A 142,874-nucleotide genomic window follows, 5' to 3' on the forward strand; every position below is an offset into this window, starting at 1 on the left:
CAAGGAATGTTGTGACCTCTAGGAGCTGAGAGTGATCCCAGGCTGGTGGTCAGTGAAGAAATGGGGCCTTCAGTCCTACAACCACAGCTTATGGTTGTGTGTGTGTGTGTGTGTGTGTGTGTGTGTGTGTGTGTGTGTGTGTGTGTGTGTATGTATTTAGGGCCGTGCCCACGGCATATGGAAGTTCCCAGGCTAGGGGGTGAATCGGAGCTATAGCTGCAGGCCTACACCACAGCTCACAGCAACACTGGATCCATAATCCACTGAGCTAGGCCAGGAATCAAACCAGAGTCCTCAGGCATACTAGCTGGGTTCTTAACCCACTAAGCCACAATGGCAAATCCTTTATTTTTATTTTTTTAATTTTTTGTAATTTGATAAACAGGAATAGCACACTAACACAGTTGCTTTCATAGGACTTGCTTTTGTTGATTTTCTAGGTGTGTATTAGTAGACTGCAAGTTCCTAGATATGAGGAAAGGAGGAGTTTATTTATTTATTTATTTATTTATTTATTTATTTATTTTGGCTCTGCCCGTGGCATACAGAAGGTCCTTGACCAAGGATCCAGCCCCAGCCACAGCAGTGACAACACTGAATCCTTAACAGCTAGGCCACCAGGAAACACCTAAGGTTTTTAAAATCTATTTTGTGTCCCTTTCCCATCACAGCCATAATGTGGTCCTATTTAGAGAGACTGTCCTTAACTGATCTGTTGGAGTTCATCAGAGATATAAATCCTTGGCCAGGAAGGTACTTGTTAAGCAGCAGCTGGAATCCCTACCATTGCCTCCCATGTTAGAAATAGATTTTTGCACATCTGATAGATCCCAGACATCTTCATGTGGATGTCTCACTAGTCCCATGAACTCAGCAAGTCCTCAAATTTCTTATCTCAAAACTGCCCCCCTCTCTATTCCCTAGTTCTGTTAATGGCACCTTCAAACCCCCAATGATTTGGGGGGTTAGAACTTGAGCCATTGTTAACTCCTTCCTCTCTCTTGCCCCCACATTCTGTGTGTTGCCAGATCCTCTCCGTTCATCCCTTCCTCTCCATATTTATTGTCATTGCCTGGTTCAGTATCTCTCACCTGGAATACCTCAAGCGTCTCCTGGTTGCTGTCCTGGGACAGGTCTCTGATGAGCACAGCTCTCATCCTATAGCTTTTCTGCTCAACCACCTTCCAAGGAAGCCATCAGCTTGGCATTCAAAACTCTTCACGACTTAACCCAAAGCTACGTTTCTCATATTTTCAAAAATTCTTAAATGAGTAGTTGCTTACTTTCTAAGTTATTTTGGGTTGACCTTTTAAAACATATTCTTTAAAACTGTTGTTGCTTTTGCAGGTCTCCATACTAACTGTGACTCTTCCCTGCAACCTGCAGCTTTTTCCTGCGCATCTTACCGTTGCTTTTACTTCAGACTCACTGCTCTTCCAATTCTCTGCAGTCGGATACTCTCATACCTTGGACTCTTCTGAACATATAGTAGCCGCTTGGCTTGTTGAACTGCCAAGGGGAAATGTGGTTCCAGAGCCAAATTGTGAGTGCCCTGAGCTACAGCCTCATTCTGCTTGCCTCCAGCTCTCATTCCCTCCCCAGGACACACAACACCATTCCCTTCCGCTTTGGGGGTGATCATTGGCCTGTAGGTTGGGATCTGAATCCTGCACATTCGCACCTTAGAGAAGGGATCCACAGCCAGAACCCTGTCATAGTCGAGGTCGATTTATTCTTTAGATTTTCATTGATTTTAACCAGTCACACACCCTCCTCCCCAGTTGCAAGGGTCCGCAGAGGGGTGGGCCCCCTAGAGTTCCCGCTTTGGGAGAACTGGTTTTGCCTCCGCCCACTCCCTCCTCCTCTAGGTCCGGACTTCCACCCCCTCAGCCACAGTGGTGTGCACTTTAATAAGTGATCGGATCTCAAAAAAAAAAAAAAAAAAAAAGAAAAGAAAAGAAAAGAAAAAGAAAGAAAAGAAGAAAAAAAGAAATGAAAAGACAGAAAAAGAAACGAGAGAACAGAAAAGAGCTCCCAGAGTTTGGCTTAGAATTGGCAGGTAGAGGTGGTCCCCTTTCCACCACCGGGTCCTCGCGAGTTACAGGCAATTTCCTGCGGCCGGCAGCTCACTTCTCACCCCCCCCCCACCCCCCGCCACTCCCGCCTCCTGCCGGGGTTTAATGACCTAAGCAACTTTCCGCCCCCCCCCCCCGTCCCGTCTTGGTACGTCCTGTCCGGCGTTTGGCGTTCCACCCCCGCCCTTTCCTTCCAGGTTGGTTCAGCCCCCGTCTACTCTGGGGTGGTGCTTAGCCGGCGCCAGACCGACCCTCGACTTCGGAGAGGCAGCGCCGTTCCTTTGGGCGCTTCCCCCTCGGTGCCTTCGGCTCCTTCAGCCTCCTCGGCCGCCTTACCGCCCGCGGGGACCCGGGAGCTCGGTGTATGCCCCACCCCTGACCCCGCTAGAGACATGTCCACCCCGGCTCGGCGGCGCCTCATGAGGGACTTCAAGAGGTAACCCGCCCGGGACGCCGGGGGCCGGGGGCTGCGGTCGGGGCGCTGGGTGGGGCCGGGCGGGCGGCGGGGCGGCCGGCGGCGGGCGCGGGTGCCGGATCGCCGGGCCTCTGTCTGGTTCCCTGAAGGTTGCAGGAAGATCCTCCAGCCGGAGTCAGCGGGGCTCCGTCCGAGAACAACATCATGGTTTGGAACGCGGTCATTTTTGGGTGAGTCTGCTTTCCGGGTGGCGGCGAGGGCTGGGGGACGCGTGTGCCCTCCGGGACCCGGCCGGGCGCGGAGGCGGGGGCAGGGGGAGAGGGTTTGGGGTTGGCTGGGCCTAGGCGCCTCCCCGGAGCCTGTGCCTCGATTAGCTCGGTTCCCGCTGCCAGGGGAACCGTTTGGGGTTCTGAGGGGGGCGGGGCGGGGAGCGGTGGCGCCCCGGTGCGGCGGCCTGCCCGGGCTTTCTGAGCCCCAAACCTCTGTTTGTAGTGGCTTTGCGACCCGGGAAACGGTGGTTTACCGGAGGTGCAGCGGGCAGAGCTCAGAATAGCCGTCTCCTCAGATGAACCGGGGAGAAGGGAAGCCCTGAAGCGGAAACTGACTGGTTTTTCTCTGTGTTTCAGGCCCGAAGGGACCCCGTTTGAGGATGGTAAGAGAGTTTCTTTACCCACCTTTCAGGAGCCTGATCATCTGGGGAAAGGGTTCCCAGTCATCCTGGAAGTGCCTCCTACTTAGGAAGCCGCTTCTCCCTAGCCTCTGCCTGCTAAAGGCTTGAGTGGAATCCAATATGTGGCAGGTTGTTCTGGCTATTGTCCGCTTGACTAGAGCTGCACTTTTTGGCCTCTTTAAAAAACAAAATCTGGGCAAGGTAGTCTCTTTTTAAAAGGAGCATCATACCACTGATGTTAAAGATGTGTGAAGTTCCAGTTGTGATCCTGCTAAATTCAGCCCCACCAAGATACTGAGTTAGTATCAACCCAACCACTTGCTGATAGGCTCAGACACCCCAGGGACCATTTGGCTCAGAATTCTGTCACAAGGGTGGGGACTTTGTTCAGCAGGTGCCTAATAGGTGTTGTTGGATGTTGAATGAATGCAAGAAACCCTTGCACACAACTGTCTGGTTTCGACAATCTGGCACTGATGGTCCGTCAGTCTCCCTGCTTTAAGATGGTCTTTAATGCCACTTTTAATGGCCAGTGCGAGTAGAATATTGTGGGTTTTTTTAATTTTTAAACGAGTTTTCAGCGTGTGCTTTTATCAAGACTTTGTGATAGGTCAGTGATCTCAAGGCCGCTTCGCAATTGAGGGCAGCTGTAATGTAGTCTCTTGACCAGTGTCCAACCTACTTCAAGGTACTACCTGTATCTATAGGTACATGATTTTTAGTATTTAAGTTTAGGTTTGACTTTTAAAAACACACATGTTATTTGCTTTTTAGGGATTTTTTTAAAAACTTCTTATTTTAAGATAATTGTAGATTCATGTGCCGTTGTAATAAATAATAATATGGAGAGAGGCCCTGTATACCCTTCACCTGCTCCCCTCCTCCTTTGGTAACATCTTAAATGACTACTCTGCAATATCACAACCAGAAAATTGACATGGATATAGTTTTATGTGCACTCAAGTGTGTGTGTGTGTGTATGTGTGTGTATTGTTTTTGAAAGTTTAATAATTTAAACTTTAAAAGATGATTAAAAGTGTTTGAACTACTGATCGGCATCTTTAATATTTGAGGTATTTTTAAAAAGAAAAGGATCTTTCTGTTATTTTTTCCCTCAGTGATTTATTTTCCTTTGGTTATGCCTGTGTACATATGCACACACATATGCACAGAACTCGGTTTGAAGGTTAAAACAGAAACATTTCTGCAAACTACTAAGTACATCTTTCTGTTGCCAAGTCAGATTGCTTTTTGATGCAATCAAAAAAATTGCTTTTTGATGCAATCACAAGATGTTGTGAGATAGGTCAGGATCAACCTTTTCTATGATTTGTCTCAAACACTCAGATTTCCCTAGAAGACAGTCACTGGAATACTTTCTGCCTTCACTCCCTGGGTAAATCCCACTGCTCTTCAAGGCTGCAATAAAAAGCATTGACAGCAGGAGAGTGTGGTCCTGAAGGCGTACTGCTTTGCTGCAGTAAATCATTTGAACTGATCCGTAGCAAGAGCTAGCGAGGCTTCATTTCCCTCTCCTGGATAGATTGGTGCTCGTTCTTCATACTTAAGCTTTCTGTGCAGATTAACTGTATTTGCTTTAGCTTCAGCAGGCTTTGTTTTCACCGACTTCCTTTTGCCTCTTGATTTTACTTAGGCTGCTTTATGCTGGCCACAGCTTGATTAATAGTACATCACTTTGCTGAGGGTTGGCAACTTAAATATTTCAAGTGTGCTTCTCTCATTTTAAGTGGTATGAATTGAAAAGGTACTTATGGAATCCATTATCTACCTGGACCTTCCCCCTTGACAGTACTAGTTCTATTTTTGATGATGTGTATCTTCATCCTGACATTACTGAAAGGAATCACTCAGGCTAAATGACAGTTCCCTTTTCTGATTTGTTCTCTTTGAGCAGTCTGCTATCTAGGAACGCTTCCTCAGGTGTCTAGAACACTGACCATGGCTCCGAATTTTTTGACCATTTAAGAATACCTCTTATTTCAGTTAGGGAATTTACTGGAAAGGTCTGATTAGGGGCAAGTGGCATAGTTGATTTCACTGTTGCCAGTGTGTTATACAAATCAGTAGCTCAAAGCTACTTTTGCTGCTTCCTTGTAAACCATTTGTAGTGGAAATTTCTGGAACAGCCAGGCCCTAGTTAGAGATGAGATTTTAAGAAAAGGAACTCTTAAAGGTATTTTGATTTAACTTAACACACTTGAAGTAGGAGAACTACTACCAAGAGCTTATACTACCAAACAAATCACTGGGGGGGAAGGCTTCCTCCTAAAATATCTTGGTATGTATACCGAATACAGAGGCCGAGGAACAAAGTATTCTTCGTTGCGTCATCTGAAAATTGTTAAGAGACAGTAACATACTGTTTTCATAATAAGATGTTTTCTTAAGAATTTGGTCTAAGTTGTGTGTTTGTTTGTGTGTGTGTGTGTATGTGTGTGTGTGTGTGTTTTAGGGCCGCACTCTCAGCATATGGAGGTTCCCAGCCCAGGAGTTGAATCAGAGCTACAGCTGCCAGCCACAGCCACAGCCACGCCAGATCCAAGCCACATCTGTGACCTACACCACAGTTCAGGGCAATGCCGGATCCTTGACCCCCTGAGTGAGGCCAGGGATTGACCCCGCACCCTCAGGGATACTAGTCAGATTTGTTTCTGCTGCGCCACCGTGGGACCTCCAAGATTTTTTTTTAAAGGGTATTTGTTTGCATTTTTTTTAAAAAAAAAACACATAGATGTTTTTAGTCATGTGTCCTCTACCAGGTCGGTTCCTAGTTGGATTTGTTTCAGCTGTGCCATAACAGGAGCTCCTTTAGCTTTTTTTTTTTTTTTTTTTTTAATGAATCACTTAAAGTCCACTAGGGATGTTCTTAGGGTAAATAAATCCTGTGATGAAGAGTATTTGGGTATTGTCTTAAAAATTAGACTTCAGTCATCAAAAAAAAAATTTTTTTTTTGGTACATGTACTTTGCTTTCTCCTCAGGGGTCACAAACTGGTGACCCAGTTGTAGAAAACACCTACAGAGGTGCTTTCTTTGGCCAATACAATATTTCCAAAAAGTTAAATTTGTGACTGTTTTTAGGCAGAACATACACTCTCTAGTTTAATCATACCACTCCCTATTGCCATACCCCAGCCATTTAACACATTTATCTAATTTTCCTGGTCCCTGTGTATAGTCAGATTAGTTGATAACTTTCCTTACAATGTTTTGGCCTCCTCAGGAAGATGAATAAAATCACTACGGGTTGTGTACAACAATGGTGAGGCTTAAGTTTTCAGATATGTAAAGCCTAGCCTTCTAAATATTCAGAGGGTAAGTTCTAGTCTCAATTACATAATATTCTGGGATTTTTAATGTCCTTAACATTTGTTTTGGACCTCAGAAATTGCATCGAGGGTTGTACTAATGAGGTTCTCATTGTGTGATGTGGCTAAAAGTATGAAATATCCCTTTTAATGTGTACTTTGAGTAAGATTTAGATAAGTCCTAGTTAATATTCAAGTAGACATCAGCAAGTTGTTTCACTTCTCAAGGTATTAAATGAGATGTTCTAAAAGACTTGAGGAACATCTTTGGTAGCTAGGTAACCACATTCTTGAACTTCTGGGCAAGCATTAGGCAGAAAGCTCAAGTCAAGGGTTTTGTGGGCCACCAGCTTATGTACTCAAGTTGCATTTCGCTATGAGTGTTTGATGGAGATCAGAAGGAAAGTGTTTGATATTTGACTTCATTAACTGTATTTTTCTTACTGATCGTGAAATTTGGACTTTTGGATTTTGCCTCCTTCAGCTGGGTCAAGAGATGTGAAACTGGAATTATTGCAACTAAAATATTTATGAAGCACTTATTTTGTGTCACTGTGCATTTTTCCCTCACTTAAGCCTCACGGCAATGTTATGTACTTCCCCAAAGGTTTCACAATTAGCAAATAGCAAAGCAAGGATTTGAACCCAGGTCTGTCTGACTGCACAGCTGATGCTCTTCCCCACTGTTCTCTACTGTTTTCACTTATGCCTGCCTTATGTGTGGCTTTACTGCCTTTAGGTACCGTATTTAATGACCATTTTAATTTAAAGTATCTGGGAGCTCCACATACTATTAAATCTGCCCAATTTTAGAGAAATTTCTTGATAAATCTCTTAAGCTGTAATCTAAGCAGATTTCAACACTCAGCCAAATGTGTTTATACTTGGGATAGATACGGAAGCTCAAAGTTTTGAACTAACACTCCTTCCCACTTTTCTTTCATGTTATAATATAAATAGAACTGAAAAGGAAGATCTATACTTTCTTCTTCAGAAATAGGAAGAGTTATGATCAGGTGGTGATAAAGGCAAAGTGTGTTCTGATGGACTATAGTGTGTTTATTCCAAAATATTTTACTTTTTGTCTTTAATTATACACATAGTATCTTCAGATCTGACTTTCAAGTTTAGGGAGTAACAATAGTTTGGGGGATATAATATGTCTCCATATGTTGCATTTAAAGTTTTTCTGCAACTTTGGCACACTTGTTCATATGAAGGGCAACTCTGTTAGCGAATTGTTTCCTATGAGCTTGCTGCTTGGAAACAAACTTTTTTGTATTGTTATGTGTACCTGATCTAGCAGTAGAATGATTGTGGTCTTCTCTTTTTTAAATGGAAAACAAAGAGAAAATAAGTTGCTAACTGAAGGAACCAATAACAAGTTATACTCTATCCAAAGCGTGGCCTATGGTATAAGAATAATTTATTAAGTGGATCAGAGGAGTACAGTGGAACATGAATCACCTTATACCAGATTGTAACTGATTCCTTAAGTTTACTTGAAGAAATTTCAGTCAGGAAAAACAACTGCCCGATTGTTTTCTTGAATTTATTAAACCCAATAAAAAATAACATTTTGAAGGAAATAATCTCCCCAAATCACAGCATCCAACAATTCTTGAATGAGATCCAGTTTGTCCATTTCTTATAAATAAGTCCACAAGCTAGTATGCTTTAGGGCCTCCTGCTACCTTTGTTGACACATATGTGAGAAAAATAATTCATTTCAGCATAAACAAACATCATTAGAAATTTACTGGAGACATGAACATAGTCTAATGTGGTTTTCAAATTATTTCTGCCATTGATTCCCTCCATTAGTGTGAATAATTGAGTTAGTTTTATGGTGAAGTACCTTGTGAGTCATACTGAAGGGTTTTTAAGAGGAACTGAAGTTTTTTCTTGCTTACATTCAATTGTTTTCATTATGGAGTTACCATTACATGAAAAGGAGCCAGTGAACTTTTATACTTATTCCTTGTTTTTTTTAAAAATAATTTGATTATTGATTTGTATTTCTAGCATTAGTTTTTGAACCTTTGTGCTCTCATTCTTTCTAGTCCATTGATGGCGGCCGATTAAAATTGGCCCGAGAGTTCCTGCTCTGGTGGTTCAGGTCACTGCAGAGGCGTGGGTTCAATCCCCAGCCCAGAGCAGTGGGTTAAGGGATCCGGCGTTGACAACAGCTGTCGCTCAGATTCAGTCCCTGGCCTAGGAACTTCCACATGCCATGGGTGTGGCCATAAAATTTTTTAAAAAAAAATTTTAAATTGGCCTTTACTAAGGTCTTTCAGTCTTCTAAAGGAAGAAGGCCGAATTTTGGCTCCACTTGCTTGCCATTTTAAGGATATCTTCAAAAAGTACAGTGGCTAAAGTTATCCTGACGGCAGTAATTTTGAGTGTAAATGGTTATATTCAAGTTTGGGGGTGAATAATGGCAAAACGAAAAACAAATCACCTTTGGGTGGTGAGTCTTACAATGTCTGTCCATTTTTAGGACAATCCCTGGAGCTATATCTCTTACCTGGTCTCTTTTCTCTCTATCCTATACCTTTCCATTATTTCATTTAATACTGGAAAAAGTCATGTAGCATTAAAAGCAAAGTACTACTGAACAAAGTAGTAAATATGTTTTCTTAACCCTTTCTTTTTAACTACAGGAACCTTTAAGCTTACAATAGAATTCACTGAAGAATATCCAAATAAGCCACCAACAGTTAGATTTGTCTCTAAGATGTTTCATCCAAATGGCAAGTATCCCTCACTTTTAATACACTATTTTAAACTACTGCACTGTTTATTTTGGAGGTATCCCACATTTCCTATTTATTTGTAGTACCCGAGTATTTGTTTAAGCATCTTGCTGTTTCCTGAAAGCTGAACTTATTTATGGTGGTTTGTTGCTGTCTTGGTCTGTGGTTTTAGAACTGAAGCAGCGAAGAGACTTTGCTTGGAGTCTCAGAGCCTCCTGGTTTTGATGATTTTCTCATTTAATTACTAAACAAAAATAAGGATGCTCATAGGTTTCTTTTAATGTAGGGCCAGATCGGGGTAGTTTTGTGTTGTAATTATTTTCACTAGCATTTAGAACAATGGTTTTCAGCTTTGGATGCAGATCAGAATTAACACGGAACATTTAAAAGATATGGATGCCCTGGTCCCACTCCAGACCTACGGAGTATCAGATTCTGTGGTTGAGGTCCAGGTATAGATTAGATTGGAAAAGTGCCACAGGTGATTCTAACTTGCCACTCCCCCCCCCCCCCGAAACAACTAGCCTTTTATTCAGATTAATATTTTCCATAGTATCAGATATTTTTATCTTCATGCCAAGTGAAACCTTGTGAACTCTGAGCTATTTTGTGTTATTTCAGATAGGAGATACAGTTTACAAATTTGGTGGGATGAATTCCCCACAAGTCTATGGATGACTTGGGACCTTGTTAGAATATATGTGTAGTTTTGTGGGTAATGGGGCAGTCTTTTCACAATAACAGGAACTAAGTACCTTCCAGTTTTATCCTGCTTACCTTTGACATTCCCTCATCATCCTAATTATTTCACCTACTTGATGATACTTATTGAGGATAACTGAGACGCTGCTTAGGAATCTTTCCTAAATCTCAAAAGCAAAGTATTCTTGACTGTATTTGTCTTGACTATGATGTTAAAACTTTAATAGTTTTGTGTGTTTAACATGCCTACTTCTATGCTCTTAGTCTATGCAGATGGTAGCATATGTCTGGACATACTTCAGAACCGTTGGAGTCCAACCTATGATGTGTCTTCCATTTTAACATCCATACAGGTGAATTTTCCTTAATGTGACTGACTATAACCTTTAACATGTTTATATTAGCAAATGTTTTTGAAAGTCTTAAGTCCAAAGGAGGTCATTAAGACCTAAGCCACGAGAAAAATATATATTTGCCTAGCTACTAGTAGATGAATGTACCTCTAGATTATTCTGCTAAGAGGGCAAATTTAGCTGCAAGTTAGGACAATTCAAGTGAGTGTTCTGAATAGATATATATTTGCATTGAGGAACTGACCTTTTACAAATTGTCTCTATAGTCTCTATTGGACGAACCTAATCCCAATAGTCCAGCAAACAGCCAGGCTGCTCAGCTGTACCAAGAGAACAAGCGCGAGTATGAAAAACGTGTTTCTGCGATAGTAGAACAGAGCTGGCGTGACTGTTGACCCGGGTGCAGGAAAAGAAGCAGCTGGTCATGAGAAAACTATATATTGATGTGTTTGTCACCTTCCTATTCTTCAGTGTCATTACATTTACTTTATTAAAAGCAAAATAGCTGTTGTGCTGTTTCCATCTTCCCTTGCCAAGCTTTTCCTACCCTTTCTACCCTCTCCTTAAACTTCAGAAAACACCCTCTGAGATCAAATGTACTGTACCTGGGTTACGTGCAAAAATTACTGATGCTTAATTCCTTTTCTGTTGTATCTCGTTTCCAGTTTTAGGGCAGTATTGTATTACTGTACTTTACACTAAGCTTTTAAAATGAATTGTTTTACAAGTGGTGCTTTTGCATAGCTTGATGACCAGAATGTTATTTTTAACAGAATGATTGCTGGTGTTTCATCCTGGCTGGTCCTTCATTTGTGCTGGATTTAACAGTGACATTTTGGAATACGGCCTATAGAAAACAGGGAAATAAATCCATATAAACATCCATTTTGAAAGAGCAATGGCAGCTAAAAAGGCTGTGATACTAAGATTTAACCGTCATGAATTACAAGATTTTTCCCCCCCACTGGTAGGAAGGAGACTGTTAAAGGACTCAGTCAAAGGAATGCAGCAATTTAGTAACTGACACATCCTCTCCTTGCAGGGTATTCACTGGAGACACCCATGCAAAGTTGCAGAATACTAAAGTCTTCTGGATGTTCACTTTTTAAAGAGGTGTGGGAGCAGAGGAATGGAAACAATCATTAGTTTTTCAGCTAGGGAAGGTTGGAGATCCTTTAATCTTTTTAAAGGAGCAGTGCTACCCTAGATAAACAAGTTTATAATCCCCCATTGTTTTTTAGAGTTTTAATTAACCCAAGGAAGGGAACATATCTGTGGCAAACTATTTTCCACTGAAATCCTCAGTTAATGCTGCATGCTTTAGTTTCTTCCTCCCTTTCAGTATTGTAAGAACTTTGAAGTCAATGTTTGCAGTCTTTCTTTGGATATTTATACTTTTAGATAGTATCTTTAAGTAGCAGTGTGGGACAAGGCTTGTAAATGTTTTGTCTGATGTTCCATTGTCACCTTTTGTGCATTTATCACTCTTCTAAACCTAACTTTGCACAAGTAACCCATGTAAAAAATGTACATTTTTCAAAACTTGTAAATAAAAATAACCTTAAAATTTTGTAGTCAAGGTATAATTATATTTTAGCTCAGTATGAACTTTTACTATTAATTCATTGGACTCTCACATCTACTCATTTCCCCCCTTAAAAGTTATGGTAAAAGTAAAAATACAGATTCTGGGAGAGAAGAGTAGGGCTATTTTTCTTTTCAGTCCTAAGTGTGTAATGCTTCTTTAAACATCCTAACAGAATGTAAATCTAGTAAGTAAAAGTTACTTCAGCATATATTATAGTCAGTCAAGGGAATTATATTGTGCTAAGGGTGGGGAATTAACCAGGGAGATTTACCAGCACCCTCGCACCCTCAGAGACCAAGATCTAACTTTTTTTTTTTTTTTTTTGTCTTTTTGTCTTTTTGCCTTTTCTTTGGGCCGCTCCTGCAGCATATGGAGGTTCCCGGGCTAGGGGTCCAGTCGGAGCCATAGCCACCGGCCTACGCCAGAGCCACAGCAACATGGGATCTGAGCCACATCTGCAACCTACACCACAGCTCACAGCAGTGCCGGATCCATAACCCACTGAGCAAGGCCAGGGATCGAACCGGCAACCTCATGGTTCCTAGTTGGGTTCGTTAACCACTGCGCCACGACAGGAACTCCACCAAGATCTAACTTGATCCCGACATTCCACCTCTTAGGAAAAAAGCCCTAGCTTAAAAAACAGTGCCAAACTACTATAAATGGCATTTTAAGTCCCATGTAAACTCTGGGAGTACAGGTATCCTCAAGGTTACCTCTTTTATTTTTAAACAAAACTCTGCTTTCTTCTGAGGAGCAAATTATTTTAGAGACAAGAACAGTGACTGCAGAAACTCACCTCTTTACTTGGGGTGGGAGGTGGGTGCTAAGTGAAATCAAGTCCTTAAGGTGTATGTACCCACTCATCCTTTCAGACATGGCACTTAGAGGAGCCTCAAATGGGGGAGCTCACCCTACATTGGACGCCACGTGAACTGCTTAGTTGCACCTAGGAGCAGCATCCTTAAATGTGCTTAAATATCTGTCCATTTCTGCTTCAAAGTAGAACCACATTACATTGGTCTTTATTTGGCAGATTAGTTTGACATAAGTTTTTTCATCCTGCTGTGGCTGGGTACCTTATATTGACACTGTAGTCATACTTGAAAAAAATCAGGGTGAGATTGGCAATGTGCATATTTAATATTTTTTATCTTTTGTACACTTCTTAAGAAACACTATTCCCAATCTCTTTCATGGGATAACCCCCTTAAAACCTTACAACAGAGTCAACAAGCTGACCTCCCTCCGAAAGCATCATACCCATGGTCAAAGTCACCACAAATTTTTCATTCCAAAGTTTAATGCTAATTTGCCCTTTTTCTTTACAATTTTTCAAAGAAGTGCCACAGTCTGCCTGCATGTAATAAATTATAACAATAATAAAGTTAAAACAGATTTGCAGAGTCCCCTTTCAAATGGTGGACTTGAACTTGAATCTTCATTTCTGTGCCTGCTTGATGTGGAAAAGGGGGTGTGATGAAGAACTCAAGTTGTAGTTCGAGTCCTTTATTTAGGACCCATCTCCAGCTTCAAGAGTTACACACTGCAAAGTGAATGCCCTGTATGTCTCTTTTAACAGAATGCATGGAATTTCCACTCATTTTGTAACGAAAAGGGAGGGTAAAAAAATCTAAAAAGTAGCTCTATAAGGCTCAATGATTTTATGTATATATCTGAAAGCAGTTAGTTCCTCAGTATAATATACTTACGTCAAATAAAACTTGAAACTGCTCAAGTACCTGTGCAGGTTTTATAGCAAGGTTACTTACTAGGTTAAAATGACTGCTTTTTCAAAGAAAGGGAAAATACAGGAACCAACGAAAAGGAGACAAAATGGAACAGCAAGGTTGTCAGCAGTTCATTCTTGTCAAATTCATTTCCCAACATATTTTATTCTCAAGCAGAGCGAAGTGACTTCACCCTAACTCCACATCGATACCAACACTGATCTAAGTTAGGAAATCTGGACCTCAAATTCAGAACCAAATATATACTTGGCCCAATTATTTGGAAGCCTTAACTATAATGGCATTAATATCCTGTTCTGTTGAAATTACATAGATAAACCAGACTTACATATCATTTCCCTACTCCCCCCACCCCTAAATCATTTTGGTAATAGGAAAGAAATGTAGAGAATGGGTTTTCACACTCTCTAATCCCCAAAGCCACTCTTACCCAAGAGAATTGGAGGCTGGCTTTTCTAATGCATTAATTGAACCACAGCATCTCAAAGTTGGCATAAGCCTTGTGGGTTAAAAAATAATAATAATCCTATAAAAAATCTATAAACATTTTAGCTTAGTTCCCCTCACCAATGTTAAAACATTAAGTGCCAAGTAAAATGCACACCTCATTTCTCTTCCTACCAACATCAGGAAAGGCCACACACACTGTAGGAAGAAAGAGTTAGTGGAAGGCAAACATCACATACTGTGTTAATCATTTTAAGTGACTAAAATTTACAGAGACCCAGGTATAAACAAAATATTGACTTAACTACAACGGACATCTTAATATAAAATATAAATAATGCAAAGGAAATTGTTCGTTGTGGGCCAATTACAAGTCACCGGAGTTGTTTAACTATCAATATCAATATTCATCTCTGAATAGTAATACTTATCTGAGATACGAAAACAAAATCACACAAAAGTAAACAGCCTGAGATTTGGTTGCAGCCAGCATGTTCGTCCATAGGGAAAGCGTGATGCGTGGCCGATTGGCTGTTCCCATCTGCTAAGTCCTTACGTTCATCCTCATGTGCTCTGGTGTTGAAATATTTTGTGCGAACACCGCTTCCCTTCTGCAAAGACCCAAAGTGTCGCTACCAGGCTGCTGCCCAGAAATAAGCACACCACTATCTTGATCAACTTTGGCTCCGTTTTATTCAGGAAGCATACACTAATTCTTTTTATACATTTTTTTACATTCCAGAAATAAGCGAAAATAGCAGTTTTAAATATGTTACAAAGTTGGCTTGGGGGCTCAATAAGCTTTTTGAGAGAGGGACCAGCCAACTGACCGTTTTCATCAAAGCACCATTGTACCTTCCGTCTTACCAAGCTCCACCACAGCTGTGGCCGCCTTGGATGTGCTGTACATCCGCACCGCGTAAAAGCTATAATGGAGAGTTGCTGTGAGTCTCTCTGCAAGGCACCAAGAACAGACAGTTCCAGCTTCCCTTCTTCAGACTGAATCAAAGTTTTGGAAACTTTTCGATTGCTCTCTCAAGTAGTGCTCCCTCAGCGTGAAGACTAGAATTTGTTAAAACTCATATATCACAAGATACAGTAAATTACTTCCAATATTCTGGAAATCACGTGGTAGAAGTTATAAATAAATGAACACTAAAATTACTTTAAGAAAGTTTTACATCATTTAGTTGGTAAGGACATTTACATGTACAGCACAATTTACTGTTAAACATTCTATAACTGGCTTCACATAAAGATGAAAAGAGATAATACAAAATGATCTGACATTTTCAGTTCAGACTGGAATTGAGACTAGTTTTATTATAATCAATTTCAACTTTACATATTGTTGCAGAGTGCTGTGCTATGCCCTTTAAAATGGGAATTTCTCGGGGTGAAATTCCATTTGGATGTGTGTTCTTGCTCTGTATAAACTACTAAAATCTGAGGGACACAGCAACATCAAAGACACAAACAGTAACCGCACAATATCATCTGCTGGATTAAGCTAATACAAGTGGACAGAATTCTTCAAGTTCCAATATCTAATAAAGCACTATATGAAATGAACGAGGTGAAACATCGTAAGAATGAATATACTCTGCAACCAGAACATGTAGCATTTCTTTAATTCACAAATCTGCCTCCTTAGGCAGTTACAAAATAAATTAGTAAGATCTTAATTTGCTTGTGGCATCACAAGCTCGTAATGCCCTACTTGGCCTTCCTGTTTGAGCTGATCTAGTAAGTCTTCCTTCCGTCTTTTTCTACCTACCACCAGGTACCTATCGTGGCCTACCCCATGAGACTTACTCTTCAGACCGTACTTCTGGGCAATCTGATGTATTTGCTTCCGCTCGTCGTTAGTCAGCTCTGTAGAGAAAGTTAAATCCGTGTGGCTCTCGGAGCGGGCATAGTTTCGGATGATCTGTTCAATATCTCTCTTGGCAATTTTATTTACCCTCTCTACATCAAGACCAAGCCCTTCCCGCTTATGCTGCTCTTTGACGGAGATGGGCTCCCGAATGCCCTCGCCGGATTTACCTAAACCACCACCCGTCCAACCCATCTTCCTCAGCAGCTGATTGCCAATGTTATCTTCCTTGATTTGTTGTTTGTAAGCCTCCTCTGCTGAGCGGCCCTGAATTTCATTTCTTGAAATCACATCTTCAACAGCTCCTTTCTTCAAGTTGTTAATGACAGTCGGCTGGGTCTTTTTGAGGGTTTTCACAGCTTCCCCAGCAGCTTCATATTTGACGGTTTTCTTCACTCCAACTGCTTCGGCAATGACTTCACTCTCTAGAATCACCTTGCATTTCCATCGGAGGCCTGTCATTCTTTCATAGACGTATTCAACCGTCATTCGGTTAAACTGAGCTGTGTCGTTCAGCGTGCACACAGGATTCGAAGAATTCTCATAAACTACGAGATCCTTTATATCCTTCTTCTTTCCAGAGCCCCTGGGTGAAGAGCCTGTTTGGCATTGTGAACTTTTGACAGATGGGTAAGTGGGTTGTGTTTTTTGAAGGATTTTCAAAGCCTCATCAGCAGCTGCATGTTTACTTGTTTTTTTGGTTCCGTAACCTTCAGCTAAGCAGTGATCTTGCAAAAACACTCGACAGCGCCATGTACGATTTGGCATCATCTCATATTTGTATTCAACAGACATTTTGTTGTATGAGGCAGAATTGTTAAGGATACCAATTGCATCATTTGCGTTTTCTGTAAGGATAAAATTGGTCCAGTGTTTGGCAGAAGCATTAAAAATCGGTTGCCCAGAAGCATCTTTAGCCAGCACCACCAGCTCTTCTGGGGGTTTCAGAGCTGGAGGAAATTCATATGAAGGCATGCCAACCTGACACACCACAAGGTCCTCTCCAATCGTGTGCTTGAATTTCCGTCGGACAACCCTCACTTCGATACGTTTCTGCAAGAGTTTTACAGCTAGCTCAGTAGCTCGATCCCTGGACCCATTCTTGCTGCCGGCATAACCTGTAGTTAAGTAGATATTTTGGCATCTAACTTCACAAGCATAACCATCTGTTAAAAGTTTTTTGTTTTTGGGGATGTCAGCAGGAGGGATTTCTTTTAAAGGAGCATATATATATTCAGGGTTTGTCTTACATGCCTGAATACAACGAGTTAACATGTATGTGTAATTAATTTTATCAGATCCAGAAGTCATCTCTGGATTAGAAAGGTTCTTCCAGATAGTCGCTGTTAATTTTTCAATAAAATACTGCTTCTCGGCTACCACTGACTCAGGAAATGTCTGTGATGGTGAAGGCTCAGAGGCTGACTGAGAATTTGCCTGCTGTGCTGTGCTGCTGGGGGCAGGGTTCCCACTGTCAAAATACATGTTGGCTGTTACAGGCTGGTCTTTTGTGAAAATAAATCCTGATGAATCACAATACTGAGAATTCCCATCTTGTATACTGAAAGAGTCTTGAGTATAATCTTGGTAGATGTCTCTCGGCATGCTGGCAAAATGCGTTTGTTCATTTACCTCTTTTGTTTGAGGGCCATAAGGATCTTCCTGTCTTTCATCTTTTGAACTACTAGCTACAAAATGTACAGGCTCAAAACGAGGTCTCACATGGAATTTGGAACCGGCTTGCTTTTTAGGAGGATTCTGACCTATAGAATGAGGGAAATTTACAATTCATTACAAAGGGAATATTTCAAAAGAACCAAGCAGGAAAATAGTACCAACCATATTATTTTTGCAAGGTGTTTTGTTGGTACAAGATACTTCCCATCACAAAAAATTCAGGAAGGGACTCAAAGAGTCCAGCATAGGGAGGGATGCTCCCTGTCCTTCCACGTGTAAGAGAAGAGACTTGAGAGAAAATATGCCATTGGCTCACGTATGCAGAATCACCAAGCATGACTGATAGATGCTCCCGCATCCAACAAACTAAAGCACAGGTGACGTGTACCGGGTAAGAGGCTGCTCCACTACACTCTCACGCCACCTGTGTGGAAAATCTCCCTTCCTAAGGACTGCAAACGGAATCGATGGCAAAAATGCAGCAGAGATGAGGACCAGAGTCATTTACAGAGCCTCTCTCTTTTGTATCAGAGATGACTGACTCTGTGATGGTGCTTCACAGGGCTGGGACTAAAACAGCAAGTAAAAATAATTGTCAAAAGATCCCAAAGATTTTCAACTTTAAAATCTTAATTGTGAACTATTCTGCATAAAAAGATGTTTGATATATTTTATTTCTAGAACAAATAAGAGCTGGGAACCAATGATTTATGGAGGATATCAAATTTAAAGCTATGGAAGAACTCTTTGCAGAGGCTATACCAGACACTAACACTGGTTAGTAGAAAGCTGGTTCACCTTGGACCCATCCAAGAGGATTTAGTTACTTAGATGCTCAAATGATCAGAGTATAAGGTTGTTCTATTTAGAGGGAGGTTCCATGGCATGGACTTCAAGAATAGCATTATAGTGTGAGTTCAGTATTTTTAGTTTTCACTTCCATTTAGCATCTTCAAAAAAACTGTACAAACTCAAAGTCTTTTACATTTGTGTAAGATGCAATGTTACCACTGTTGTTTGCAATCACATACCACACTCATTTCTTTTAAAAAGCCACACCATTTCTTCATTCCCACCTTCCACAAACAAGTATACTCACCATCACATGTTGAGAGGTGACGTTTTTGACCCTTGGAAGGTTTGGACAGCATCAGATCATATGAAGGCATCTCCCCGATGTCAATACCTTCAGCCATTTGGAGAATTTTTTCCATCAAGCGTGGGCTGTACCTATTTAAATTAATATAATCTACAGTTAAAACAGATAAGAATGCAGTTTTTGAAAAAGTTTCTAGATGGGCCTTCTTACAATTGCTTTCATAGGACTTGACCAACAGAATATCTTTGCTATAAAACTGAGGAATCTGCCCAGAATACTTATCAAATGAGTAATTATGTTACTGTCACTACAAGACATACAAAACAGGAGTTCCCGTTGTGGCTCAGTGGCAACGAACTTGACTCGTATTCATGAGGATGCAGGTTTAATCCCTGGCCAAGCTCAGTGGGTTAAGGATCTTGTGTTGCCAGGAGCTGTGGTGTAGGTCACAGATGTGGCTCAGATCTGATGTTGCTGTGGCTGTGGCTGTGGCCAGCAGCTACAGTTCCAATTTGACCCCTAGCCTGGGAACTTCCATATGTCATAGGCTCAGCCCTAAAAAGAACCCCCCCCAAAAAAAAGAAAAGAAAAAAAAGAAGACATACAAACAGAAAAATCAAGAAATTCAGGTGAAGGTATTCCTGCTGTGGCACAGTGGGTTAAGGATCTGGCATTGCCATAGCTGTGTAGGTCACAGCTGAGGCTTAGATTCAATTTTTGGCCCAGGAACTTCCATATGCCACAGGTGCAGAGGAAAACAAACAAACAAGCAAAGAAAAAACACTGCAAGAGGAAATCTTCAAGATACAGGGCTAGGCAAAGAGTTCTTATACTTGACACCAAAAGCATGATCCATAAAAGGATAAGTTAATAAAACGGACTTCATCAAAATCAAAAACTTGTGCTCTCAAAAGACCCCATGAAGAGGAGGAAAAGACAAGCTACAAACTGAGAGAAAATATTTGCAAACCATGCACTTGACAAAAGATTAGTATCTAGTATAAAGACCTCAAGACCTCTCAAAATGCAACAGTAAATATATATAAATGTGTGTATATAATGCGTATATATATATACATGAACAAAAGATATGAAGAGAACACTTCATCAAAGAGGATATACGGATTGTAAATAAGCACACAAAAAGATGTTCAACATCATTAGCCACCAGAGAAATGCAATTTAAAACCACAATGAGGTATTGCGACATACGTATCAGAATGGCTCAAGTGAAAAACAGTGACAACACTAAATGCTGACAAGGATACAGAGAAACTGGATCACTCATATATTGCTTCTGGGAATGTAAAATGGTAATGGCCACTTTGGAAAAACCACTTGGAAGTGTCTGAAAAAAATTAAACATGCAATTATCATACAACCTTACAACTGCACTTTTGGGTATTTATCTCAGAGAAATCAAAGTTTATGGTCACATGAAAACCTGATCATGGAGTTCCCGTCGTGGTGCAGCAGAAACCATGAAGTTGCAGGTTTGATCCCTGGCCTCACTCAGTGGGTTAAGGATCCAGCGTTGCCACGAGCTGTGGTGTAGGTCGCAGACAAGGCTCGGATCTGGCATTGCTGTGGCTCTGGCATAGGCTGACAGCTGTGGCTCCAATTAGACCCCTAGCCTGGGAACCTCCATATGCTGCGGGTGTGGCCCTAAAAAGACAAAAGACCAAAACAAACAAACAAACAAACAAAAAACAAAAAAAAACCCTGTTCATAACAGCTTTATTTATAACAGCCAAAAACTGCAGTCAGCCCAGATGTCGTTCAACAGGTGGTTAAACTCTGGTACCATACATCCCATGGAACACTACTCTGCAATAAAAGGAACGAAGTATGCATACACAATATTGTGTATGAGTGGAAGGGAGATGGAAGTGGTTATAAAAGGGCAACCTAAGGGATCCTTGTGGTATTGGAACTGTTCAATACCTTGACTGTGGTAGTGGATGCAGAAACCTATACATATGATAACTGCATAAAACTAAACACACGCACACACGACTATTAGTAAAAGTGGGAGAATCTATAGAATCAGTGGACTGTAGCAGTGTCACTATCCTGGTTGTGACATTATGCAATAACTTTGCAAAATGTTGTCACTGGGAGAACTGGGAAAGAAAGAGTAAAGGGCATGTTGTCATATTATTTCCTACAACTACATGTGAATCTATAACTATTGCAATAAAAATTTCAATTAAAAAAGTTGGTGGAGTTCCTGTCGTGGCGCAGTGGTTAACGAATCCGAGTAGGAACCATGAGGTTACAGGTTCGGTCCCTGCCCTTGCTCAGTGGGTTAACGATCCGGTGTTGCCCTGAGCTGTGGTGTAGGTTGCAGACGCAGCTCGGATCCCACGTTGCTGTGGCTCTGGCATAGGCCGGAGGCTACAGCTCCGATTTGACCCCTAGCCTGGCAACCTCCATGTGCCCCAGGAGCGGCGCAAGAAACAGCAAAAAAAAAAAAAAAAAAAAAAAAAAAAAAAAAGTTGGTGGCAGAGTCCCCTTATGGCTCAGCAGGTTAAGGATCCAATATAGTCACTGTTGTGGCTCTGGTGTGGTCCCAGCTGTGGCGTGGGTTTGCTCCTTGGCCCGGGAACTTCTACATGCCATGGATGCAGCCAAAAAAAAAAAAAAAAAAAAATTGGTGGGGAACTTTTAACTTTTTTTTTTTTTTGGCTTTTTAGGACCGCACCCATGGCACATGGAGGTTCCCAGGCTAGGGGTTGAATCAGAGCTACAGCTGCGGGCCTACACCACAGCCACTGCAATGCCACATCCGAGCCGTGTCTGCAGCCTACACCACAGCTCACAGCAATGCTGGATCCTTAACCCACTGAGCGAGGCCAGGGATCAAACCCGCAACCTCATGGTTCCTAGTCAGATTCATTTCCCCTGCGCTATGACAGGAACTCCCTTAAAATCTTAATATCTCTAAAAAGGGACAACCAGACATGTGTCCCTGATGTGATATGACAGGACAAAGATCTAAAAAGTGTTCCTGCCCAACAAATAATTGAACCCAAACCTAATCAAGCCCCAGACTCCTAGAAACATGTTAAAATACCACCACAAGAATACAGCCAGCCAAATCCAGAATGAAGGAAACACTATGTGACAACCCAATTTCTTCATTAAATAAAGACCATGAAAATAAAAGGAGAGGGAATGGTTACAGGTTAAAGGAGACAGGTCGACCAGATATAATGTGCGGACCTTGTTTGGATCGTGAATCAAACAAACCAACTGTAAAAAGACATCCTGAGACAAATGGAGAAAACTAAACATGGACTAGGCATTGGATGACTTTAAGAAATTATTGTTAATTTTGGTGAGTATGAATAATGGTATTATGATCCTATTTTTAAAAATTCTTATCTGGTACAGATAGATAAAGTATTTGCAGGAGAAATGGTGTCAAAACTTTCTTTAATATACTCCAGACTATCTCCCACAAAAAACTGGGGCAAGGTGAAGTGAGAAGGGAAGCATGACAGACCACTGATAATGGCTGAAGTTGAGTGATGGGCACACAGGTGTCCACTAAACTCTTCTATTTTTGTGTTTGATTTTTCCATAATAAAAAGCTTTAAAACATACAATGTTTAAAAAGGTTCCTTTGAAGTAGGTTGGATGCTTGACAGACTATCAATTTCCTGCAGAGAAAAATATGGGCTCAAGTGAAGTTTTGGTTATCATGGGGATCTACTCCTACTCCCCCTTCCTATCTTCAGAGCCTTTCACAGCCTATGACCAAAAAAAAAAAAAAAAAAAAAAAAAAAAAAGAAAGACTCCTGGTAGCACCGGGGAAGAAAGTTCTGAAAAATGAGCAACCATCACACCTCTACATGAATAGGCTCTGAACCTGAAGGAGGATAACATTTTCCACCTTCCGCACAGTCGGTTCCATACCCATCAGAGGCCTTTCCTTGCAAAGTAGAGACGTGACATGGTGGCCTTCACTGACAGATTACCTGGAAGCCAGCCCAGCTGTAACCCACACATCCCACTGACAACTGCTGCTGCTAACGCCAGTATTTAAATGCCAAGAGTAATTTTATTTTCATTTACTCCTATCTAAACATCAAAAAGCATAGCCTAAAACATCACACATTCTATGTAACACTGCCATTCAGATTTAGGAGTCCAATTTCCAAGATAGGAAATGAAAAAAAAAGATAATGAAAATGAGATGAAACCTACAAATCTTAAACAGATATTTCCACTTTTGCTACCAAAATGGATACACAACCAAGCCAGTAACCTTGAATTCTAGTCAAAATTCTCCAGACCTTCAATTATAGCCTGAATCCAAATATAGTACACAACTATGTATACTGTATATATGTTACACATTGTCCATGAATGATGCATCTGGGGCCCACACCGTTCATACTCACTTTGCTCTCAGGCTTCTTCCAGCATTAGTAATGATTATACCTACTTACTGTTTCCTATTCATTACACCTGCCACAAAATTCAACATCACCCATAGGCTATAAAAATAAATCTTTGCATAGGGTGCCAACACAGTCATCTCCTCAGCCCTTTATTAGGAAGTCATAATACTGAAGAAGCCCAATCAGCTCAAACAATAATGGAACAGACTGTATAGTGCCTAACACTTGACCATTCAAAGAAGAGTGCAAATATTAATCTTTGTATTAACTTTAATACAAAGACCACTAGGATTTCAGTCTTATTTCTAGGATTCTCCAGAGAGTAGCTATCCAAGGAGAAAGAAGCGGCGCCACAAATTTGAAATAAAACAAGGCAGTAAAGCTTTCATTGGTCAGTTTTTCATTATGTATTTTTTTGCAGTGGATTTTTTTTTTCTTTTTTGGCTATGCCACAGCATATGGAGTGCCCAGGCCGGGGACTGAATCCAAGCTGGAGCTGTGACCTATGTACACCACAGTGGCAGCAATGCCAGATCCTTAACCCACTCAACCCCAGGGATTGAACTCATGCCCCTACTGCTGCAGAGATACCCACTTATCCCATTGCACCACAGCAAGAACTCCTGCAGTAGTTTTTAAAGTAACACCTTTACTCCAGAAATTTGAGAGAATCCACCAAGAAAAGCACTTACAAATCTAACCACTGATAACCTCATTAACATTTTGGGGTTCACTTTTTAATTCCTTTCTCTCTGCTTTCCATACTACCTCCCCCCCATCACTATCAAATCATCTATGCTGATTTGTAATCTGCTGGGGGAGGTGGGCTTTTTTTAAAATTTACTATATCATAAGCTTTTTCTCCATGGAGAAAAAAAGCTACATGAGTTTTAATGGCTGTACAGTATTCTATCCATAAGATAGAGACCGTGATGTAAAGTATCGGGAAGGCAAGTCTAACATAGTAATTTTGAAGATGCATGCATATTATGTAGCTAAGTTTGTTAATTCACCCATTTGGCTGAAAACGCTTAAAAAAAAAAAAAAAGAAAACCAAAAAGCTCAGCAGGTCTTTAAGGTTTTCAAAGGTAGCTTTTTTTTTTTTTTGTCTTTTTGCTATTTCTTGGGCCGCTCCCACAGCATATGGAGGTTCCCAGGCTAGGGGTCGAATCGGAGCTGTAGCCACCAGCCTACGCCAGAGCCTAGCAACACGGGATCCGAGCTGCGTCTGCAATCTACACCACAGCTCACAGCAACGCCAGATCCTTAACCCACTAAGCAAGGCCAGGGACCGAACCCGCAACCTCAGGGTTCCTAGTCAGATTCATTAACCACTGCGCCACTACGGGAATTCCCAAAGGTAGCTTATTATGTACCAAGATTTTAGAAATCGATTCAACTGTCCCTCCACACCCAGCATACAAAAAGATGATTTCTAGTGGACAAAGACATCTGACTTCATGAATCTTACATTCTTCAACAAAGACAGGTGCACACTTATGATATGCAATGGCATCTGAAATTTAATAAAATATTCAGTAATAGATGCTTTTAAAAAATTCTTAAAAATTTACTCTATTACTCTACTAGGTCCAAATGAAAAAGCTGAGGTTTTAAAACTAAGCAAAGATTAGGATTTCCAAGTACAAAATAATTTAAGCAAAATTATGCATAAGACCCCTAAGAGTGAACAACAACCAACCAAGATTACCAAGACATCTTTCTTTTTCTTTTTTCTTTTGAGGGCCACACCTGCGGCACATGGAAGCTCCCAGGCTAGGGGTTGAATCGGAGCTATGGCTGCCAGCCACAGCCACGCCATATCTGAGCCACGTCTGTGACCTATACCACAGTTCATGGCAACACCAGATCCTTAACCCACTGAGTGAGGCCAGGGATCGAACCCGAGTGCTCATGGATACTAGCCGGGTTTGTTACCGCTGAGCCACAATGGGAACTTCCCCAATACATCTTTCAAAGGCTCCTACTCACACTTCATTAGCTGGTGACTGGTACACTCTACCTACAATGTAAAAAGGTAGTTTCACATGAGCCCAGCCAGCATCTGCCTTCCAAACAACAGTCTCACATCAACAAGGGAGAGACAAATAAGCAAGGTGGCAAAGCTAGTTTCATTTTAGGATATATTTTCTCTATTAAGTAATATCTCATCAAAGGTTAATAGGCCAGGATTTTGTTTCTAATACTATTGATGAAGGCTGACTGGAAAAATAGATGCTCCAGTTAACCAGATATTCTGTTTTATTAAATATATATACATTATTGACAATTTTAAGTAAAAATTGCACAGGTCCCTAGGCATTCATATGAGCAATTATGTTATTTTACAGCTGTAGACGTAGTTGATTAAAAGACTGTATTAACTGTTCAATAGCTACAAAATAGAAGTTCGCTAGTGGCATAGCAGATTAAGGATCCAGCATTGTCACTGCCATGGTGTGGGTTTGATCCCTGTCCCAGGAACTTCTGTATGTTGCAGGCGCAGACAAAAAAAAAAAAATTTCCAGGAGTTCCCATCATGGCGCAGCAGAAACCAATCTGACTACGAACCATGAGGTTGCAGGTTTGAACCCTGGCCTCGCTCCGTGGGTTAAGAATCTGGCACTGCCGTGAGCTGTGGTGTAGGTTGAAGACACCACTCGGTTCTGGCGTTCCTGTGGCTGTGGCATAGGCTGGCAGCTGTAGCTCCAATTTGGCCCCTAGCCTGGGAACCTCCATATGCCTCAGGTGATGCCCTAAAAAGAAAAAAAAAATTCCACGAGATATAACTCAGAAATTGCATTCATTAAAAAAAAAATCTTGACAGGGAGTTCCCTGGTTGCCTAGTGGTTAGGATCTGGTGCTTTCATTGCTGCGGCTGTGGTTCAGTCTCTGGTCTGGGAACTGCAAGCCACAGCTAAAAGAAAAAAAAAAGATCTTGACAGGTTTACTTTTATGAAACAGACAAGAAAAAGTCAAGAGAAATAATCTCAGCTATTTGAGCTTCCTGATTGCCTAGACTATGAAGGAAAAAATGATGAAAAAGCAGATTGGGAGTTCCCACTGTGGCTCAGCAGGTTAAGAACACAACTAGTGTCCATGAGGATGCAGGTTCCATCCCTAGCCTCACTCAGTGGCTTAAGGATCCAGCATTGTCCACAACCTGTAGCGCAGGTCACAGACGCAACTCAGATCTCATGTTGCTGTGGCTGTGGTATAGGCTGGCAGGTGCAATTCTGATTCAACCCATAGCCTGGGAAGTTCCATATGCCACAGGTGCGCCCTCAAAAGGGGGAAAAAAAAAAAAGCAGATTGGAAAACATTGCTTTATTTTATCCTATAAGGCAGTATAGTAGTTCTCATAGTATAGTCCCTGGACAGCATTTCCTGATCATCAGCATTATCTGAGAACTTGTGAGAAATGCAAATGATGGGGTCCCACCTCACACCCACTGAATCAGAAACCCAGGGGGTAGAGCCCAGAAATCTGTGTTTTAACAAGCCTAACAGACACCGTTACAGAGTCAAACTTGTTCTGTGAAAATCGCCACTATTACCAAGGAATGAAACATGGTTTGCTTCCCTACACATTTTAGCTCCTCCTGGCTTGGCCTTATGATCAAGGAGTTTTCAAGGATATCCTTGCCCTAGGACTTCTTTCAGCCCCATCTACATCACAACATAGAAGGTCTTGTAAGTGGGAAATAAAATACAAAGATTTCCCTTCTTCTACTGTTTACAATCTGTTCCGAAAGGCAAAGGATGAACCTTGAACAACAAATTAACAGTTTTAGAATGGGCTGTGTCACCATGTTTTCCACAGTCCCCTTGGAAGAAAAGAAGAATCTTCTGTCACAGGCGAATAGACCAGAAAAAAAGAGCTCTGCCAACGTCGACATTAACAAGCACAGGAATACAGGTTTTACCCACCTGACGATGACATCTACCATAAAGCCTGCCTAAAGTGGAAGACCACGCAGGGTCTCTAACTTCCAAGATTCTTTATTGCCTCTTCTCTTTCTCCCATATCTAAGTTATCAGACAGAATGCAAACATTACTCTTCAGTTAGGCTATTGGGTAATGTAGCAATTCTTACACTGCTTGAATTGACTTAGCTACAATGTAACATGATGACCCCCCCCCCACACACACACACAGCAGCCAGGGCTCCAATTCTGCTGTGGCTGTGGTGTAGGCCCACGGCTGCAGCTCCCATTTGACCCCTGGCCTGGGAACTTCCACATGCCATGGGTGCAGCCCTAAAAAGCAAAAAAAAAAAAAAGATTTTGTACATTACAAAGCTATATTCATCTCTTCACTTCACACATATTGATTGAGCAGCTATTATGAAGGAGACACTCTTCTGGGCCTTGAAGATAACAGTGTGAACAAGAAAGCAAAAACCCTTCCCCAAAGGAGCTTACATTCTAGTGGGAAGGTAAGATGAATCATTTACACAAAGGATGGTTAGTCTCCTCTCCCATGTAAGTTTCTTTTTAAGGATACGGATCTCCCATGGCCTTCTGTGATATTAAGGAGATCTCTGATTATAGGATAAAGATACCTCTTCAACTGCTAGAACAATATTGTTACGTGAAGGTCAATTAGTTTTATCTGACTGGATTAATTACTGAGACTTCCCCAGTTGTAACCAGTTCCTCCAGTGAAATAATCATTATCTCTGGAGGCAGAAGTTACACTAACCCAGAGAAGAAAGGAAAAAAAAAATCCATTTGCGCTATAAAAGCAAAACAAAGTATCTCACTGGATGCTATGTTCAACAATTAAGCATTAACAGTAGATAATTCTATTTTTCTGTATCTGTTGGTCATTCCTGGAACTGAATTGGCTGAATTTGATCTGGTCATTTCCCAGAATTTCTCATCCTTCCCAATAAAAAATTCACCTTGAGGCAAGAGTGTCAAAAAGAGAGAGAGCGAGAAGCCTCTCAGTCTATCAAAGGAATGATTAGTCTAGTATAGGGCTTATTTGGGGGTTCTGAAGGACAGTGGTCCAAGTAGTCTGTTTTTAAAAAAAATGCGTTGGAACCACACCGCAGCCTCCATTGAATGCTTTCAAAGAGGCCCGTTCAGAACACACTCCAGGTTCTAGGAAAGGGGAGGAAAACAAACACACGCACACCTAAAACCTCCCTCAGAGGCCAAATGTTAATCCTTCTGATCTCACTTAAGGTGAAAGGGGACGATCCATTTTTACAGTAGATATATCCATTTCTTTGTTTGCGTCCAGACACATTATGCGGAAATCTACAAGCAAGGCGGACCCTGCGGCTGAGACCTCATACAAACCGCCTCCCCAGGAGAAGACAGTAAAACCCAGCTGGGGAGCTGGTGGTGTTTAATTTAATGGGGATGGCAAGAGAGAATGATCAGGAGACTAGGATTAGAACTGCAGGGTCCCCCGCCTCTCTCCGCACAGACCCTCGAAACCCCGATTGTCCAATATTCTCTGCGGATACCGCATCCTTGGAAGGTCCTACGCAGGTTCGAGGTTCTGCTATTCGTCGTTTCCCACGCCCTCCAAAAGCACCATCACAATGACCACCTCTTAACAATCCCCTGCCAGGCGCCGCTTCATCTCCATCCCTGGTCCTGGAGGGGTCGCTCCCCAGATCCCTGCACCCTTCTGTTATGTCATCCCCTACTACCTCGCTCGGCCAACTTCCCCACCTCCCCACCAGGCCAACGTTGAGCCCTCTGGAGTCCGCCAGCACCTCCAACTCTCCAGTCTCTAAGCCCTCATCCAAACCCGGCCCTCGGCCCTATCCCGACCCCATCACCGATTCCGCCCCCACCCCCAGCCCGGTCCCTAACCCAACCCTCACGCCTTCCTCACCTGCAGCCCAGGAAAACGTGGTTGGTCCAGGCAGCGGAGAGAGCGAGGAGCTGGTCTAGGGCAGCCCCGGGATAGCTGTGCAGGTGCCGACAGATGAAGCTGCGCCGCAGAGCCCACTGCCAGTCACTTTCGTGGCTATAGCGCCACTGCTCCAGCACTGGCTCGGGCGGGGGCGGCGGGAGGGGCGGCAGCGGCGGCGGCGGGAGGGGGGGCAGCGGCGGCGGCGACAGGAAGTCGCCCCCCAACAGCAGACGTCCGCCAGCCATCTTCTCCGCCCCCAAGCAGGGACCCCAGGGATGAAGCCAACTCCGGACCAGGGGCGAATGGGGACTGGGGTCTGTGGGAGGGGCCGCGTGAAGAGGGGCGCGCCGAGGCGCGAAGACCAACTCTCAAGGGACTGGAGTGTGTGCGTGAGGGGCGACCGTCAAAAAGGAAAAGGCGAGCACAAGCTCACTTCCCGGCAACCCGGGAGCACGCCCGGTTCACTCCTCCAACTCGTGGAGGATCAGGAGGAGGGCGCCCGCCGCAGTCACACGCGCGCCAGGGAGGCCGAGCCAGGCTCCGCGCTCCGCACCTCCAGCGACCCGCAGGCTCACGCACTGCGCCGGGAAGGGGGGGAAAAAAAGACAGCAGCACGCTCTGCTCCCCCTCCTCTGAGCTCTAGCCTACCTACCCGCGTGCCGCCCCGCGGTTGTGAGGCCAGTGCGCCTGCGCCGCGGCTGTTCCCTAACTTCGAAATCCCGTCGCTGAATCTCGCGCGATGTATATTTTTTTCCACTTATGACGATTACCGGCCTTTGACGCACTATGGTTACAAGCGGTGGGCGGGGCTCCAGGAAGGGGCTTTGGGGGCGGTTCTCCGAGGTTCCGGGACGTTGTCCAGTTTAAGTCCCTGGAAGGCTCTCTCAGCTGATTGTTGGCGGCAGTGGCTCGCCTGACGCTTTTCCCTCGGTTTCAGAGCCCTACGACACTGGGACCATGTGCTTTGGGAGGGACTTGGGTTGGAAATGGGTTTTACACTTTTTTTTCCCTAAAATGTCAGCTCCCCGTGGCGCTTTTTCTTCAGAGGATAGCTTGAAAAGCCCTGTGCGGAGTTCCCGTCGTGGCGCAGTGGTTAACGAATCCGACTAGGAACCATGAGGTTGCGGGTTCGGTCCCTGCCCTTGCTCAGTGGGTTAAAGATCCGGCGTTGCCGTGAGCTGTGGTGTAGGTTGCAGACGCGGCTCGGATCCCGCGTTGCTGTGGCTCTGGCGTAGGCTGGTGGCTACAGCTCCGATTCGACCCCTAGCCTGGGAACCTCCATATGCCGCGGAAGCGGCCCAAGAAATAGCAACAATAACAACAACAACAACAAAAAAGACAAAAAAAAAAAAAAAAAAAAAAAGAAAAGCCCTGTGCGTCGTTCCTCATTGGCTTTGGATTTTATCGTGAAGTAATAGTAAAAAATTAAATACTTGCAAAGAAAATCATCCACAGCCACTTCTCAAGGCAAGCACTTTTATCGTCCATACTCTATCCCAATTGTTGAGAAATACAAACATCGTGTTAACACCGTTCTGATCACGATTTCAAATAATTCTGTATTAGCTGTATCACTTTAAAACGTGCAGAATATTACAAAATATGAAAGCTCCCCCCAAAAAAAGAGGGTTAAAACTGCACAGCAGCAGATGGCTCAATCACTGTAGGAAAATGTTATCACTCCCCGCGTGGTTCCGATCCAGCCCGATCCTTCAATCCCTGTCTGCCAATCTGTGCTATGAACTTAGTTAATCAATGAGTGTCTGTCACCGGGAATTTATACAGCACCCACTGTGTGCTCAATATAGTCAATACAAAGGAAAAAGAAACTGGGTTTTCTCCCATGTCCTGGAACTGGTTACAGAGTCGCTGGAGAGAAATAGTCCTGCATAGAACTTAAATGTCCCATGGTGGCAGGACCACTGGATGAGGTGGTTTTGACCCATTGTCCCCTTTAACTCTTTAAAGGCATATGTCTTATTGTGTGATACATCTTATGTGTAGGAATGTGTTGGACTGAGAAAAACAGAAGATTACAGCATTTTTCACACTGTCGCATAATGATTTATTTCCATGCCTGTCTCCCGTTACACAGGGACTATTTTGTCTTTGACTCTGTGGTAGGCATTCATGTTTATTGAAGTAATGACAGTCTTTGTACCATCAAGTCAAAGAATATGATACTAGAAAGGAAGCTTAGAGATAATAAATTCAAGTAATCATTGTGTGATTGTGAAAAATAAGGCCAGAGAGGTGTAGTGATAAGCTGGAGGCTGTAGAGATTTTTCATGGCAAAGCCGAGATCAAAATTTAGGTGACTTGACTCCTCATCCAGTGCTCCCCCAGACATTTGCCATTGCATTGCTCTGGGGTTTTTTTGGGGGGAGGGGGTGTTGTGCTTGTTCTTGTCTTAACAGCTTGGACCAAGTTTTGAACTTAAAAAAAAAAATGACTCCTCCCCACCTCCCCTTGTCAGCTGCATAAGAACAAAGGACTCAGTTGTCTTTCTTTTAGCACCTACATCTGGCTCCTGTAGGAACTCCATAGATATTTGTTGAATTAAATGAATGATTGAATAAATGAAGGCTCTTCTTATTATCCCAAACTTGTGAAATTCATTTTCTTGGAGCCTACATTTTAAGCTGATTTGTTATTTTACAGTTAGATTAATTTCAGCCTAAGCAGCCAAACTTCATCAAAATCAGCATTGCAGTCAATACACATCTTTCTTAGAAAAAGAGTTCAGAAAAAAAATGGGAGTTCCCGTAGTGGCTCGGTGGTTAATGAACCCAACTAGCATCCTTGAGGATGAGGGTTTGATCCCTGGCCTCCCTCAGTGGGTTAAGGATCCAGCGTTGCCATGAGCTGTTGTGTAGGTCGCAGACGCAGCTCAGATCCTGCGTTGCTGTGGCTGTGGGTGTGGCCTGCAGCTACAGCTCCGATTTGACCCTTAGCCTGGGAACCTCCATATGCCATGGGTGTGGCCCTGAAAAGATTAAAAAGAGAGAGAGAGGGAAAGAGAGAGAGAGAGAGAGAGAAAGAAAGAAAGAAAGAAAGAAAGAAGGAAAGAAAGGAAAGAAAGAAAAAGAAAGAAAGAAAGAGAAAGAAAAATGACTTCCTTTCAGGTTGGATGAAAATTCTTCCATCATATAGGAATAAATAATTGCAGTCTGACTTAAGAATTTGGATTACAAAGTGTAAGGCAATGAAACTGGTGTTAGAGGCCATTTGTTAGGGAATCGCTATAAGTGGAGTCCGTTTGTAATTTCTGCTATGGAATAAGCAGTTTCATCTCTAGGAAACAAATCAAAAATTCGCATGATTCTCCATGACCTTCTTTCCCTCGTAATCCTGATCAAAAAATCCTTCAGCCAACCTATCTTAGCCCGTTCCCTTCTCACAAACAACAGATGGTTTCTCAGTGAGCAGGAATTGAAACCCCTAAGCAGAAGTAGATTATCTGAATAATGGTTGAAGAGAGGTGTAGGAGGGAGCTGTAATAATGGCAGCCATCGCCACCCTAAAACAATCCAGAAACCTCCTATAATCACTCATCCTCCCCTCCATCATGTTTCTCGGTTCTAACACAGGCTCCGGCCACTGTCTGAACAGGAAACACACACACACACACCTTCTGACAGCTCTGAGCTTCCTTCTCCGCCCTTTCCTGTGGGGGAGCCAGTGAGTGATGAGAGGAGGGAAACCTGGAATCTGGCTAAACATTCCCAGAAGTTAGGTCACCAAAAGTTCTTTTTTTTTTTTTTTTTTTTTAAACATTTATTTTATTTTATTTTATTTATTTATTTTTTTGTCTTTTGTCTTTTTTTTGTTGTTGATGTTGTTGCTATTTCTTGGGCCGCTCCCGCGGCATATGGAGGTTCCCAGGCTAGGGGTCAAATCGGAGCTGTAGCCACCAGCCTACGCCAGAGCCACAGCAACGCGGGATCCGAGCCGCGTCTGCAACCTACACCACAGCTCACGGCAACGCCGGATCTTTAACCCACTGAGCAAGGGCAGGGACCGAACCCGCAACCTCATGGTTCCTAGTCGGATTCGTTAACCACTGCGCCACGACGGGAACTCCTCACCAAAAGTTCTTGACCAGAGTATTCTGCACGCCTGAGGAATGGCTACTAGTGGATTAAAAGCAATAGCTAGGAGCTGGCCAGATCTTGGTGATTTGAGCACCAACATTATTAAAGACAGTAATGAGCCACTGAAAAAAATAGGAAGCCAAGTAGATGAAGAAATAATGAGGGAGAAGGGAGGGCCTTTGCTTACGTAGAAGACCACATGCTGACTGGAAATATGAAGGGAATGCTAGAGTTAGAAAACCATCGTTTTGTAGATTGGGTCAGGCAAGAATTACCAGTAGATGCTAAATCTAGGGGTCAATTTCCTTCTTTCTTTCCTTTTTTTTTTTTTTTTTTTTTTTGTCTTTTTAGGGCCGCATCAGCAGCCTATGGAGGTTCCAGGCTAGGAGCTCTAGCCACCAGCCTACACCACAGCCACAGCCAAGCAACGCCAGATCCGAGACGCATCTTCGACCTACACCACAGCTCATGGCAACGCTGGATCCTTAACCCACTGAGCGAGGCCAGAGACTGAACCTGCAACCTCATGGATGCTAGTCAGATTCATTTCTGCTGAGCCACGATGGGAACTCCTAGGGGGAAGTTTTCAATGAGGAGTAGGATATTTGCATAGACCTATAGTTTCTCCTCACGGATTGTTTATTAGTAGCAAAGAAGGGGGGGAAATTAATTACATAGTAGAGAAATCAGGCAACATCTTGACCCCAAATGAGAACAGTCTCTCTCTTTCTTGCTTGCTTTTTGTGACCGCACCTGAGGCATATGGAAGTTCCCAGGCCAGGGATTGAATACAAGCCACAGCTGCCAACTCACCTCCACCATGACCCAAGCCACTGCAGTTGGATGCTTAACCCACTGCTCCGCAGCAGGAACTCCAGAACGATCTATTTTTTAAAATGGGACTTCAAGAATATTAACGTCATAAAAGACAGAGAAAGGCTGTTTCAGATTAAAGGAGACTGAAGAAGCAAGACACAATGGGTGATCCTAGACCCAACGGCAAGGAAGAAACTTGCTGTAAAGCACACTATTCAATAGATTAAAGCAGTATAACAATGTTAAATTTACGGAAGTGGGTAACTGTGGCTATGTAAGAGAACATCCTTATTGTTAGGAAATGCTCACTGGAATATTTAGGGGTAAAGGGCCATGACACATGTAAATTATCTTCAAATGTTTCAGAAAAAAATATTATGTATCTCTATCTACCTGCCTAGGTACAGAGAGAGAAAAAGAGCCTGAGCATAAATGATAAAGCAAAGGGGGCAAAATATTATCGATTGTTGCATCTAAGTCAAGAGCACATGGATGTATTTTGTACTATTTTTGAAGCTTACTTTCAAAAATGAAACGTTTCAGGAGTTCCCGTCGTGGCGCAGTGGTTAACAAATCCGACTAGGAACCATGAGGTTGCCAGTTCGATCCCTGCCCTTGCTCAGTGGGTTAACGATCCGGCGTTGCCGTGAGCTGTGGTGTAGGTCGCAGATGCGGCTCGGATCCCGAGTTGCTGTGGCTCTGGCATAGGCTGGCGGCTACAGCTCCAATTCGACCCCTAGCCTGGGAACCTCCATATGCCACAGGAGCAGCCCAAGAAATGGCAAAAAGACCAAAAAAAAAAAAAAAAAAAAAAGAAAAGAAAAGAAAAAAGAAACGTTTCAGAAGTGCAATAGCTCTCTACATTGGTGACGGATCTCCATCTACGTACCTCTCAATTACTTTTTATTGTGTGTCCGGTACTTTCCTGGGTCCCCTGGAGTGCCATAAATGAGGTTCTTACCCTTAGAAAACTTAACATCGCTCGAGGAATGAAGTCCCGCAAACAAGAAGCAGAGAAGGCTATAAAATTTCAGCCAGGAGTTTCAAAAATGGAGAAGAGATCAGAGGAGGTGGGTGGGGTCAAGAAAGGCTTCAAGGAGTTTCCGTTGTGGCTCAGTGGTCACGAACCCGACCGGTATCCATGAAGATGGGGGTTCGATCCCTAGTCTTGCTCAGTGGGTTAAGGATCCGGCGTTGCCTTGAGCTGTTGTGTAGGCTAGCAGCTGCAGCTTTGATTTGACCTCTAGCCCAGGAACTTTCATATGCCGCAGGTGTGGCCCTAAAAAGAAAAAAAAAAAAAAAAAAGGCTTCAAGGAGGAGGTAGGCCGGAGCCTTGAAGGCAGTACTTAAATCAGACATGGATATTTCAAACAATGTCAACAAATAGTTTGTGTAATGGAGGAGAGATGGAATGGACTGGAATGGAGGCTGGGTATTGGGAAGTATTGGCAAATATGGTTGAGCAGATAAGATAGGGCCAGTCTGTGAGCTCCTCAAGAGCAGTGTAACTGATCTCATGCAAAGCATCCCCCATAGCAGAGGGCACTGGGCCAAAGCCACAGGAGGTGCTCAATACAACCTTGTTATTTGGTTAAGAAAAAATAATTTCATTGAGCCCAAAACCAAGATAAGGAGTTTGTCCCCAGTCTGACACATAACAAGTATACATACAATTTTGTATAGGTATTGAGCGGAGGGCAGGGACTTTCTAAAGCCCAAGCCAAACAAGCTAAGAGGCAGTGCAGGACCTGGCTGGATATTGATGGAAGGTAGTAGGTCCAGGCGGCGAAACCACTGTGAAGTATTACTGTCCTAATGCAGAGCTTGTGCAAGAGTTGCCCCCATTTTAAAAGAACGACCTTGCAAGAAAGCTGTCCTTTTAGCAAAAGGATGAATCTGTCAGGGTGGGGGTATTTCAGACAAAATGACGCTGCTTATCCTCAGTGCTTACAGGTGGAGCCAGGTTGCTCAGCCTTTTATTTATTTATTTATTTATTTTTGTCTTTTTAGGGCCGCACCTGAGGCATGTGGAGGTTCCCAGGCTAGGGGTCCAATCAGAGCTGCAGCTGCCAGCCTACGCCACAGCCACAGCAACGCAGGATCCGAGCCGTGTCTGTGACCTACACCACATCTCACAGCAATGCCGGATCGTTAACCCACTGAGAGTGGTCAGGGATCGAACCTGCATCCTCATGGATGCTAGTCGAGATTTGTTTCCACTGAGCCATGATGGGAACTCCTGCTCAGCCTTTTTTAGGAGATTAGAGGCCCAATTCTCTCTCTAGAAGCAGTTGGATTCACACTGCTCAGTATTGTCCCAGGGCCAGTCTCTCAGCACCCCAGCAGACCCTTGCCCCCATCTATGATCTAGCAAAACTATATGCAAATTTTAATCAAACCCATTCCCCCACTAACTTGCATTAAAACATCAGCCGTTCGTCTTCATTTCTGATTTCTTTGGATCAGCCAGTCACTTCTTTTTTTTTTTTTTTTTGTCTTTTGTTGTTGTTGTTGTTGCTATTTCTTGGGCCGCTCCCGCGGCATATGGAGGTTCCCAGGCTAGGGGTCGAATCGGAGCTATAGCCACCAGCCTACCCCAGAACCACAGCAACGCGGGATCCGAGCCGCGTCTGCAACCTACACCACAGCTCACGGCAACGCCGGATCGTTAACCCACTGAGCAAGGGCAGGGATCGAACCCGCAACCTCATGGTTCCTAGTCGGATTCGTTAACCACTGCGCCACGACGGGAACTCCAGCCAGTCACTTCTAATACCTTTAGGTTTGATGATGCAAACAAGCATCAAAATGCTTTAGAGGCAGGGTCGGCAAACTGTGGCCCACAAGTCCCCCTGCCTGTATTTGTAGGACCCTCATGCTAAGAGCGGTCTTAATATTTTTAAATGGTGGGAAACATCAAAAATAATAGTAAGTCAGGACATGTGAAAATGAGACTCACACGTGAATTTCAAATTTCAGTGTGTGTAAAGGAAGTTTTATTGGTGCACAGTCACACTTATCCTTTTACAGCTTATCAATGTCTGGTTGAACAGTTGCAGAGACCATGTGTCCTGCAAAGCCTAAAATACTTACCAGCTGACCTTTTACAGAAAAAGTTTGCAGACCCCTGGTCTGGAGCAACCCTTCCCGAGTTGGGGCGAGTTTGCCCTGCAGGGGACTTTTGGCATTATCTGGAGAGTTTTGGTTGTCACAGCTGGGGATGGGATGATGTGTGCTACTGACATCTAGTGGGTAGGGACGCTGCAACGCACAGGACAGTCTCCACAACAAAGAATTATCTGGCCTCAAATGACAATAGTGCCGACGTTGAGAAACTGGATTCGAAGAACCTCAGATACTTCTAATAAAGGGGAAACTCCGCGCTTAACAAGGATCCCCGGATCTTTCATTTACATCAGCTCATGGAACTTTCGCAATCACCCTGCAAGGGAGTTACTGATAGTCTTCTTTTACAGTGAACTTTTGAACACAACTTGCCCCAGAGCACACACAGCTGGCAAGTCTGTCTGGCTCCAGAGGCTGGATTTTTCCATGCCTCGCTGCCGGCCGGGCTCCTTGATGTCACAGGCGAGCGTTCTTCCGCTCGGCTGCCCCCTAGTGTGCGAGCTGCGCAGGAGCAGGCAGGTGCGGTTTCCTTGGTACTCCTGCCCAGGAGGCGGCCCGCGCTCCCGTCTCCATCATCTGGCCACTGGGGAAATGGGAAAGGAAGTCCACCTCGACTGCGACCAGAATTGCGAAAACTGACCACTCTCCCTCTTATCCACTTTAATGCTGGGAGAGACAAGGAGGCTTCCGTTCCTAGTAGAGCCAGAAAACCAAGTACTACTTGCTATCTATAGAAAGCTTTTCCAGTCATAAAGAACAGCCCAATCCATGAATTTGGGGGACGCTCACATCACAGTATTAAATACGAGAAGATACGAAGCACGGAGTTCTTCTCCTCCCAGAATTAAAACTCACCCGAATCAAGATTCTGTAGGATCTGGCAGTCCACCTTCTCCATCTATTATCCTAGATGATAATGAGCTCAAGGGATCAGTTAAATCCATGCTAATGAAGGAAAAGTAAAGGACTTCCTGCTCACCCCACTTCACCAATTGGGAATTCCAAGCCCAGATGGAGGGAGTGGGTCCAGCAGCCCCCCGACCCCCAGGAAGGTTGCAAGCCGGTTGATGGTGCCTCCTTGAGCCCATCAAGTCACCACCTTGAAAAGAAGCCACCCACTCCTTCTAAGACAATCCATGGTGGGCACATCACCTAATGATCTAAGATCAGATCACACAACCTTTGAGCATTTCTTTGAATTTTATTGAAAATTGACATGGACATTAGAAAGGTATCAAGCTAAACAGTGCTGGTTTCAGGATGTTTCTTTCTTGGCAAATGAAAGCCCCAGAGGGGCAGTGACTGGTCACATCATTGAGCAAAAAGAACAAAGGAGAAGAAAGGACAAATGAACACAGATTCTGGAAAACATGCAAAGAGGCTCTCTCAAGAGACAGTGGACAGCAGAATGGCGAGAGTGGTAGCGGCACGTGGAATGAGCGCGCTCACATGGTGCTCTGATGCAATTTAGACCAACGGGTGCAAGGATCTGGCAACATCAAAGCTCTCCCTCCAGATCCCAGCTTGAGCAGAAACCTCTCTCAAAACTCCCACTGGCCTTAGAAGGCTGAATGGAGTAATTTTGCTCTCACTAAGCTTAAGTTCCCTCCCGTCTCTCCCTTCTCCGCCTGAGTGTTAGTAGATCCATGTTCACCCTTGCTGGGGGTCTGCGGAAGGTCTGTGAGTGCTGAAGACACTATGAATGTCCCTCGATTTTCTCTCCCCTCTTCAGCAATGTTCCAGGGTGCCCACAGACAGCTGACCCAGAGAATTGGGGTTTAAAAAGAAAGACGGAAAACTCAAAGGAGAACTTGTGAACAGAACTTCCACACCCACAGCTGAAGTCTCCTTACACTTGGCTGAGTCGTCCCGCAGCTGTCTCTCTGAGGTTACCTTTGGTCCATTCTCCAGCTCTGACAGTTCTTTTCCTGCCTCGTTAGGTTAGGACAAGATACTTCCATTTAAAATACCATGTAAGTCAGGAGAGAGCTTCTTGCCTGGTCACAGGGACACATGAACACTAGTTGACTGTGGGGTGTGTGTGTGTGTGTGTGTGTGTGTGTGTGTGTGTGCACGCGCAGCTTGGGGAGGGGAGGGAATTGGTTGGTTTCTGGTTTGAGACAATGTGAAACCCTAACTCTTCTATAATGGCAGTCTTCTCCTTTAGACTTAGTGCAGCTGCTGAAGACAAGATTAAAAAAAGCTGGAGAGGGAGAGAGAAAGAGAAAGAAAACATGAAATTAGCCCAAGACAAAGGACATTCAAAGTAAGACAGGGTGAGGGGAGTGGGCAGGGTGAGGCAGCACAGATTAAACTTGGAGAAGACAGGTAAGATGCGGGGTCCCTGATGGACCATCCTCACGGGGAAATCTGCTGAGAAGGTTTTAAGAACACCACACACCAGTTGAAAGCTTCTTGTTTTAATTTAAAAAGAAAAGCACATATTAACAGCCACATGTGAATGTCAAATGGTTAAAACAAAAAAACATAAACGAAACCAAAAGTGATCTGTATTGCAGCTAGGAAAAGCAAACTTAATAAGACAAATGAGGGGTGTGTGTGTGTGTGTGTGTGTACACATAGGGATTTTTCAGAAAAGCCATTCCATTCCAGTCTGGGGTGGGGGTGGGGCGGGGTACAGAACGAGTCTAATGACTGGTTTTGTTTCACCAGAAGTAAACAGAGTACTTAGGGTATTTTTTCTTAAATAGTAACAACTGTACTAATTAAAAAGCATTTTCACGGAAGAAGGAAAAAAAAAAAAACCTTTCTGTCTACAGTGAGACAGGCTACTCAATTCAAATAAGATTTTAATTCTTTTGATAGCCTCGGTTGACTTTCTAAAGGTCTCATGTCTACTCGCAGGTTAGATTTTTTTGTTTACCAAACTTCCCTGATTACAAACATCACCCAGGGCACCTGTTAAATGGATGCCCAGAGAAGCTGACCACCTGACAGGTGCCCTTGACGCCTATCATCATCGGAAGTCCTCTGCTTTGCCCGCCCCTCCCCACCCTATCCTCGGATATTTTTCTACAGGATAAAACCCTCAAAGGCCCCCTAATACTAATATTTCTCCAGAACATCCAAAGACTTGTCTCCAGGAACAGACACGAACAGAATCCATCCGTGAAATGGATCGGGAGTCAGAAGGCATGCAATTTAGCCTGGCTTCAGCCATGAAACAGCCCTGGGACCTCTGGCAAGTCCCTTTATTTCTCTGGGCCTCTGTTTCCTCTTAAAAAAAAGGGGGGGGTCCTATCTACCTTCCAGACCAAAATGTCTCCATACGGAATCCCTGCCTAGTCTCTGAAGGTCTCTCAAAGGCTGGATGGCTGTAATACCTTTCAAAGTTTTCAGTTTTCGGAGGTCCTCAAGCCTCAAGCAGTTAATCTGTAAACAAGTGCAAATGAGGGGCCTCCTATTTGTAATGCAAATAATTAGCCCAAGGGACGGAGAGTGGGTGAGGGTTTAAGTTTGGGATTCTCCGGAAGCAGCTGTGACACTGGTCACAGAAACACCAAAGCTGCGGAAAAGAAGCCTTTTCCAAGGAGACCTGACCCTAACTTAGCATCTCCCTGAGCTACTGGCTAAGTCTCCCAGCTTTTTTGTTTTTTTAAATCTTGGACCACAGGGGCTCCTGAACTGTTCCACTGGGACTTGGATTTTCTCAAGAAACTAGCTTGTGCTTTGGTGGCATCACCTTCGTACTTGCTTTTGGCCACTTGCCAAATCAGTGACTTGCCGAACAGATCAAAGCCACACTCTTGCTTTGCCAAGAAGAAACGATAAAGTGTATGTCTTCGTTTGCTTTTTGTTTTTTCTACTTTTCACCTCCTGTTATTATCTGTTATTGAAGAACCAACCCCTCCCCATTCTCAACACTTCTAAAAGGCCTGGAAATGGGGCGTCACCTTGTTTGACATGTGTTTTGAAAGAAAGTGACCAAAGAAAAACAAACCCTCACAAAAAAATAAAAATAAAAACGAAGGTGGTCATGGTCCATGCCGGTGGGACTGAGAGGCAGAAATCAAGAGAAGAAGTGGGGCTTGAAGTAGAAGTACGTGGTGGGGCGGGGGATGGGGTGGGGGGACCCGGCTGCCTGGCATCCCAAAGGAAAGCTGTCAGTTACAAGAGGAACCTTGGCTTAAAAGGCTAAATGGAGTCCAGTCCAGCTGTAGCGGGGAATGCTATTCAGTACACAGCCATGGGTTACTGCAAAGGAAGGGCAGAGAAACGGGGTGTTAGCCACAGATCGTTGCCAGGTCACCTGCAGCTCTCACGCTCTCACTGGCCAAACACCAAAGGCCACTGCGCCTCGTGGCCCTGACAGTGGAGGGCTCTCTATCGCAAAGGGGTTCCCAAAGCCACTCTCAGGCCCCAGTATAAGAATTAGGGCTGGAAAATCTTCAACTATCAAATCCTTAGACTGGAGATCAAGTTAGGGACCTTCCAAGGCTCGACATCTCTTTTTTTTTTTCTCTCCCACAGACGGTCTCACCTCTTCTTATTGGGAGACACGTGCAAAATACAGATGGAAACTCATCATCGCATTCACCAAATAAATAGACTGGAAGATGCACCAAAGCCAGACTGAAAACACTGATTCTCTGACCGCTCAGTTTGGCGACAGCGGCTGATTATGCCCGCGATGGCCCTGCCTTGTTGGGATGGTGTGGCGTCCCAAGGGGAGTTACATAGGGCATGCCGAGACAATTCCATAAGACACTAGGCTGGTAATAATATTCAGGTTTATTCTCCCTTCTGCACCTGTGGGGTACCCATATTATAAGGAGGGCAAACATGCTACTTTCTTCAGTCGTTGTGTTGTCTGGGAAGGGCTAGGTGTAAATAAACTCATTCCAGATTCTGAATCCAGCTTGAGTGCATCCAAACTGGAAAGGGCTGGGCTGACAGGCCAGAAAGAAAAGGCACCAAGTGACCTCCTTCTGGAACCTTCTGAGAAGGGGCTGTGGGGTGTTTGGGGAGGCCCAGTGACCGGTGCTCACCCAGTCATGGTGGATGCAAATACCTCAGGGAAACAAGTAGCAGTGACAGCTGGGACAGGGAGGCTGGTGGTATGGAGTAGCAGATGGGACCCCTGAACATGTCACCCCCTGGCAAGGATGCGGTGGGGAGTGGCCGGCTGGGGGCACTGGGAGGAGCACTGGCTGGGATGCAGGATGCATCTCCAAGCCATGCGACTGCTGGCTTCTTGACCAGAGGCCTGACCCTGTCCTCGGACTCTTGGACTTCTAGAAACCTTGACGGGAAGAGAGGGGAGGGTGGAGGTGGTGTGCCCCCTAGACGTGTTAAGGGCGAATTAGAGAAAGGGAGGCCCAGCTCTGTTGCGCAGGAAAAGGGTGTCTACAGGAAGCCCAAACTGAAAATAAAAAGAGAAGTTGGGTTAATGAATGGATGGATTAATGTCCAAAAACAAAAAAAAAAAGTTAGAAGAAAATTGTCATGATGACTAATGGATAAATTAGAATTTAGCTCTGTTAGATGGTCTAAAGGCCTCATTCCATTGGTTTCTGGGAACGTGCTTTCTCTCTCAATCACCCACACGCATACCTCTGAGTGGTGAGTAGTGACATTAGTTTGCAAAATAATGATCAACTTAAGCTGCGAGAATCCTTTCTCTCTCTTCTTAATTATGATGTCCTGACTAGTGCCCCCCACCCGGACACCAGGTACAGGAGTACCTTCGGTAAATCTCCAGGTGGCCTCAGGCCAGGGGACAGAGTGCCAGGCTCTGACTGCTTTGTCCCGGAGGAGGCAGAGGTAGAGGTTTCACCTCAGGTCACCTTCAAAGAGTCTCCGTCAGCTAACTGGTACCAAAGTGTCTGGGGGTGGTGGCTGGGCTCTGAGCTAGGGTCCCACCAGTCACCTGAAAACCTGGACTATGGAAATCCATTACTGCTTTGTGCTCACTCTGCACTTTGACCTTCCTCCCATTTAAACTTCACCCTTGTGGAGTTCCCGTCATGGCTCAGTGGTAACAAACCCGACTAGCATCCATGAGGCTGCGGGTTTGATCCCTGGCCTTGCTCAGTGGGTTAAGGATCCCGCGTTGCCATGAGCTATGGTGTAGGTTGCAGATGTGGCTCGGATCTGGCGTTGGTGTAGGCTGGCAGCTGTAGCTCTGATTGGACCCCTAGCCTGGGAACTTCCCTATGCCGTGGGTGCGGCCCTAAAAAGACAGAAAGACAAAAAAAAAAAAAAAAAGATATTGGTGATGGACAGTTAAAAGCATACGCTGAGCGTAGTCACTTCCTCAGTGACTACATCACACCTACACACACACGCACACACACACACACACACTCATGTGAATGGCAATTTATACCAGGAATTAGGAGTTTTGCTTTCCTGTCCCAGTTCTGCCACTAACTCACTGTGCGATCCCTGGCTAAGTCTCTCACACCCCGCACTCCTCCATTTATTCATCCTGTAAACTGAAGCTCCGTCCTTCCCCCTCAACCTCATAGGACTGTTGTCAGGTGGAAATGGGATCTCATACAGAAAAACACTTTGAAGAGTGTTAACATGGAATACAAATGCTCAGCTCCGTTCTTCCTTGTCTGCCTCCTAGAAAACACTGCAGTGGCCTGGATTCTGGGCTTCATGGGAAGGCTGAAATATTCTGACATGTGTAGGCTGTCCATATACTGTGCAGTGCCCCCCCCACCGCCCCCGTCAAGGGTCAAAGGGGCTGGTAACCGATGAGACATAGCATCTGCAACTCTGTACGGGTCACAGAGAAAGAATTTCTCTTGCAGTTGCAGACGGCTGCCAGTAGTGCCTGAAGCAATTTCAAAACCAGTGAGGAACAGTAAGCTTCACTCTGCCTGCAGCAGCATCAATGAGGGCTGGCCTTTGTGAGCCACTTGGGGCATGAGGGCTTTGGAGAAGGGACAGGCTGCCTTTGCTGCTTTCAAACCCCCAGGGAGCCAGGACCTCCATCTCCTATTTGGTTTGGAACAGCTTTCGTGTTCTGCTGGGGAGAAGCACGCCAGAAACAGCCAATCTAACTTAGGGTCAGGGTTGGCTGGTCTCGCTGGCCAATTGCCTCTCATTTGTAAATTATAGCTTTAAGTCTAGCTTTGCCAGGATTCATTTTAGTAAAGGCCACTCCTGGTGATTTACTCAGGGAAAGCTGAACCAGATTGTGTCAAGCCGCATTAATTCGGGTTTCATAAACTGAAGTCCAACTGACCAGGATGCATCCTTCCTGTTCTCATTGCAAAGGAGAGGAACAAGGAAGATACACGTGAACTGAGTGTCAGCGCCCCCTGCTGGGCACGGGGCCTGCAGCAGTGGACAGACAGCTGGTGGACAGACAGCCCCTCTAGGGCTCGAGTGTCTTCTGACATGGAAACCTGCTGTTTCATTCAAGTCAACTAACAGGGCTCTAAGAGTTGCCTCTAAGCCAGACAGTAAATCATTCCGTTGTTCTTTGAGGGTTGTTGCCTTTGGCCCAATTTCATGGGCCTTATGTTTCAGATGCCTCTGGGGACTTCCTCTTTGGGATTCGCTAGAAAGTAGGATGTTTTGCCAGCTGCCCTGAGTCCCCCGAGCAGTAGCTGCAGCAATCAGCTTGGTGACTCACAGCAGGCTCTCCGTTTAAATCATCAGCTGCATGGGTGAGTGGGGAGAAGCCTTCCCAATATTTTGCATTCCCTGATCCAAAAGCCACATGTAAAAGGCCTTTAGGAGACAACTGGGGTATTCTGAACACTGGCTAGAAATGTTATGCGAACAAACTGGTAATTTTGGAGGTGTGATAATGGTGGCATTGTGCTTTTGTGTTTTTTTTTTTTTTTCAAAGAGTCATTAGCTTTTCGAGATACATGCTGACGTCTTTACAGATGAAATGATATGGGTTTTGCTTTACAATCATCCAGCCAGTTTGGGGTAATAGATGAGACAGGACTGGCAGATGTGGACAGTTGTATGGGGGCTGGATTGTGGGCACATGGGGCTGCATTCATTACCCTCTCTCTTCTTTTGTTCCTGTTTGAAAGTTTCTACGATAAAGTTTAAGAATGGTAATTAGCCTAATGATGTTAAGTTAGAAACATTTATCTTCCCTCCCCACTCACGACCTGAGTCTAGTAGAACAGACAGAAGACACTTCATCGTTGCTTTAATCAACCTATACACTATGTCTCTATATAACCAGGGGCTGCTTTATTCACTTCTGTAGACATAACACCTAGCCCTCAGAAATCCACCTTACCTGCCTACCTCCTCGTCAAAAGTGTTCATGAAGCTGGTGTTTACATGTAAAGAATTCTCTACATCTGAGAACTCTTCATTTTATCCACTGTTATCATGTTGGGGGGAGGGGTTTACACAGCCAAAGGAAACTGGAGAACTTGAACTCCTTGGATAAGAAACAGCCGCCAGAGGAAACAGAGAAGCAAGTTTCCATTGGCTCAGAACATCCCAAACCTGGGGGTCAAGGCTGACCTTGACACTGCAGGACAGGGTTTGTGAACCCAAGAGTTTCCCCCGTCACTACAGTTTAGTCAATTTTGAAAGTAATGATGACGGCTACTTAAGGGGGAAGAAAAATCGCCTCAACTGAAACCTCAAATATTGATCACAGGATCCGCCTAAGCTACCTAGCTGTTTCTAGCAGCAAAAGTCTGAAAACAGCCCATTTTTAATCAGGAAGGCCAACATTCCACATGTACACCTGAAATCACACCAGACTCTTTTTTTTATATTATAAGTCACTCGAGCCAACCAGCTAGGACAATGAAGCAGCTTCTTTTATATTAGATATGTGTGTTGGGCAGAGGGTAGGATTTGGGGAGGTGTGTTCTAGAAGCCACTGCCAGTTCTATTTAGAGTTAATAAAGCTTACCAGGACCCTGGGTCTCATGCAGCATGCAGCAAACAGCAGAGTTAACTGTAAAACAGTAAGAGCTGATGAAGATGGAGTGAGCTTGGGGAGACATCAAATATTATGAGTTGACACAAACAATGAAGAGCTAGAGGTCAAAGGAGATTAGGAGGAGTGGGGAAGGGAAGAGGGAGGATGGGCGGGGAGGGACCCCCCCCTGAAACACAGGTACTCTTTTTTAACCTCTCAAAGGGCAGCCAAAGGAAATTCTCAGTATGTGACTCCGGTAGATGCAACCACCATTTCTCCAGAAGAAAGGCTGCCACCCTCACTTCCACCCTCAAGCCCCCCACCCCCACGGGACCAGAGAGACACAGGTCTCATGATGGGCCTTCCAGAGGGTAGCCAGCTGTTCAGGGAAGTACCTAAAAAGCCCAGGTCTGGGGCCACTTATACATTTTGACGTATGGAAGAGGATGGGCAGTTTGGTCAGGCTCTCTTGTTACCAGGAGGTGTCACGTGCCATTGAGGGGCCCACCCATCTCAACACTGGAAAAGGGCGCCGTCACCAACTCCAAACATTCCTGGAGACTGGAGAGGCATGTCTTCCTATACAGGGTCTTCTGTCTGGGGGTCAGGGTGGTGGGGTGGTTGATTGGGGGCAACTGGGAGGAAGCCTGGTCTGGGAGGAACTTCCATGGCACATCTCAACTGGGACTATTGATAGCTTAGTGTCAAGCAGGGGTCTGAACAAATGAATCTCCTAATTCCTGCCAGCAGGCTGCAAAACTGCCCCAGGGACTGAGTTAACAAACACCACCGGACTATGAAGGCAGCAGGTTGGAGCTGGCAGACAAATTTAGACTTCTCTGATCTTAAAAATAGGAATCCATTCCTTCTGGTGCAACTAACACACCATGACAGATCAGTTAATATACAGTGTGTCCAAAGAGTCTTTTTTCAGACTAGACTACTTGAACTTTAATTATCAGGGAATACTGAAAAAAGTTAATAAGTCAGCGACTTTGACATACAGTGTTGAGATTCATAACAAAAAATCTATGGACTAAGTGGTGAAAATGTCCAAAATGGCCACTTTTTTTTTTTTTTTTTTTGACCGTGCCTGCAACATGTGGAAGTTCTGGGACCAGGGATCAAACCCTCACCACAGCAGCAACCCAAGCCACAGCAGTGACAACGTCATATCCTTAACCCACTGAGCCACCAGGGAACTCATCCAAATTACACTTTGGAAAAAAGAATAAGCAGGTGGCAAAACTGAGTGCCTTCAAATATAAAATATTTTATTGCTGTATTTTATTGTTGGTGAGAAGTTGTACTGTTTTTATGCCTAAGTGATAAGTCGGCACAGACGAAAGGAAGATGTTTCCTCCTTCTGGCAAATATCCAATAATTGAGTCTAGCAGCAAGGGGCTAAGAACAGAAGACGATGACCAAGGCCATCTTTTAGATCCTCAGGCCGCCTTAGTGAGGACACTGCCGGACTCTCCACATGAGGGCTTCTGCAGTCACACTGCACAAATAACTAGAGCGCAAGGGACCACGGGATGTTTTCCTGGTGTTGTATAGGTCTCTTCAGAAATGCTTTCCTTGGAGTTCCCATCATGGCACAGCGGAAACGAATCCGACTAGGTTGGGGGTTCGATCTCTGGCCTTGCTCAGTGGGTTAAGGATCCGGCATTGCCGTGAGCTGTGGTGTAGGTCACAGACACAGCTCGGATCCTGCATGGCTGTGGCTGTGGTATAGACTGGCAGCTGTAGCTCCAATTTGACCCCTACCCTGGGAACCTCCATATCCTGCAGGGGCGGCCCTAAAACCAAAAGAAAAAAAAAAAAGAAATGCTTTTCTTGAGAGTTCCTGTTGTGGCTCAGTGGTTACAAACCCGACTAGTATCCTTGAGGATGCGGGTTTGGTCCCTGGCCTTGCTCAGTGGGTTAAGGATCCAGCATTGCTGTGAGCTGTGGTGTAGGTTGCAGACGCAGCTCGGATCTGGTGTTGCTGTGGCTGTGGCATAGACCGGCAGCTGCAGCTCCTATTCGACCCCTAGCCTGGGAAACTCCATATGTCACAGTGTTCGGCCCTAGAAAGAAAAAAAAAAAACAATGCTTTTTTCTTCTCTGGTTCTGGGAGGAGGAATGGACAACTTCAGCAAGCAAAGCCTAGGCTTGGGTCAGGGTTATTGAGCCACAAGGTAACCAGCAGCCCATGCTATCCTGTCTCACTGAACCCCAGGGGAGCTGGATGGATTGTACAGTTACTCCCCAGGTTGAGGATGGGGTGCGCGGAAGATACTAGCATCTGAGGGCTCCCCACCAAGTTCCTGGTACCCCAGGCTGGGAACAACTAAGCAGCCAACAGGGAGGGACAGGAAGGGGTGAGAAATCGGGCCCAGGCTACAGCCTTCAGCAGCAGCGCTTAAACTCTGCTGGCTGCGGCCGTGAGAACCAAGGTGGGGAGGGGAGGGGGTATCCGGGCATGGAGAGGTGCACGACCTCAGACTCAGGACAGGCGAGAAGGCCTTTGAGTCACCGGGGGGAAGAGGGTGCCCAGAGGCTTCTGCCACCCTCTCTCTGGCCTTCTTTTCATTCATCTCTTTCTTGTCACTTTGCAGCTTCTCGTTGTGTCCTTTCTTTCTACTCTCTCACGATCCTTTTGCTTTCCCCCACTTTCCTCCTACCTGGAGTTTGCAGGGCTTTCCCAAGAGGCCGAGCAGGAGGGCTGGGCCTCTGGGGCCACATACAGCCCTGCCTACTCTCAGCTCCCCAAACTCAGGGAATCCCAAGGTCCCATGGGAACACCAGGTATAGGGCCTATAGGCCCACAGCTGGCCTCTGTCACTGCCCTGAGGGGACGAGCAGGAGGAGGAAGCCCTCACCCCAGAGCAGCCTGCTACTTACTTTTTCTTCTCTTTGTCTCTTTTCAGCGTCTGTGAGCCTCCAGCCTGGGAGCCCTGGGACTGGAGCAGCTCGGCCGCCGTCTTTCTCTGTTTGAAAGCGTTCACTTCGTCATCCAGGGATTTCTTCTTATCCTCCAGCTTCTTCTTCTCGTCCTGGTGTAGTTTCTTCAGACGGTCAAACTTCTCATGCAGCTGGCAGGGAAGCACAGGGAGTTTGGGGCGGGGGCCACCCCCATGAGCAGATCCCAGCTGAGCCGAGCCCGGGGTGGGGGGGACAAGCAGGCCTGTGACCTGCAAGACCCTGGGACTTGAGACATTTCCGCCAGAGACAGCTATGACTGCATCAAAGAGCACCATGTTCTGGATAGTTCTCTTGGCATTTTACCTCCTCATTTCTGCTCCTGAATATGGTCAGGGAAATGCACATTCTGCTTAATCAAGCAGTTTATTTATTTAAAAGGGTCCCCATAGGAGTTCCCGCTTTGGTGCAGTGGGTTAAGAATCAGATTGCAGCAGCTCGGGTTGTGCAGGTTGGTCCCCGACCCAACATGGAGGGTTAAAGGATCCAGTGGTGCTGCAGCTGCAACTCAGATTCAACCCCTGACCCGGGAACTTCCATGTGCTAAGGGTGCATATAAATAAAAAAAAAAAAAGAGTCCCATACAGTAATAACTACATCGATTATAATCTAGAACATCTATCAAGTGCTTACTATAGGCCAGGAACTGACTTTTATAAGCACTTTATATGTATTAACTCATTAATCATCACAACAACCCTATGAGGTAGGTTTTCTGTTATTAGCTGAATTTTATGGGAAACAGAGGTAGGAGAGAAGTTAAGGAATTCGCCCAAGGCCAACCATTCTTTAGATGACCACAGACTGAAATCGCTCAAGGTGAAAGGGGCCCCTGCCTTTCCTGATCCCCTCCAATCACCAAGCATCATCAGGGATTGCAGAGAAAACTCCAGCAATGCCGAAGCTGTGCAAAGAAAACACTTGTCCTTGGACACAGGAGGAGATAAAAGAAGGAGACAGTGGGATGGGGCAGAAACCTCAGCTTTGATCACGGGGAAGCTTAACCAGCTCTCAACAGGGCCAGAGACCCAAACGAGATGAGCTAGAATATTCTAGCATGCCACTGCGATAAGTGGATCAGGGAGCCAGGGGTATGAATGGTCATAAACTAGAATGGGATAAACTCCCCCGAGTAGAAAGAGCAGAGCAAGCATCATTTCACTTTCTTTTGACGATTTAGGAGGGAATTGAGGGTTTGCATTGCTCTGGGCACATCACGAAGGAGGTCGGGTGTCCCACAGGCATCTGGGACTGTCACAGAGTAAGTGGAGATGGACGGCAGACCTGCCGTGCAAACTGGCTTTTCTTGGCCGCGTGGGGCAGGGGAGGAGTGGAGCTCTGCAGCTCAGCTGCTTTTACCTGGCTTTTGTTCACCGGCCTTTCATTCATCTGTTTATCTTTGAGATGCCCTCCCCTCTCTTCCTCAAAGTACTGGGGGATATTTTTCTTTTGAAAAGTGAAACTGAAATGAAGTCAATACCCTTGCCACGGGCTTTGCCAATAACACTGGAAGAGTCACAGCAGATTAAAATAGGAAGAGACTTGGGAAGTAATTAAGTGCTTCCTTTCTTTGTGGGTTTCGAGGCCCAGCGAGCTGAAGCAGTTGCCAACATGACCAAAACTGCAGCTGACGCCAATTTATCTGGCGGCAGTGGGTGAATCAGTAGTGGGACCTGAGAGGCAAGGTGATGGTTAGAGGGCTATCTGCACTCTATCAGTCATGGCTTAAGTAATGAAAGCTCCAGATAGACCATCAAGCCTCCGTTTAAAAACTCGCCCGAGCTGCACAGATGTTTCTTTAACACTAGAATGAAATGGAACAGAATATTCAAGTGCATGGGGAAATGCACCAGCTATCACTGGTTTAGGATTCAGCAAGGTACCTGGGACTCCTGGGGACCTCTTTTCCCACGGCCGTCAGAGCACATAGGATGGGGCAGACCAGGCAAGAAATCAATCAACTATCCCTACTGAGCTCCGACCTCCCTGAAAGGGGGAAAACAATCAGCTTGCCCTTGACCTCCAGGGGCTATGTCAGATCTTGACTCTTTTTGGGGCGGAGAGGGGCGCACCCAAGGTATCTGGAAGTTCCCAGGTCAGGATTCGAACCCACCCATGCTGCCGTTGTGACCTACTCCACAGCTGCAGCAACGCTGGCTCCTTGGCCTGCTGCACCGTACGGGCACTTCCAGGTCTTGACTCTCAAGCGGTGGTGGCCGACAAGACCTTTTTGCGGTGATGGAAATGTTCCTATCGGGTAGCCACTAGTTGCATGAGGGTTGAGCATTTGAAATGTGGCCAATGCAACTGGTAAACTGAGTTTTAAATCTTATTTAACTTCAATTCATTTAAATTTAAATGGTCACACAGGGTAGCCGCTACCATATGGGACAGTGCGGCTCTATAGAATTAAATGACAGAGAAGGAAAAAACCTCTGGGCCTTGGGGAATGAGGGATCAAGAAGATCCGGATCTTGCAGCTGCCTCTGTGCCAGCTAAGGCTGGGCTACAGATACTGTGTGCCCCATCCCTGCCCAGAGGCTGCTTAAGACTCCCCCGCTCCTGTCTCGGGGCAGAAATCTCTGTCTTGCCCAAGTTCAGCTGCCTTTTTCTTCCCACCACGCACACAGGCTCACATTTACCTCTTTCTCTGCCTCTTTAAGTTCAGCTTCTTTCTCTTTGACTCTCTGGACGAACATCTGTCTCATCTCTTCTTCCTTTTTCTGGAGCTCTCCTAGGAACTCATTCCTTTTGGCCTCATACGTCTCCTGTAAACTGCACACGTGGTCGGGTTATTTCCCCTGCTTTTGGAATGGCTCCTGTTCGATCAAAACAAGCCCCCCGTGATCCTCGCTGGGTTTCCCCATTCTCCCTCCCTCAATTCTGGGAGACACGCAAAAGCAGAACCACAAAGGTGTGGCCACCTGGCTTGGCACATGTGATAGCATGGTCATGGGGTGCTGGGGGAGAGGAATGGGGCAGCCCTGGGAAACCAGAGAGCTGTTTGGAATTGGGAGAGGCTTAGCACATCTGTTTCTATACCCTGATTTAACAGATAAGGAAACAGGCTCAGAGAAGTGAAGTGACCAGCTGAAGATCACACAGCTAGCGGCAGAGCTGGGACCAGATGCTGGGTCTCTTGTCTCATAATCTAGGTCCTTTCACTGCACTATGCTGCCAGGTCCTGGCTCTGAAACGGATCCCATTAGTGAATGATTTCAACAGGCACGTGATGAGATTCCCCCATGTGCTGGACACAGGATCAGGTGACAGCACGCTAGTCACGCAATATCTAGAGCCATGAAGAACTCACAGTCTAGTGGGAGATGCCGGGGTTAAGTCTCCCTGCCCTCAGTCTGGACTTAGTTGTGAAGAAATAGGAGTTAGCCTGGTGAAGAGGAAGAGGATGTGTGCTCTGAAGAGGGCAGCCTGTGGAAAGGCACAGGTGGAGAAGGAATGGCACAGCTGGGGAGTCAGGCACGGTCCCCCGGGGCTGGGGTAGTAGGAGAGAGCAGGCCTTGGATGCCATGTTAAGACTTAGACGTTTTATTGACTGCGGGGTTCTTTTTTGGCTGCACCTATTTCGTGTGGAAGTTCCCGGGCCAGGAATCAAACCTGCTCCAAAGGAGCAGCCTGAGGTGCTGCAGTGACACGCAAGGTCCTTAACCCACTGAGCCACGAGGGAACTCCTTGACTGCAAAGGTTATAAGCCGGGCTGATGTGATACGATTCGAAAATGGGAAAGATCACTCTGGGTGTTTTGTGAAGGATGGACTTTCCAACAATCCAAGTAAGAAATGGTAAGAAATGACGAGATGTTAACGTGAAGGCTGGGAGGGAAGGGGGGAAATGGGAGACCAGTGAGGGAAGCAGAACTCGCAGGATGTGGCAGGAGTCCAAGATGATTCTGGTTTTTTTGACCTGGGCAACCAGACTGGGGGGCGGGGGTGCGCCAGGGACTGTGACAGGGAACACTGGGGAAGGGGTATGTTGAAGAGGGAAAGAGATGAATTGAATTTTAGACAGCGGGAGTTCCTGTTGTGGCTCAGGGGTTAACGAATCCGACTAGGAACCATGAGGTTGCGGGTTCAATCCCTGGCCTCGCTCAGTGGGTTAAGGATCCGGTGTTGCCATGAGCTGTGGTGCAGGTCGCAGACGTGGCTTGGATCTGGTGTTGCTGTGGCTGTGGCGTAGGCTGGTGACAACAGCTCCGATTAGACCCCTAGCCTGGGAATCTCCATATGCCAAGGGAGCGGCTCAAGAAAATGGCAAAAAGACCAAAAAAAAAAAAAAAAGGAATTTTAGACACCTTGAATTTCAGGTACATCCTCTGTGGGATGGCCAAGTGCAAATATCCAAAATAAATAAATAAAAGGAATTTGGGGAGTTCCCGTTGTGGCGCAGCGGAAACGAATCCGACTAGCAACCATGAGGTTTTGGGTTCAATCCCTGGCCTTGCTCAGTGGGTTAAGGATCCGGCGTTGCCATGAGCTGTGGCGTAGGTTGCAGACACGGCTTAGATCCCGCGTTGCTGTGTCTGTGGTGTAGGCCGGCAACTGTAGCTCCAATTTGACTCCTAGCCTGGGAACCTCCATATGCCACAGGTGCAGCCCTAAAAGGACAAAACACCAAAAAAAAAAAAAAAAGGAATTAAAAAAATGAAAATAAAACAAAAACAAAAAATTAAAATAAATAAATAAATAAACAAGTGAAAATATCCAGTAAGCAGTGGGATCACTGGGTTTGGAGCTCAAAAGTAAGATGTTCGCTTGGGAGTCATCTATTTCTAGGTGGTAATTAGGACGGTGAGAGTAGAAAGAACCAGCCTCAAAGAAAACAGAGAGTGAAAGGGGCTGAGGTCCGAGGAAAGAACCTGTAAAGGAACAGGCTGAGTGAAATGAAGGAGGCTGAGGAGTAGCGCTCCAGAGAGGACTAAACCGGCTGCACTTGCGCTAGAAAAGCCAACAGCAGAGGGAACTGCAGGAAGGAGGCAGCGGGAGGACGATCAAACAAAAAAGATGCTACACTGGACTTGGCCATGAGTACGTGACCGACCTTGGAGAGAGTTACCTTCATTCAGTGGCGTAGCGGGGGCAGGAGCCAGTAAATACAGAACAATTCTTTCTCCTTCCCATCAGAGCCAAACTCCTCGAGGGGGCAGAGGCTGGTGCCAAGGAGCACAGTGAGGGAGAGTTTCTTTAGGATGGGGATGTCTGCCTGCACCGTGGAAAGGAGCCAGCAGAGAAAGCGTGCAGAGAGCGGGACGCAGGGAAACAGAGGTGGTCAGCATGGAGCCAAGGAGGAGGGGCGGGACCAGATGACGCCTCTTCCCCAGCAGAGGCAGATTAAAGGAAGTAGAGAGAAAGCTAAGGGAACGACCACCAGAGAGACAAGCCTGTTTCCCTCTAACCCCAGGGGCTCCAGTAGCCCCTGTCTGTGAAGGGGAGTGAGCTCACCCATCCAGAACCAGGCATCCCCAAAGGAATCGCTATGCTTTGTCCCCAGGCTGGCTTTCCGCCATGAACAGGTTCTATGGGATCTCAGAGGCCATTTGAAGGCCTTCTTAGCCCACAAGCATCCCTCTCACCTGCTTTGCTTATCGAGGCCTGACATTTCCTGAAAGGAGATCTGAGCTCCAATAAAGGGCACCAGACGGTAATTTACAACCTGGGGCTCACATCACACATCATGCGTACAGATCAGACACATGCTTATAGCTCCCATCAGCAGAGTTATTTGAAAGCATTTGAAGCAATGCTTTCAAAAACAGTCCTCGGAGTTCCCGTGGTGGCGCAGTGGTTGACGAATCGGACTGGGAACCATGAGGTTGAAGGTTCGAACCCTGGCCTTGCTCAGTGGGTTAAGGATCTGGCATTGCCATGACGTAGGTCGAAGACGCGGCTCGGATCCTGCGTTGCCGTGGCGCTGGCGTAGGCCAGAGGCTACAGCTCCCATTCGACCCCTAGCCTGGGACTCTCCATATGCCATGGGTGCAGTCCTAGAAAAGGCAGAAAGACAAAAACAAAACAAAACAAAACAAAACAAAACCAGTCCTCTTCTCTGAAAGCATCTTAGATTCTGATTGGTGATGCCAATGATTATTAACATTCTGTGGTCAAAACAAAACTTGTACCACACGAACCCTAGGGACAGTGAGCGAAGAGCCAGAAGTTCATTAGCAGGTGTGCAACAATAACTGCTACCTAGTTCCATCTGGTTTTGATAATGGGGAAGGAAGTAAAAACAGACTAAGGGGAGCTCCCTGGCGGCACAGTGGGCTAAGGATCTGGTGTTGTCACTGCTGTGGTGCAGGTTCCATCACTGGCCTGGGAACGTCTGCATGCCACACGTTCAGCCAAAAAGATAGACTGGAAACTTGACAGAGCAGCAGGAGCCTGATGAAGAAAGTAGGGCAGCCGCCAGGCATGAAGTGCCACGGGGAGGGACAAGGCCGGGTTCAGGGCTTGCAGCTGCCATGTGTGTGCCCGTGGCAGCTGAACTGTCGCCTTGCCCAGTTCCCCGCCTCCTGCCTGGCTGTGCTCACAATCAGGGCGGCAGTGCTTACCCCGCCCGCACTTTACCGGGGTCAGGGAGGGACAGGCAAGTGGCACTGGCTAGTGACAGCCCTGCGGCTCGGGGCTTGTGCACCTGCGCCTGCCTCCCCTGTGAATTCCCTAGGGCGAGTCTTTCGCACGCCCTGGTGGGCTGAGCTGAGCTGGGCCGGGCTGGGGGAGGGGGGGACCTACCTGAAGGGTTTGCTGTCAGGGTCGGTGTCCTTGAAGCCCATCTCCTCCAGCTTACAGCGGCGGTACAGCTCATAGTGCCGGCTGTGCGTCTGCTCCCGGAGGTCCTCCATGTTGACCCGGATCAGCATCTCCCGCAGCTTGACGAAGTCGCAGTGGGCTTCATTTTCAACTACACAGCAGGGGTTGGGGTATGGAAAGTGCATTGAAAGGAAGGCCCGAAGAAGCAGAAATGGATGAAAAGAGAGGCGAACTGTCTAACAGTGACATCGCCTTTTGATCTGCGTATATAGAGCCCTCCATTTTGCCTCCTAATTGGCTTCGCTACTAAAAAGTTCCAAGGGCGACAGTCAGGGGAAACTGCAACACCATAAAGATACCTGAGATGACCTTCAGTAGCACCTCAACCAATCAGACACTCACAGGAGTGCTTGCTCCACACCACTTTTAGGACCATGGCAAATGCATATGTAGCCACCCGTCTGATAAATGCTTGCAGAATCTCTGTTTCCGGGATTGTATGAGGCACTGGGAATTCAGAAACGAAGTCACGGAGTCCTGTTCATAGGAGCTTCCAGTTTAGTGGAAGAACAGATGAAATACACAAATACAGGACAATGCAAAAATGCCCAGCACGGAGGTAAAAGCCAAGGTGCAACGAAAGCCCAGAAAAGGGGGGCCTGAGAACTCTGGGGAGAATGATGGCTTCACCAAAGAGGTGACAGACCCCTAAGATGACTCTTAAAGGAAGACTAGGCATTTGTCAGGCTAAGGTGCTCGTCCTTGCAAGGTCTCCATGAGGTTAGGCAAGGTTACAGAGCTAGTACGTTGTAAAGTTAGGATTGCAAAGTTAGGATTCCAACCCAGGTCATCTAAAGGAGAGGCAAAGGCTTCGAGCAGGTGCTAAAGTCCAAAGAATAAGGGGAAAAAACTAGGACATCAACAAATGACAGTGACAGGAGGGGTGTGGACCACAGGTGTGGCCCATCTGGATGGTAGAAGGTTCAAAAGAGGTGTTTTTAGAGGGTGGATAATGGCCTGATGGCAGCAATGGTGAGCAGGACAGAGTGGGCTCCACTTTGGAGCCTGAGTGAATAAGCCCCCTGCTCCAAAAGCCTGCGGCAAAGGTCTACATTTGGGGCAGTGGCCAAGAAGGACAGAGGTGTGGCCCTAATCCCTGCAAAGGGGCTTCGGGTTGGAAGGTAAGGTCTGAGCAGTGCTCTAGCCCGTGTCTCTGGACACGGCTCACTTTGCTGGCACTGGGGAGGGCCCCGGCCCGACCATGTCCGGACAGTGGCGTCTGAGATGATGAACCGGCACAGTCACCTGTGCGAAGGTCATGGGGGCTGGGAGGGAGTCTGCAATGACAGGGTGGCAGAGTTGCAGCAGACTGCCCTGTGGTCATCAGCGCAATCTCTCCAAAACCCCAATCTGCTCACGTAACCCCTCTGCTTAAGACCCCTTGCCTTGGAGAGAAAGCCCCTCGCAGTCCCAGAAGACACTGGCATATCCATCAGGCACCTTCCCAGGACCACCTCCTTCTCCATCCCAGAGAGAGGTCCCTGGCGGCCAGTCAGGAGGGAGGCCAAAGCCCCTGCAAGGCCCAGAAGCGCGGCTCCTCTCACTCAGAACAGTGAACTCTGATTTAACAAGAAACACTTTCAAAAAACCCGTGTTGGTTGGGTGCGGAGGGAGGGGTCTGAATCAGATGACATCATCGGGACCACGTCTGCTAGCTTCTCCTCATTTCAGCTCAGGTGCCAATCTCTCAGGCTCCAAATTCACTCCCAAGGTGGGACTGTCGGTCCAGACAGCATGTGCAAGTGTTCTGAGGAGTATCCCTGGTTCCAAATGGTAGAGGGGACCAAAACCTCGCACGGCTCTGATAACCAGTGTTGTCCTACCCGTGGAAAAGAGGGTCTCCGGCATGTCCCAGAGTGCACCAGCCTTTGACGCGACGTAGGCAACTTCCCACCCCGTTTCCGTTTCTTTGCTCAGTGGCTAGGGGGAGTTTCCAGTGATCCAGACACTGTCTCACACACAGGCCCCTGCCATCCGCCACCCAGCATGTAGCTGGAGACTTGGAGGACCAGACACTTGTTCCATTCATGGCAATGTCCCGGGCCTTGCTTCAGCCACTGAACTGACCAGCGCCAAGGGTAACTCACTTAACACGCATCAGGTGGACCGCAAAAGGAATTTTCCTGAGCCTGTAGGCAATATGCCTGTTTTTAAATTGCAAAATAATCAGACATACAAAAGAGGGCTTGAAATGTACAATTTCAAGAATTTTAAAAAATGAAGTTCCCGTCGTGGCACAGTGGAAATCCGACTAGGAACCATGAGGTTGCAGGTTCGATCCCTGGTCTTGCTCAAGTGGGTTAAGGATCTGGCATTGCCATGAGCTGTGGTGTAGGTCGCAGACATGGCTTGGATTCCGCGTTGCTGTGGCGTAGGGCGGCAGCTGTAGCTCTGATTAGACCCCTAACCTGGGAACCTCCATATGTTGCAGGTGCAGCCCTAAAACTCAAAAAAAAAAAAAACCCAACCCAAAAAACAAAAAACAGAATTTTAAAAAATGAGCACCTGTATCCATGGCCCAGGTGAAACGTCACCAGCCCCTAGAAGTCCCTTCCTGAGCTCATTCCTCTCCTTCCTTCCAAGAGTTGACCGCTTCCCTGACTTTGGGCTTTATCCTTCCTTTGTTTTTCTTTATGGTTTTACTTTTTATGCATGAATTTTAAAGTTTAGTTGTATCTACTTTTGGAATCTGTATAAATGGAATCACAAAGCCTGTATGCTTCTATGATTTACTTAGCTCAACATTATGTTTCTGAGATGCATTGCTATAGGTGCAACTATAGTCCATCCCCTTTGGCTGCTGTATCATATCACATTGTATGAACATTCTGCAATTCATCCAATCTATTTTTAAAGTTCTTAAAATTTTTTATGTTGTCTTCTTTTTCAAATTTTTTATTATAGGTGATTTCCAATGTTTTGTCCATTTCTGCTGTACAGCAAAGTGACCCAGTTATACAAATATATACATTCTTTTTCTCATACTGTCTTCCATCATGTTCCAATCACAAGGCATCCAATCTACTTTTCATCGCTACCTGAGTTGTTTCTATTTGCTATTATGAATAGCACTGCTGTACCTTCTTATACACCTCCTGGTACAGTCACGTGGGTACACATGCTTTCTTTTCTAAATTTTTTTATTTGTGTTTATTTATTTATTTATCTTTTTGTCTTTCGAGGGCCGCACTTGCCGCATATGGAGGTTCCCAGGCTAGGGGTCAAATCCGAGCTGTAGCCACCGGCCTACAACTCGGGATCCGAGCCACGTCTGCGACCTACGCCACAGCTCATGGCAACACCGGACCCTTAACCCTCTAAGCGAGGCCAGGGATCGAACCTGCATCCTCATGGATGCTAGTCAGATTTGTTTCTGCTGAGCCACAACGGGAACTCCGACACATGCTTTCTTGCACACTCCTTGCTACCTTACTCCAAGGACATTTATTTTTCTTTTAGGGAATGCTTTCTCCATTAGAGACACAGCGAGCCTGCTCACCGAAGAGCATCCAGGTACGGAGCCAGAGTTTGCCCCCGGCGACCCCTATGGATGTTTGAGGGCGGAGCCGAATGTGTAGACACTGGGGACATAGGGGCTGGGGACAGGCAAGGAGACAGACAGGAGATCCCTGCGCGAGGCCCCTCTCCTCACTCACCCTGCACCGTGCCCCAGGGGTACTGCCGCGCCTTCATCATCTTGTTGCCTATCTTCAGCTCCTCTGTGCTGCCAATGACGGCAAACGGCAGGTGGGCCTGAAACAGGAGGCAGACAAAGGCTCAGAGCGACCCCCAGTATAGCTGCTGCTCATCTCCGGGGCCTCGGCCCTCCCGCTGCGGTGTTCCCTCACTGTCGCCATCATCAAGGGGCATTTCTTAAGCTCCTGAGCTGTCTGGGGAGAAGAGGCCTCATCCAAGATTTGGCTGTTCAGAAATTCACACAAGAAGGTATAACAAGGACGTGGCCGAGTGCATAGGGAACAAAGACAGAAAATAAGCAGAATAATAAGCAGATACACAGATTAGCCAGCTCTTCAGTCTTCACAGTTGCTGAGGGGAAGCACCTTTGCAGAATGGGTGAGTGGGATGAGGGGGGGCTACGTATGGACAGAGATTAAGGAGAACCCAGGGGGGTCACTGCCCACCCCCACCCCCACCTCCCCAGAGTGTGAGCCCGGAGAACAGGCACTTACTGAGACCACACTGCTGACTGAGATGCACAGAGCGAGGCCAGGGATCAAACCTGCATCCTCATGGATGCTAGTCAGGTTCATTAACAGCTGAGCCACGATGGAACTCCACTAGTCCGGTTCTTAACCCACTGAGCCACACGGTAACTCCTCCATTTTACAGAAGAGGAAGCTGAGGTCCAGAGGGGCCAAGTGACTTGCCAGCAGCCACACTATAGTAACAGGCAGAGCTAGGGGTGACTCTGACTTCAAAACCCACCGCTGCCGGTCTTCCACTCCCCTTTGGGGGGCTTGAGCAGCAGATGTGGGGAGCACTCTAAACCCGGGGGGGTGGTAAATTGGCTGGGCAAAGCCAGATTGTAAGAGGTGTTTTAAATCTGAGCTCAACAGCCAATCCTATCTCTCTGTTCTCCTCCAGCTCTGCACCCCAAGAATGTTCTCCAGAGTGGAAGGGCACAGAAGTCAATCAGGGAGTTCCCGTCGTGGCGCAGTGGTTAGCGAATCCGACTAGGAACCATGAGGTTGCGGGTTCGGTCCCTGCCCTTGCTCAGTGGGTTGACGATCCGGCGTTGCCGTGAGCTGTGCTGTAGGTTGCAGACGCGGCTCGGATCCCGCGTTGCTGTGGCTCTGGCGTAGGCCGGGGGCTACAGCTCTGATTCGACCCCTAGCCTGGGAACCTCCATATGCCGTGGAAGCGGCCCAAAGAAATAGCAAAAAGACAAAAAAAAAAAAAAAAAAAAAAAAAGTCAATCAGGAGCTCAGCGTCAGGGCATCTGCTCAGCCCCCCAGGGCGGGGCTGTCCAGCTGAGACAGCTCTCCCTTCACCCTCTCAGCTGCTCTAGGATGATCATCGCAGGTATCCCCCCACCCCTTCCCACTCCCATGACTGTCCCTGAAATAGGGACATAGGAAAGAGGGAAAGAGGGGGTTATGGGTATGGAAGGTGGGCGAGGGATGGAGGTGGGAAATGTGTCATCGGTCCCAGTAAGGGAAGGTCGGAGTTCCCTCATGGCTCAGGGGTTAAGGATCTGGTGTTGTCACTGCTGTGGCTCTGGTTACAGCTGTGGTGTGGGTTCAATCCCTGGCCTAGGAACTTCCGCATGCCCTGGGAGGGACCGGAAAAAAAAATCTAGTAGGGGAGGGTTAAGAGGGTCACTGGGCATGTGACGCATGGACCAATAGGGGGTGGGCAATGAATTCCTAAAAAGCCTGCCTAAGGACCAGAGCGTCTCTGACCTCTGCAAGCCAGCTCTGTAAGGGGGTCATCTGGGCACAATTCATTCCCCCTCAGGGATCCAAGACATGTCAGGAGCTTCAAATCCACTCCCAAACACTTTCTGCCCCTCCTGCAGAGACCTCAGAGCACCGGTCACTGGAGGGGACAGCGATGGCAGAGGGCTAGACCGAGTTGTATCATTCCCACGCAACCTGGGCTCTCAGCTGAAAGTGATGGAGGGGGAGGGCGTGTGAAGTGGAAAGTACTTCTCTGGGCTCAAGAACCAAAAAAGAGAAAAAAATCCAAGAAGAGAATAAAGGCATAAAAAAAAAGTCAGTATTCCCTTGGGTCTGTTATTTTTATCTCCAAAAGACATTGTTAATTAGAATGACAGGATCACTTGCTTCCCCTCTTCCTTAAACTGCTGTCATTTTAGCCCTCCCTGCTCTAAAACACACAGCACCCCCACCACGGCAGCTTCAGAAGGCTTCCAAGAGCCCCCAAGGCACACGCCTTTGTAACCAGCGTCAAAGTCTGTTCTGATAAGCATATGCAAGAATACCACTTCCGAGTGCTCCCAGGCAGATTTCATTTGATTCCACATCAGCCTTACTGGGCTGTTATTATAAACCCCATCCATGGTTTGCAAAACTGGAGCACTGAAAAGCTGCCTGAGTTGCCCAGGTCGCTAACCCCCCCTGCCCAAATCTTCCCAGGGAGCAGCGAGGACGCTGCCCTGTAGCTGCCCGCTTCTCCCAGCCACCCAGGGCTAGAAGCTAGCTAACCTTGAACCACAAAGGGCAGGAAATCATGGGGCCAGCTCTGGTCCTTTTTCTGCTGTTTTGGAGTGATTGATGGCTCTGACAACCAGAATAGTCAGGAAGAGCAGGGAGAAGGTAAACCCTCCAACCGACCCCAGCTTTGGGGGTGACACTGGATACGAGGGCCCCGGGAGGAGAACTGCAAAAAGGCAGTGCTGCTGCTGATACACGGACAGGTTCCTAAGGGGACTCCGCCTCACGCTGTCTCGCCCAAGAGACCTCTGGCGCTCTGGTCTCAGAAAACTCCAACAAAAGATAGTCCCGAGGAGTTCCCGTTGTGGCTCAGCAATAACGAACCCGACTAGTATCCATGAGGACTCCGGTTCGATCCCTGGCCTCACTCAGTGGGTTAAGGATCCGGCGTTGCCGTTGTGGTGTAGGTTGCAGAGGCAGCTCAGATCTGGTACTGCTGTGGCTCTGGTGTAGGCCAGCGGCTGCAGATCCAACTAGACCCCTAGCCTGGGAACCTCCATATGCCACGTGTGTGGCCCTAACACCAAAAAAAAAAAAAAAAAAAAAAAGGAAGAAAAAAAAAAAGAGAGAGCTAGTCCCAAGACTCCTGGGAGTCTGTTCCCAGACTCAATACCTTTACAGCTTCACATGTACCTTAAATTCCTCTTGGAACATTTTCAAGTGTTCAGTGATCCAACTGGCATGAATTATTCCACTCTGGCTTCACTACGTCCGTTCTACTGGTGAGGTTAGGTGACCATTCCCCTTAGCTCGGTGAAATACTGTCAGGACCGTTTATTCCTCCTCTTCTGATAACACCCTGAGTATGCATGGCCTCCTCCTGGAGGTGGGGTGGGGACACAGTATTTCCCAATCCAGCTGCTGGTTGTGCCCGCCTCCACTCCAGGCTCCTATCAGTGACTGAGCCACAGCATTGCCTGATTCTCTCTCGAGTCAAACCTTGTTGGTGATTCCCACAAACACAGGGGCCAACAATAGAAATGGCACTGCTGCCTTGGGAGAAAAGACAGGCTCGTGCCTATGGGTCTCCCTGTGACCCTTGCTGGTCACCCATGTGCTCTCGCTGGGCCCATGTGCCTCTTTGGGGACCAAACCCAAGACCTCACAGGCCAACTGACTGAGCCAAGTCCAGTCACCAGGCCTACTCCCTGGTCCCTGACCATGGTTTGAACCATTCAAAGAGCCACATTTGAATTGAACATAGCAATTTTCAGCATTGAAGTCTACAACCTTGAGAGGTCTCAGAGCATAGGATGAAAGCGGCATGCCATGACGTCTCCCTCCCCTCTCTCATCTCCTCAAACTGAAATGAAGGTGTCAGAGCCACCCCGCAGCCAAGGGGAAGGCCAAGCCCTCATGACTCTCACTTCCTGCCATGAAAATCCCCAGGGGAAGTTGTGGGATGACTGTCTGGTCTTTTCCGCTTGGGCAAGAGGCCTCTTCCACTCTTCCAATTCGGTTCCCAGGACAATTGGCTGGGGTGGCTGAGGCTGTGGGGTTGGAGTCAAATCCAGAATTGAAAAGCCAGCACCCATTCCTCCAACCGCCCAAGCTCGGCTCTCTAAGAATGACGCTTTACATGCCATGGCTTTATCTGAAGACCCAGGCTGACACAGTTATTCCAGTGCCTGCAGGCTGAGCCATCCTGCCCCTGTGTTTTAACCTTTTCCCCCGTCACAACACATGTAACACACAGCGTTCATATGCACACACACAACCCCCCCCTCACTGCCCCGTGCATGCCCAGTGTCAGGCACACTAGCTGTGATCCACCCCTGCTTGTTCCACTAAAAAATAACTGGGTGGAGGGAGTTCCCTGGTGGTTTAGGGGGTTAAGGATCTATACTGTCACTGCTGTGGCTCGGGTCGCTGCTGTGGTGAGGTTTGATCCCTGGCCCTGGAACTTTCACATGCTGTAGGGGCAGCCACCAAAAACAAACAAACAGCATGGTGGAGCATGAGGAAACCATCACTGAGCGATGCTATTTTAAGGATAACCCTGAAACCAGTCAAATGTCGCTTTGCAAAATGAAACCCTGGTACACTCTGAACTCTTGTAAGAAAGGACTCAGAACCCCTCCACAGCCAAAACAGCATGGCTGAGAACCACTGCTTCGTAACTCCAGAAGTTTCCAACCTTGAGGCGGAGCCTGTCGGAGCTTCAACCAAAGGCCCAGAGCTAAGTGGAGCCCAAATGGATTGTCACTCCTGACCCACAATATAGTGAGAGGTCGTTTTGTGTGATGCCCTGAGATTGCTGAGGACTCTTCGCCCCCATCTATTCTTAGCAAAGCAAACTCCGAGCCTGAAAGCTGACTAGCGACTTAGGGAATCCAGGCTGGGAAGGCACCTGCGGCCCGACGTTCCAGACATCAATCAGTGCCAGTGACACCAGAAGATGCTTCTCTCTGGGCTCCAATGTTTTCTGCAGACTAGGCTCCCTTTCAGGTTTTCTCGTCATGACCGAAGATAGTTTTCATCAAGATGCCCTGACTGCTGGAGAGGATAAGCACCCCCTCCCCTTTTTTTTTGCTTTTTAGGGCCACACCCAAGGCATGTGGAGGTTCCCAGGCTAGGGGCTGAATCAGAGCTACGGCTGCCGGCCTGCTCCACAGCCACAGCCACATGAGATCCGAGCCTCATCTGCAGCCTTCACCACAGCTTATGGCAATGCCAGATCTCTGGGCCACTGAGAGAGGCCAGTTATGGAACCTGCAATCCTCATGGATACTAGTCGAATTCATTTCTGCTGCACCACAATGGGAACTCCACTTTTTTTTTTTTTTTCTCGTTTTTTGATGCTCACTGGTCAGAAAGGCTACAACACCTCCCGCAATCCACACAGCTCTACTCTTGGGCCAGGTCTGCAGATTTGACAAAGATGATGCGGACGGCTCCTCACAAACACACCTCAGGCGAACTGCTGGGCATGAAGGTAGACCAGACAATGGCTTGCTGGCCCGCTATGCTAATTTGTCGGCCAATTCAGAGGAGGTGGCGGCTGATGCTGTAATGATAACTTTGGGGGCGGCAGCAGCAGGAAAGTTTTCTAAAAATGGCTTTTATTACCAGGCTTTCCTGTGTTTGGCTATACCCAGGCATTATGTCATTAGGAAAAACTGAGGCCTCTCAACAGAGAAAAAGAAAGCTGTTCCCAAAGCAGAGGCTTTCTGCAAGCTATTAGCTGTCTCCTTGAAATCACAACATTGAAGATTTCTCAGCAACAGCATCAACACATTGTAAAGCAGCATGAGGAGATGTTTGACTCCCTGCCTTCTTCATTACTCATTCCTCTAGTAGGGGGAGTGGGGGAGGAAAAATGGCAAGTGGTTGGTTGTGTGTGTTTTTTTTTTTCCTTCGACTCATTCACACTTAATAAAGCAAAACATAACCCTGAAATTCCAAAATAACCTTTCTCTGGTCACCAGACAAATTGGAGGCTACGTGTCCTTTTTCCTCCCAGGGGCAGAGGGGTTGAGAATCTGAGTACAGATTCACCTCGAGTCTCAGAAGCCAACCAACTTTTTCAGCCTTGTCTTCTTGTACCACATCAATTGTCGTGGCATTGCTTTGGTCAGAGACAAAAACTGCTTGCCTTTCCAGCATTCCCAGGTGGTCTGCCTGGCCTAGACCAGAGCAGCATCAAAGAGGAGATGGAAAGGAATCCCCTTGTGGCACAGCGGGTTAAGGATCCAGCATTGTCACTGCAGCAGCTCTGGTGGCTGCTACGGCACAGGTTTGATCCCTGGCTGGGGAATTCCTCATGCCACGGATGCAGCCCCACCCCCACCCCGAAAAAAAAGAGGGGATGGAAGGAGAGGTCTGAATCCCCTGCTCCAGTTGCTGCCCGGAGTCAGCTTGTGTCCCCCCACTGCCTCCTGTCTCTAGTTATTAATCTCTGCATCTCTGAGCAGAGAGGAGCTGTTTGCTTCTGGATTCTTTCTCGCAAACACCCGAGACGCAGATAATCAAGAGGTGACTACACCAAGATGGATGGTGAGAGCAAACAGCCAGAAAGTTGAAGCCCCGCGCTTCCCACTCACGTTCATGGTTCCATTGATCTCTGCCACCGACTCATCATCTGTGGGGAACTGGTAGATCTGGACTCCGTTGCTGACAAGCTCGCTGGTGATTTTGATTTTGAACTTCGTTAGCTCACTCTTAGAAATGGCATCCGATTTGGCAATGATGGGGATGATGTTCACCTAGGGAAGGGAGGGGCAAAGCGACATCACTGTTGGCAATCCGCAGCCGATGGCAGCACGACCTAGGACTTCTGCCAGCTGCCAGAGGGAGCAGCTCAACCCAGTGATCTAGGACTGGCCACCTCTCTAGCCAAACAGCAATACAATAAATAGCAGTGGATGCTTACTATGTGTTGGGCACCGAACTAAGGGCTTTACATAGATTAACATAATTCACCCTGACACTAACCCTCGCAAGAGATCTTAGTACCACTATTATACCAAAGAGAAATTGAGGCACAGAGAGGCTAACTAGCTTGTCCAAGGCCACAGAGCCTGTGAGTAACAGAACCGGGATCCAGATCCAAGTTCAGCCTTGTTCCTAAGTCCATAGTCTCAACCATGTGCTATCCTCCAGCTCAGATCCAAATTGACGAGCTGTGTGATATCTTATTATCAAGGTCATGGCTTGGGTGTTTTTTTTTTTTTTTTTTGGTCTTTTTGCCATTTCTTGGGCCGCTCCCACGGCATATGGAGGTTCCCAGGCTAGGGGGCCAATCGGAGCCATAGCCACCGGTCTACACCACAGCCACGGCAACACGGGATCCCAGCCGAGTCTGCAACCTACACCATAGCTCACGGCAACACCAGATCCCTAACCCACTGAGCAAGGCCAGGGATTGAACCTGCAACCTCATGGTTCCTAGTCAGATTTGTTAACCACCGAGCCACATCGGGAACTCCACGGCTTGGGTGATTTGAAGCAGGAAGCTGACTGTTGGGAATCTGCGGTAGACAAAGTGAGAGGTGGCCACTCCTTGCTAAAGTAAATTGGCCCAACCCATCCGGTGCAGGCTAGCCCCAGTCAGCATGAAAGGGACCCACGTGGGAAGGGAGAGAGGGCAGAGCTCCATGAAGATGTACACCTGGCCCTCCTTCTGGCAGCAAACACTGATGAACCAACCTGCTTTGGCGAAAATGACCCTCTGTTCCCAATTTGACCTGAGACTTAGCCAAAAAGGTATACTGCAGGAGTCTCATGGTTAATTTCTGTTTAAAAAAAGCACGCATAAATGCCCAGTTTTGGACAGCAGGAGAAAGACCTGCTGCCACCCCAAAGTTCAATCCACCTTAACCTTGATCCTTGAAATTCCTCCAAGAAGGGACAAGGCTTTTACTGCTGGAAGGGGAAGGAACTTGAAACACACGTGCCCTAGTGAGACAGCGCACAGCTAAGCTCAAGTTCACATGGAGAGCACGGGCGGTCCTGCCCGCAGACTCCAATGCGCGGGCATGGATGGTGCTCTGGCCCTGAAAAAAGCTGCAGACTTAAGACAAATCCTGCCTCCTTTGCACTTTGCCTTGGGAATGCCTCCAGGAGCTGACACCACCGCTGCAGGTGATGGTCAAAGATAGACTGGACCTTGGAGGCACCTCCTTTGACGGCTTCAGGCCGTGGGGAGTCAAAGCCCTTGTCAAGATGTCAGAGCAGGCAGGGCCAATTCTTGCTGCTTTTCACCACATCCCCCATGGGCACACTGTAAACACAGGTCAAAGCCTGCTACCTAACTCAGCCCACTGCCAGGGCACCGGCTGCAGGGCTCTCTGCGACCCTCTTCAAGACATGCCAAGCAGGGTGACACTTCCCAAGCAGCCCATTACTCATGGGCAGTGAGCTCACTGCTGCGAAAAATGAGAAACTGCTCCTATTTTGATAATGATTGAGACTCAGTTTTTGTAGTGGATGTCCTACTAAACAACTGCATATAAAGCAGATTTTTTTTGGAAAATAAATTCCCTGAATCCCAGACCCCTTACAAGTTATCTGACCTTGAGCAAGCTACCTCACTGTGCCTCAGGTTGCTAGTGTGTCACATCGGAATAATAGTATTACCTACCACACTGGATTATTGGAAGGATGAAGTAAAAATAATGCATATAAAGTACTCCTCACAGTGCCAGACACATATGAAATGTTAGGGGGGAAATGTACTAGTTATTAGGCTTTTTAAAGAATCCTGTGGTCAATTCTTTTGCACAACCAATAATCCTTTTTTTTTTAGGTTTTTTTTTTTTTTTTTTTTTTTTTTAGTTTTTTCGTCTTTTATCTTTTTAGGGCCGCACCCACGGCATATGGAGGTTCCCAGGCTAGGGGTCCAATCGGAGCTGTAGTCACCGGCCTACACCACAGCCACAGCAACGCCAGATCTGAGCCACGTCTGCGACCTACACCACATCTCATGGCAACGCCGGATTCTTAACCCACTGAGTGAGGCCAGGGATCGAACCCACAACCTCATGGTTCCTAGTCAGATTCATTTCTGCTGCGCCAAGATGGGAAAACCAATAATCCTTTAACACGAAGAATCACTGTCTAATTTACATCCGATGCGCAACTTGCATTGTTCAATATCTCTTAAAACAGGACGTGCCTGATTCCTACAGCTGTCTTTCTTGGGTATGGAGGTGATAGAACCTGGTGCCACAGATCTGAGTTCAAATCTAGGCTCCACCCAGAGCTGGCTCTATGACAATGGGTGGGGCACCTCACCTCTTTGAGCCTCAGTTTTCTCTTCTATAAAATGGGGGATAATGATAGTGTTTGCCCTACAGGGTTGCTGTGAGGATTCAGTGAGATACTCCCTGAGGTACCTGTACAGTGGTGACATATGATGAGGGTTGAACAAATGTGAGCTGCTTTGATAAAAATTATCATTGATGATAAGAATAGTAACAGTGCAGATCAAGTCTGCATGTTTGATTCTGGTACGGGCCAGTTAACACCGGGACAAAGGAAAAACGCTTTCCCATTGCCAAAGCCTGAGCCCCTAGACCCGGGCAGCCATCTTGCTTGTAACCACCTTTGTGCCCAAGAGGGATCAGGGCAGAAAGACAGCTCGGGGCAGACTCATGGCCAGTGCTGGGTAAACATCACAAAGCATACGACTCAGCTGCTGGATCCATGAACCCCATCTGCACGGAGGGACAAGGATGAAGAGGAGGATTAGGACACCACAGCCTCTGCTGGACTCTGGCATCCGCACCACCCAAGAGACCAGGGAGAGGGAGCCCCGCGTGCCCTGCTGCCCACCCGCCCCGGCCCCTGCCTCCCTACCTTACTGTCCAGCTTCTTCATCGTCACTAGGTCCAGAGACTTCAAGGAGTGACCCGTGGGGGCGATGAAGTACAAGCAGGCGTGGATGCGGGAGTCGTGGTAGGTGTGCAGTACCCTGCGGATCTTTAGCTCCTCCTGCAGGTAGGCCTCAAATTGGGCGTCGATGAATTCCACGATGGGCTTGTAGCTGAAGGGGAGTGGACGGAAAGGGCCAGGCCACTTCAAAAACCTGGATGTTGCTAGGTTTCTAAACTCCTTCACAAGGTTCAAATGCCCTCGGTAACCTGACTGTCCCCAGCCAGCTGGATTTCTCCACTGCCTCTCAGTGGGTCTCCAGTCCCGTCAGACTGACCACCTCTTTGGTCCCTAGGTGAGCCGACCGTACCCCCAAAGAGTATGTTTTCTCTCTGGAACGCCCAGATCTCTCTTCTCATCCTGACCCTGCCCTCCCAGACCCCAGAGCTCGGATGAATGCCCTTCTCCTCCATAATTCCCCAATCATGGCAGAAATCCCTTTGGCGACTCAGGAGCATACAAAAGAATCACGCTCCTGGATCGCTTACTGTTGCTTGGCAAGGATTAGAGTTCCCTCAAGGACTGTGTTCTGGTGAAGGGCGGGGACGCCAAGGGCACTTCTTTGCCCCCACGGGCCCTGATGCAGTGTGGGACCCCTGGCAGTATCTGTGCGTGGGCCAGTTGTGCTCCTGGCTGGGCCCATGTCTCTGCTCCCTGTGTCTCCACCTGCAGTGCCTAATATGCAAACTGGGGACCCAGTGGTGGTCAGGACCTCTCCCTGACCCACTGCTGGGAGAGCCTCGCCAGAACGCGATGGGTTCTGCTCAGTCTATCCGGGTTCGGGGGGCTCCCCACGTGGCACACCCCGCCCCAGGCTCCCTGAGTCCCTGTGCACAGCTCTCCTTTGCAGCTCCAAGTCTCGCCAGGGAGTCCTAGCCAAGAGTCAGTCTTCTGCTCCTCCCTGTCCTGGGAAGCTTCTCTCTTCTCTCCCAGGCCATTCTGCCACCCCTGCAGCCTCTTTCTAAGTAGGTCAGCTTAGCCGCAGCCCTGCCTCTGTTCTCATCTCCCTGTCTGTTCGTGGCCTCTCCATCCTGGGCTTCCTCCCTTCCAGCTGGAAGAGGTTTGTCATCCGGCCTGGGACCGTGAGTCTGCAGATTACACTGCTGGAAGCGAACACGATCCAAGGAGGAGCCGGGCTCAGCCAAGGCCTCCCACCTGCAGCAGCCCCCAACCTGAGCCTTTTTGAAAGATTCCCCCTAGTAGAGAAGGGAAAATAGCTTTTAAAAAAAGAATCACAGAATTCTCGATTCTGAGAGCTACATACAGAGGAGAGAGCCGGGTGCAGGCTACCTCTGGAGCCCCAGAGGAGAATCTAAAAATACAGTCCTTTCTTTCTTCCTTTGATCCCTCTGAGCCAAACATTGTTCTGACGGGTAATAGCATCAAAGAATCTCTTGGTTGCATGAATCCTTAGAAGGTTCCTGAAGAATTAGGAGTGAGGGGTGGGGCGATACATCCCTAGGTTTACCTAATTAATTTTCAGATGACTGCCTTATTTGAATGATCTAATTTTGGCACTGCTTCACTTTTTCCTCTATTACATAACTTTTTTACTTCATTTTTTTTTTTACTCTACAAAAGGTATCAAAGGAGGAAAGAAAACAATGCATTTTTAGTTTTTCTCCCTCTGAATCTTTAGTGATACCCTCAGCCTATCTTTCTGCTGATGCCCCTGGCTCTTAGTCTCCGAAGAATTGCAGTGTCAGATCAGCCAAGTCAACCAGTCAACCAAAAGGATTTGGTTTAGACTCATGCTAAATGGATAACTCATCTTTGTCTTATTCATTTTTTCCCTTTTTTCTGCATTTTCCTTTTTTTTTACCTTCCAGTTTTATGGAGATATAATTGACATTCAGCACTATATAAGTTTAAAGTATACAGCATAGGGAGTTCCCCTGGTGGCACAGTGGAAATGAATCTGACTAGGAACCATAGTTTGTGGGTTTGATCCCTGGCCTCACTCAGTGGGTTAAGGATCGGGCGTTGCTGTGAGCTGTGGTGTAGGTCGAAGATGAAGCTCAGATCTGGCATTGCTGTGGCTATGGCACAGGCCAGTGGCTACAGCTCCAATTGGATCCCTAGTCTGGGAACCTCCATATGCCGTGGTGCAGCCCTAAAAAGACAAGAAGACAAAAAATAATAATAAAGTATACAACATAGTGTTTTGATTTACATACATCACAAAGTGATGATCACAATAACTTTAGTAATCAACCATCATCTCATATAAGTGCAAAATTAAAGATACAGGAGTTCCCTTGTGGCTCAGTGGGTTAAGGACCTGGCAGTTGTCACTGCTGTCGCACAGGTCTGATCCCTAGCTCAGGAACTTCAGCTGTTTTAGGTACAATGATCATGGAAGGCATCGCTGAGGATGTGACTGTTGAGCTTTGAGGATGAGAATGATGGTGTCATGGAGAATCAGGGAGAAGAGTATTCCAGGCAGAGGGAATAACAAATGTCATTGTCCTTAGGCAGAAACTAGTTTGATGAATAGAAGTAGTAAGTGAAGGAAGAACAGTAAACTAGGCACAATTGCCCAAAGGTGGAAACAACTCAAATGTCCATCAACTGATACACAAAGTGTGGAATCTCATACGACGAGATATTATTCAGCCATTAAAAGGAGGAAAATTCAGATACATGTGGCACGTGGATGAACCTTGAAAACATCAAGCTAAGTGAAAGGCCAGACACCAAAGGACAGAGAGTACATGATTCCCCTTCTATGAGCTATCTAGAATAGTCAAAATCATACAGACAGAAAATAGAATAATGGTTACAGGAGGCGGAGGGGAGAAGGAAGTGGGAAGTTATTGTTTAATGTGTTTCCTTTTGGGGTGATGAGACTGCCTGGGGACCAAACAGAGGTGGTGGTTGCACAATATTGTGAATGTACTAAATGCCACCGAATTGTTACCCGGCTTGTCACTTTAAAATAGCTAATTTTGGAGTTCTCATCGTGGCGCAGTGGTTAATGAATCGGACTAGGAACTATGAGGTTGCGGGTTTGATGCCTGGCCTTGCTCAGTGGGTTGGGGATCCGGCGTTGCCGTGAGCTGTGGTGTAGGTTGCAGACGCGGCTCAGATCCCAGGTTGCTGTGGCTCTGGTGTAGGCCGGGCTACAGCTCTGATTAGACCCTTAGCCCGGGAATCTCCAAATGCCGCGAGAGCCGGCCCTAGAAAAGGCAAAAAGACAAATAAATAAACAAATAAATAAAATAGATAATTTTATGGTATGTGAATTTCACCTCAATAAAAACAATGCAGGGTGTTCCCTTGTGGCTCAGCAGCAGGTCAAGCGTCCAGAGTTGTCACTGCTGTGGTATGGGTTTGATCCCTGGCCTTGGAACTTTGACTTGCTGCAGGCATGGCCAAAACAAAAAACAACAGCAGAAGAATAATGAAAGATGGGAGTTCCCATTGTGGCTCGGCAGTAACAAACCCGACTGGTATCCATGAAGACTAGGGTTCAATCCCTGGCCTCGATCTATGGGTTAAAGATCCAGCATTGCTGTGAGCTGTGGTATAGATCACAGATGTGGCTCAGATCCCGTGTTGCTGTGGCTGTGAGCCAGCAGCTGTAGCTCTGATTCAACCCCTAGCCAGGGAACCTCCACATGCTGTGGCTGTGGCCCTAAAAAAAAGCAAAAAAAAAAAAAAAAGAATGAGAGATGAAGCAAGCAAGGTAAAAAAGGACAGATACATAGCATCTTGTAGGAAGGAGTTTGTTTTTACTGTGAATGGGGTCTTCTGTTTCATGATGTTGTTTTTTTTTCTTTTTTTTTTTTGGCCACACCCGTGGCATATGGAAGTTCTGGAGCCAGGGACTGAATCTGAGTCACAGCTGCAACCTCACTACAGCTGCAGCAATTCCAGATCCTTAACCCACTGTGCCGCAATGAGAACTTCTCCATAATGTTTTCTAATTGGTTACTGTGAGGTGATAAGACGTCTATGGTTTCTGCACGTTTATTTTGAAATTGGCTAACTTACTGAATTTATTATTCATTAGAATTGTCTTTCAACATTGATTATATTGGGTTTCCTAAACAGAGATATTATAGAAAAATAAGGAGTTCCCATCGTGGCGCAGTGGTTAACGAATCCGACTAGGAACCATGAGGTTGCGGGTTCAGTCCCTGCCCTTGCTCAGTGGGTTAGCGATCTGGCGTTGCCGTGAGCTGTGGTGTAGGTCACAGATGCGGCTCAGATCCCATGTTGCTGTGGCTCTGGCATAGGCTGGCGGCTACAGCTCCGATTTGACCCCTAGCCTGGGAACCTCAATATGCTGTGGGAGCGGCCCAAGAAATAGCAAAAAGACCAAAAAAAAAAAAAAAAAAAAAAGAAAGAAAAGAAAAATAATAAGTTGACCTTTCAATGAATACCTTTCAATTGTCACCTTTCTTGATAATGTTGACCGGTCCCTTCTTGAAACCCTGTCCTCTGCCTTCAAGCCAACATCAGCTCCTACCTCTGTAAAAACTCTTCTTTCCCACGCACCTTGACTTAAAGTCTCGGCCTATCTCTTAGGTTCCATCCTGAACCATCTTTTGTTGTCATTCTACACATCACGTGCCCACCATCCCCGTGTGGTCTCACTGCCACGGCCTCGGTGATCACTGTCTCCTATCATGTGTCCCAGACACCTGGAAGTCAGCCCAGTCTGCTTCCCCCACGTGCCAGTCCTGGGGGCAAGCACAGCTATCAGAAGCTCCCCAGCTGGGAACCCGTAAGGCCCGGTCATAGACACTGTACTTGAACAGCACCATCTCAGGCATCAAAGCCAAGACATCATAAGGTTGAGTCCCCTGGAACAGTGCCTAGAGTGACTCTAGCTAATCACTCCATCCTCCCAGTCACTTCTTCCCTCCGCCCTCATCGCTACTGGGCTCTGTCCTCATGGACTCATTTCCTAGAGCTTGCCCTCAAAAACATGTCCACTGGGCCCTCTGAAACCCCTGCGCCTTGATAAACAAAACATCCTACCTCTCTGCCACTCAGAGTGTGGTCCTTGAACCAACAGCACTAGCATCACTTGAAGGCTTGTTAGAGATGCAGACTCTCCAGCCTCCCACCCAGACCCACAGGATCAGACTCTACATTTTTTTTTTTTTTTTTTTTTGGTCTTTTGGCCATTTCTAGGGCCGCTTCTGCGGCATATGGAGGTTCCCAGGCTAGGGGTCCAATCGGAGCTGTAGTCACCGGCCTACACCAGAGCCACAGCAACTCGGGATCCGAGCCGCTTCTGCGACCTACACCACAGCTCACGGCAACGCCGGATCCTTAATCCACTGAGCGAGGCCAGGGATTGAACCCGCAACCTCATGGTTCCTAGTTGGATTTGTTAACCACTGAACCACAACGGGAACTCCCAGACTCTACATTTCATCAAGAGCCTCAGTGGCCCATAGGCAACATGAAAGGTTGAGAGGTGATGGCCCTATATATCATCCGCGTCTTCATCCTACTGGAAACCTAGCTCTCCCCGAGGGCCCCATTCCCTGGCAGCCTGCTCCCGTGTAGGCTCCTTCCCCCACAACCTGTGCACCTCAGGCTGAGTGTGGTGGGCATTCCGGTAGCTCCTCAGCGCTATTTCTAGATCACCACTCTCCTACCTCAATGTCAAACAGCTTTCTTCAACTGAGACCTGTTCCATCCTCTTCAAGTGGCACCTGACCTACACTCTTTCTTCTCTTTCTGGGTGACCGCACTGTGCTTGTGCACAGCCCATCGACCCTCAGCCTCTTTTTCCTTGATTGTCTCAGTTTCACCCATCTTCAGCCCCCTCTACTTCAGCCACCTACACACCTCGCCATGAGCCAGACCAGCTTCTCCCAAGACAGCCTCTAACACACCACTATCTGACCACCACCTCACATCTTTCCAGCTCTCCTATGCCTTCGATCCGTCTAAACCTGATCTTTCACCTCATAGGGTCCTCTGGTACCTTGACCTCTCTGTTATCTCCCAGGCCATCAGCCCCCTCCTGGCTCCCTCTCCTTCTGAGCCCAGGCTGATGACCATAACTGACCATCAGAATCACTCTCTTATCAACTCATCTCCCATCGCACCCCTGCCCTCCACCCTCCTTACTTAGCAAAACTGTGGTGATAAATAAATTTCAGGATCTGCTCTCAGTTCCTACACCCCTGCTTCTGAAGTTGGCTAGAAGCAATCACAGAACTTTGGGTCTCTGAAGCCAAGTTCATGGCCTCCAACTTCCTATAGGCCTTTAAAAAGACATGACAATCCCTTTGAGTATCATTCCCTGTACTATATAGTAGGTCCTTGTTGTTTATCTCTTTTATATACAGTAGTGTGTAGCTGTTAACCCTAAATTCCTAATTTATCCCTCCCCTGCCCTTTCCCCTTTTGGTAACCCTATGATTGTTTTCTACATCTGTGTTTTGGATATTTTCAGTTTTAAATGATGAAAAGTTAGAAGTGTTTTCTTTATTTTCCCCATCAATGTCTACATCATTCATTCATTCAACAAACGTGTACTGAATACCCACAATAAGCCAGTTGGCTCCCTTGTACTCATCCTGCAAAACTTCAAGACTTAGCCCAGCCATTCCTGATCAGCTGCTCTGCCTTTTCAGCAACCTCTACCCTATATGCCCACCACCGGGCTTGGCCAATTGCTGCTCTTCCTGTTCCCTCAGTCCCCCACCCCCCGCTCCTGTACTTACCACATTTTGTAGCATGTGTATATATATTTGACCCCTCTACTAAAATGCAAGCTCCTTAACTAGATTATTTCTTAGTGGCCCTGGCATATCACACTGTACCTGGCCCAGAGTAGATATTTAGTATTTTATAAACTGAACTAGATCCTCTCTCATCGATTTGATTACTATGTGTTGTATTTCTTCCTCATCATCTCTCTTATCCTCATAAAATTCACCCAAGACCTCCATGCCTCCCTCTAGACACTGCTTTATCTTTTTCAGCTCAGAAGAGCTTTTTATTTTTTTTATTATTTATTTATTTATTTGTCTTTTAGGGCCACACCTGCGGCATATGGAGGTTCCCAGGCTAGGGGTTCAATTGGAGCTACAGCCGCTGGCCTACACCACAGCCACAGAAATGCCCGATCCTTAACCCACTGAGCGAGGCCAGGGACTGAACTTGCGGCCTCATGGATACTAGTCAGATTTGTTTACACTGAGCTGTGATGGGAACTCCCAGAAAAGCTTTTTTTTTTTTTTTTTTTTTTGTCTTTTTGTCTTTCTTTTGTTGTTGTTGCTATTTCTTGGGCTGCTCCCACGGCATATGGAGGTTCCCAGGCTAGGGGTTGAATCGGAGCTGTAGCCACCGGCCTACGCCAGAGCCACAGCAACGCGGGATCCGAGCCGCGTCTGCAACCTACACCACAGCTCACGGCAACGACGGATCGTTAACCCACTGAGCAAGGGCAGGGACCGAACCCGCAACCTCATGGTTCCTAGTCGGATTCGTTAACCACTGCGCCACGACGGGAACTCCCCAGAAAAGCTTTTTAAAGGAGCAGTCTACACTCAATTTTTCTGCTTCCTTTTATATTGTTTCAACTCTTTAAAAAAAAAAAATTGCTCCCCCCCACCGCAAGGCATTCGGAAATTCCCAAGCCAGGGATCAAACTCATACCACAGCAGCGACAACACTGGATCCTTAACCCACTGAGCCACAAGGGCACTCCTTGAAATTTATTTATTTATTTATTTATTTTTGTCTTTTTGTCTTTCTAGGGCGGTACCCTCGGCATAAGGAGGTTCCCAGGCTAGGGGTCGAATTGAAGCTGTAGCCGTCCGCCTACGCCACAGCCACAGCAACGCCAGATCTGAGCCACATCTGCGACCTACACCACAGCTCACAGCAATGCCGGATCCTTAACCCATTGAGTGAGGCCACGGATCAAACCTGCGTCCTCATGGATGCTAGTCACGTTCGTTAACTGCTGAGCCACAACGGGAACCCCTTTAAAATTTATTTTTAATTATGTAAGCAATACATATACTTAATCTCCCTTTCTCAGAGGTAACTACTATTTTCAGTTTGTTGATTATCCTTGCAGACTTTTTTCTAGGCCTCTGTGAAATGAGAGAGAGAGAGAGAGAAGTTTGATTGGGGGGGGAGGGGAAGATTTACACAAACGGCATCATGATCTGCAAATCATTCTTCCACTTCTTTTTTTCACTTAACATATTTAGGTGAGTGTGTAGCGATCTAACCCACTCTTTTACACTGCCAAATACAATTCCACGGTATGGTTGTACCATGCAGCTCATTTCGTTGCCCTGTTTGTGGAAATTTAGAGTGTTTAAAAAATTTTTTTATTCCATAACCAGTGCTGCAGTGGACATTCTTGTTGTATGCTTTTAATGAACGTGTGCAACTGTTTCTCTGGACTGCATACCTCAAGGTGGACCTGCTGGATAAGATATTCACATTGAAAATGTTAAAATCTGCTATTTTAAAAAATCTATATCAGTTTACACTCCCACTAACATGAATGAAATTACCAGGTGTTAATGGATAATACTTTGTTTTGTTTTTTTTGGGGGGCCACACTCACGGCACATGGAAGTTCCCAAGCTAGCAGTTGCATGAGAGCTGCAGCTGCCGGCCTACACCACAGCCACCACAACCTGGGATCCAAGTGCATCTGCAACCTATACTACAGCTCATGGCACCGCTGAATCCTTAACCCACTGAGCGAGGCCAGGGATCGAACCCGTGTTCTCATGGATACTAGTCGGGTTCATTATCATTGTGCCATGACGAGAACTCCCAGATAGTACATTTTTATCTTTTATTTTTGCAAATCTGATTTAAAAAATACTTCACTGTTTCATTTTGCATTTCCTTAATCACTGATGAAGTTGAGAGATGATCATTTCATATGTTGATGAATCATTTTCATTTCTCAGGTTCAGTACCTGCTTATTTCTCATTGCATTGTAGAAGCTCTTTTTAGAAAAATCCTTTGTCTGCTATACAGGTTGAAAATATTTTCTCCTCATCTGTACTTTTTTTTTTTTGTCTTTTTGTCTTTTTAGGGCCACACCTGCAGCATATGGAGGTTCCCGGGCTAGGGGTCTAATCGGAGCTGTAGCTGCCGGCCTACACCACAGCCACAGCAACACCAGATCCGAGCCGCGTCTACAACCTACACCACACCTCACGGCAATGCCGGATCCTTAACCCCCTGAGGGAGGCCAGGGATGGAACCCTCAACCTCATGGTTCTTAGTCGGATTCGTTTCTGCGGCGCTATGACGGGACCTCCTGTACTTTGTTTTTACTTTTGTTTATGGTATCTTTCAACAGACAGTCGACTGAAAAAAAAATGCACAGCCTAAAAGTTGAGAATAATGTTTTATCTGGTGGACAAAATATTTTTTGCAAATGTGTTTTTTGCAAAATATAGGAGTTTTGCAAAAAAAAAAAAAAAACCCAGGTAGTCAGAACATCAAAAGATTGCTGTTAATTAGAAAAAACCAGGCATCTCAAGTTAATGAATTTAGCATTTTTCTGAGTATGGGAAGAGGCAAGAGTCTGGGTTCATTGAAATCAATTCTTTGATAGGCACCTTGACTACCTAGGGCCAGCATCTTGCTTTTCTCCTTCCTACATCCCCTCAGGGCACACCACTGTGGGTGGCTGCTGTGGCTAAACGCTTGATGGCTGCAACATCCTTTGCTTATGGATATGGCAGGCAACATTTTTCAACCACAAGACAAAGGGTTTTTTGGAAATTTTAATGAATTTAAATGTCTTTGCTTCTATGACTTTGGATGTTGTGTCACGATTAAAAAAGCCTTCTCTACCCGCAAAGTTATAAAAATACTCCCCTCTATTTTCTCCTCATATTTTTAGAATTTGTTTTTAATCCCACTGGAATCTATTTTTGTGAATGGTGTTTGTGTAGGAGGGCCTCATCTTATTTTCTCCTATTGGATGACCTAGTTTCACAGCATATTTTCTTTCCTTCTTTTTCTTCTCTTTTTTTCTTTTTCTTTCTTTTTTTTTTTTTTTTTTTCTGGCTTGTTTAGAGCTTCACCCATGGCATATGGAAGTTCCCCGTCTGGGGGTTGAAATGGAGCTGAAACTGCCAGCCTACACCACAGCCACAGCAACGCAAGATCCGAGCTGTCTTCGGCCTACACCACAGCTCTAGGAAAGGCCAGATCTTTAACCCACTGAGCGAGGCCCGGGATTGAACCCTCACCCTCATGGATACTAGTCGGGTCTTAACCCTCTGAACCACAGCTGGAACTCCCCCAACATAGTTTCTTGAATAGTCCATTCTTTTCTTGCTCACTTACAAATGCTAAATTCCCATATAAGCATGAATTTGATCTTGGACTCATTCTTCTGTCCAACTGCTCCTTTTGCTATTCTGATGCCTTTCCTTCCCTCCCACTCACTCATGGCAATCTAGTATCTACTCAGTTTCCCTGGAATTATTGTTCCAGAGGGGAGTAATGACCTTCGTGTTGCTAAACCCGATGGCTATTTTTCAGTTTTTATCTTCCGGGTCACCATTTACCATCCCCTCCTATATGCTACGTGTTATGAGTCTCCTTCGATGCTTCCACCAATGAAAGTCATGATCATAACAATGTCTTCTGTTCATTAGTGACTCTGAGCCCTCATTTAGCCTCTCCTATGCTGTACACATCGAGTGTGCCTCATCACAAGCCTCTGGGTAGATTTGGGTATTATCATCATCCCCAGCGTTTACAGAAAACTGAAGCAGAGAATTTAAGTGCCTGGTTGTAGTGTAAGCTCTGACAGTTGTAACTGGTATCTCTGTGAGGCAAGTGCCTGATTTAAGCTTTACTTTCGGAGGCACCAACTTCAAAAAGCCATCCCCTTCAAGGGCTGCTATCTCAAATAAACACCTTGCCAGCCACAGAAAGATAAGGAGCTAGCCCCCAATCCCATGCTTCTCTGTTTTTAAAGATCTTAGTGGATTTCCATAAGGGATCGTTTAGGCCATTTGTTTTCTTCTCTCCCCACGTGTTTTTTTTTTTTTTTTCTTTCTTTCTTTCTTTTTGGCTGAGTGCGTGGCATTTGGAAGTTCCCAAGCCAGGGATTGAACTTGTGCCACAACAGCAGTGACAACGCCAGATCCTTAACCAGCTGAGTCACTAGGGATCTCCTCTCTCCCCACGTTTTTTTAAAATTCTTTCTCTTTTTTTTTTTTTTTTTTTTTTTTTGTCTTTTTGCCATTTCCTGGGCTGCTCCCGTGGCATATGGCGGTTCCCAGGCTAGGGGTCCAATCGGAGCTGTAGCCACTGGCCTACGCCAGAGCCACAGCAACGCGGGATCCGAGCCACGTCTGCAGCCTACACCACAGCTCACGGCAACGCCGGATCGTTAACCCACTGAGCAAGGTCTGGGATCGAACCCGCAACCTCATGGTTCTTAGTTGGATTCGTTAACCACTGCGCCACGACGGGAACTCCTAAAATTCTTTCTCTTATGTTTTACATTCACCAGTAAAGAACAAGCCCGCAAAACCATAGGCCACCACCCTCAATCCCAATGAAAGCAGAACCCCAAGCCCATGTGCTCTGTTTTTCTCTATCCTCAGCTTTGCTGTGTAGCCCCACATGTGCCTTGCCCTTTCCAGGACCTGTGAGTAATAAACCCTCCCCCCACCAAAGTTTCCTGATGGTTATTACTGAGGGCATCTTGCAATCACAAAAAGAACCACAAGGGCCAGTCCAGCCACAACCATGGTGATGGACAGGCTGAGACGAGACAGAACACTTGTCCTAGATCCCTGAACTAATAAGTGGCAAGATGGGATCTGAACCCAGGTCTGTTTGAGACCAAAACCCAAGTTCCTAAGCACCCCTCTTTCTAGCCTCTGTCTCTCTTGCTCGAGTTCTTTTTGTTCCAGCATCCTTCACGTGGTGTCTTTCCCCAGGATGTGGCTTTTGTCACTGCCCTTCTCAGTTTGTCCCTACACCCTGGGTAAGGTGGGGCCTTCTTTTTTTTTATTTATTTATTTTTTTTGTCTTTTTGTCTTTTCTAGGGCCACTCCCACGGCATATGGTGGTTCCCAGACTAGGGGTCTAATCGGAGCTGTAGCCACCGGCCTACGCCACAGCCACAACACCAGATCCGAGCCGAGTCTGCGACCTACACCACAGCTCACGGCAACGCCAGATCCTTAACCCACTGAATGAGGCCAGGGATCGAACCCACAACCTCATGGTTCCTAGTCGGATTTGTTAACCCCTGCCCCACGACAGGAACTCCAGGCGGGCCCTTTCAACACACTATTTCAATGCAGTTGCACTGATCTATCTATGCTTACACGGCCGTGTCAGAATGCAGAAGACACTCCTTTTTATGACAAATCCTTGGAGCTTACTTCACTCCTGTTCTCCAGCCCAATTCCAGGGACGCTTCTCATTTCTACTTATTCAAGTTTGTAATATTTGATTATGTATGAGTATGTATCATACTTACAATCAGGAAAAATAAGAATATTAAAAATATAAGGGAAGTAGGAGTTCCCCAGTGGCTTGGTGGGTTAAGGATCAAGCATTGTCACTGCTGTTGCTCAGGTCGTTGCTGTGACGTGGGTTTGATCCCTGGCCTGGGAACTTCCAGATGCCTCGGGTGCAGTCAATAAATAAATAGAGAGAAGTAGCTTAGCCTCTAAGGGGCTGTATCAGCTCAGTCTTCCCAAACTGTCATCATCAAGGCACTTTCCAACGTTAGCTATGTTGACTGTATGTCACTGAGAACTGTGAGAAATTTTAATTGAGGAGATGCCTTTCAATCTGCAGCTGAGATTAATCACTCATATTGTGACCCAAATATCTCCTTTCCCCAGGGTCTAATTTATTCTCCGCCAAACAAGATTAGCACGATAAGCAAGCCTATAAAAAGCAGAGGTGTCCTTTGTCTAGAATTTCAAATGGAAAACAGAATTCAGTTCAATTATTAAGGAGCTACATATATTTATTCATTATAAGGAAATGAGTATGGCTGTTACACACTCTAAGGGAGAAATAGAAGAATTTGGAATATAGTTCATCTACGCAGCAAGGGAATCCTCAAAGGATGAGCGGACACTGCTCAAAATGATGAATGGTCTTTTCTGCAGTGAGCACGTGTGATAACCATGTGACTTTTAGTTAAATGCAGATGGTGCCTGACCCCTCCCGCTCCCTCAGCTCAGCCCTCATCACAGCAACAGCACCTCACCCCAGCCCTCACTTGCACACCATTCTCAAGCGCCCACAGTCTCTGCTCCTTTCTCTCTGCTTATTCCAGCTCAGACTCTTTCCAGGATGTCTTTTCCTCCATCTCTTGACTAAACAGCCCCAGGTTTTAGCCTTTAGCCCGGTGTTCATCTCGCTCGACTCTGATCCCTGGATGATCTTGTGTGTTTGTGCGGCTGGAACATATCACTTATACCTTGATAACCCAAAGTCTGTTTCCAGCGCAGACCCTCTCCTGACCTCTGACCCTGCAAGTCATCTGCAGACGTATAAAGGTCAGCCCATCTCTGGACGGTCCCCAGGCAGCTCAAACTCAACATGTCTGAAACAGCTGATTCTCTTAAAGCATGGTTTTCAGAGTTCCCGTCACGGCTTAGCAGTAACGAATCCAACTAGGAACCATGAGGATGCGGGTTCGATCCCTGGCCTCGCTCCTCGGGTTAAGGATCTGGTGTTGCCGTGAGCTGTGGTGTAAGTGGCAGACGCGGCTCGGATCTGGTATTGCTGTGGCTGTGGTGTAGGCTGGCAGCTGTAGCTCTGATTCAACCCCTAGTCTGGGAACCTCCACATGCCGCAGATGCAGCCATAAAAAGAAAAAGAAAAAAAAAAACCATGGTTCTCTTTTTCTATTTTCACAGAACATTTTCCCGAATGCCACCACCATCTGTCCACTGTCCAAAGCCAGAAATCTGGGCCTCATTCCAAATTCTTCTTTTGCCTTCACAACCCCACACCAAGTCTCCACCAAGTCGTTGCATCTACCTACTCAAGAGTTTTCAAATCTGTCTCCCCTTCCTGTCTCAGCACCGTTTCCCGCTGGCCTCCACTGACTTGGTCCAACAGCCTCCCATTGGGCCTTCCTACTCTGCAGTCCATCTCCACACTGTCTCTAAGCCCCTCTTCAAAGGCCAATCCAACTACATCTTTTTTACTTCATACAGTCTTTCAATGGCTCCATATCCACACATTCTATAAACCCCTCCAAGATCTGGCCCTTGCCTACCGCTTCAGGCTCATGTCCCCGCACCTTTTCCCCAGCCCATGCCAAGTGCCAGCCCAGGGGCAGAGCAGGAATGGCCAGACCCAAAGCTTAAACAATCTGAAGAGCCTAATGTGTGTCTCATGTGTTCTGGCCGCAAACACCCCTAATACACACATTAGTCAAACAATGTAATGACTAGAAATTAGGTCCAAGGCCTTGGAGCGGGTGTGTGCAAGGGAGGCCCTGAAACAGGCTACACCAGCTTCACAGAAACGCTGCTCCTGGCCTAGCAAGAGTGCAACCGCCGTCCCCTAGAACAGGCCACCGTCTTTCACATCTCTCTCCCTCCGTACGAGCACGTGCCCCTGCCCGGACTGCCCTGCCCAACCTTCCTTTGTCTGTCTGGCAAAACTGTTCACCCTTCAGGGCCAGCTCAGAGGGCCCCTCCTCCGTGCAGACCTCCCTGATCTCCCCGCCTGGAGCTGACCGTTCTCTCCTTCGTGCTCTCATTGTAACCTGTCCTTTACTTCTGCGTGCCCTGTCCTTTGCAGAGCACGTCACACTCAAAGGAACTTGCTTGAAGTCGGGCTTCCCCGTGAGTGCCTCAAGGGCAGAGACAAAGTCATTCCTCTTGAGATGGTCAGAGCACAGCGGTACCTGGCACAACATAGACGCTCCATAAATGTCTGCTGAATGGAGTGGAAAGACGTCCTTCTTTTGGCAAAGCGTGTGGAGTGGAACAGGTGAAACAGACAGGAACCCTGGGTGGAGGCGACGCTGGCGAGCTGCCTGCCGACTGCTCTGAGAAGGGGTCCAGCGGGACCCCCATGGTGAGCTCCTCCCGACCCCACTGCCTTCCTTACCTGTCTTCCTTGTTGATCTGATCCCCGAAGCCCACTGTGCTAACAATGGTGAGCTTCAGGCCCACGTTGCTCTCTTGAAGGTCATAGGTATTGGACCGGAGCTGGACACCTGGCTGTGTATGGGTGGCTGGCTCCCCCTCGAACTTGGTGTTGAACAGGGTGTCCATAAGGGTGGACTTGCCCAAACCTGTCTCTCCTGAAAAACAAAAAGGTAAATTATGATCCATTCGCACAATAACCACGAAGCCATCACACACAGCACTTCGGATGCACAGTCACTGACATGGGAAAAGGGACACGATAAGGCACTAAGAGCACATAGAACTATCTGGACTGTTTGATCTCAGTTTTGTGAAACAGAGTCTAAGATCCTGCACCACCATGTTAGCAGCAGTCATCTCAGGAGAGTGGAATTGGGGTAATTATCCTTTGAGTCTTCATATTTTTGTGCTATTTAAAAATAGAGGGGGTTCCTGTTGTGGCTCAGAGTTTAAGAACCCAACTAGTATCCATGAGGATGCAGGTTCGATCCCCGGCCTTGATCAGTGGGTTAAAGGATCCGACGATCCAACTCCTAGCCTGGGAATTTCCATATGCCACAAGTACAGCCCTAAAAAGAAAAAAATAAGCAGATAAATAAAATGGGTTGGCCAACTATGAAAAATAAAGTTTACAAAGGATTTTCAAAAAAACATTGAATATGCACTATTTTTACTTTTATTTTTTGGCAGCACCTGCGGCATGTAGAATTTCCTGGGCCAGGGATCAAGACCCTGCCACAGGGAGTTCCCGTTGTGGCGCAGTGGTTAACGAATCTGACTAGGAACCATGAGGTTGCAGGTTCGATCCCTGGCCTTGCTCAGTGGGTTAATGATCCAGCGTTGCCGTGAGCTGTGGTGTAGGTTGCAGATGCGGCTCGGATCCAGCATTGCTGTGGCCCCGGTGTAGGACGGCGGCTACAGCTCCGATTCAACCCCTAGCCTGGGAACCTCCATATGCCGCGGGAGCGGCCCAAGAAATAGCAAAAAGACAAAAAAAAAAAAAAAAAAGACCCTGCCACAGCAGTGACAAAGTGACAATGCCCGATCCTTAACCTCTAGGCCACCAGGGAACTCCCTGCATTGTTTTTATAGTCTGAAAAAGAAACTGTGTTAAAGGCAGTGATGGTGAAGTTAGAGTTATGCCTAGAAAAGACTGGAAGGACATACAATATGCTCTTACCAATGGTCATGTCTGGGTGGTGGGGTTATGTGTGGTTTTCATTTCTTTCTTTCTTTTTTCTTTCTTTTTTTGCTTTTTAGGGCCGCACTTGCAGCATATGGAGGTTCCCAGGCTAGGGGTCTAATCAGAGCTGTAACCACCAGCCTACACCACAGCCACATCAGCACCAGATCCAAGCTGCGTCTACCACCTACACCACAGCTCACAGCAACGCTGTATCCTCAACCCACTGAGCAAGGCCAGGGATTGAACCTGCCACTTCATGGTTCCTAGTTGGATTCGTTTCTGCTGTGCCACGATGGGAACTCCTTTCTTTATGCTTTTATTTTCCAAGCTTTCTACAAGGAACATGTATAACTTTCATAATAATAATAATTTAAAGGCTAGTTTCAAGCTCAAAAGAAAGGGACAGCCGTCTCTCATCAAAGAAATACCCTCTCCTTTCTGTCCCCACCTGTCTCCCTGCCAGGCCCAGGCAGTGCTTTGCAGATGCCTGGATGTGTATCCCAGGGGAGAGACCATTTTTAGCTAATGAAGAGGGAATTTAGCAGGCCACAAATTATTCTTCCCTTTAAATGTCAAACAAGCCAGTCATTTGTTTGTTTAACTAACAGGCTGCAGTATGCTAATAAATTAAACCACTGGAATTTCAAGTCTTGACTTTCACACCATGGAGACAGTGGAAGGAGAGCTGTGGGGAGTGGTGAAGGTTTTTGGAGGCTATTCCTGAGAAATGCAAAGGACGTCAAGCCAGCAAAGGATCTGAAGCCACCACCAGGAGCCAAGGACCTCGATTTGAGGACCTGGGCTACCCTGCTGTTCTGCTCTCCTCACCCTTCTCCTCCCCTTCCCTGCTCCTACCCCTGGAGATAGTGAGAATGGACAGGTCTCCCCAGTCGGGAGTGGGTTTGCCCTGGGCAAATCCCAGCCAGCACAGATCCGCAGGGCAGTCCTGGGCTAGAGTTAGAGCTGCGTGGCCCATAACTGGAAAAGGCCCATCTCTCCCCCCTCCCCACCCTCTGGGTGTGTCTAGCTTTGCATCTTGCAAATCTCTTTGATCCCGAATAATGAGCTATGAGTGCAGAACGTGCTTTTAAAAATCTCCGTCTATGCTGAGAGCTTTCTGTGTGTGGAGAGATTGGTGAGCGAGAGAGAACAAGGAGAACATTCTACTCAGCCTGGCTACCCGGCCCCCCGGCCCAAGTTCATAGCCAGGTCTGACGAACGGGGTTGATTGCCAGGGTGCAGGGAAATGGTTCCTCACGCAGATCATGTTTCCAGCCAGGGTCTGCTATACCTATTAGCAGCACAGACTCTCCCAGAAGAGGCCTTTTTTTCCCCCTCCCTAGAGGAACAGGAAGTATTTGGGTCCCTAGAAAAATCTGGTGAGGTGGGGGCCTTTGCCATGGGAGGTGGCAGACTGGGTCAAGCAATAGACTGCCTGCCCTCCCCCCAACAAAGGTGTGTGGGGGGTGCCACAGGGTGGCTCCCTCCCCTAACTCACCTTCCCTCTGAGCGCGGAGGTTCAAGCCACCTTTTAACCCTCTCTTCTGTTTGGCGAGCTCTTTGCTGAATGCCCCGAGGCTCCTAGGGACTTGGGGGCCCCGACCCCCCCAGCACCCAGAGCTGGCTCCCTGACTTCCTGAGCCTAAGAATTCTCGGAGAGCAGGGGCTGGGCAACCTCTGGTCCCCCTCCCAGAGCATGAGGCCCAGAGAGGTCTCAGGAGCAGGTACCACACAGGGAGGGCCCACCCCCGCCCTGGTTGCGCAGCTGGAGAAGGGGAGGCTGGGCAGGCCGGGCTGGACGGGGCAGGGCAGGGCTGGGCTGGGCAGGGCAAAAGGGAAATGACCACCAGGATGCCTGCCAGCGCAAAAGGACTGTGGAAATTAGATGCTCAGTGACGGGTGTCTGGAAGAAAAGACCCAGAGGGGCGGGTGTCTAGGGAACGGTGATAAGTGCAACATGAGAAGAGGGCAGAAAATCAAGCGAGCTGGCCCCTCATTGCTCTCGAGGGCTCTCATTCCAGTTTCCCATCCATGTAGAGCCTGGGGTGGGGGGTGTCTCTCTGTCTCTCTCTCTCTCTGTGTCTCTCCCGCTCCTTGGCTATGGCTGGCACAGAGCCAGCCTGAGCCTATGATGATGTCCCCTCCCACGCTACTCCCGGGCCCAGTATTGAGCAGGGAGGGGAGTCACTCGAGGCCTAACTCGGATCGGGTCAGCAGATTCCACACCCCGGCCAGAAGGTGGGAACTTGGCAATGAGATTCCAGCAGGAAACCTGAGGAGTCCCGAGGGGTCAATTTCTCTCTCCCGCTCCCTCCTCAGAGTGGACAGCAGAGTTTCTTAACCCTTTTTTAAGTCATCTCCACCAGCCAACAGGATCTCCTCTCACTTGGCTTAATGTATTTAGGATCCTGGAAACGCGAGGTTTTTAAAAAAGAATTTCGGAGTTTCCGTCGTGGCGCAGCAGAAATGAATCTGACTAGAAATCATGAGGTTGTGGGTTCGATCCCTGGCCTTGCTCAGTGGGTTGAGGATCTGGCATTGCCATGGGCTGTAGTGTAGGTCGAAGACACAGCTTGGATCCCTCGTTGCTGTGGCTCTGGTGTAGGCTGGTGGCTGCAGCTCCAATTAGACCTCTAGCCTGGGAACCTCCATATGCCGCGGGGGTGGCCCTAAAGAGCAAAATAAAATAAAATAAAAAGATAAAAAGAATTTCGATTTATAATATGGAATATGAAATATGTGTTTTCAAATTATACTCCTTGGGATAGTCTGATGTTGACCTCCTATCCTAAGTTCAAAACCACTGTGATAAAGGAAAGCTTAGCCCTTTTCCTCATGTGCTGTTAACATCTGCATCCTCTGGTACCTTGTGATTAAGTCTTTGCAAGTGATGAAATGCAGAGTCCCAGGAGAGTTATCATTAAATGACTGTGTGACCTAAGCCGAGCCCTTCCCCCTCTCTGGACCCAGGCTCTTTTTCCATAAAATGAGCAGGTTGCAGTGATAACAAGAATAGCTATTGCTTCTGGAGCACTTACTATGTGCCAGGCACCATTGTAAACACCTTACATATATTTCCTTATTTATGCCCCACAATAAGCCTGTGTATTAAGGTAAGGCTACTATTTGTCCTTAATTTACAGGTGGGTTCACCAAGCTACTTTCTTGCTGAGTGAATCTGCCTCTGCTCTTCAGCTTCTCTGCACCTTACCTTCCTCATCCATAAAATGTGGCCAAAGTACCTGGCCCAGGATCACAAAAGTAGTATGTGGCATTGCCAGCACTTGAGTCCCAGCAGTTTGACACTGGAGCCCATGTATGCTCTACTGTGTTCCATGGGTGAGATATATTGGTTCATTCAGTCATTCAACAAATGTTTACCGAGCCTCTGATGGGAGCCAGGCACAGATTCCGAGGTAGAGAAGGCAGTCACGAACAGGAAGGACACCCACAATCCCTGTTCGCATGGAACTCGAAGTCCAATCCCATGGGGCTAGTCCCTTGCTGCTGCAAGTGTTGGAACAAACCAAAAGGAACGTCTTTGAGTTCAACGGAGAGGTGTCCAAAAGGAAACTCTTCAGGAACTCCTGTTGGCTAAGAGAGCCTATGGATGGGGACAAGGTCCTGCCTGGCTCTGTGACCTTGCCATCTACCCCTTCCTGATCTTGCTGAGGCCCTGGCAAACACGGGTGTGTGGAGCCGGCTGGCCCGGCTTCCTGTGGCTCTTCCCAAGCCCACGTGTAGTGATGTCATGATGACAGCTTAAAAACCTGCCATGGTGGGGATAACGACACCATAGAAACTGACAAATACTATAAACCACGGCCACTTTTCTCCTGAGAGTGGGTTGTTAGACGCTGATCAGTGCACCACCTCTGCCAGCCTGCCTTAGGCAGGTGGGTGGTGGCCTCTTCCAGAGCAGGAGGAATGAAACCATTGCCCACTGACCTTGAGAGAATGCTAGCTGCCCTTCCCCTCCTCCTGTGCTCAGCCTCAATCCTGCTTCTCTTGTATATGGGCTTTTTTTTTTTTCCCTTCCCAAGTTCAACAGAGCCCATTTGAGCCCGGAATCCTGAGCAGCTTCAAAGTAAATATTATCATTATGACCCTTTGTGCTGGTCACAGGCATTCTCTGCTGCTGGCACATTTGGAGGCCTGAGTCTCTTTAGGGCTCTTTCCCAGGAGAACATTTGTACCGCTGACTCTACCGGTTCCTCCGAGGCCTCCTGGACTATATCTAGAATCATGGGATCCTGGTGATTTCCAAAGCTAAGGGACTAGTTGATTTTTTTAGAGGGGGAAGGGAACCTCGCCCCGCTCGGTAACTATTGTCGACTGCAGAGAATCTGTTGGAGAGGAGCCATGATATGTTCACGCCCATGTGCCTAGCCCTCTAAAAATAATGTGCGTGGGTGTCATTAATCAGTGCCCTTGTGTATAAATTACGCTCTGGACTCATACAAATTCTCTCCGTTGATCCCAACATGCACATGTGCACATTGGCATGTAGGCCACTCACTCTGCTGGACTGGGGCCTCTGATCAGCAGCCCGGCACCAAGATAAACAATTCTGCGATAAAAATATCCTAGGTCTCTGTTAACAAGAGAAGCTAGGGTGACCATAATTTTACACTTAAAATGCCCTATCAGAAAGGAAAAGAAAACCCTTTGGGGAAACATACTCTAGGCTTAAACAGGATTGTTTTGTAACAGTCATTAAGGGAGCAAACCTGACCATTATGCGCAGGCAGTAGGCATGAAAGTACAGTCACTGAGGGGCCTAAGAGACCCAGGGTCACCTTCAGCAGCCAAGCTGTGGACCCTTTGCCAAGTCGGTGGCAGTACCCAGCCCCAAGGCTGGGCTGAGATTGCCCTGTAAGGCACTTATGACTTTGGCCCAAATTGTGGGTTCTCAGAGCAATGACAGGCTTGTGAGCCCAGCCAGGGAGGAGGATGCATGTGTTTCAGGCTTTTTTGGTTTTTTGTTTGTTTTGGTTTTGGTTTTTTTTTTTTTTAGGGCTGCACCAGCGGCATATGAAGATACCCAGGCTAGGGATCCAATCGGAGCCAGCCACAGCCACGCCGGATCCTTAACCCACTGAGCAAAGCCAGGCATCGAACCCGCTTCCTCATGGATATTAGTTGGGTTCATAACCCACTGAGCCACCGTGGGAACTCCTGTTTTAGGCTTTTTTGGATCAGGGATGAGGAATGAAATTAACCCAGTCCAGGTGGATGCATTCAAGGGATACACCTGCAGGGCTAAGAGGGGAGCAAGTGGGACAGCTACTTGCTGAAACTTGGTAAGTAAGGACAGAGAGTGACTCCTTGGGTGTGAGAGTCTCCTTTCCGCCCCGCCCCCTTGGAGGGCCTGCTCCGGGCAGGTGCAGAGTGGAGCAGCGGCAGCTGCAGAAGGGGGGTGGAGAGGGGTTTACTATTTCTCCCACTCACTTTGCCCGGAGCTTGGCTACCTCTTCCTCTGGGCCCTGGGGGAGTCTGTGGCCCACAAGTCCAATTGCCCTACATTTCCACCCTCAGAGAGCCCTTCCAACCTATGCGGCCTCCTGCCTACAGCTTTCCTAGCCCCCCCGATTGCTCTTGGTTTGAAAGGTTGATGAGGGTGGGCCTGTCGCTTCACTTCTCACCCCCTCAACTTCGATGCAGGTCATCCAGAGCTCTGGAGGGAATGCCAAGGGAGTCGTTGATTGGGAAGTTTTTTGTGATCAAATATTATGTGAAATAAATTGGCCCTCAGCCAAAGATGGGAAAGATCCGGCTCTGCTAATATTAGATGTGATGGGCTTTGATCTTCATATCGATCACCATGACGGCTGTTTATTTAGGGGTTTTTTGGTTTTTGGTTTTGTTTGTTTGCTTTTTAGGGCCGCACCCGCAGCATATGGAGGTTCCCAGGCTAGGGGTCTCATCGGAGCTGCAGCCGCCGGCCTCCACCACAGCCACAGCAACTCGGGATCCAAGCCATGTCTGCGAGCGACACCACAGCTCACGGCAACGCCGGATCCTTAACCCACTGAGTGAGACCAGGGATCGAACCCACATCCTCAAGGATACTAGTCAGATTCATTTCCGCTGAGCCATGATGGGAACTGACTGCTGTTTATTTTGTATCCCTCTCCTCATGGCACCTCATCATAAACACGAGTAGACGTATGGCATTTGAAGCGATAACATCTGGACGCTCAGGCCCACGATGTGTAAATCTGCGAGGCACATATTTTCATCTCAGAGGTTCCAAAGCTGGTGTATGGGAGTGAGTCCTTTTGCTAGTGAGTGAGCCTAGCTGACCGCCTGACACCCAGATTTACAAGTGGCTTTGATTTCTCTCCTTATCCTTGAGAGTGTAGTTATTCTCCTCCAGAGAATGATGTGAGGAGTGCTGGGGATGGAGAAGAAAAAGACAAGAGTCCAGAGAATGAATGACCCCAGTCAGAAAACAGAAGTTTAGACTACACTAGAGAGTAGAATATCCAATTCAGTAGCTGTTCAAACCCTCAACATGAATGAATTCCCCGTACACTCTACACAAAAATAAGAAAAGGCAATTAGCAAAAGTGCTCCCACTGGCATGAAAACCACCATTATTATGGCACTTACACAATCATTAAGGTTTGGAGTTGGGTCACCCAAAATATGCAGGTATGCCTTACTGTACTGTACATACTGTATAGTGAAAATTATACACTGTGATCAAGCTTGCAAATTTGGGATTATTTAAGGTTTAAGAAGAGATTTTTTTTTCCTTTGGCTGCACCTGCGGCATATAGAAGTTCCTGGGCCAGGGATAGAACCCGCAAAAACAGTTGTGGCCTGGGCCACAGCTGCTGCTGGATCCTTAACCCAGTGCACCACATGGGAACATCCTAAAGAGAGATTCTTAAAGAATGCGAAGGAACTGCTGTTCCTCAGACTTGTTTGGTTGGTGCTTGACAGTTTCCAAAGTGCTTTTGTGTTCCCAAGAGATGTCGCTGGCAGCGGTTACAGAAGCAGGAGGAGGGGCAAAGGGTCGGGTAGAGCCGGGTCCTTGACATGGCTCTGCCACTTGTCTGTGTTGCCTCAGGTAAGTCCCTTAGCCTCCCAAGTTTCTTGGTCTCCATCTGTACCATGAGAATACGGTCTCTCTCTCTTTTTGTTTTTTTCTTTTTGTTTTTTTTTTGCCTTTGTCTTTTTAGGGCCGCACCCAAGGCATGAGGAGGTTCCCAGGCTGGGGTTCGAATCAGAGCTGTAGCTGCCAGATCCAAGCTGCGTCTGCAACCTACACCACAGCTCACGGCAACACCGGATCCTTAACCCACTGACGGAGGCCAGGGATCGAACCCGCATCCTCATGGATGCTAGTCGGGTTCGCTAACCATTGAGCCACAATGGGAACTCCTGTTCCTTGAGAATATGAATGCCACTCGCTCTGTTCACATCCCAGAGTCCTAGCAAAGACCCAAACTGCTGACATGGGCAAGTGTTTGAGAAGTACAGCCAGTGGTTCCTGTGGGGATAATTCGTTCATTCATTTCACATGCTTTCCTAAACTTTCCTGGTGCTGTGATTAGCACAGCAGAGGCGACTAAGACGGGGTTCCCACACTTGAGACTAAAGGTCCAGGCAGAGATATACTTAAAGGGAAGAAAAGAATTTTGCACACAGCTGTGTGGTCCCTACACTTAACTCAAACTGTACCAAGCTCGGCAGGGGTGCAGAGGAAACACAGACCCAACCGACTACCCACAGCAGGTAGGCAGGCATCTTTCCACAGCCATTACCTCCCTCCCCATGCTGCCCTGGCTCCTGTTTTTCACAGTCAGAGCCAACCTGACGGGAGTAGCCGAGCCGAGCCGGCCAGCTCCCTCACAATAGCCCCACCGGGCGTCACACTGCAGGGTTTTCTCCAAGGTATGGCCCCACATTCAGGTCTGGGCAGGGAAAATGTAATTCCCGCCAGCTGCTTACACAGACAAGCAGAGGGATAAAAGGAGAAGAGGGGAGGGGGAAAACACTCTTGCAAATAGATCAGAATGACCCGCTATTGAACCTAATTACCTGCAAAGCCACATCCAGCCATTAAGGATCCATATTCTGTAATAGAATTTCCTGCTATGGAAATACTCACCCACGCACAGGATGTTGAAGCAGAAGCCCTGGCTGACTGACTTATTCACCAGCTGGTCGGGCAAGCTGTCAAACCCCACATGTCCAGCCAGGGGGACAGTTCGGCAACCTTCACCCTGATTTGGAAGGAGAGGGAGAGGAGAAGATGAGAAGGTGCTTAAAAGCAACTCGGGGCTCACGTCCCCATCCACACGTTCTCTGTGCTGGGACATGACGCCCACCCGAGCCCATCTCTCCCCTTAGCTAGGCCCTAAGCCAAAGCAAAATGACCGATCAGCTTAGAAATCATGGATTCTTAGGAACAGACATCCTCGAAGCTCCATAATCAATGCCAACATAGTTCAGACACAGCAAACTCCCGAAGGGGCTTATCGGAGGTGGGAGGGCGGGGTCAGGGATGAGAACGCGGGGGGCTGGAGGTTCCCAGACTCGGGTTCACGCTCAATCACTTACAAGGGAATTAACCTCTTAGAGACTCCGTTTCCTTCCACGTCTGTCATCTGAGATAATATTACCTTATGGGGAGGGGTAATATTGGGAGCCTCAAGCATGCCGACACCTGTAACGAGCTTAGCACAAGGCCTGGAACATGCAAAACTGTTCAGCAAATACGACAAAGACACTTCGAAAAGCAAGTACTGCTCTCACTGGGGCTTTCTGGGGATCTAACAAAGGCGGCACAGCAGAGAGGTTAGGAGAATAGGCTTTGGAATCAGGCAGGTCTGAGCTAGAGTCCCACAGCCTCCACCTCCTGCCCTCAGACAAATGATTCAACTTCTCAAAGTTTCTCCACCTGTAAAATCGGGAGCCAGTAGTTACTACCTCCTAGGAAGGGCCTGACGATCTTCAAGCACTGAACATGGGGCCTAGCGTGTGATGAGCACTCCAGAGACTGTCGCTGCTGTCCTTACTGCTCTGTGAGGTTATCCTTCCCATCAAGCCCCCAAAGAGCACGCGATGCCATGGAACACTCGTGGCTCCCTCCAGCTAGAGAACTGCCCTCATGCTGCCTCTGGTTCTCCATCAGGGTCAGGCAAACCACTCACAGCCCTAGAAAGCAGAGGGTCTTTGCTTTGCCTGCAGGTCCCAAACTGTCTTTGTTTTTATTAAAAAAATTTTATTGGGAGTTCCCTTGTGGGACAGTGGATTAAGGATCTGGCATTGTGACAAACACCATATGATATCACCTGTATCTGGAATCTAATATGCAACACAAATGAACCTATCTACAGAAAAGAAACAAACTCATGGACTTGAGAGCAGACTTGTGGTTGCCAAGGGGGAGGGGGAGGGAGTGGGATGGACTGGGAGTTCGGGGTTAGTAGATGCCAACTACTGCATTTGGAGTGGATAAGCAATGAGATCCTGCTGTATAGCCCAAGGAACTCTATCTGATCACTTCTGATGGAAAATGATGGAGGATAATGTGAAATAAAGAATGCATATATATATATAACTGGGTTACTTTTCTGTACAGCAGAAATTGACAGAACATTGTAAATCAACTATAATTAAAAAAAATTTTTTTTAATTTTATTGGGTGTTCCCTTGTGGCATAGTGGGTTAAGGATTGGTGTTGTCACTGCATCGGCTCAGGTCACTGCTGTGGTGCAGGTTTGATCCCTGGCCCAGGAACTTCCGTATGCCATGGGTGCAGCCAAAATAAAATAAAAGTAAAAATTTTATTGGAGTATAGTTGATTTGCATTGTTGTGTTAGTTTCACATGTACAGCAAAGTGAGTCAGTTCTGCCTATACATACATATATCCATTCCTTTTGAAATTCTTTTCCCATCTAGGTCGCCAGAGTATTGAGTAGATTTCCCTGTGCTATACAGTAGGTCCCCGCTACTCATCCATATTCCACGTGTGTGGATGTCAATCCCAACCTCCCAGTTTATCCCCCTCCCCCCACCATTTCCCCAAAGCTTCTTTTATTTTATTTTAGTTTAGTTTTTGCTTTTTAGGGCTGCACCCGAGGCCTATGGAAGCTCCTAGGCTAGGAGTCAAATCGGAGCTGCAGCTGCGGGCCTACACCAGAGCCACAGCAACTCGGATCCAAGCCAAATCTGTGAGCTACACCATAGCTCACAGCAACACCAGATCCTTAACCCACTGAGCAAGGCCAGGGATCAAACCTGCATCCTTGTCGATACCAGTTGGATTCGTTTCAGCTGAGCCATGACGGGAACTCCACCCCAAATCTTCTCATCGTTAATGGTTTTACAAAACAGGGAGAAACTCAAACTGAGGGAGGCTTCCACGGAGCCAAGGAGGAGAACTGCATGTACTCAAGAAGTGTGCTGACTGCTCATGGCCACAAGGGAGAGGTGCAGGAAGGAGGGGCGAAGCCAGAGACAGCTGAGCTGGACAGGAGGGGTGGGGTATGTGGGGATTCAGAGTTTCTATTGGGTGGGGCTACACTGAGGTTTCCGCAACCAGGAAGGTGCCAAGAGCAATCCAAGAAGGGCATGGTTAGTGCCAGGAGGCCGGCACCAGCATCCCGAGCTGTGCTAGCAGGCAGCTCCTAGGCTGGACAGGCCCTGCTTCTTTTCTGTCTTTTTCTTTTTCTTTCTTTCTTTCTTTTTTTCTTTTTTTGCTTTTTAGGGCTGCACCCTTGGCATATGGAAGTTCCCAGGCTAGGGGTCCAATTGCAGCTGCAGCCACCAGCCTACACCACCACAGCCACAGCAACGCCAGATCCAAGCCACATCTGTGACCAACACAGCAGCTTGAGGCAACGCTGGAGCCCTTTTTTTTTTTTTTTTTTTTTTTTTTTTTTGTCTTTTCTAGGGCCGCATCCTCGGCACATGGAGGTTCCCAGGCTAGGGGTCCAATCAGAGCTACAGCTGCTGGCCTACACCAGAGCCACAGCAACGCCAGATCTTAGCCGCATCTGCATCCTTCACCACAGCTCACGGCAACACCGGATCCTTAACCCACTGAGTAAGGCCAGAGATCGAGCCTGCAACTTCATGGTTCCTAGTCGGATTCATTAACCACTGAGCCATGGGAACTCCAACGCTGGATCCTTTAACCCACTGTACAAGGCCAGGGATTGAACCCACATCCTCATGGATACTATCTGAGTTCGTTATCCCCTGAATCACAATGGGAACTCCTGGCTGGGCCCTGCTTTTAGACTAGGTCCATAAGGATACATTTTCCCACTGAGAGGGCCGGGCTGCAATGGTGGGGGAGTCCCTCAGCAGCTGGCATTGTCAGAACCGGTCTCCAGCTAGCCCTCCACCCAGCTTGGTGTCATCAGATCCTCAAAGAGTGAGAGACAGGACTAGTGCCCGTGACTGCCACCTGGCACCTCACACATCCCACCCCACACACTCCCAGTGGAGTATTCACGACAGACAAACCATATGCCATCCTTCAGTCCTGGTTGGTATATTCAGGGCCCCAGAGGGGTATCCGAAGACAGCTGGGGTTCATAAGTGGCCGGCATCACTCAGGCCTTGTTCTGCCCTCACCCCTTTCTCCTTCTTTTATCAAAGCAATCAAAGGAGGGTGTAAGTTTCCCACTGTTCATTCTTGCTCCTTGACACTGCAGGGGAGACAGTGTCGAGGCCTAAGAGCCAATAGGCTTTTTCCATGGAGCCTCCTACTCAGTTGGCATTGCAAACTGGGACTCAAAGTTGAGGTTTCCTGAGCCATATTTCATCACCTCCGGCTGCCTCCTCCTATCTCCGAATTCAGCACCATGAAACTTCAAGTGCTCCAAGGCCTCTGGTCCAAGCGCCAAAAGGTGAAGAAATGGAATTTTCAAACTGAAGACAGTGGAGGGCAGTGAGGAGACCGCCACCATTTTGGTTTGGTTTGTGTTTTTCTTTTTGTTTTTCTTTTTTTTTCTTTTTAGAGCCGCACCTACAGCATATGGAAGTTCCCAGGCCAGGGGTCGAATAGGAGCTGTGGCTGCCGATCTACGTCATAGCCACGGCAACGCCAGATCTGAGCCATGTCTGTGACCTACACTGCGGCTTGCAGCAATGCTGGATCCTTAACTCCCTGAGCGAGGCCAGGGATCAAACCCACATCCTCATGGATATTAGTTGGGTTCTTAACCTACTGAGCCACAGTGGGAACTCTGAGACCTCCACCTTATTCTTATTCTTATTCTCCATCTTATTCTTAAAGATCTATTTTATTGTCAAGTCCTCACCAAGCACCTCCCACATGCCCACAGTTATCTCCCATCTAGCCCAGTGTTGGAAGAGCCCTAAATAGTAGAAAAAAGAATATGGCCTTTATTCCCTAGGCAATGGGCTTTGAAAGGGGCATTTTCAGTGTTTTGAGCAGGGAGGGCCAGGATACAGGCAGTGTTTTCAAAAGATCATTCCAGCTTCAGGGTGCTTGATTGATGGGAGGAGAGAGGGTGCAGGGGCAGAAAGACATATTAGGAGATGACTCCAATAACGCTTAACTGGCAGAGTGACAGCCAGGCATGGTGACAATAAATGCTGATTGAAGTGAACTGATCTGACTTGGGACTCAAAAGGGAGGAAAAAATTTGAGAGCTGTCCAAAAGAAGGGGTGACTGGGCAGAGGGAGTCGGGGAGCAATCAAAGCTGTAAGGCTACAAGGCCCCCAAACTGGGAATTTGGACTGATAGCCCCAAGCACAGAAAGAGGGGAGCCAGGAAAGGATGCTTTAGTGGAAAAGCCGAGGATTCTGGTTTTAAACAGCCGTATTTTAAAACTACAATGATCAGGTTTTTATAAGAGTAACCAATGTTCATTGAAGAAGTTTTAAAACATATGGAAAATTATAAAAAAAAAGAAAATTAAAATCACCTGTACTATCATTCTCCAGAGATAATCACCGCGAATATTTATATGTATTTCCCTACAGTCTGTACCCTTTTTTTGGGGGGGAGGCATGTTTGTAGCACGTGGAAGTTCCCAGGCCAGAGATCAAACCGAAGCCACCATGGTGACTGGAGCCACAGCAGTGACAGCACCAGACCCTCAACTCACTAGGCTATCAGGGAACTCCAGTACTCTTTTTTTACAAAATAGGAATAATCTTGCAAATCCCTTTTCATCACGTGGCTTGATAATCACACACAACATAGTGTGGATGTTTTCTTGAGTAATTAAGTAAACTTCTAAAACATTACTTTTTTGACCACATGGCATTCCACTGTATTTTCTCAACCCTACTTTCTCAACCAGCCTTCCACTGCTACACATTTAGTGTGTTTTCAGGTTTTCAACACTGTAAATAATAATTCTTGTTCTTATGGGTTTGCACAGTATATGATTATTTCCTTAAGCTAAATTCCTAGAAATAAAACCTGCTGGGTCCAAGGGCACACACATTGGAAAAGACTTTGGTACACACTGAGAAATCATTCAACAGAGAACAGTACGAATGTCTATTTCCAACACCAGTATGCAAGATCGTTTACCCACACTTAGACTAGTGTGGGTTTTCAAGCTTCCAAGGCTTTTTAACCATTGTGAATGGAATCATCGACGAATGGTATCGTGCCACTTAATTTGCATTTTATTAATGAGAGTGAACATTTCTTTTTTGTCTTTTTAGGGCCACATCCACGGCATACGGTAGTTCTCAGGCTAGGGGTCGAATCGGAGCTACGGCTGCCGGCCTACACCAGAGCCACAGCAACACCAGATCCGAGCTGTGTCTGCGACTCACCCCATAGCTCACGGCAACACCGGATTCTTAACCCACTGAGCAAGGCTAGGGATGGAACCCGAATCCTCATGGACACGAGTCAGGTTCATTACCACTGAGCCACAATGGGAACTGCAGGTTGCCTGATTAATTGAGGTCCTGACGATTTTGATTGTAGTTAATTGAACGTTGCCTGAACCATCACAAAGTGCATAAGAGTAGATGGAACTGGCAACTTGGCCCAGCACGCCTGACACTAAAACTTCGAATTATCATCCAGAGTAGCAGGTGGTGCCATATCGGAGGCTTTGAACTGAGTTGCTAGAAAGGCCACCGCCACCCAAATGTTAAAAGGCCCATCTCCCGTGACCCTGCAACCTCCCCCTCGGAATTTACTCTACAGAAACTCATATGCCTGTACAAAGATCCACATACGGTACAAGGAAATTCATTACAGCATTATTTATAATACTGAACAACTAGAAAAATAACCTAAACGTCCGACGATGGGAAAATATTTAACTAAATTATGGTACACGCATACTCTGGAATATTCTGCAGCCAGAATACAGTAGGTCTATAGATACTGATGGGAATATCTCCAAGACAGATTATACCATAGAAAAAAAGAAGCTGTAGAACAATAAGCCCAGTAGGAGCCCATCTCTGCACAAAAGCCCCGGTGTGTATTTGCATGTAAATGTAGGCGAGTGCCGAGAAAGGGGGACTGAAAAGACACCGACCAACCCAGGAACAGAGGAACCTCAGGGGAGGGGCCTGGAACTAGGGGCTTATTACTCAGGGGGCCCGTCTGGAAGCTTCTGCATCGATGGATTCTTTCACAGCATCAGTGCGGTCACACCTTACCTGTGCCATCGAAAAACATTTTTAATACACGAAAAGAGAGTTCTCACTCAGCTTTGCAGCAGGGTAATTAGGATGCCCAGTCTGAGAGGAGCTCGCCGAAAGGAAGGCACAAATGAAAGCGCGCTCCGGGGAACGGGGGAGCCCCCCCCCATTACATTTCCTGTTTTCTCCTCATCTGCAGTCACCTGCGGTTTTGAAGTACATTATACCACATTTCATGCACATCGCAGGCAGAAACACCGCTCTTTTTCTCTTCCACCTCCTCCCCTCAGCACAGACCAGTTTCCTGTTTTAATTGAATATTTGAAGGTCCGTGTTATGAAGAGTGAGTGAAGATGGTTCCAGTTGTGCATCGTTCCCCCCTTGCTGTTATTCTGAAAATAAAGGGGCTCATAGGCATCCAAGTGGGCACCCCCGTCCCCTCCCCCACCTCTCCTCCAACCCTTGTGGTATCGAAAGCCTCTGAGAACTGAGGGTACATCTGTGTCGATGGAGAATTTCCTGCCTCCGTTTAAAACTGGGGTGGCCAAGTTAGTAGCTGTCATTCTGAAAGATACAGCCAGAGCAAAAAGGTTGGAACTCATGGCCGATGAGGGGGGCTTGCCCTAAAATTTCTCCTCTTGTCTCTGCAAGGAGATGCTAAGAAAGGGCAGAAACACTGAAACAGGATTTTCCTTTGAAGCCTCACGTGACTGGTGGGCCTGATCTCTCACTCCTTCCCTTTCTCTATCTCCATCCCCAGCTCTGAATATTGCTCTCTGAGAGACCCTGCAAATGTTCAGGATGCCCAACAGTTCAATGATGTATGATGGAATATTAAGCGGCTGATAAAATTATTGTCTAAGACTATTTAATGGCATAGGAAAATGATCACCAAATACTGTTAGGCAAAAAACCAAAAAAACAAATACTGTTAGGCAGAAAAAAACATTGAGTTCCCACTGCGGCTCAGCAGGTTAAGGACCCGACTAGTATCCATGAGGATGCAGGGTTGATCCCTGGCCTCACTCAGTGGGTTAACGATCCGGCATTGCCGTGAGCTGTGGTGTAGGTCACAGACATGGCTCGGACCCCGCGTTGCTGTGGCTGTGGCGTAGGCTGGCAGCTACAGCTCCGATTTGACCCCCAGCCTGGGAACCTCCATACACAACATGTGTGACCATAAAAAGACAAAAACAAAACAAAACAAAAACAAAACCTGTATATACAGGACCATCTCAACCATGGGGGAAAAGAATATACATGCATTTTTTTCTCTTTTGTCTTTTTTTTTAGGGCCACACCTGCAGCATATGGAGGTTCCCAGGCTAGGGGTCAAATCGGAGCTACAGCTGCCAGCCTACACCACAGCCACAGCAACGCGGGGTCCGAGCCATGTCTGTGACCTACACCACAGCTCACGGCAATGCCAGATCCTTAACCCACTGAGTGAGGCCAGGACCAAACCTGCATCCTCATGGATTCTAGTCGGGTTCATTAACCACTGAGCCACCACGGGAACTCCCCTATACATGCATTTTTTTAAAGCTGGAAGAATATATACCAAAATGGTAACAATGGTTACTTTGGGGTTGGAAGGGCTGTAGAAGTTGCTGCTTTTCTCTGTTTTCTGAATTTTCTACAATAGGCATATTTTACTTTTATAATCAGAATTAAAATGTTGTTTTTTAAAAAGAAGATTCTACGAATATACTTTCCTAGGCAGGAAAGCAGTTTCAGCTATTTTAGCGAAAGCTTTAGTTGCAACAAAAAGTTGCTAGTCAGAACAGTTAAGTGTTCAGCTTTCAGGCAGTTTTATTGTATAGAAAACATTTATTTTTACCAATAATACCATAAAACCTTATTAGTCTCTACATTATACCATATATAACATTATTATACAATATACCTTTTTTTTTTTTTTGCCTTTTAGGGCCGCACACGTGGCATATGGAGGTTCCCAGGCTAAGGGTCGAATTGGAGCTACAGCTGCTGGCCTACGCCACAGCCACAGCAATGCCATTTCCGGGCCGCATCTGGGACCTACACCAGAGCTCACGGCAACGCCAGATAATTAACATCGGAGGCCAGGGATCGAACCCCCTTCCTCATGTACACTAGCCAGGTCCTTACCGCTAAGCCACAACGGGAACTCCCTACAGTATACCTTCTTATTATAAAGATTCATATGAACCAGAAGTCAAAGTCAAATCACATCTCCTAAAACATGCAGCCAAAAGTCTTGATGAAACAGTTCGGTGCAGAGCCCTATCTGCTGCCTCCAGTGTTGTCAAGGGAGTGACTGCCACTTACTACCCTGTATTATCATCCATAAGAACCACAAAAGCACTGATAAGTTCCCAGAGGTTAAAAAAAAAAAACCCAAAACTCCAATATGCCTAATACATCAAATGTCAGGATTTCCCTCGAGCCGATTAAGCCGGGCTAAGAGGAAACCAACAGTAGTAGCAATGCCCTGAACTGGGAGAGAGAAATCTGAGGGCCTTTCCAAGGAGAAATAAAGCCTGCAAAAGGGAGCAGCACCCCTTGGAGGCCCCAGTGCCTTTCAGTGGGGGAGCAGCTTTGGAGATCCTGGGGAGCCACAGAGGCAATCATCCTCGTCATCCAGGGAGAAGGCCCATTTCTGTCAAATCCAAGAGCTGGAACTCTGGATTGGAATACACCAGATCAATTCCAGAGTGGCTTTTCATTCTGTAAAAGGCTTCACAGCAGGATTCTATTAAGTAGCCAGCTCTCCTAGTGCATTTAAAAGGGGATTCAGTAAACAACAATTCGGCTGTCATGTACCTTTATAGGAAGACAATAGCTATATACACCTACGGGGATGGACAGACAATATCTGAAGGGTTGATTCTTTCTCTTCCAGTTCCAGAGACCCTGCTGCGCTAAAAGCACAGGCTTGCTTTCTCTACAACCCTCTCCCCACCCAGCTCCCGGAGTCAAAGCAGCGAAGGGGTGGAGCTAAATGCTGCCACCTCATTCAGAAGCAGAAGCAGGCAAGGACCTAATAGAAATTAGGCTGGAGGATAAGGAAACACAAGAACCGTCCAATGATAGAGCTGGAAACGCCCTTAAAGATCACTTAATCCAACCGCTCATTTTACAAAAGGGGAAACAGAGACTCAGAGGGAGGAAGTGACTTGTCCCGAGTCACAGAGCGATTTAGTGACAGAGAGAGGTGCTAGGATCCAGGGCCCTGCCACTCTCAAATGGAAAAGCTGACCCACATCTTTCTGCTGCTAGAATGCTGGGACATTGGGCTTGTGGCTGACGCTAGTTTGGGGAGGGGGTCAGTAAAGGGTCATGGAACACGACCCAGAAGCCCGTGGCCTCACCAAGGTGGCCCTGACCCACAGCGGGCCACTGAGGCGATGGAGGCCCCTCTTCTGCATCCTCTTCCCCGCGTCTAGCTCTCATTTCCCTCTCTCCTGACTTGGGCCCAAGCCTCACCCTGGCCTCTGCTCAGGAGCCCCAGGGCTACCAAACCCCACCAGCCAGATTCTGGGTAAAATATCTCTACCTCAGGCCAGAGGTGACCCCTGCTCAGGGTGGGTCAACTTTCCCACAAAAGCCAGACAAGGCTCCCTTCAAGTCTGGCAATTTAAACAGAGTTTCCGAGGTGTTCTGGCCATTGTTATCTCCAATCCAACAAAGAGAAAAAAGGTTTACTCACAAGCCTCTGGATGAATGCCCAACTGTCCTCTGGGGAGCCTGAATTTGCCTCTGCCTCCGTCTGGTCTCATTTAAAGGGGATCTGAAAAAACCTGGTTCCTGCCTCCTCGTCAGGGCTCAGAGCTGGGGCCCTCTGCTGTGAAAGAAAACCCAGCGCTACCTCGCACCTCATCAGGGCCGCGAAAGCAGGGTTCTGCTCCTGTTACCCCAGCGCCGTTGTTAGGGGTCAGAGAGGGCCCTGGAAGGAGAAACCTGAGCCCTGCGTCCTGTCCCCGAGGAGGCCTGCAAAGCTTCTCCCAGCCACCTTTAAGTGACTGCAAAGGATGACCCCACTCCAAGGCCAGCGGAGAGCGCGCTGCATAATTCAGCAGATGGCTGCCTCTAATGAGAAGACACTGCAGAAGCCGGTAACGTTATTTCTCCCTCTCCCGAGCATGTGGCCTCCTTCCTCTGTGCAGGCAGCAGAGAAACCCACGGTTTCAAATCCCCGCAGCAGAAGCCTCCTCCTGCCAAACCCAGGAGGAAGGGTCTGTGTTTCTAATTTATTCCGCGAGGCCCCCTCCCCTCCAGTTGTTACTTAAAATAATCCATCATTACATGGCTGGTGGCTCCAAGATTTTTATTTAAAGATATATGGGGCAAAAAAAAAGAAAGCCCACACATGGCCATGACTGTGCTATCTGGGATTTCAGCTGAGACTCTTTTTAACATCAGAGTCTTCAATGCACCGAAGTCTATGCTTCTGGACCTCCATGAGCGAACCGGTGGGGATAGGGGGGCGGCGGTGCCGTGAAAAGGAAGAGAAGAAGGGACATGGTAGGATTTTTATTTCTTGAAAATGTGATGAGCAGGCCAGAGGTGTTTTTTTTTTTTTTTTTTTTTAATGAATCTGTGTCATCTGGTATGTGTTTCATCGCTTCAGCCACTGACCAGCAATAACACTTTGGACGGAATCACTTGGTTTCTTTGAACCCATAAAATGAAGAGCACTTGTCCAGGAAGCTCTTGGGGAAAATGAAATCATACAGATGGAAGTGTTTTGAGATCCTTGAAAGAGACATGTTACACTTATCCATGGTACGCTGTTGCTTTCTTTCCTTTTCTCTCTTTCTCGAATGTGGTTTTAATATATGTGCAGCTGAAAGCGCTCCTCAGTTGTTCGTGTTAATATGAAACCAAGGCTCTGATAATCCAGACAGCAAGTCCAGAAATCAGTCCTATTTAGTTGTGGAATACCTTTTTCCAGGGGACTTATCTTCCTAATTAGTTTTGCTTGGGCTAAAGCAACCGGTTCGCTCCTAGAGCACACAAAGGGAGGGGCCGTACTGGGTAACAAAGCCAGCAATTAATGGAAAATTCACAGCAGAGACTCTACAAAGTAACTGCTGTGCACATGACTGCAGATCAAAATCTCATTATACTATACAGACAAATCGCTCGGCTGTGATGCAGTTTGGTAATAAGAGCACGGCGAAGACACACGTTTTCAGGATTTAGGCTATGAAGAGGAAGCGGAGCTTATTCCGGCCTCTTATCTGCAAAGCTCTGAGAGGGCTGAGAGGCGTGTGCCTTGGCCACCACTCTGGCCCCAGCGCCTGGCACGAGGCCTGGCAGAGTCGGTGCCCAATAAACACATGTTGAAGGGAATGAATGAAAATAAAAGTTGCGTGAATTAACAAAGGAAATGTTCCCAGCCCAGGAGCAGAAGTGAGATCTCACCCATCTTCACACCTACCCTTTTCCTACTTGAAGCCCTCAGGAAGCCTTCCTATCACCCATTGTCCCAACCTACTTCTGGATTAGGTCCCTTTGGAATGAATTCTCCTAGCAGGCAATAGCTCTCCGATGGAGCGCTTATCACCAGGATAATTATACAGTTATTTGTGTCTGCCTCCACTACTAGATTGTAAACTCCCTGAGAGCAGGAGCTGTGTGCATTGGTAGGAGAGGGGAGGGTGGGCATCGTCATTTCGCCCCCCCATTTTTTTTTAAGCCTAGCTTATTGTGTGTGTGTGTGTGTGTGTGTGTGTCTTTTTAGGGCCGACCCCACAGCATATGGAGGTTCCCAGGCTAGGGGTCCAATCAGAGCTGCAGGTGCCGGCCTGAGCCACAGCCACAGCAACCTGGGATCCGAGTAGCATCTGTGACCTGCACCACGCCGGACCCTTAACCCAATGAGCCGGGCCAGGGATCAAACCTGCATCCTCACGGATAATAGTCACGTTCGTTACCACTAACCCAAGATGGGAACTCCCCCAATTTTTTATTTTGAAAAGCCACAGAGGAGTTGGAAAATAGTACAATGGTCATGCATGCATATACCCTCAACTTAGATTCAAGAATTTTTAATATGTGAGGCCATGCAAATTTTCTGCAGTATTCCCAGTAGAGGTACAGGTGAATATGGGGTTTTCCTCTCCCTGCTGGGGGTATGATATGGCTTTTCGTGCAAGGTAGTGGACATGGCTGAGGCAGGGCACTTCAAGGGGAATCAAGGGTACGTGCCATTTGATACCAAGACCACAGTGCAGCCACCTGTAGGTAGTTGCTCTGGGACACCCCAACCAGGGTAGTGTCTGGCCTTGGGAGCGTTCTTTGGAGATTATCTGGCTGCCACTGGAGGAAAGCATCACTGTTCACGTTGCGGGACTGGCTCAAATCAGAATCAATGAGCCCTTCTTCCTAGGGGCCAGCATGTAGTCTGGACCCCAAAATGCAACACTGAAAGAAAGAATTCAATGCAAGAGCCAAGCGCTGCAGCCTCTGGGGTCGGCACTGTGCCTTGGACAAGGCATGGAATCTCTCAGAGTGTATATTAATAGCAGCCCAAGCCATCTCTCAGACAGGGGTTGGAGATGGGAACATCCCAAGAATCCTTTACAGTTCTCTAATTATCTCACCGTGTCCACAATTTGACTCTCCAACCAGACCGTAATAAGCTTAAAAGCCAGAAACTATGTTTAGTACTTTCTCTGCTATAGTGGACCAGGGCTAGTCATAGTGCTGGACACTTATCAGCCAATGAAATAAACACTTGTGTACATAATGAAGAAAGAGTTTGGGGAGTTCCTGTCAAGACTCAATGAATCTAACTAGTATCTATGAGGATGCAGGTTCAAACCCTGACCTCCCTCAGTGGGTTAAGGATCCAGCATTGCCCTGAGCTGTGGTGTAGGTTGCAGACGTGGCTCGGATCCTGCGTTGCTATGGCTGTGGCGTAGGCCAGTGGCTACAGCTCCGATTTGACCCCTAGTCTGGGAAGCTCCATATGCCATGGGTACGGCCCTAAAAAAGAAAAGAAAGAAAGAGTTTTGTCACACAGAACTTTGTGATGTTCATTCAGAGTGGATGGGGTTGTATTACATACACAAAAGCTGAGCTTCCAAGTTGCACGCATGCCCAAATAAGGCCTACCCAGCAACTCTAAGGCTTATGTTCATCACTAATGATGGTACCTCACAAGCCAGACTGACCTTCACCTGCCTCTGGAAAGAATACCCCACCATTCACACATATTTCAGAGCACTACTTGCATGGCATCATGTCTCAGATCTCATTAAAAAAGAACTCTTAAGCTAGGCACACTTCGGCTTAGTCTCCAGTCTTCTCTTCCCAAACCCTGGAACAATCAGCAACCAGACATTCAAGGTCTCCCAAGTTAATTCCATCTCCCCCCCCCCCCCCCCCCCGTGAATTACAACTTCTTGCAGACACAAAGGGAAGCAGAGAGACAAATGATACGTAAATAAGAGCTTCACTGGCTCAGGGAGGAGGGCATGGAGAGTGAAGTCAGTTTTCCCAGAAACCCATTTATCACGATAACAAGGTCTCAAGTACTGGGCTGCTCTTTCAGCTTCAGAATCCGGCATACAATTATGTGCTTCATCATACAGTGTGGCAAGGCCAGCTAGAGCAAACTGGAACCAAGCAAAGCAAACCAAGCAGCCCTAAACCACCCACACCCACTCCCATTTGAAAAACAAAGGGGTTCTCTGGGTTGCCTGAGGTGAAACTCAGCCTTCTGGAATGTTCCCCCTTGCAACATCATGGGCCCTGCAATCCCAATCCAGGCAAGGGGGCTGGTGAGAGAGTATGGGTAGGTCAATACAAATTAATTAGCTAACAAGAAAAATCATTAGCATCCTTCTTGGTCATTAAGGATGGAGCAAGTGTAATCCAGGAGACTAATTCCTCTACCTCCGGCATGCCATCTCCAAAGTGCCAGTAATGGAGGAACAGGAAGGCACTCTGGGAACCCGCAAACCACGAAAGTGATACGTATTACAGTGCCAATCTTGAGAAGAGAATTCTCTCAAATTCCATTATCACAGCCTTGTCTCCCATCTACTCCTGGTCCTTCCATAGCAGGACTGCATAAGGAGCTCCGTGCTGGGGTCTTGCAAAGAAGTGAGGGAGGTTACAAAGAAATCACCCTGCCCTTTTAAACAGAAACAAGAGGGTGGAATAAATGTATCCAGATCCTGCAGAAAAAAAACACTACCAGATTCTGGATTTGGATTTTGAACACAAATCAATTTCAATTATACGAATACCTAGAGGCTATATATATATATATTTCTGCACTGGAATTGCACTGCACGGACTATTTCCCTGAATACGTAAGCCAACAAGATTTAAAAACATTGTATGTGTTTTTTCTAGAGATTTTCATCTGGTAGTATTTAGCATTATGGGATCTCACCTACCTCTGCTTCACTCTCCTTCCTCACCTCAGGGTGCTGGTAATGGTGGGCCTCTTAAAAATCCCAGATACCCATGTATGAATAGAAAGGCTAGGTTGTTCCCTCAAATGGAAGTATCCCCTCCCTTTGCAACAAAACTTCTGGTCTAAAAAACACAAACATGGAGCCTCGGGTCACTTCAGTATAATTTCTCTGCACATCCCAGGCTGGAAAACTTCAGTTCTTTAAATGAAGATTTTTTTTTTTTCCAGAGTCGGCTGCCAACAAAAAGAGAGAGACGGTACCGCTTTTGCAAGCGTCACACTTATTTTCCTGAATCCCCATACAAAGAAGCCAGCTCCACAGGTTTTGGCACACAAGCCCAGTTACACTGAACACGCACCGGAGACAGATCTCCTCAAAGGCCCGCAAAACCCGGGTCAAGTGTTCAGAAATACGCCAAAACCCGCAGCCAGCCACCTACAAGCCAGCGGACATCACCCCACACAGGCGCACAAATGGGACCCAGGGGCACACAGCACAAGCAGACGGAGAGAGAAGCGTCCGGACACACGGACACACACCAGGGAGGTGAGCACCCTCCGAGAAACAGGCGGACTCATCTAGGGTCACAGACAAGCCGGGCACCGCCGCCCGCCCGGGGAGGCACGAGTGCGCGCGCGTGCACTCATACGCACACAGAGATACACACACATACACACACACACACACACACACACACAGAGTCACATATGTAATGCATATGGAGAAACCCTACCCCAGCCAGTCACCTCCCCGCCCCCCTCACCACTCGCCGCCTCCTGACCCAGACTCACCCCAACCCCGCGCCCCTCTTGCTGAGGAGACCTGGGTACCGGCGGGCGGCAGGGGGCAGGGGAGCCGCCCCGCGGCCCGAGGGAGCGAGGCCAGGGTGCGGGGGACCCGGAGGGCTCGGCGGCCCGTGCGGCCATTCATTCGGCAACGCCCCAACGGCCGGGCTGCAGCAAGAGAGGCGGCGGCGCCGACTGCAGCTCCTGGGCAATGCAAGTTCGGCCGCCGGCCCGCAGCCTGGACCAGGTCACCCGCCCGCCGCCACCACTGTTTTCGGGGACGGGAGGCAGGGGGACTGAGCCGCTGTTCCCGGGAGCAGAAGTCCCACCGCGCCTTGGCTCCTGGATGCTGCCCACTGCCCTCCTTGCTGTGGAGGTGGCGGCGGCCAGGTCCCCTCGACCCTTCCGAGGCCCCCGGCACCGGCGCTGGCACCCAAGCCCCGCACTCACCACCTGGCGAGCTATATCGGTCGCTGCCATCGCTCCTGCGTCCGCCAGGGCTGCCACGGGCGCCGCCGCAACGGGAGCTACAGCACAGGAAACAGCGGAGCTCCTCCGACAAAGAGAAAGTGTTACACTTCGGGCGCGACCAAGTCCGGTGGGGGGAAGTGCAAGGGAGGGGCCCCCTCGCTGCCGCTCCAACCCCAACCTCTCCTCTATCGCCCACCCCTCGGAAGTGGGGTGTGAGGAGGGGGCGGATTTAACGCGCCGCTTCCCTCTACCGCTAACCGAGTTGCAGCTCTCCCTGCAACCTCGGTTGTAGGCCTTTGCGGAGGGGGGCGGGGGCTCCCCTCGGTGACCACGTCCTCTGCCCCCCCCGCCACTGGGTTCCGTGGTACGTCCCGACCTCTGCTGAATTGTCACACCCCCCTGCTCTCGCCTTACATCCCCGAGTCCCCAGACCCCGAAGGCTGGAAAGGAGCCCCCGCCCCTTCCCCCTGCCGTGTACAGCTCCGCGGCGGAGCCGTGCGGCCCTCCTCTCCCTTCTCCCCGCCCCCAGTACCCCCTCTTCCTCCCCACTGCGACCTCGGGGTGATAGGAGGGGCGCGCCCGCCGCCGGAGTCTCGCTGCTCCACCACACCTCCCCCCACCCTGGCCCGGGAGTGCGGCCGAAGCCGGAGAGGGAAGGGGGGGAGCTGCGGCACCTGCCGTTCCACAGTGAAGCTTAGAAAGGGGGCGGCTGGGGGGAGCCGCACTGCGGGCCCCGCAACTGAGCTGTGACATGCGGAGTCCGAGGCCAGCGGTCCTGAGACGAGACCCCCCCACCTTCTGCCCCGGGGTTTCCAAGCCTCAGGTGCTGTGAGCTGTCATTTCCGAGCTCAACACCGCTGGGTACTTAATACAGACGGACCCCACTCCGCTTCTCCCCGCCGAGCCCTAGACGCTCAACATGTGTGCGGAGGCTCGGACACTCACCCGCTTCTAGTGCCTGGACCGCCAGGGAGTCTCAGAGGAGGGGCTTGAGCCTGGAGGCTCCGGGTTCTGCCGAGCGAGATATTGGGGAGGGACGCGGAGCGGCCTCCGGTGGCTCGGTCCCGCCCCCTGGTTTCCCCTTAACCTTAGGTCAGCCCGACACTAGGCGGCCGCGGGGCGCAGAGGGAGAACCTCGCAAGGCAGAGGCTATGCCCGCCGGCTTTCCTTTTCCTCTCGGCCAACCGCCGCCGCGGGTCCTTGCCCTTGCCCTTGCCCTGGTCACCTCTCCAACTCTTCGGCCCTGGCGCCCCTCACCCCTCTCCGGGAGTGGCCCCTTGCTAAGCTCCCTGTGACTGGCGAACTCTGACAGGTTTGGCGTGCCAAAGGCACGAGCGGGCGGGACACTCCACTCCACTCCTTAAAAGGGCAGGGGCCCTGGTCTCGGGGAGGTACTCAGACCCTCGAGTGGAACTCGGGACCGCGGGGTGAGACAGACTGATGGGCGAAAGCCGGGCCCGAGATGCGGCGTGGGAGATGGCCCAAGGCGAGAGCGGCAGAAAGGAGGGAACCAGAGGGAGGAAAGAAATAAAAAATGGGAACCAAGGAGAGAGGGGAAAGGGACCCCACCCAGAGGCCCGCGCGCTGGGGAGGAGGGAAGGCAGAGAAACTGAGATGGCCATATGAAGCACTTCCCTGGCACTTGATTCCACCTGCCGGGACAGCGCTTCCCACGTTATCGCAGGGAGCTCTTTATATGCGTGCGAACCTTGAAAACGAGGACTCCCCAGAATGCATCCCCGGTGCCTAGTTTGGGGCCTGGCGCTTGATGAAGCATTTCCTGAACCAGAGAGCAGAGGGTTTGGATGAGGGGGGCGGGGTACAGAAGAAAGGACAGACACAATCAGAGGGTGGCTGTAGAGACAGAAGAGCCATGTGGTGGAGGTGCCCGCTGTGCTTGAGTCCCAGGAGGGGCCGAAAGAGAAGAGCCTGGCCCAATCAGGGACCGGTACAGGGGAGTTCCGTAGACAGACAGCGCAGGCTCACAGGGCAGATGGTGGCGGCAGAGAAGAGGGGCTGCCGTTTTCTCCGAGGCCCGCCAGGGCGCTGGGGCAGGGCCTGGGGGAGGAGCCATGCCCTGGGTTGGGGTGGTAGCCACGTGGGGGACGGGGCTGTGTATGAGGAACCGCTGTAAGCCTGGGCCGGGACTGGATGGGGGCGGGGAGGCAGAGCTGACTGGCCACTTCCAGGCTGGCTGGGCGTCTGGAAGGGAGACAGGTCTCCGCAGCGAGGGCTGGGGCGTGGAGGAGGGGGAAGGGCCCGCAGGCACTAGCTCTGACCTGCATGTGAGGTCTGGGTGGCGGCGGCCGAGAGGCACACATTTGGAAACCAGAGCTGCGAGCGTGGGCGAGCGGGCTGGCTGAGTGCAGGGCGTGTCCGGAATCCTGCCTTGCTCTGGGGGCACTGCCCTCCCGCCTGAGCCCTCCGCGCCCACCAAAGCTCTGTGCATTTGGGGCCAGCGCCGGGGGTACCCTAGCTTGGAATCCTTGGTGCCTTGCTCTCATGCCCCACCCGGCCCACCTGTTGCTAGGGCCGCTCAGAACCTCGCAGAGGCCTCCACCTCCAAAATGCTGGACCTCGCAGACTGGAACCAAGTGTGTAACTCAAGTCCCCCTCAACCCTTTGGTCCCTCCAAGACCTGTCACCTGAGGCTGCAAGCCCCTCCTGAGACTTGGGCTTCCCGGTTTTCCTGGGGTGTGTGTTGGTGTTGATGTGTGAGTAGGTGTGCATTTGTATGTGTCAGTGTGTGCGTCAGCTGTGTCAGCAGCTGTGTCTTTGCGTTGCAGTGTGTGTCACTGTATGTGTGTACTGGCATGTGTTTACTCCTATGTTTGTTTTTGTGCATCTGCCAGTGTGCGTGTGTTTCAGTGAGTGTCTGTGTCAATGTGTATCTGTATATTTTTGGTGTGTGTCAGCTATGGATGAAAAGGTGTGTATGCCAGTGTTGTCTTTGTGTGTGTCAGTACGTGCTTGTCGATGTGTGTGGTGTGTGTCTGTGTAGAGAGGCTTTAGCTCACTATGTTCTGCGCTTTTCATACCTTGCCTCACTCAATGCATGGGGCCAAAAACTGAGAGCTGTGGATTATAATACTTATTTCGACCAAGAAGCTTGGAGGGGAACAGCGAAATTAAAAAAAAAAAAAAAACAACAACAAAAAAAGAGGTTTGGAAATTCGCTGGATTCGTATGGCCCAGTCGTTGGTCCTGGGTCACTTGCGCAGGCACAGACCAGACACAGGGGGGCCAAGGCAAGAGGGCTCACGAGTGCTCAGTTTCTTCCTTGAATGTCTGTCCCCCTTGATGAGTGGGGCCAGAAGATTCCCTTCCTGATGAAGCATTGTCAAGCTTTGGGCACTGCCATGAACGTGTCTTCATGTTCCATGTGTCCTGGTGGGGTCCCTTGGGCCCAGCACAGGGTCTGGCAGGTGCTCAAGCAATGTTTGTTGTATGAATGAATAAACAGAAGCATGTAAATGTGGGGTTTTCAGTGTTTCCACTGTCCTTAAGGAAGCTGGAATGCGCAGTGGCTTCCCAGGGCCGTGGGCTGACTGTCATTAACGCGCTAATGTTGTTTGAGGAAATGGAGAAGGGAAATGGCTCTCCCTGCTAGATAGGAGAGGGCCCTGATTAAAGCCCAGCTTTAGAAATGTCACCCTGGGAGTTCCCTGGTGGCTCAGCTGGTTAAGGATCTGGTGTTATCACTGCTGTGGCTCTGGTTACTGCTGTGGCACTGGTTCAGTCCCTGGCCCAGGAACTTCTGCATGCTGCAGGCACAGCCAAAAAAAGAAAGAAAGAAAAGTCCCCCTGCTGGCTAGGGTAAGGGGTGCTAGGGCTGGATGGGGGGAAGGGAGCAGGGAGGGAGAGAGGGCAGTGAAATAGAGCTAAAAGCTCAGGAAAAGGCTTTGTCCTGAAACTGTGGCTTTATGAATGGAGAAAGAGGATAGTAGAATTGGTTTAAGATGAAGACGCTCAGAGAACAATCTGAAAAGTAAGATCAGAAAGTTGGAGGAAGAGAGAGTTCCCATCATGGCTCAGCAGAAACAAATCTGACTAGGATCCATGAGGATGAAGGTTCGATTACTGGTCTCACTCAGTGGGTTAAGGATCTGGAGTTGCCGTGAGCTGTGGTGTAGGTCACAGACACAGCTCGGATCCCGCATTGCTGTGGCTGTGGTGTAGGCCGGCAGCTGTAGCTCTGATTTGACCCCTAGCCTGGGAACCTCCATATGCTGCGGGTGCAGCCTTAAAAAGACAAGGAAGGAAAGAAAGAAAGAAAGAAGGAAGGAGGGAAGGAAGGAAGGAAGTTGGAGGAAGAGGACAAGGTGAGGCAAAGGGAAATGATCTGAGATTAACCAAATTCAGCTAGTGGTCACAGACTTTTAAAAACTTATGGTTACCAAAGGAGACAGGTTGGCGGGGGGGGGGGGGGGGGAAATGGGCTGGGGGTTTGGGATGGAAATGTTGTAAAATTGGCTTGTGATGATGGTTGTACAACTATAAATAAAATAAAATTCATGGAGTTAAAAAAACAAAACAAATCCAAGACAGAAGGATTCCTTTGTGCTTCTTTACCTGGTTTTACATTAGTTTATCCTGCTGGTTCTCAAAAGGTGCTCTTTGTCTGGCAGTCTCAGTATCACCTGGGAAGGTAGAAATGCACATTCTCTCAGGCCCCAGTTGGACAGACTTACTGTATCAGAACCCCGAGGAACCCAGCAATCTGTGTTTGACAAGTCCTCCAGGGGATTCTTTTTTTTTTTTTTTTTTTTTTTTTTTGCTTTTTAGGGCCACACCTGCGGCACATGGTGGTTCCCAGGCTAGGAGTTGAATCGGAGCTGAAGTTTACAGTTGCCGGACTACATCACAGCCACAGCCACAGCCACAGCCACAGCAACGCAGGATCTGAGCCACGTCTGCAACCTACACGATGGCTCACGGCAAAGCCAGATCCCCAATCCAGCGAGCAAGGCCAGGAATTGAACCTACATCCTCGTGGATACTAGTCAGATTCATTTCCCCTGCACTACAACAGGAACTCCAGGGGGGATTCCTATTCATGCTGAAGTTTGAGAACCACTGGTTTATCTGCCATCTAATTAAGGAGGGATGCAACACAGGACTGAGTAAATTTTGCCAGGATAGTGAGGGAAAATTCTGAAGTTTGGGATGTAGCAATAATGTCACTGCTGTGGCTCAGGTCGCCGCTGTGGTGCAGGTTCGATCCCTGGCCCTGGAACTTCCACATGCCATGGGTGCAGCCAAAAAAAAAAAAAAAAAAAGAAAAGAAAGGGGGGGGGGCAGATTCTGGTGGATTTATACAAAGGGCAGCATGAGAGCACAGAGTGCCTAGGGGTTGGGGAAGGGATGCCAGAAAAAGGTGGAGAAAGGACCCTAGAAGGAGCTGGAAGTTCTTTGCTTCCTTTAAATTTTACTCTTCGTTCCACAAATATGCACTGAGCCCCCACTGCACACCAGCCGCTGGGCTGAGTGCCAGAGGATGCCAGGAAAAATAGGTGACAAGAACCCCTTCCATGAGCTGAGGGAGCACCCAGGCCAGTTGCCAGATAACTCCACAATCAGTAACGTGATAAGTGATATAATCCATTAGGAGCAAGACCTTGGGGAGGCAGAGACCCTAAGAGGTGAGGGAAGGCACCTCAAAGAAGAGCCATTTGGATTGAGTCTTGGAGAAGAAAGAGTAATAGTTTATCTGGCCATCAAGGGGTGAGGGCAGCAGAAGAACAGTATGTGTAAAATTACAGGAAAAAAAAAAAAGACAGAACATTGAGGAAGTCCCAGGTCTTGGCCAGAGGGAGTGGTGGAAGAGAAGACAGTGGCTGTAAATGAGGCTGGAAGATAAGATGGGGTTAGGTCTGGAAGGGTCGCCTTGGTCATGCCCAAGAGCTTAGCCTCTTTGCTCCAGAGGAGGGATTCTGGTGTTGTGCTCTCCAGGGATCCTGCTCATTCTGGAAACACGCCCAGTGCAAATGCGATGGAAGCTCACAGTAGGAGGGGAAAAAATCAGTTAATGGGCAGAGACTTCTCTACTTTAACTTTTTTTAACCATAAATTTTTCCTCAATCTTTGACAGATGCTCCTGCTTATCTGCTAGCAAGAAACCGATGCACATGTAGCAAAGGAATATTACACAGACAATCTGAGGACTCATCATGCTTAATTCAACAGTTTATTTCTTTCTCGGACATCTGTGCTTGTGGCTATGATTTTATATTGCACACACATAATGCAGACGTATTTTCTGCTAGCAGAAGTGTTCTTTTGAAAAGTGTTGTATTTCATATGGTGCGATTTAAAATATCAATTATTTCCCGGCATTCTGGAAAGAGCGCCGTGACTTCCGGCTGCTGTGCCACCTGAACCCACTGGAGAAACTGTCCCTTAGATGGGGAGGTGCCACAGAAGGGTTTTGAGCAAGGGAGCGATATGAACGTGTTTGCAATTTTCAAAGGTCACTCTGGCTCTGCCTTGGGGAGTATATTGGAGCAGAGAGCAATTAAAGCCGTTAGGACTCGGGAATCAGAACTCTGCTGTAGCAGTTCAGGCAAGAAATGATGGTGACAGTAACATGGGATTGGAGTGGCATGGAGGGAACAGAGTCAGCTTGAAAAGGGCCCACCCATTAAGGGCCCTGTGTGCCATGCTAAGGATGCTGAGGTTTCACCCTGTAGGGAACAAAGAGCCTTTGAAAGGTGGGTTCTTTTTTCTTTCTTTTTTTTTTTTTTCTTTTTTTGTCTTTTCTTTAGGGCCGCACCTGCGGCATATGGAGGTTCCCAGGATAGGAGTTGAATCGGAGCTGTAGGCACCGGCCTACACCACAGTCACAGCAACACCAGATCCAAGCTGCATCTGCGAACTACACTGCAGCTCACGGCAATGCCAGATCCTTAACCCACTGAGTGAGGCCAGGGATCGAACCCACAACCTCATGGTTACTAGTTGAGTTCTTTACCTCTGAGCCACAATGGGAACTCCCTGAAGGAGTGTTTCTTGATGGATTATACCTGAACCAGTTGCATAGGAATCAGCCGTAGTGCTTCCTATGGACACAGAGGCCTAGACCCCACCTCGGACATGCCGAATCAGAATCTTGCTATGGGAGAAGTATGGGTTTGTAAGCTTTCCAGGGGGTTCTGAGGTGCACTGCAACTGGAGAACCACCACATGAGCTGTTATTGAGCAGTGACATGACCGTGAGATCTACATTTACACAGCTCACTTGAGGCTACACAAGAAGAACTGATTGAATGAGGACAAGACCAGAGACAGGGAGACCAGTTAGGAGGCTCCAGCCATAGTCCTAGGCTGGGTTTGTTTTTTCTTTCTTTTTTTTTTTCTTTTCCTTTTTAGGGCCGCACACAAGGCATATGGAGATTCCCAGGCTAGGGGTCAAATCTGAGCTACAGCTGCCAGCCTACACCGCGGTCACAGAAACACCAGAGCTGAGCCGCGTCTGCAACCTACACCACAGCTCACGACAACACTGGACCCTTAACCCACTGAGCAAAGCCAGGGATCATCAAACCCACATCCTCATGGGTACTAATTGGATTCATTTCTGCTGCACCACCATGGGAACTCCAGGCTGGCTCTCTGCATTGGGCAAGAAAGAGCCAGAACTCGAGAGAAGGCTGGGCTCACCACCCACACCAGATATACTAGTTATCCTTATACCTTGATTTGTTGTTTGTTTATTTTGGTTTTTTGGCCACGCCTGAGGCATGTGGAAGTTACCCAGCCAGGGACCGAACCTCTGCTACAGCAGTAACCAGAGCCACAGCAGTGACAATGATGGATCCTTAACCCACTGAGCCACCAGGGAACTCCCTATACACCTTGATTTGTACATGAAGATGTAGACAAATGGTACGATTTAATATTTCCTCCAACAATTCCTATCTGTCACAATTAGCCTTCAGTGGTCTTCCCAGAGTCACAGAGTTAGTCTAAGATGTATAATCACGTAAAATAAATTATGTACCTACCAGGGCCCTGCACCAAGCACTGGGAGAGATATAAAGAAATATAAGGTATGGTTTCTGTTCTGAAGGAACTTCCTGTCTAACTGGGGAGACTACATATATATGCACGAAAAGTCGAGTAGTGAATAAGAAATGTGTCATAAATCAATATCCAACATGCAGTACAGACAACACATACCAATGCTCTACCCAGTGGGGGTCACACGGGTGTTTGCTTTATAGGTATTGACTTTTGCTTCTTCTTTATGCTTTTGGGAATCTTTGGGACAAGTGTTCTATTTCATAAGACTTAAAAAAGGTTTAAAGAGAGTTCCCATTGTAGCTCAGTGGGTTAAGAGCCAGGCAAGTATCCAAGAGCATGCGGGTTCGATCTCTGGCCTAGATAGGTGGGTTAAGGATCCAGCATTGCCGTGAACTGTGGTGTAGGTCACAGACATGGCTCAGATCTGGTGTCGTTGTGGCTGTGGTGCAGGCTGGCAGCTGCAGCTCCAATTCAACCCCTAGCCTGGGAACCTCCATATGCCGCAGATGCAGCCATAAAAGGAAAAAAATTTTTGGTTTAAAAAGACAGTAAGTTCTGTGATTTGAATGACATTCACCAACAGCCCATAGATAATGGTACAGAATCTAGAGAAAGGAAGTCTCTACCTGGTGACCTTGTAGTCTTGCACAGATGGATCACCAGCACCGTGAAAGGATTGAAATTAGCCACAGAAATGAAATCAAGGTGCTAATGACACCTCGGTGAGATACTGGCTTTACCATCACCATTAATCATTGATTAAGGCGAAGTCTTTTGTATCAATCTGTCAACACTGCATTTAAGTACTGACTTATCTTTGTATTCATACGCACGTGCACATGTGGGCGTGGGCCTGAGTACACGTGCACACGCACACACAGCATCTTACTTCAAAACAGATTTTATGGGCCAATAAACTGGGACACTAGAACTTCAGTATCAAAAGAGAGAATTCAAATATGCTGAATCTAGTGGGTTGATATAATAATTGCTGTGATTAGGCTTTAAATACGATTCTTAGCTTCCTGGAAGCCATAACAAAAGGAGAAGTACCAGCCGGCTTAGTTGTATGTATTTTCGATACACAGGGATCACTGAGTCATTACTCTCCAAATATTACTGGAGTACCTACTGTGTGCCAAGTCTTAGACTAGGTGCTGGAGATCAATTGTGAGTAAACTAAACTTGGCCCTTGCCTTCAATGAAGCTTATGGTCTAGTAGGAAAGAGACAATAGTCAAAGAATCACATGCATAAATGAAGAAATAAAACTGCAAGAGTTCCCGTTGTGGCTCAGAGAGTTAAGGACCTGACTAGTATCCATGACGATGTGGGTTTGATCCCTGGCCTTGCTCACAGGGTTAAGGATCCAGCGTTGCTGTGGCTGTGGTGTAGGCCAGCAGCTGCAGCTCCAATTTGACCCCTAGTCTGGGAACTTCCATATCTGCAGGTGTGGCCCTAAAAAGAAAATGAAAGGAAATAAAACTTCAATAAGAGCAATTAAGGAGATACTTACTGTGCCCTGAGAACGTATAATGGCAGGGGTGGGGGTGGAGGATGCAGATTTGACTTAGTCTAGCGTGTCAGTGCAGGAGGCTTCATGGAGGAAGTGATGTTTGACTTGGCCATTATATGGAGTCGCTTGGCCTTTTTTATCCTAAGCCGTGGGAAGCCACTGAGGGGTTTGAGACAAAAGCGTTACCTGATCAGACTCGTGTTTTGAAAAGTTCCCCTGACTTCAGTGTGGCAAGCATGTTGAAGAGAAGAAGACGGAGGCAGGAAAACTGGTGGGGAGGCTATTTTCGTGGTCCAGCTGAAAGATCATGGCGGCTTGTACTAGGGTGGTAGAAACAGAGGTGGAGAGAAGAGAGCTTGTTTGGGAGCTGTTTAGAAGGTAAAGGCAACCCACGCTTGCCAATATGGGAGACGAGGAAGACAGATGCCAATTTTGACTCAAGTTTCTGGCTTATATGGTGCTGCATTGTATTGAGATGGGGAAGGCTGGAGAAACTCTGGTTTGAGGAAAAGAGAGAAGTCTTTGGCTCCAGTTTGGGATGATGTTGAATTTGAGATGCTTTTGAAGGGGACGGTGTCAAGTAGGTACTTGGAGCTCCCAGGAGAGGTCAGGCCTGGAGCTATAAATCTTGAAGTCATTGGTGATAACCAGTGTTTAAAGCCATGAGGATAGGGAGTTCCCATGGAGGTGCAGCAGAAAGGAATCCAACTAGTACCCATGAGGAGGCAGGTTCCATCCCTGGCCTCGATCAGTGGGTCAGGAATCTGGCATTCCCATGAACTGTGGTGTAGGTTGCAGATGCGGCTCGGATCCCGCGTTGCTGTGGCTGTGGTGCAGGTCGGCAGCTGTAGCTCCAATTTGACCCCTAGCCTGGGAACCTCCATATGCTGCAGGTGGAGCCCTAAAAAGGAAAAATTAAAAAATTTAATATAGAAAAAATAAAGCCATGAGGATAAAAGAAATTACCCAAGGAGAGAGTCGAGAAAAGAAGAGGCCCCAAGACTAATCCCTGGAAAACACCTACATTCCAAGGTGGGGAATGAGAAGACCCTGAGAAGGAGAAGCTGGAGAAGCGGGAGGAAAACTAGGATCCTGTGCCGCCAAAGCCCAAGGACAGGAGGATTTCAAGAAGGTAAAGGTTCACAGACTTGAATACTATCAGGAGGTCAAAGAAAGGAAGGGAAAACTGTTGAGAGAATTTAGGGTTCATGGAGGTCCTTGAGCTCAGCCAGAGCTGTTGAAGGGGAGTGGTGGTGGCGGCAAAAAAATGGCTTCACTGTTTTGAAGAATTGTTGGGAAATGACTACACGGTATAAGAAATATATTCAAATCTTTGGAGAAGTTTGGCTGTGAAGGAAAACAGAGATGCTTTGGTAGCTGGAGAAAGAAGTAGAGGTTAGGGTTTCTTTAAAGATGGCAGAGGAGGGGCGTTCCTATTGTGGTTCAGTGGTAATGAACCTGACTAGTAACCATGAGGATGCAGGTTCAATCCCTGGCCTCGCTCAGTGGGTCGGGGATCTGGCTTTGCCATGAGCCATCGTGCAGGTTGCAGACACGGCTTGGATCCTGCGTTGCTGTGGCTGTGGCGTAGGCTGGCTCTGATTCCACCTCTATCCTAGGAACTTCCATATGCTGCGGGTGTGGCCTCAATCTGGGGTTAACAGATGCAAGCTATTACCTTTGGAATGGATAAGCAATGAGATCCTGCTGTATAGCACCAGGAACCGTATCTAGTTACTTGTGATGGAGCATGATGAAAGATAATATGAGAAAAAGAATGTATATATGTATGTGTGACTGGGTCACTTTGCTGTGCAGTAAAAAATTGACAGAACACTGTAAACCAACAATAATGGTAAAAACAAAAATTATTGAGAAAAAAAAAAGATGGCAGAGGAGGAGTTCCCACTGTGGTGCAACAGGATCGGGGGCATCTCTGCAGCACCAGGATGCAGGTTTGATCCCAGCCCCGCACAGTGGTTAAGGATCCAGCGTTTCCACAGCTGTAGCATAGGTGGAAACTGCAGCTAGGATCCGATCCCTGGCCCTGGAACTCTGTATGCCATGGGGTGGCCAAAAAAAAAAAAAAAAAAAAAAGATGGCAGAGGAGACTTGAGAATGTTTGGATGTCATGGGAAAGGATCCAGGTGAGAGTGACTGAATATACACAGTAGTGTGCTGGCACATGTTTAACTGGTTTTCTGAGGGGGGAAAAAAAGAAACCCCAATATGCAGCATTTGCTGATTTCTGTGGGGTAAATATTCTCATCATGACTGATTCTAAGGGGTCAGTATGAGGTCTCAAGACCTGCAAGTTGACTCCAGCATACCACTGAAATCCAGCAGAAAGGATTTAAATGTTCGGTTATCAGTTACTTTTTTCTTTTATGAATTTCCCATACCCCTACCTTGCCTGCTTTTATATTGAAACACTTTTTTTTCCTTGTTAATTCAATGAGCTCTTCATATACTATGGATATTAATCTTTTGTCATTAATTTCATTTACTGTGGATTTTTGTGTAAAGAAAAAGTATTTCTATAGTCAAAATCAATCAGTATTTCCCTTTAGGGTTTTCCCCTTGGTGTTCTGCATTTCTTTGTAAATTAGTAAACTGGCACTCTGCTTTGCCTTACATTACGTAAAATTGGTTGTAATGAATTAGCTTTCCAGAGGCTGAAGTGTTTTATAATGGATGAAATCTTGTGGGGTTTTTTTACGGCCACACATGCAGCATAGGGAAGTTCCTGGGTCAAGGATCAAACCCAAGCCACAGCAATAATCAGAGCCATGGCAGTGACAATGCTGGTCCTTAGCCTGCTGAGCCACCAGGGAACTCTGTGGCTTAGTCAAGTCACAAAGATGATGGACTGTGGCTCTTAGTGAATTCACTAGGACACTACCATCTTATGAGTTTGGAGCTGGAGTAGTACAGAGGTTTTGCTAGGATTATGGTAGATTATTGGTCAATGTCAGCTCCATATTGTGGACTCTGGGACCAAACAAAGCATTTTTTGACCTGTTGCTAAATAGTTAAAGTTGCTTCCTGAGGACGATCTGGGCTTCATGTAAGCAGCTTCATGGCCCAGCTCCAGAAGTCCTGCGACCTCCCATTTAGGTGAGAGCAGAGGTCAAACTGCTCAACTCTTATAACAATATCTACCAAACACCTCTTCGATTGGTTTCCAGAATAAATGGATCAATCCTCCATAAACAACAGAGATAATACACTAGCTCTCTAGCCCTTATCAGAGATGACAGGTTTAAATGACCTGCCATGTAGTTCTGATTACAATTCTAGAGAAGAGAACTAAAATTTTGGGGAAGTCTACTTAGAGCGGGGCATCTGCATTTTTCTCCATTGTAGGTCACATAATAAAAATGCATATATACTCGTACCGGTTGCATACATTGATAGTAATAGTGCAACATGGCCTGTTGGCTCCTCAACAATATGGGTATTAGAGACAGTAATACAAAAGCATCCCCCCAAAAGTCTAGTCAACTGTGTTCACTGAAAAGTGCACATTTGTAGGTCTGTTGTTGGCCATTAGTCAATTTTGATTGATTCAGTACAAAGAGCAGAACACTGATATGTAACAAAATGAACGGGAACAGCAGGAGTTTTCAGTCTGGGCCTGCCTCATGCTGACCTCACAGACAGACTCCCAATGGGGGCTTTACTTTTGGCAGTTTTAAGAACGAGGACACAGCCTCAGCTGCATCGGGAAGATTTAACCTTGCCTAGAGCCTGGCCATCCAACCTGAGGGGTTGGGATGATGTTCACCTGTAAGATTATTGGTGGACCCAGTTCACGGAGCTGAACGTTGACACACAATAGTAGTGGGCTTGATAATTTAGTCGCGAAGTTCCCATCATGGCTCAGCAGTAACGAACCCAACTAGTATCCATAAGGACACAAGTTCAATCCCTGGCCTCGCTTGGTGGGTTAAGGATCCAGCGTTGCCGTGAGCTGTGGTGTAGGTTGAAGATGAAGCTCAGATCTGGCATTGCTGTGGCTGTGGCATGGGCCAGGAGCTGCAGATCTGATATAACCCCTAGTCTGGGAACTTCCATATGCCACGATTGTGGACCTAAAAAGAAAAAAAAATTTTGGTTGTAAGCAGAATATAAATAAATAAATGACAACCTAATATCTGTATTCCCAAGGCAGTCATAAAAATGTCTCTTACAGTGTATTTTGTTTGTTTATGAAAATAAAGGACTGTCTACGCTCACCCAGACCTATGAACCAGATGCATTGTGTAATATGTGAATTATATCTCAATAAAACTATTATATTAGCAAAAAATAAAACCTATCAACCTCTTCTGACTATCCCATCACTGTGTCTTAAACTCGGCCAGGCCCTCTGCACCCTACCGAAGCTACACGAAATACAGGACAACCATCCATTCCTGACACCTGCCAAGAGTGGACCAGGCGTGGAAGTTGGCTCCGACCCTGCTGTTACGGCTTTGGTCTTTGGGGCTCACAGATCCCTGACTCTGCATACCGAGCCTAAGCTAAGAGGCTCCCTCTCCCAGTCCTGGGCTCTCAGGATCCTGTGACCTATACTCTCCTCAGCATCTCTCCCCCTGCATCCAGGGGAGGGGATCTGCACACAATTGTGACTTCTTTGCCACCAAATATAGTGCAGAATTCTGCAAAATCTATAAATGCATGGAACTCAAGACAGCTCAGCCATGGAAAAGGAGGGCTTTCCAGTCACCATCTGCCCAACCCACATGTCCAGTTGGAGTCTGCCTTTCCTTGAACAAATCAACAGAGCTTTTGTTTGCCCCCTGCAGTTTCAAGTTCAATGTGCTCAGATGTCTTGTCACAGCCATGAGAAAATATAATCTTGTGAATCACTGGAGGTCTAACAAATTGGATTTGGGGACTCTTATTCCAAAAAGTCCTTGATTGGAGATGGCAGCTCTGTAAATCTCCATGGTTGGGATCAATCTCTTCTAAATAGCTCATAAACTGTTCAGGATTAAAGGCGTGAGCAGAGAGGAAATTCATAATCTTCATTGCTTTCTCCATCACATCATGTGGTGAATCCGACTTGCAAAATTCATGGCATGAGACATGAGGCAAGGACAGCTGGGCCCACCAAATTTCTCTTGGCTCAAATACATTGTTTAAATCTTATTTGCCTTTCAAAGCAGATGCTCCGTGTATAACGAATGAACTTCTTCATGTTCAGAACTTTTTAAAATGCCTACTTTGGGCTGGCTGGAACCTTCTAATTTGTGCGGGTTGGCATTTAAAAAAAAACATAGACTCTGGAGCCAGACCCTTTAGGTTGAAATCTCAGTGTGCCTCTTGTGAACTATGTGTCTTGGACAAAATGTATAATATCTTTGTGTCTCGGTTTCTTCTTTTCCTGTAAAATTCAGAAATGCTAATAAGAGTACTTATATAAGGGAGTTGTTATGAGGATGAAATAAGTTGACATTTGTAAAATGCTTTGAACAGTACTAGCATATAACGAGTCCTGTCAGTATTAGTTAAGTAAATTAGATTAGTTAATTTTGCTAAAAATCTCAGGCAGGCACAAACAACTACTCCCCATTTCCCAGGCCATGTTTGGGTCTGTGAGCTTCATGTCAGACACCTTGGATAAGGGACATATGGTCATTTATCCTCCTGGGTCCTCCAAGCTCTCTTCTTCAGTCAAATTAGACCATTTGAAACCTGTGTATTTGGTCACCTTTGCAGGACCACCTTTCCTGAGCTTTATTTCTTTTTATTTTTTTATTTTTTTATTTTATTTTATTTTATTTTTTTTTGCTTTTTAGGGCTGCACCCATGGCATATGGAGGTTCCCAGGCTAGGGGTCCAGTCGAAGCTACAGCTGCCAGCCTACGCCACAGCCACAGCAACACTGGATCCAAGTCACCTCTGCAACCTACACCACAGCTCATGGCAACGCCGGATCTTTAACCTGCTGAGCTAGGCCAGGGATTGAACCGGATGTCCTTATGGATGCCAGTTGGATTTGTTAACCACTGAGCCATGCCAGGAACTGCTATACCTTCAACTTTTGATCCCTACAATAAAGAGTCATGGAATTCCCTGGTGGCCCAATGTGATAAGGATCCAGCATTGTCATTGCTGTGGCTCAGGTCACAGCTATGGCATTGGGTTCAATCTCTGGTTCCGGAATTTCCATATGCCAGTGGTGTGGCAAAAAAAGAAAAAGAAAAAAAAAAAAGATCTCTGTGTGTACCTAATAGCAAATCCCCCTAATGGATAAAACGAATAGGAAAAAGATTTTTCAAAGGAAATATAAGGCTTGAACAACATTATAAACTAACTAGACCTTACAGGTATCTACAGAACACTTCACCCAACAATAGCAGAATGTACCTTCTTCTCAAGTGACCATGGAACATTTTACAGGCTAGGCCACAAGCTAGGCCATAAAACAAGCCTCAGTAAATTTTAAAGGATCAAAATCTGGAGTTCCTGTCGTGGCTCAGTGGTTGATGAATCCGACTAGGAACCATGAGGTTGCAGGTTCGATCCCTGGCCTCACTCAGTGGGTTAAGGATCCGGCGTTGCTGTGAGCTGTGGTGTAGGTCGCAGACGTGGCTCAGATCCTAGATCCTGCATTGCTGTGGCTATGGTGTAGGCTGGCGGCTACAGCTCTGATTAGACCCCTAGCCTGGGAACCTCCCTATGCCATGGGTGCAATCCTAGAAAAGACAAAAAAAAAAAAAAAAAAAAGAGAGAGAGAGAGAGAATCAAAATATTACAATGTATGTTTTCTGACCACAATGGAGTGACAGTAGAAACAAAAAAGAGAAAAAAAAATTTGGTGGTGGTGGGGGAGTTCTCAGTGGTGGCACAGAGCAAAAGAATCCAACTAGTATCCACGAGGATGCAGGTTTGATCCCTGGCCTCACTCAGTGGGTTGGGGATCCAGCATTGCTGTGAGCTGTGGTGTAGGTCACAGATGTGGCTCAGATCTGGTGTTGCTGTGGCTGTGGTGTAGGCCAGTGGTTACAGCTCAGATTCAGCCGCTAGGCTGGGAACCTCCATATGCCGTGGGTGTGGTCCTAAAAAAGCAAAATAAATAAATAAATAAATAAACATCATACTCATATATAACTATGGGTCAAAGAAGAAATAAGAGAAATTAGAAAATGCTTTGAGATGAATAAAAATGGTGGCACAATATACAAAAATTTGTGGGATGAAGTGAAAATAGTGCTTCATTAATAATGAAACATTAATTAATAGTGAAACATTAATATGGTGGTATTTGGTACCAAAGCCAGACACAGATGTCGTAAGAAAATAAAACCAACATCTTTTTTTTTCCATTTTTTTATTACTCAAATGAATTTATCACATCTGTAGTTGTATAATGATCATAACAATCTGATTTCACAGGCTTTCCATCCCACAGCCCAGGCACATCCCCCCACCCCCCAAACTGTCTCCTCCGGAGACCATAAGTTTTTCAATGTCTGCGAGTCAGCATCTGTTCTGCAAAGAAGTTCCGTCTGTCCTTTTTTCAGATTCCACATGTCAGTGAAAGCATTGGATGTTGGTGTCCCATTGTATGCCTGACTTCACTTAGCATGACAATTTCTAGGTCCATCCACATTGCCAAAAATGCTGGTATTTTGTTCCTTTTAATGGCTGAGTAATATTCCATTGTGTATATGTACCATATCTTCTGGATCCACTCCTCTGTCGATGGACATTTAGGTTGTTTCCATGTCTTGGCTATTGCAAACAGTGCTGCAATGAACATTGGAGTACATGTGTCTTTGGTTTTCTCTGGATAGATGCCCAGGAGTGGGATTGCTGGATCAAATGGTAGTTCTATGTTTAGTTTTCTGAGGAATCTCCATACTGCTTTCCACAGTGGTTGCACCAATTTACAATCCCACCAACAGTGTACTAGTGTTCCTTTTTTTCCACCCCCTCTCCAGCACTTCTTGTTTGTAGACTTTTGGATGATGGCCATTCTAGCTGGAAAACCAACATCTCTTACAAATATAGATTTTTGTTTGTTTTTTGCTGTTTTTTTAGGGTCACACCCACGGCACATGGAAGTTCCCAGCCTAGGGGTCCAATCAGAGCTACAGCCACCTACACCACAGCCACAGCAACACCAGATCCAAGCCACATCTGCAAACTACACCACAGCTCACGGCAACACCGGATCGTTAACCCACTGAGCAAGGCCAGGGATTGAACCCATATCCTCATGGATCCTGATCAGATTCTTTTCCACTTAGCCACAAAGGGAACTCCCTCTTATGAATACAGATGTAAAAATCATCAACAAAACACTAGAAAGCCAAATGCATCAACATTTAAAAAGGCTTACACTCCATGACACAGTGGAATGAATCCCAGGGATGTGAGGTTGGTTTAACATCTGAAAATTAATAATGTAATACAACATATCAATAGAATAAAAAATGAAAAAGATCATTTCGATAGATGCAGAAAAGGCATTTGAAAAATTCAATACTCCTTTATGATAAAATAAAGTAGGACTAAAAGGGAACTTCCTCAACCTGATAAAAGGCATCTATGAAAAATGCACAGTTAACATGATAGTTAAGAGTGAAAGGCTGCATGCTTTCCCCATAAGATCAGGAACAAGACAAAAACGTCCACTCTCACAATTTCTATTCAACATTGTACTGGAAGTTCTAGCTGGGGCAATTAAGCAAGAAGCAATAAATAAAAGACATACAGATTAAAAAGGAAAAAGTAACACTATCTCTATTCGCAGATGACATGATCTCATATATAGAAAATCCTAAGGAATCCACTCTAAACTATTCGAACTAATAGATGAGTGAAGCAAATTTGCAGAATACAAGAGGGACACACAGGATCAGCTGTCTTTCTATTTTTGCAGTGAACATTTCAAAAATGAAATTAAGAAAACAATTCTATTTCACACTGTATGTTAGTCAAACCATTACGCCTGAATGTCCTAGGCCCTGCCTATGTCTCTGACCTGGCCTTCTGTGCTGCAAGTCCACTGGACTGTTTTCAAGTGCCTCACCATGCTCCCTCCTACCACAGGGTCTTTGCACATGCTGTTCCCTCTATGGATGCTTCCTTCCCTGCCTCACCTGGTGACTCCAACTCTCCCTTCGGTTACCAGTTTAAAACGTCACCTCCTCAGGGAAGCCTTCCCTGATAGCCCGAGTCCTCTATTTTATGCTCTCAGAACTCTTTGACTTCTCTGGGACCCTCATTACAGTTGCACTTTTCCCTATTTATGGTATCATTTGATTAATATCTGTCTCTTTCATTAGCTCGGAAGATTTTTATTCACCATTACCTCTCTGGTGCCACATACAGCCTTTGACGCAGAGTAGGCCCTGAATTGTATTTGTTAAACAAATGAATAAGCCTCAATAACAATTTTAAATGCTAATTAAAGCAACAATGTTCTACCCTACTATGCCCATAGATTGGCAAAAGTTAAAAAGATTGAAAATACCCAGTGTGGGCAAGGGTTGAAGAAAATGAGCATTCACATACTCCTGGCTCTGGGTGTATAGATTGCTATGTCCTTTGTGGATGGCAATCGCACCTTCAAATGTTCACACTGCTGGCCTCCACAATTCTGTCCATGAAAATGTATTCCAAGAAAAGGATCACTTATGGGCATGTGGTATACCCAGGTGCATAGCTACGGAAGCACTGTTTATAACAGGAGAAGGTTGAAAAACAACGTACATGTTCAACCATAGAATATTAGTTAACTGAATCACAGTGCAGGCATACAATGGCAATTTATTGGCCGGCCATGCTGTGTGACTATTTATTTATTTGCTTATTTTTCTTTCTAGGGCCGTACCCGCGGCATATGGAAATTCCCAGGCTAGGGGTCAAATTGGATCTGCAGCTGCCGGCCTACACCACAGCCACAGCCACAGCCACAGCCATGCCAGATCTGAGCTGTGTCTGCGACCTACACCACAGCTCATGGCAACACTGGTTCCCTAACCCACTGAGCGAGGCCAGGGATCAAACCCATATCCTCATGGATACTAGTCAAATTCATTATAGCTGAGCCACGATGGGAACTCCTGTATGGCTATTTAAAGTGATAGTGTAGGGAGTTCCTTTGTGGCACAGTGGGTTAAGGATCAGGCATTGTCACTGCTGTGGTCAAGGGTCGACACCTGGCCTGGGAAACTTCCACAGGCCACATGTGCAGCCAAAAGAAAAAGAAAAGAAAAGAGAAAAAGGAAAGAAAACTAAAGATAGGATACCAAAGGTAAATATGCATATATGACCATATGCATATGTATTATAGATAAATACACATATAAAAATGATCCAAACTAATCATCACAAAAGCATTTTAACAGTAGTTGTTATAGGTTGTAGGACTAGGGGTGACCTTTATATTCTCTTTTTGCTTGTCTTTATCTTCTACAATTAGTATCTCTTACTTTCATCATAAAAGATATTTCCTTTTGACAAAACATTACAATGAGAACTAGAGGCCAAGAGAGAAGGGCCAGTCATGCTGGCTAGCCAGCCCATTATCTCCCAGTAGGCAAATCTACGTGGGGGAGCATATTTTAATCAGAAGGTTGCTTAGTGACCATAGAACCAGAGCAAAAGGCTTATCTGGGTGGCTTTTTTTTTTTTTTTTTTGGTGTGTGTGTCTTTGTAGGGCCTCACCCACAGCATATGGAGATTCCCAGGCTAGGGCTCAAATCAGAGCCATGGCTGCCAGCCTACGCCACAGCCACAGCAATGCAAGATCCAAGCTGCATCTGAGACGTACACCACAGCTCACGGCAATGCTGGATCCTTAACCTTAACCCACCAAGTGAGGCCAGGGATGGAACCCACAACCTCATGGTTACTAGTTGGATACGTTTCTGCTGAGCCACAACGGGAACTCCCAGCTGGGTGGCTTTACTCTCCAAAGACAACAGGCAACAAAAACCCAAAAGCCTGATGTGTTCCTCTCCACTACAGTGATACACTGCCTGCCCTGAAGACACTGCCTTTACAATGGCCTGAAACACCTAGTGCCCCAAGAATCCACCCCAAGATTGTTGATCTCATTGCGCTGGCCCCTTGCTCCTTCTCAGCCTCCCCCGACCATGACCCTGGCTGACAGTAAACTCTCAGCTCCACACCCCAGCTTTGCAACCATCTGAGGTCTGATGTCTGACCGTCTGTTTCAGCATTTGCCCTTGGCCCCACAGAGGCCTAGTTTGCAGCCTCTCCTGGATGGATTTCAGTTTGGACTTGCCCCTTGACTCTTCCTGCTAAGCCTCTCCAGTGGCAGAACCCCACTCGGGACCCTGCCTCTCCCTGTCCCACTCGTGGGCTGGGGGAGGTGTGTGGGGATTCAGACCTACTCCTGACAAGTGACTCAGACATTTCAAGAAGCCGAGTGAGGCCCTCAGACTAGAGAGCCCTGGCTGGGCCTGGCCAACTCCTGCTCTCTCCACTTTGCTTTTCTCTGTCTGACGTTGACGGCTCCCGTTCAGGTGGACACATCATTTCTTTAGCTTATAATTCTGTGCTAAGTTACTAGCAATTTCTTACTCTTCCTGCTTTGGGCCTGGGAAATATTTCGCCCCTGAATCATTTTTCTTTCTTTTTTTTTTTTTTTTGCTTTTTAGGGCCGCACCTGCAGCATATGGAAGTTCTTGGGCTAGGGGTCAAATCGGAGCTACAGCTGCCGGCCTACACCACGGCCACAGCAACACCAGATCCGAGCCACGCCTGCAACATATGACACTGGATCTTTAACCCACTGAGAGAGGCCAGGGCTCAAACCCATCCTCATGGATACTAGTTGGGTTCTTAAATCACTGAGCCACAATGGGAACTAGCTTTATCTTATCTACCACATGCTAATTGTATTACTTTGAGGGAGGGATTGCCCCCCCGCAATGCTCCTATACAGAGTTAAGCTGCTAATCGACAGAAACCAAATTATATTTTAAATTTCTCAGATATCCTCAGTGCCTAACACAATGCCATGCATGCAGTAGGTGCTCAATGATAGCTGAGTGAAAGAATGAATTGAATGAAACCAGATGCAAAAGATAAATGTAGGACAGAATGAAAACATTGAATAAATCCGTCTTTTCAAGTTAGTCTTTTTTTTTTTTTTTTTTTTTTTTTTTTGCTTTTGACCTTGTCTATGACATGAAGAATTTCCCAGGCCAGGGATCAAACCTGTGCCACAGCTGTAACCAGAGCCACAGCAGTGACAACACCTAATTCTAACCTGCTGAGGCACAAGGGAACTCCTTGAATTCAAGTCTTAAAATGTAAATTTGTTATTAGTGGCATAAATAATCTATGAATCCCCTCTCTCTCTCTCTTTTTGGCTGGACTGGCAGCAGGTGGAAGTTCCTGGGCAGGGATCAAAACTGAGCTGCAATTGTGACCTTCATCACAGCTGTGGCAATGCCAGATCCCTAACCCACTGCACCATATGGTAACTTCCAATCCATTTTTTTTTTTTTTGTCTTTTTAGGGCCACACCCACGGCATATGGAAGTTCCCAGGCTAGGGGTTGAATCAGGGCTGTAGCTGCCAGCCTACGCCACAGTCACAGCAACGCAGCATCCGAGCCATGTCTTCGACCTTCACCACAACTCACGGCAACGCCAGATCCTTAGCCCACTGAGCAAGGGCAGATTTCAAACCGGTGTCCTCATGCATACTAGTCGGATTCATTAACCGCTGAGCCATGGCAAGAACCCCCCATTCTTATTTTTTTTTAAAAAAAGAAAACAAAAACAAAAGAATAAAGTAAAGGTTCCCTTTCATCAGCCATCAAACCTAATCTCATCCCTAGAGGTAACCACTGTTTGACATACATCCTTTTTTTCTCTCTTTTTTGGCCGCCCCCTGGCATATGGAGTTCCCAGGCCAGAGATCAGATCTGAGCTGCAGTTGCAACCTAAGCTGCAGCTGGGGAAATGTCAGATCCTTTAACCCACTGTGCCAGGGCCAGGGATGGATCTTGCATTCCAGCATGCTCAAGGGATGCTGCTGATCCCACTGCAGCACAGCGGGAACTCCCATACATCCTTCTAAAGTACTTTGTATGTATATCTATACGTGCACAGACAGGGAGTGAACGCAAAGACATAGTGTCAAATGAAAAAACAGTCATAAGCTATTTACAGTCTGCAACGTATTCTTTTAAACCCTCATGAACTATTATTTTAGTTCTAGACACAATTCCAGTGTGTGTGGGGAGGTGCTTGCCCACACTAACAAGCGATTCTTGGACACCAGCAGGGTGACTGAGATATCAAGGCAATCCCGATACAATCTGATAGTGTCAGATCCCACAGGTTAAGGCTTCAGCATCACAGGACGCCCCCCACCCCAACTTCAGATGCCAATTCGCAAGTCCGGGTTACTTCTGCTTCTGACTAGGTGGCTATAAATCAGAGGTCCCCATGACCCCCTCCTCGGGTTCAATTCATCTGCTAGAGCAGCTCATGGAACTCAGAGAAACACCTTCTTACCTTTACCAGTTTTACTGAAGGATGTGATATGATAAGGATACAGATGAACATCCCAATGGAAGAGAAGCACAGGGCAAGGTAGGTGGAGAGGGGGTGGAGGTTCCATGCCCCTCTTAGGTGTGCCCCTCTCTGGGCACCTCCACCTGTCCACCAATCTGGAGGCTTTCTGAAGCCCATACTTTCGGGATTTTGTGCTCCATCACATAGCCATGGCTCAACATTAATTCCATTTTCAGCCTTCCATCCTTTTCAAGAGAATGGGGTAGGTGGGGCTGGGGCTGAAAATTCCAAACTTCCGATCATGGCTTGGTCTTTCTGGTCACCACCTCCTACCTTGGAGCCACCCAGGAGCCCACCCAGAGTCGCCTCATGGGAACACTCCTATCACCCAGCTAATCACCAGGGTCTCAGGAGCCCTGTGTCAGGAACCAGGTTTAAAAACCAAGTATTAGGGAGTCCCTGTCGTGACCCAGTGGTTAATGATTCCGACTAGGAGCCATGAGGTTGCAGGTTCAATCCCTGGCCTCACTCAGTGGGTTAAGGATCCGGCGTTGTCGTGAGCTGTGGTGTAGGTCGCAGACATGGCTCGGATCTGGCATTGCTGTAGCTGTGGTGTAGGCCGGCAGCTACAGCTCTGATTAGACCCCTAGCCTGGGAATCTCCATATGCCAAGGGTGTAGCCCTAAAAAAGACAAAAAAAAAAAAAAAAAAGCAAGTATTAGAACAAAAGATGCAGAGTTCCTGTTACGGCTCAGCAGGTTAAGAACTGCTCTCTAGCCATTAGCTCATTATATCATCTTAAGAACCATCATTCCCATAGTAAAGATGAGAAAGGTGAGGTTCAGAAAGGTTAGGTTGCTTGCCCAAAGTCACCCAGCCCCTCAGGAGCAGAAGAGAGTTTCAAACCTGCTGGACTGATAATGTATTTAGGCAGAGATGGGATTAAGATGATGGAATAGAAGGACTGGAGCTCAACTTCTCTCCTAAAAACAACAAAATTACAACCAAATGCTGATCAATCTTCAACCAAATGGACCGGAAACTTTCAAAAAGATATCCTCCTCCAGAAGACAAAGAGGAGGCCACATCAAGAGGTAGGAGGGGTGATTTTGCAATATAAACAACCCCACACCTCCCGGGTGGGAAGCCCCACAGACTGGAAAGTAACTGGTTCACAGAGACTCACCTGCAGGAGTGAGAGTTCTGAGCCCCACATCAAACTCCCACGTGCGGGGATCTGGCACTGGAAGAAAGAGCCCCCGGAGCATCTGGCATTGAAGGCCAGTGGGGCTTGTGTGCAGAAGCCCCACAGGACTGGGGGAAACAGAGACCCCATTCTTAAAAGGCACACACAGACTTTCACGTGCACTGGGTCCCAGGGCGAAGCAAAGTCTCCATAGGAATCTGGGTCAAACCTGACTGCAGTTCTTGGAGGACATCCTGGGAAAACAGGGGTGAATGCAGCTTGTTGTGAAGGAAGGTCATTGGAAGCAAAACTCTTGGGAATATTCAGCAGCTGCCTTTCTCTGGAGGGGGCCATTTTGGGGAAATCTGGCCCCACCCATCAGTCAGCTGCTGAGAAGCCCCAGGGCAAACAACCCTCCAGGTGGGATCACAGCCCTGCCCCTCAGTAAACAGGCTGCCTAAAGTCCCCTCAGGCACACAGCTGCCTCTAATCCCATCCAGAGACTAAGCCCCACTCACCAGAGGGATAGGAATCAGCTCCAGTCACCAGTGGGCAGGCATCAGCCTCTCCCATCCGGAAGCCTACATCAAAGCCCCCCATACCAACTTCAGCCACAAGGGGGGCAGACACCAGAAGTAAGAGAGGCTAAAACTCTATTATCTCCAAAAAGGTCACCACACCAAAAACCTATAAAAATGCAAAGACAGAGAACTATAACTCAGATGAGGGAGAAAGGAAAAACCCCAGAAAATCAGCTAAGCGATGAGGAGATTCTCAGCCTCCAGGAAAAAGACTTCAGACTGTTGATGCTGAAGATGATGCAAGACATTGGAAATCAAACCTGCTGGACTCACAGTTCTGTATTCCTAGCGCTCTCGGTAGGTTACTGCCCTGGCTCTAGTCCCATCCCGAGACCCAGATACATTCTGGTCCTTGAATTCCAGGCCACAGCCCCATTGCAGTATAATAAAGTGCACACATCCTAAACGTGCCGCTTAATGAATTTGTGCATATTTTTACATACACCAGCGTCTACGTATCCAATTCGTGATGTAGAATTGGTGCATTTCCTGCACCCAAGAAGCCTCCGTCCCCGACCCTCCTTAGTCAATCTCCCCTCGAGGTGACTGCTTCTCTGAGCCCTCTAGCACCAGAGATAAACACATGTTCTTTACTAGCTCTTGTGAGTTTCTCTTACCTGCCACCAGGGGTCCTAATCCAGTGTGTCTCAACCTGTAAATTGCCCCCCCCCCCCGTTCTTGGCTTTCGAAATCGAGCATTTTCTTTTTAATAAAACAGAAGAGAATACAGAGCTTCCTGGTGGCCTAGCAGCTAAGCATCCAGCGTGGTCATCGCAGTGGCTTGGGTCGCAGCTGTGGCTCGGGTTCGATCCCTGGCCCAGGAACTTCCACAAGCTGTGGGCATGGCCAATAAATAAAAGAGACTGGATGATATCAGAGTACATCATAGGTAGTAAGGGTATTATTTTGAAACGTCATGAGTCTGCGTGTATGAGATGTCAGCAATGTCAAATTCTAAAGATTCTGGCAGGAGGCAGACTGGTGTGGGTGGAGGCAGAATTGAGAGGGGAGAAAACGGACAAGCTGAGAAGTGCAGGTGTGATGGGAAGAGGGAGACACATCACTGGCTGGAGAGGGGTGTACTGGGGTTGAGGCAGGGATCACATGTTTTGTTTTTCATAAGCATCTTGAGCAAGCTTTGGCGCAAGCTGGTTGAAAGGAGCCTAGGATGGTGGAAAGAGCTTGGGCTTGACCTCAGTTTTGTTTTGTTTTTTTTTCCCTTTTAAGGCCGCACCCGTGGCATATGAAGGTCAACAAACTAGGGGTCAAATTGGAGCTATAGCTGCTGGTCTACACCATAGCCACAGCAACGCAGGATCCAAGCCTAGTCTGCGACCTACACCACAGCTCACGGCAAAGCCGGATCCTTAACCCACTGAGCGAGGCCGAGGATTGAACCCTCGACCTCATGGTTCCTAGTCGGACTGGTTTCCGCTGCGCCACAATGGGAACCCCTTGATCTCAGTTTAAATCCCATCTCTGTCAGATGACGTGAAGTTTCAAGCTCAGGCTTGGGAGCTACACTGGCTGAGCTCTAGCCACAGCTCCACACTTAGATTCCACAGTGTGGTCTTTGGGCCAGTTACTTGATGTGCCTCAGTTTCCCTTTCCCACAAGTGGGCATAACCATAGCCCCCACTCCAGAAGGTTGCTGCAAGAAGTGAGACAATACATGAACTGAGAACAGTGAGTGTCAGGCACATAATTAGAGCTTGCTTCGAATTAGCTGCTATTATTATTGCTGGCTACTTGGCCTTGGCCACGTTATTTAACCTCTTATCTGTCATTCAACCTCTCATTTAACTTCTCATCATTCCTCACTTGATTGCTCTAAGGATTCAAAGTGCTGGACACGTAATAGGTATTCAATAACAGTTCTCTTGGTGCTTTAAATGGTTATAATAATATTGAACATATGAACACTTGCTTTATGCCAGGCATTTTACCTAGTACCTTAATTATCCCACTTAATTATTGAGACAACCATATGAGGAAGGTGTGATATTGAGAAGCAAGTAACTCTAGTTTAGGAATGAGGAACCTGAAAGTGAAATAGATTGTGACTGGCCCAATGGCATATTCCAAGTGGCTCAGCTGAGATGTAAACTCTTTTCAAATATTGATGCTGGAGTGGGTGAAGGCCAATTGTTGGTTAATTCAGTGACTGATCCTTTACTGCAATTTGGCTAAATATTGATTCCCCTCACTGGCGGGGTGTGAGGGGCTTTCATGCATTTCTCTAAGAAGAAGAACATTTTGCTGCCCCCTAGTGGCCCACCAAGTTCTTACCTCCACCTTCCACTTCATTTTAAAAAACCAAAACAAATTAACCGTCTTTTTTATTCTAATAATTTCCCTCTAGGAAAGGTGTTATCTTAGGAGAGACAAGGAAAATAGATGATTAGGGGTGACTTTCATTATTGGCTTTTTGCCTGTTTTTTTAATATAGGAGAAAATATGAGTGTCTCTTACACCACCCAGCGTGATGTGCCTTCAATATTTTTCCCCCAAGAGAAATGCAACACAGCAACCGACCCTGCTGCAGGGGAGCATTCTGACAGTTGGTTCATGCTGCAGATCCCCCCCACTGCTGGATTTCTCCAAGTAGGGTCCCAGTTTCCATCCCTACAGAAATGTCTTCTCCCTCCATCCGCTGCCTCAGCTCCAGGGAAAGCTGACACTGGTCTCCAGCGGGCACATCAGGAGGTCCTGCTTGCACGCAGGGACAGCATAGGGAGCCTAGGCAGAGCCACGCCTCCCAGCGTGTCTGATGTGGGCACCCAACTGTCAGCTACTCACTGAATTAAGAGGGTGGGCCGGTGCCTGCTACAATATGAAGATCCGTGGTGTGAAATGGAAGGTGCAGCGCCATTCCATTCATGTATTTATTTTATATACGCACTTATAGGTGTATATTCTGCTTATACATATACATACATGCACATATGTTGATGCCTACATACCTGCCACAGGAAGTTATGTCCAAATATTGACGACGTTTAGCATCTGGGAGGTAGGTAGGATTGTGGATGAATTTTCTCTGTACCTAACCTATATCTTCCTTTTCTCTTTTTAGGGCCACACCTGCAGCATATGGAGGTTCCCAGGCTAGGGGTCCAATCGGAGCTGCAGCTGCCAGCCTGCGCCACAGCCACAGCAACGCCAGATCTGAGCCGTGTCTACAACCTACACCACAGCTCATGGCAACACCAGATTCTTAACCCACTGGGTGAGGCCAGGGATCGAACCCGCAATCTCATGGTTCTTAGTTGGATTCATTTCTGCTGAGCCACAAGGGGAACTCCTTAACCTCTATCTTCTAAATATTCCCTAGTAAATATATATTAGATCCATAAGCCCCAGTTCTTGGTCACTCTCCCCCGAAAATAAACCTGCATAGCCATAGGTCCTGCATGCAACAGATTTCAAGAATTCAGTCTCATTGTCTCTAAAATGACTGCTCAAACCTGTCAGATGGGAGGTCCTAATTGGCAGGGTGGAAAATAAGTCACTGTGGCAGAGAGATTAGCACGTGTTTCTAGAAAGTTTGGATCAGGGGCAGGGTGTCAGGATTAGTCTGGAGGACAGGGCTCCCTGGCACCCTGAGGACAGGTACCGGGAAAGAAAAGGTTCCCTCTGATCCTCCTCTCGACTCCCTTCTTCCCTCATCGGCCAGTTCATTTATCCATTCAGCCAGCAAATATTCACCAAAGACCTACTTACGTACTTCGAAATATACTCACAGCCGTGCAGGCGCTGGACTAGCATCTGGGGATACAGGGATGAGAAGCACGGTGCCTGCCCTCAGAAAGCTCACCATTTACTGGAGGAGACAGACAGACAAGTCGCATGATCCTCAGCCACTGATCGAGGCAGGTCCAGGATGCTGCGGAGTCAGGGAGGAACAACTGGCTCACTCTGCCTGGGGGCAAGGGAGCTTCACAAAGCTGGTGACAGCGGGGCTGGGTCTTAAGGGATGGGGAAGAATTTCCCAGGAGGACTGGGAGCAAGGAGCACCTTCCAAGTATATGCAATGAGATGTGATGGGGCGCTGTGGGATTTTAAGCTAGGAGGGCAACGGGATCGGTTGACTCACTCTCGGACTCAATATATGTGTGCCATGCACTGCACTAGGTGGTGGGGTGATGGCGGGGAATAAACCAACGCCTATAGAGCTTACATGTTAGTTGGAGAGATTGACACAGAGCCAAGCGATACAAATAAAGCAAAGGATGGGACTAGAGAGATGAGACAAGCGACCAAGTGACATTTGCACAAGACAGGATGAAGTGAGGGAGCGAGGCTGCTGAATGAATGGGGAAAGATTCATCCAGGCAGAGGGAACTGCAGCTGCAAAGGCCCCGAGGTGCAAGCGTGCTAGACTTGATCAAGGAACAAGCAGGTGGGGCGGGGGAGGGCTGGAGCAACATAAGGGTGGGTGGGTGGGTGACGTAGAGGAGGACCCAATCCCTAGGGCCTTGTGAGCCACGCACAGCCAGGGGTGGAGCTCTCCCTCTGAGCGGGGTGGGGTGCATTTGCTGAGACCCCGTGCTGGGGTGTGAGGGTAAACTGAGGCATTAGGATGATGCAAAGGTCTTCACCCAAAAACCTGGAGGGATGGAGATGCCGTGAAGTGACAGGGAGGAAACTCAGGGGATGCTTAGGAGGACCCCAACTTGGACGTGCTGAGTTTGAGAGGCCTATTAGACCTCGAAGGGGAGCGGTCAAGCAGGCAGCTGGATCGTCTGCCTGGAACCCAGAGGAGGGTTCAGAGCAGCAGGTATCTAGTGAGAGCAAAGGAAAACCAGGTGATGGAATTCCTGCTGTGGCTCAGCGGTAACGAACCCAACTAATATCCATGAGGACACAGGTTTGATCCTTGGCCTCGCTCTGTGTATTAAGGATCTGGCGTTGCCGTGAGCTGTGGTGTAGGCCACAGATGTGGCTTGGAACCCGAGTTGTTGTGGCTGTGGCGTAGGCCGGCAGCTGCAGCTCTGGTTCAACCCCTAGGCTGAGAACTGCCATAGGCCGTGGGTGTGGCCCTAAAAAGCAAAAAAAAAAAAAGAAAAGAAAACAAAACAAAAACAAAAGAGAGAGGGAGACAATGGGAGGTGAGGAAGTAGAGGCTGCCAGAAAAGACAGCTGGAATTCCAGAGTCTTGCTACAAAAGAGGGCACAAAAATGGACTGGTGGGTAGACAGGGATATTGCGTCAAGAAAGCTGTGTTTTTCTTAAAGAGAAGGGACATGACAGCATGCTCGAATGTGGGTGGCAATGCTCCACTGGGTGGGAGGAAGGGGTTAAAGATGCGGGAACAAGAGGGGACATGTGCTTGAGCAAAGTCCTTGAGTACTGCAAAGGAGAATCAACGGCAAATTTGATCTGTACACACACACACACACAAATCAGCATTTTGTGTCTTCGTTGAAACACGGCACTCACACCACACACACACACACAGAGCAGTGCAGCTCTAGGCACCCATGAACTTGCCAAGGACCTTCACATCCCGAGCTCATCCAATCCTCTCTAAAGGCCTGCCGGGTAGTGAAGTCATTCCTTTCATGTCCATTTTTGAGATGGGAAAAGAGAGTCCCCGAGAGGCTAAGTGATGGCCCAAGGTCCGCAGCCAGTGTCCAGTGGACCTAGGGTTCCAATCACAATCAGGTCTTTCCCTGTCTCCTTGGCTGCCCATTTTAGCCAGTTTTCAAGGGGCGGGGGAAGCAGATTCCTGAGGTATGTCCACTCGTGAGTATGGAAACCAGTGTCTCTGTGTGTGTGTGTGTGTGTGTGTGTGTAGGGGGGCTGCCTCGTTCACCACACTGATCCAGGCCAGCCCTTGGCAGGACTCCCTCCCCAGAGTCGGCTTCAGAGTGGCCGGCTGGCAGCTGGCGAGGTTCCTGGACAGTACCCTCTTGAAGCCGAGAGCCCCTTGAAAGGCACTGCAGTGGCACGGGGTGCAACAAGCTCAGGCCCTGTGCTTCTGCCCCAGAGAAGATGATGGCGCTGGAGGAGACAGAAGCCACAGGCAGAGCCTGCCTTGAGAAGCGCTGGACTCCTCTGTGTGACAAAGAGGGGAGACGGAACAGTGCCCGGGGCAGTGGCTGTCCCATTGAGGCTGTTTCAGGATGACAGTTTGAAGGCGCTGGTTGAAGGAGGGAAGTGACAAGCTGAGCTGTGTGGCAGGAGTGGGTGGGAGGCAATCTAGGCTCTGCGGAAAATCGCACAGGAACCCTCCTTCGTGACAGTGAACGAAGCAGAGAAATGTCACTTGCAGGCCTGGAAACGGCCAGGAGGCATCATAATGATTCCTGCTGCAGCCTCCTCCTCAGCTGGGAGCTGGGGCTGCAGGGCGAGGTGGTCAGGCTTGTCAACAACTTGGTGACAAATAGACATAGCTTTCGACGCCTAGATACCAGAGTCAGGACCAAGAGCCCTGAAGTCCCCTTCCCGGAGGAGCTGAGTGGCCCAGATGCTGGAAAGGGGGCCAGAGGATGGGCATCCGTCCCAGCCAATCAGGCAGGAGCCGAAGGCCGTGGGGAGGCTGAGTGGCTCTGTTTGCAGGAGGGGAGGGCCAGATACTGCTCTCTGAATGACAGCTGAAGACAACAAGCTCCGAGGGGAGGACAGAGGAGCACAGGACTGGCCAGGGAGCTCACAGCCCATTCAAGATCATAAAGCAGAGCTCCTGCTGTGGCTCAGCTCAGTGGCAACAAACCCGACTAGGATCCATAAGGATGCGGGTTCGATCCCCGGCCTTGCTCAGTGGGTTAAGGATCGGCGTTGCCATGAGCTGTGGTGTAGGACGCAGATGCGGCTTGGATCCCACATTGCTGTGGCTCTGGTGTAGCCAGCAGCTACAGCTCCAGTTCGACCCCTAGCCTGGGAACCTCCATATGCCACAGGTGCAGCCCTAAAAAATTTTTAAAAAAAGAGAAAGAAAGAAAGGAAGGAAGGAAGGAAGGAAGGAAGGAAGGAAGGAAGGAAGGAAGAAAGAAAGAAAGAAAGAAAGAAAGAAAGAAAGAAAGAAAGAAAGAAAGAAAGAAAGAAAGAAAGAAAGAAAAAGAAGAAAAGGGGAAGGAGAGAAGTGGGGCAATAGCTAGAGGAAAGCTTTTTTCTTTTTCTCCAATTGGAGGTCAAACAGCATGTTTGTGTGGTAATAGAAAAGATCCAGCAGAGAAGGAAAAAACGACACAGGAGGGAGGGAGCAACCAGGCAAGTGAGCAGGAGTGGCGCGGCACGCAGAAGCTGAGCCTGCAGGACTTTGCAGAAACTCAGTGTAGAATCTTCACCCCTAGCAAGATAACTGTAAATGGAGTTTGTCATGTAATTCTCTTTTTTATGTGTTTGAATTTTTTTTTTTTTTTGGTCTTTTTGTCTTTTTAGGGTTGCACCCATGGCATATGGAGGTTCCCAGGCTAGGGGTCCAATCGGAGCTACAGCTGCCAGCCTATGCCAGAGCCACAGCAACACCAGATCCGAGCCGCATCTGTGACCTACACCACAGCTCACGGCAATGCTGGATCCTTAACCTGCTGAGCAAGGCTAAGGATCGAACCCACATCCTCATGGATACTAGCCAGGTTCGCTAACCGCTGAGCCATGACAGGAAATCCTGTTTGAAATTTTTTAACACGTTCAATAAAATGAAGTCACAGAAAGTCAAAATCATGTGGAAGCTGAATTTGCAAGGAGAAATGAAGTGTAAGAAATTAATAGAGAAAAGAGGATTCGGCAGAGAAAGAGGAAAATCAGTTAGTCTCTCAAGATTTATAGTTTCAGTCCTTGTAGTATTACAATTCTTCTCTTTTTCTCAAGGTAAGTTAGTGATTTTTTAGTTAAGCCATCCTGATTAAACTATTATTTCTTCTTCTTTCTTTCTTTTTTCTTTTTTTTTCTTTTCTTTTTGGCTGCAGCATGTAGTGGCTTGATGTGGGATCTCAGTTCCCAGACCAGGGATTGAACCTGGGCCGCAGCAGTGAAAGTGCCAAGTCCTAACCACTAGACCATCAGGGATCTCCTTAAACTATTATTGCAAAAGGAAAAAAAAGAATCTTCACACTGTAAACCAACTATAATGGAAAAAAATAAAATCACTTAAAAAATGCAAATAAAAGAATCTTCAACCCTAAGGACTGGAAAACACC

General features: G+C 47.2%; 3 protein-coding genes and 1 non-coding gene across 20 annotated transcripts; 1 reads left to right on the forward strand and 3 right to left on the reverse strand.

Moving 5' to 3' along the window:
* The first annotated feature begins 2,318 nt into the window (after positions 1 to 2,318).
* Positions 2,319 to 11,866, forward strand: UBE2A (ubiquitin conjugating enzyme E2 A). Its single transcript, XM_001927284.5, has 6 exons — positions 2,319 to 2,511; positions 2,640 to 2,720; positions 3,117 to 3,142; positions 9,152 to 9,241; positions 10,211 to 10,299; positions 10,566 to 11,866. Exons 1-6 carry the CDS (start codon positions 2,468 to 2,470, stop codon positions 10,692 to 10,694), a joined length of 459 nt encoding a protein of 152 aa, XP_001927319.3. The 5' UTR covers positions 2,319 to 2,467; the 3' UTR covers positions 10,695 to 11,866.
* Positions 11,867 to 14,755: 2,889 nt separating this feature from the next.
* NKRF (NFKB repressing factor) lies at positions 14,756 to 29,704 on the reverse strand. 2 transcript variants are annotated; one of them, XM_001927183.7, is made up of 3 exons: positions 29,004 to 29,704; positions 18,738 to 18,868; positions 14,756 to 17,724 (listed from the first exon to the last, which is right to left on the reverse strand). In XM_001927183.7, the coding sequence occupies exons 1-3, from the start codon at positions 29,267 to 29,269 to the stop codon at positions 15,767 to 15,769; spliced, it is 2,355 nt and encodes a 784-aa protein (XP_001927218.5). In that variant the 5' UTR covers positions 29,270 to 29,704; the 3' UTR covers positions 14,756 to 15,766. The 2 variants fall into 2 exon arrangements, with proteins under 2 accessions (XP_001927218.5, XP_084864419.1); XM_085008293.1 differs by lacking the exon at positions 29,004 to 29,704 and adding an exon at positions 20,380 to 21,231 and having other exon boundaries at positions 18,738 to 19,292.
* Positions 29,705 to 38,241: 8,537 nt separating this feature from the next.
* On the reverse strand, positions 38,242 to 110,801 carry SEPTIN6 (septin 6). 16 transcript variants are annotated; one of them, XM_085008294.1, is made up of 11 exons: positions 109,883 to 110,013; positions 93,735 to 93,849; positions 84,386 to 84,581; positions 69,232 to 69,418; positions 65,976 to 66,137; positions 59,392 to 59,488; positions 55,658 to 55,826; positions 51,554 to 51,686; positions 48,834 to 49,024; positions 45,936 to 45,980; positions 38,242 to 41,275 (listed from the first exon to the last, which is right to left on the reverse strand). In XM_085008294.1, exons 1-10 carry the CDS (start codon positions 109,910 to 109,912, stop codon positions 45,977 to 45,979), a joined length of 1,284 nt encoding a protein of 427 aa, XP_084864420.1. In that variant the 5' UTR covers positions 109,913 to 110,013; the 3' UTR covers positions 38,242 to 41,275; positions 45,936 to 45,976. The 16 variants fall into 16 exon arrangements, 14 of the variants coding, with proteins under 14 accessions (XP_084864420.1, XP_013841827.2, XP_013841825.2 ...); XM_013986374.3 differs by having other exon boundaries at positions 39,465 to 42,443; XM_085008301.1 differs by lacking the exon at positions 109,883 to 110,013 and adding an exon at positions 108,627 to 108,880 and having other exon boundaries at positions 39,465 to 41,275.
* A 31,870-nt stretch (positions 110,802 to 142,671) lies between these two features.
* On the reverse strand, positions 142,672 to 142,743 carry TRNAE-UUC (transfer RNA glutamic acid (anticodon UUC)). The gene has a single exon. It is a non-coding gene; the product is annotated as a tRNA-Glu (tRNA).
* Positions 142,744 to 142,874: the final 131 nt, after the last annotated feature.

This window comes from Sus scrofa, chromosome X, assembly GCF_054392235.1.
Source record: "Sus scrofa isolate SSC_HxYL_T2T_F1_AM1 chromosome X, Sscrofa_HxYL_maternal_Yorkshire_Landrace_v2.0, whole genome shotgun sequence".
Classification (NCBI taxonomy): Eukaryota; Metazoa; Chordata; class Mammalia; order Artiodactyla; family Suidae; genus Sus; species Sus scrofa.

Bases quoted from the DNA above. Each gene is read 5' to 3' on its own strand.
- UBE2A (XM_001927284.5), top strand. From the start codon at position 2,468: ATGTCCACCCCGGCTCGGCGGCGCCTCATGAGGGACTTCAAGAG. The intron at 2,721-3,116 runs GTGAGTCTGCTT...TCTGTGTTTCAG, and splicing joins TGGAACGCGGTCATTTTTGG to GCCCGAAGGGACCCCGTTTG. The intron at 10,300-10,565 runs GTGAATTTTCCT...TTGTCTCTATAG, and splicing joins CCATTTTAACATCCATACAG to TCTCTATTGGACGAACCTAA.
- NKRF (XM_001927183.7), bottom strand. From the start codon at position 29,269: ATGGCTGGCGGACGTCTGCTGTTGGGGGGCGACTTCCTGTCGCCGCCG. The intron at 18,869-29,003 runs GTGAGGAAGGCG...TAATTTAAATAG, and splicing joins CACGTTTTCCTGGGCTGCAG to GTACAGCCCACGCTTGATGG. The intron at 17,725-18,737 runs GTGAGTATACTT...CTCATTCTATAG, and splicing joins TCACCTCTCAACATGTGATG to GTCAGAATCCTCCTAAAAAG.
- SEPTIN6 (XM_013986371.3), bottom strand. From the start codon at position 109,912: ATGGCAGCGACCGATATAGCTCGCCAGGTG. The intron at 84,582-93,734 runs GTGAGTATTTCC...TTTGTTTTTCAG, and splicing joins CTTCAACATCCTGTGCGTGG to GAGAGACAGGTTTGGGCAAG. The intron at 66,138-69,231 runs GTAGGGAGGCAG...TCCCTTCCCTAG, and splicing joins TGAAGAAGCTGGACAGTAAG to GTGAACATCATCCCCATCAT.